We start from the raw sequence: 135,761 nt of genomic DNA, 5'->3' as shown, positions 1-135,761 counted from the left end.
ATACACGGGGGAGTGATTCAGGAGACGTTGGACATCCTTCAGACGATCAATCACGTGACAAAGGCGATCCTTAAGGCCGTGAATACGATTGAGAGCATTCCTGTGGCGGAAATCACGGCCGGAAGCCTGATCTACTCTAGACAAAACCAGTTGTTGGATAAAATGGCAGAGGTCAGTGCCAGGATCGTTGAGCTGGAGAAGCAGCAAGAACGCAACACGGACCTGACCATCCAGATGCTGCGGAATATGTGGGACAAAACGGAGCTACTGTTGCAGATCGATCGCCTGAACGTAGTGACCACATTAATAAATCTCCGCTACAACCAGCTGGGCGACTACGAGCGACACCGCGACGCTCTGGAGCCGATCACGCTGCTCAAGTTCACCCAATGGAACGTTGATCCCAGTCCCAATTCGCTCCTCACGCAGGTGGAGCAGCTGCATGGCAGCCTCTACGGATGTGAGCCTTATGCTGGAGCCGACAAACTGGACTACTCGCAAACGCTGATCTGGCGGCTCACCCAGCGCTTTCAGGACTCTCCGGAGCAAATGTGCCTGGCCAAACAGTCCGCCCAGCAGTTTGCCTACAAACTCTTCAGCAAGGCGGCCGTGACGGAGCTGAAGGCCTACTTCATGATGGAGTTCTCCTGGATGGTGCAGCGGAAAATGGGGCGCGGAAACTTCACCCAGGAACTTTTACTCATGCGCACCAACCACCAGAAGCGTCTGGACGCTGCTGTAGAAATTCTTCAGGATGTGATGAACAAAAGTGACCGCATCTACTGGCGCTGTGATCCCGAAAAAAATAAGCATGTGGAGGGGGAGACGTACGACCGAGTCACTCGGCTGCTGCAGGGCTTTGTGGAGAACGAGATCAACTTGCACAGCGATCAGTCTTGCTGGAACACCTGCGACGATTATCACGACACTCGTTCCAACGGTTGCTATCAGCCGGAGCAGGAACTGTGTGGCCAGCAGCCCTCATGCAATGGGAGGCTCTACAACTGTGGACTCATCGACTCGGACATGACCATTTGCCCTGCCCAAGAGAACGGAACTCGGCGCTATGAATACATACACTACGACGATGGCACCACTCTGGGCGGGAAAAGTGCCGGCTGCAAGTCAAAGGAAAAGAAGGCTGACTCCTGGACGCGCTGGCTCGTGATGCGCTGTCACTATTGCTTCTGCCTGTGCGACGAGCCCGGACCACTGTCCGATCGCTACTTCAATCTGCGGGCCAGCATGTCTGATTTCATGCGCAATCGGATCGTGACCGGAGTGCGATTTGTGAAGAGCCAAAGGGTGTTCCATCTCCAACTACAGCAAGGACAGCTTCTGTCCTACGGAGCCATAAACTCAAGCACACTGGAATGGCTTCCTCTGGACGACTACAACGTGAGCGATGCCGACATCCGGAACGACTACGACTACCACACCCTGAGCGCAGACAGCCGATCCCTAGATCTGGACGAGATTGTGTCCAATGCCACGGATCAAGTAGTAACCGGCGTCCGATTCCGAATCTTCAAAAAGCACCTCAACCTGGAGGTGCGCTTTACTCCCTTCAATTTCTCCACTGGCCTGCTAGTGGAGCCGCAGACGAAGAGTTTCTGGCTGGGAAACCACAACACGGATCTCGACGGCGCTCGCCAGAAGCTAATACTAAAGGAGTCCGACCTGCCCACCGCTTCGGAGATGCCATCGCTGCCGCTCTCCCAGACTAATCAGTACATGGAGTTTGTCAGTTCCAGTCGGGAGAAAGACGTGGCCCAGAATACGCTGCCCTTTATCGACATTCAGGAGGTGGTGCCCCACCCCGCTGTACCCTTGTCGGGGCTGGGAATTTACCATAAAGGACGATCTGGCTACGGGGGTTTCTTTGCTCCCAAGGTGGTGACCTATGATTTTGCCAAACACCTAACTGAGCCGCGTAAATAAGCTCATAAAATATAATATAAGTTTTTTAAATTTAATTCTCTTTTCACAATACTACATTATAACAATACAGAAACAAATAAACCGCAAAAACTTAAAAGTATTTACCATTTTCAATTCACCTCATTATATTAGTGTTACCGTCTTGGTATGTAGAAAGTGTATTTGGAGCAAAGACACAAACCACGACGAATTACAGAAAACTTTAAATTTGTATGAAAAAAATTAAAAAATTGCACCAATGACTAAGTTAAATGTTTTTCCTACATCTAAGTAAAAAAAACACATATAAAAACTTTTATTTTGGTATTTGCAGGAACATTGTAATGTAGATTTGTTATCAGCAACCCTAATCAAAAGTTAAAGTGAAATTTATACAAAAAATAGTCTGGATTGAATTGAATATTAATATCTTGTCTCCCTTATGTAAAATCGTTAAATAAAGTCCCCAAAAATATCTTCAAATATCGAATATTTATAAAAATATCGATTCGAAATATGAATTTCGATATCAACTAAGAATATCGATACATTGATATTTTGTTATCAACAACCCTAAGCCCAGCACGGCTGTTTTTTGTATTTAATTTTTAATTATTCCTTATTTTGATATAAATAAAGGAAGATAAGGCACCACCCAACGAGCCATTACCAGGCTATCTCATTTTCTGCACCCCGGTAATCAACTGGCAAGGCCGAACAAACTCGAAGTGGAAGTGGAAAACGACGGAGCGCCACAGGACGAAAAAGTTGGCGGAGCGGAGGAAATGACCAGCAACGCAGGAAACAATGGAGCTTCTGTCCACGGAGGGGGCAACGGGACACTGGAGGGTACCCTCAGCAAGTGGACCAATGTGATGAAGGGCTGGCAGTACCGCTTCTTTGTTCTCGACGAGAATGCGGGGCTGCTCTCATACTATACGGTGAGTGTGCCAATTGGAGTCGCATTACTAACCTCCCATATCGTATCCAGACCCGAGTCTTATCTTATCAGGCCTAGATACATTCGGATACTCGCACAAACGCATTCGCTTTTCACAGTCTGCTGGGACTATATATTTTGTGTACATTTTGTTTCACTCCCGATTTTTGACGCGATGATCGGACTTGTAGGCATTAGTGTAGAAGTCGTAGAATCCATAGAACATGGCAATAATCACGGTGCCAAAGTAGATAATTACTCCCCGAGGTACGCCGCACAGAACGATCTGGGTTGGCAGCTGGACAAGGATGAGGGCGAACTGCACCATTTGGATCACTGTGATGGACTTTTTAATGGGCTGCAAAGTGCGCACTATGGACTTGTCTGCCACCGCTGCTACGAAGTAGTAGGAGTACATGATGATGTGCACAATGGAGTTGAGGAAGGCGCAGAAGTAGGCGGAAGAACCTGAAAAGAACCCAGCCTTAAAAACGAGGATTGTCTACAATGACTCAGAGAATACCATTTTGATTGTAGTGAATCAGCAGATAGACGAGCGTCAAAGTGGCCACATGATGGAAGAGGTGCAGCTTGGTCACCTGGTTCTGTTTCTGGCGCAGCACAAAGATCATAGTCTCCACCAGCTCGGATAGCTTCAGCCAAAATAGGAAGTAGGCCAGGCTGAAGTGTCGCCGCACATTCTCAGTACTTTGGCTCAGTTGGCGGCACTTCCAGAAGTAAATAACACCATTATCCGTAACGAAAAGAATCTGCCAAAGAACTTGAATGTTAATCATGCTGATAATCGTGTCATCCGGCACTGTTTCTTACCTCACGAATGACATAAATACAGGACACCACCTGGATAACATTATGCAGTAGCATAAATTTCTTTAGCTCAAATGGCTTGCGGAACAGCATGAATCTTTAGTAGAAAAAAAGAGGATTTTATGAACAGAGTCTTGTACTGCTCCATACTCACTGCGGAAGGACGCTGTTCACCACGTAAAGGTAGAGGCCCAGCACGGTGATCATAAACCACGGATCCGCCAACAAAAGGGGATGCTTCACCGCCCCATTCAGCAACGTGCCTTTAACGTAGTTTTAAAAAAAAAGTTAATAAGAGTACACAGGACCTTGCCACTGACTTACCTGTAGACGTATCCATGTTCTATTGAAATTCTGATAAACCTGAGTACCAGAGACAAGAGGCTCTGTTTGCTCGAACCCGTGGCGTAAGTCTAAGCGCGAGCAGTTTCTAGTCCACTGCTTTTAATTCCAGACTATGTGTAGAACTGATTGAATTTCATTAAATTGTAGCTTTTCTAGAATACCTAATTGGGCCGATCGGCTTAAGTAAGACCACCAAAGTTCGCCATCTTGACCCTTCCAAGCAACCTGCTCTTTAGCCGAATAATTTTGAAGTGTTCCTCTGACTGAACGACATGATTGTTTCCTTTCATTGAATATCTCTTGCAGTCCAAGGAAAAGATGATAAAGGGCGTGCGCCGGGGCTGTGTGCGGCTGAAAGATGCCCTCATCGGGATCGACGACCAGGAGGACAACACATTCACAATCACGGTGGACCACAAGACCTTCCACTTTCAGGCAAGTAGTCGCAACATGGATGGGTTTTTTTAAACTGAAGAATCCTATTAAAATCAAGTGGCAGTCAAGGTTTGCGTCAATGCCCAAATATATACAAGAAAGAATGCATTTTAAGTAGTCTGGCTACTAATGCTAATCATTTTACTTTGTATTAATTGATTTAATACTACAAAAATATATAAATTTATTTAATTGAAAGCTCCCTCTAATAATTCAAAATAAATTAATTAAAATTCATGAAAAACGGGCTGACTTTTTGTAGCGATTGCGTAACGAGCGGCTAGTTTGAGGCGCCAATGCTTCCGAGCCAATCACGGCTATCCACAGAAACTCATAGCGAGCGAGGTGCTACACGAGTATCCGGGCATCGACCTAAAAAATACCGACTTGCATCACGTTTCTTTCGATTTGTTTAACTTGGCTGCCGCCGCCACGATATAACGATAAAACTTTTACCCACACCATCCACTAAGCCTTGGCAACTTGCAACCGTATCTCAAACAGGCGCGTCACAGCGAGGAGCGGGAGCAGTGGGTGCGCCGTTTGGAGGACACGATTCGGCGCCACGCAAACCGCTCCCGGCTATGGGACAATCAGAGCACCTATTACATCGCCGGTGGCTACACAAAGGAAGGCAGCGCTAGTGGCGCTGTCGGACCAGACGGAGGCAGGAGACAAAACCACCTCGATCTGCTGGCCCGCCGTGTTTCCGAGGCGGACGCCTATCTTCAGCTGATGATAGACCAGACCAATGTAAGTGTTCTGTTATGCAATATTGTCACATTTATTTATGAATAAATGTATACGTTTCAGCTGCTGGAGAAACGTATCGAGGAGCTGGAAGACCCGGCCGAACAGGCCAAGTGCAAGGTGCTGCAGGACAACGCCAATGTACGTAGAAGCGTTCCAGTAGGGCTAGGCATTCGGCTCAGTCAGTCCAATCTCTAGATTAAGCTCGTCCCTGAAGCCGTTCGAAAGCTTTTCCATTTCGCTGTGCGTGAGTCTCCAGTAGTTGGCATCCACTGCCATGAACCGGGCCGTGTCCTGGCTGCTATTGGCCTTGCGCACTCCCACCACGTTACAGGTCCGGACAGCCGCGTCCCGACCGCACAGGAATAGCGTGGCGTTCAACTTGATCTGATTGCAGGGCGTCACCAGCCAAATCACGTAGATCTGATCCTGCCTATTCTCCTGCAGCTGTGCCCTTCTGGCCAGCTTCTTGTCCATTAGTGCTGCATGGACTGCTGTCCGGCAAATGAGGACCACCACGGAAACATGCGTCCTTAGATGCGAGTGCTTGTCCGGCAGGAAGCTGTTGTATATGTGTCGCTTGCGGCTGCTCGGAACAAACTGCTCCTCCAGAAGGCCACCGTAAGCTAGCAGTCCCAAGATCTGGTTGACCCGAAACTCGCACAACTTCGGCTGGAAGGAGAACACCACCCGTTCACCCTCCACCAGGGGCAGGCAGCGTAGCGAGGAGGACAGTTGGGGCTTGTGGTCGCAGAGGTAGTGCAGCAGCAGCACCTGGCTGTCTATCTTCCGGCCGCAGCCTTCGAACAAGCATTTGCTTGTCCCGCAGCTAATTACCAAATCCGGCAGCTCTGCGCCGTCCCCACGATCCTGGCTGGAAGCTTTTTCGAATTTTTTCTCTGCGGGAGCTATATCAATGGCATTGATATCCATTTGTGTCAGGAGGTCGCTCTTCTGCTGGTCGTGGAGCCACTGCATGCCCACACGCAGGTTTTCCATATGGGCGTTTAGTTCCCGGAGATCCGCCGACAAGGTAAACTTCATCTTCAGCCTGCGACTCTGCTCCTGCTGTTCCTCCAGCTTCTGCTTCCTGTACGTCTCGAATTGGGCGTACACATCATCGATGCTGTAGTGCTCGGGGTCGAGAAGACGCGAGGGTGTTAGCCGGCTTGGGTTCAAGGGTTTCTGGGAGTTCTTCATATTTCTGGCTTGGTGTTGCTTGATGAAAAATTTCTGTGGTTATGCTTTGAATTTTGGAAAGTTACACTTTGGATTGAAAGTCAAGTCGAGCCAGCAATGCCAGGGCCAACTAGTATTGATTTCCAATCCACAAGTTCAGGTTGAGGATGCAAGGCGGCATGAGAGAATGCCGATTGCGCAGCAGCTGCAGGAAAGTGCCAGGAGCAGCTGTTATGTTTCGCAAGAAAAAGAGTACCTTTAGTTTCCGGCCTTCCCTGCTTCGAGCCAGGACATTTCAAGTGGCTCCCGCATTCTAGAAGCTCCTCTTTATTTTAGGCCATGCTGGATCACATCAAGCACTCAATCGTCAGCCTACAGATTGCCAAGAACATGGCCCATCCAATCAATGGCATCTACAATGGGCCACCACCGGTGACCGCCTCAACGAGCTCCTCCGTCAGCGTAGCCACCAGTATCAGTAATCTACCATCAGGTGAGCCCAAGTCCGTTACGGGCCAAGGGCCTCCGACTGCCATTGGCGGCGGAAAAGGTGAGCCCTGTGACGACGAGGACGACTCGGTTACGGAGAACGGTAAGCATGATTGTCAAGAAGCCAAGAACATGGTCAAGTGCCTAATCGAAATCCCATCTTCCATTTATATCCCGGACGCAGTTACCACAGCCCCCCTCGGCCTGGTTGTGCCCGAAACCTCGTACTCGAGCAGCGAGGGCGAGGATGACTTCTACGATGCCTACGATGATCCCTTCACTAGCCTTGGTAGCTCCCCGATTGGCTGGTGAGTGGCTCGTGATACATGCTTATGAATTTCATCTCAAAAGGCGCCAGGCGTCCACTGTGCCATCAATCACCAGATGTGGCTATGTGGCTATGCGGCGGCTGCCACAGCAAGCAGGCTGAAATTACGCATTTATGGCCCTCTTGTGCTCGCCGCCTGCTGGCCCCACTCCCCAACGTCCGGTTCCTTCTGGTCCCCCTCCTGCTCCTCAAAAGGAAGCGCATGCGCATGGGCAGTCCCTGCAAAATGCAGTGCCTACGGCCGCCGCCGTCACATTTGCAGTTTTTTTTTGAGGAGAGCCTGTAGTTTCGGTCAAACGGCGTTTAAATAATAGATTCGGGAAGACCTTAGTGCTCTGCTTTGTTTTCGGCAAGAGGCACTACTAGCAGCGCTGACACGGCTTCGTCATCGGAATCGCCGTGGCCATGGTGAACGTCTTGTTGCAGTTGCAGGTCGCCATAGTGTGTGCACAGTTTCTGTTTCGTTCGTGCCCCGCGGGCAGGTACTAGGCTTCGATTTGTCAGATTTCTTCATCCGCGTGAAAGCTCCAGATAACCATGTTGAAAAAGTGGGTGCGTCGCGTTAGCATGAGGTAAGGTTCTAGAATCGAGGGATTCCAGAGTTGTTATGGACGAGTAGGTAGGATGAGGCAGAGGCTTTCGTATACCCCTTAAGGATACACTATCGAAAAGATGGACAAGTTTCAATCTCAATTTTCCATTTCGCAGTGCCACTCGTGGATTCGCGGAATCCACTTCGCCTACCCACGGCAAGGGGCCCGACACCCTTGGGTTGGCTGGTGCCACTGCCGAGTCAGCACCCCTGCCCGATTTCGAAGCCAAGACCCCCCCTGAGCCGACACTGCCAGAAAACACAAGGAGCGTGGCGGATTCCGCGCCCAGGGCAACAGCCACCTGCCGAAGTGACAGCTACGACAATGGAATAGACTACGACGCTCTGTACGAGGAAGAGGAGGAGACGGACCTCAGCATGGAGGCGCACGGTTCGATGATTACCCACTTGCTCTCACAGGTGAAGATTGGCATGGATCTCACCAAGGTGGTGCTTCCCACGTTTATCCTGGAGCGGCGTTCCCTTCTCGAAATGTACGCCGACTACTTTGCCCATCCAGATCTGTTCTTGAGGTGAGCACTACTGCGGTATATCCTTGAGAGTTTTTTTTAATGAAGGATTTTAACAGAATCTCCGAGCTGGATGACCCGCGCGATAGGATAGTCCAGGTATGCCGCTGGTACTTGAGTGCCTACCATGCTGGACGCAAGAGCGCTGTCGCCAAGAAGCCGTACAATCCAATCCTGGGCGAGGTGTTTCAATGCCATTGGGATATTCCGGGTGCGTCTTGATTTGTGGATGTTTCTACTGGGGATTCAACTAATATACATTTCCAGGAGAGACCCCTGATGCCCACGAGGTGCGTGATGGCCCGGTTCCTTGGTGCCGCAGGGACCAGCTAACCTTCTTAGCGGAGCAAGTCTCGCACCATCCGCCAAGTAAGTTATTCCTCCATTATACTTTTTTCTGACTTATCCGGAGAGATGTCTTTCAGTCTCGGCCTTCTATGCGGAGCACTACAACAAGAAAATCACCTTTGCGGCTCACGTCTGGACCAAGTCCAAGTTCTTGGGTCTTTCGATTGGAGTGCACAACATTGGCGAGGGCGTAGTCACCTTGGTGGACCGCAGCGAGGAATACATAGTAACCTTTCCCAACGGCTACGGCAGGTGGGTCGACGGACTTAGTACTCAGTGCACACCCTGCGATCCTAAACTTGGTCATCTCTTTTAGGTCCATTTTGACGGTGCCTTGGATCGAGCTAGGTGGTTCTGTGGAGATCAAGTGCCCCCAGACGGGCTATTACGCGAATGTGGAGTTCCTCACGAAGCCCTTCTACGGCGGTAAGCGGAACAAGGTCACAACCGAGGTAGGTACACCCGTAACTGAGTGGGAATCAATGCTAACTACTGTTTATTTGTCAGGTTTATGCTCCCAGCGAAAAGAAACCCTTTGTATCGATTGCCGGCGAGTGGAGCGGCTTGATGGAAGCCAAGTGGCACGATAAAAATGTGAGTTGGAGTGAGCTTCCACTTTCCATTTGATGTGTTTCCTGTTTTTGTAGACAATTGTACAAATCAATTTAATACTTTTCCGTAAATGTTGATCCTTTTTACCTACGCATTTAACTGCTGCCTCAAACCAACCCCTCGAGTGGACAGCCACATCCACTGTACTATATCCTACAACCTACAACATATTTCCACGATTATTCTGCTTCTCTCTTAAATAGTTCGGGATCATTTCCTGTGTGTGTTTACTTTGTTTGTCTAGAAAATCCAATCCACCTTTTGTAACTACCCCTGCCTGCTGTTACCATTTAGAATATTATCCATCGACCGGTGACCTCCCACTGATCCATCAATCTGAACGAAATCTCTTGCATTTTCTAGAAAACCGAAGTATTCGTCGACGTAAATCGCATACCCATATTTAAGAAACAAGTTCGACCAATCGTTGAGCAGGATGAGTACGAATCGCGTCGAGTATGGAAGGAAGTGACGGCGGGACTCAAGTAAACATACCACCATTAATAGAATATTAATCGCTATCCTTGAGGTAACGTGAACTGTGATTTTTAATCCCTTTCCACTGCTCTTCCTCAGATTCAATGACATCGAACGCGCCACCAATGCCAAATTCGTGGTGGAGCAACAGCAGCGGGACCAGGCCAAAGTACGCAAGGAGTACGACCTGGCCTGGGAGCACAAGGTACTCTCCTTGAATCTAAATATTGATAGCCATTTTAAACAAGTTCTTCTCTCTGATTAGCACTTTAAGCCAGTGGGCGACAACTGGATCTATGCCAAGCCACTGAGCCAGCGCATGTATCTGCAGGAGAAGGAGGCTAAGAGATAATGTTGGCGGTTGCCAATGCCTGTTTATTTGGATCATATCAAGAACGAGCCTCTGCTATATATATTAAATTCCACAAGTGCGCAAACTTCGGATTACTCTAACGATACAACGTAAACAAGTCAGGATTTGTGATGATTCGGTCTGGTCTGGTTATGAATTATTGTAAATAGTGAAACAGACCAGAAGTGGAAGCCTGATCGCAATGAAAGGCAGTTACAGATTGAACAAATTTTGTTTTCTATTATTAAGAACTAGTGTGTTTCAAGAAGCAATCGCAATACTGCAAAACACGAACACCTTTTACACTAATAATTAGTTAACTAGCTGCAACTGCAAAGAGTAACCGCAACCAATACACAATATGGGAATATCAAAAAGTTGTAGACTACAGAATTGGTAAATACATAATTAAGGATAGAAACTATTTTTGAAATAAAAGACTCTTCTATAGACGAAACCCAATACCGGCATATGCATACGATACGGCAATTAGCTTGCTTCTCTAGTTACCCAAGATCCCAGACCCCCAGACAGACACTGCACAATAATTTTTCCAATTCATAGTGTTAACTATACGAATACCTCTAGTATTATATTTTAAATTAAATTCCAAAACGTCACGATGATAAAATAAAAAGCTTTACTAACAGTTCACTAAACCAGATAAGTCCTCCCCCCAAAAACAAAAAACTAAAACACACACCGAATGCTACGCTTACAACGTTTATATATTGTTTTAAACTTTATTTTAATCGAAACAGTGATAAATCACAAATTGTACCGGAGACAAAATAAAATTATAGAAAAATAAATTTTATTCAAAGAAGTTACTGCGTTTTTTTGTTTATTGTCGAATAAGCATGATTTTGAGAATTTGAATATTGTGGCAGTTAGTTTTTGGTGTGACCATCCTCTCCACATATTCTTTTAGGCGTTTCGTCAGGCAAAGCTGTTTTAAGACGCACGGGCACTCTAATTGACGTGGCCTCAAAATTTCGGGTGAAAAAATGCAAAAAGTTTGCATTGTTTAATAGTTAATTGTGTCAGGCCAGCTTCGAACTGTACGCCGAAACCTAAATGCTCCAAGGAGTCCAGTCCGCCAACAGATTATCCTGAATCCAAACCAATCCACGGAAAAGGAAGCACCAGAAAGGGAGAAAGAAAGAAGAGTTCAGGGCAGTGCCGTCTCTGTGAAAATATTTTCTTTGATTCGGACACGCGGCGGCGAGTCCTTTGGAGGAGTGGGCCAACCATCGAAAGTGGGACAACCTCCAGTTGCTGATAGTTTGACCCGCACAGAGCGCCCTGAGACCCTGAAAGAGCCGTCACAGCCAATCAGGGGTGGAAGAAGAAGCACAGCTACAAAGTGCAAGTGCTGATCAAGGGATCTTCTCAGTCAGTGTGGCTTGGATGCCAGTGTGGAAACCGTTACTGTGACTAAGGTGATTTGATAAATGAATGAATGAACGCTGTCATGGATCTGGGTCGGACCCACATACGCAGCCAGTGTGGGACCTTGGGCGGGGTGGGTATTGGGTTGAGGTCAACCCAATAGGGTTCACGTCATCAATAATTGTGCTGGTTTTGTGGACTGCAGTCCCTTGGCCGGAACTTCCTTGTTATCGTCGCTTCTGGCTTCCGGTGACCGCCTTCCACCTGCGATCTCCGCCTTCGAGGTCAACACACATCACAGTTGTATCGTCAGCTTCGGCATTGTTGGTGTTGTTGTTGTTGTGCTCAAAGCTGTTTAAACACCAGCGTATTTCCGACATAATGTTGACGTAGACACTAAGCCCAAATACCTATGTAAACATATCGTTGTCTGGTCGGAGGTAGAAGAGGTAGAAGACGGCAATAAGCGCTGTGATAGCAGACCGACCGAAATTCGCAAATAGCTGCAGCAGGTGCACTGGTTGTAGATTGATTGGAGGGAACCCAGTCGAGTGCACGTTTCAGAGCGACTACATGTAGCGTATTTCGCATATCGGCATTAAACGATAAGATAAGAGATAGTGGGAGGCCCTTTCGGAGACCGTAACCTTCGGTGATAATCTTATCTATCCCCAACCAACTAACTATACCCTGTTGTACATTTTCAGAACGCGGAACCTATGAATTAGAGTAGCATGTCTGCTTACAATTCAAATTACTTGCCACCCTCCTGCGCCTCGATGCCACTGAATGGGAACAACTTGATGAATGGACTGCCAGGAGCGGGCCCGCAGCCACATCAGCAGCAACAGCCACACCAACCACCACCACCAACAGCTTCGAGTCAGCAGCTCTACCAGCCCCAGGCTCAGGGCCAGCAACTGCCGCCGGTATCTCAAGCAGCCTCGTATCCAGGAGGAGGAGGGGCAGGAGCACCTAATCTGCCGCCCACGTCACCGTTCAACACCAACATTACACAAAAGTTTTTGCCGCCCACGTCTGCTGCTCACCTACCTTTGCCACAGACAGCCCCTGTCAACAACGGGCCGTTTTACACCAACGGTGACGCCAAGAGCGCGCCCAGCGCGGAATCCTCGCGGACCAACTCTTCCGGGCAGCTGCATCCAACCCATCCCCCGCCGGCGTCGGGATTGCGCCCGGCACCACCACCCAACACCCAGCCTGTGGCCAACTTGGCATCCAAGTTGCAGAGCTTAGACTTGAACCAGCACCGCGCCAATGGAGGAGGCGCGCCACTGCCGCCGCCGGTGCACAAGGGCGTGGCCCAGGCTCAGGGATGCTCTTCACTGACTCAACCGCCCGGTGGCATTGTGGGAGCCCCAACCACAGTGCCGAATGTCATACCGGATCCATTCAACGGCCAGAAGCCGCCCAATTTGCAACCAAATCCGCCGAAGATGTTCGGGCTGCCGTCATCGGGGCCTCCCTCTAGACCCGTGCAGCCGCCTGGTGCCTCCGAGAGAATACCCTACGGAATGCCCCCTCAGGTGAACAGCGACCATAGCTATCAGCAGCAGCAGAATCAGCAGAACAATAACTTGCAACGGGCAGCTTTGCCGCCGGGAGCCAGCGGAACTGCTTGGCCAGGATCACCAGCCCAGCCGCCACCGAAACCTCTGGCCCCCCCTCCAGTGCAGCCTCCAGCTCCTTCCAAGCAGCAGCCGTACCCCATGGCTCCAACGTATCCTCCGGCGCCTCTCCAGCAACCCATAATACCCAAGCCCATGGCCGGCGTGCAACCACCTCCTCCAGGCATGTTCGGGACCCAGCCGACTAGTGCTCCGCTGCAGTACCAGGCCCAACCACCGCCCCAAGCCTACGCCCAGCAACAGCCCGTTCAGGCGGCGTACAACTCGCCTGCGCCGCTGAACGTAACCCAGCAGGGCTTTAGCCGGCTGTGGGGCCAGGACACCATTGACTTGATGCAGAACCGGCACATCCTTTCGCCAGCGACCATACCGCCTCCGAAGATCGTTCTGCACAACCAGTTCCACGAGTCGATCAACTGCAATCCGAGCATCATGCGCTGCACTCTCACCAAGATACCTGAAAGTAACTCGCTGCTCCAGAAGTCTCGTTTGCCCCTCGGCATTGTGATTCATCCCTTCCGGGATGTGAATGTAAGTAGAGATCGGCCTCTTTTTGAAACTGATACTGATGATTGGTGTCTTGCAGAGCCTACCCGTGATTCAGTGCATCAACATTGTGCGCTGCCGGCTGTGCCGCACCTACATCAACCCATTCGTCTACTTTGTGGACAGCAAGATGTGGAAATGCAATCTGTGCTATCGAGTCAATGAACGTAAGTATCTGCTCCTAAACCAGAAGAACCAAAACTTTATATTTCCTTCTCGCTTAGTGCCTGACGACTTCCAGTTCGACCCGGCCACCAAGACCTACGGCGACGTGACCCGCCGGCCCGAGGTGCGCTCGAGCACCATAGAGTTCATAGCTCCGTCGGAGTACATGCTGCGCCCGCCCCAGCCGGCCATGTATCTGTTCCTCTTCGATGTCTCGATCATTGCCCAGCAGAGTGGGTACCTGGAAGCAGCCTGTGCTGTCTTGAATCGCCATTTGGACGAGATGCCTGGCGATGCGCGAACCCAGGTGGGCTTCATCTGCTACGATAGCTTCGTACACTTCTACAGCATGGCCGAGGGCTTCAACCAGCCGCACGAGATGACCCTGCTGGACATTGAGGATCCCTTCCTGCCGCGGCCCGACAGCCTGCTGGTGAACCTGAAGGAGTGCAAGGAGCTGGTGCGCGACTTGCTGAAGCAGCTGCCAAAACGATTCGCCAACACCCACGATCCCGGCTCTGCCCTGGGTGCCGCCCTGCAGGTGGCCTTCAAGTTGATGGTGAGTTGGTCTCCTCCAGTCAGGCGGAGTATTTGGTAATCCTGGTACTTCATTTTCCAGCAAGCTTCGGGTGGCCGCATCACGGTCTTTCAATCGTGCCTTCCCAACAAGGGGCCGGGAGCTCTGGAGCCTCGTGAGGATCCCAACAACCGCTCGGCCAAGGACGTAGCGCACCTGAATCCCGCTACCGATTTCTACAAGCGCTTTGCTCTCGAGTGCTCCGGCTACCAGATAGCCTGCGACCTGTTTCTGATGAACCAACAGTACAGCGACATGGCCACCATATGTAACTACAATAATCCTTAACACCTGACCACTGTTCACCCAATCCCTTCCTGTTTGCAGCTGGAATTAGCAAGCACAGCGGCGGATGCGTCCATCACTTCCCCCTCTATCAAAAGACTAAGCCCCACATGGTAGACTCCTTCCGCACGTGCTTTAAGCGATACCTCACCCGGAAGATTGGCTTCGAGGCGGTAATGCGTATAAGATGCACTCGCGGACTTCAGGTTCACACATTCCACGGGAACTTCTTTGTGCGCTCGACAGATCTACTCTCTCTGCCGAACGTAAACCCGGACGCAGGCTACGGGATGCAGATCTCCTACGACGAGAATCTGACGGACGTGAAGACAATATGCTTTCAGGCAGCGCTCCTCTACACGAACAGCGAGGGCGAAAGGCGTATTCGTGTACATACGGTGTGCCTTCCGGTTACGGCATCATTGCCGGAGGTAATGCACTCCGCGGACACGGAAGCGATTGTGGGGCTGCTGAGTAAGATGGCCGTGGATCGGTCGGTGACCTCCAACTTGTCGGATGCACGCGATGCGTTCATCAATGCCACTATCGACGTATTCAACTCGTTCAAGATTGCCCAAAACCTTCCATCCGGGCAGTCGGGTCAGCTGATAGCCCCTCGAAGCTTGGCGCTGCTACCACTCTACATTCTTGGACTCCTCAAACATGTAAGTTGCCATTGGATACCATCAGAAGATCCGAAATGAAGACTTCTTTTTACAGCCCGCCTTCCGTGTGGGCACCAGCACGCGACTGGATGACCGCGTCTTCGCCATGGACTGCATGAAGACGCTGCCACTGGACCAACTCATGAAGTATGTGTATCCGGAATTGTACAAAATCGATCCTCTCATATACCATGCTCGAAACACGACCGCTATCTCGACGCCCGAGGACGACGAAGAGGACGACCAGCTTCCCGAGCTGCAGCGCCTGCAACTCTCCGCGGAGCAGTAGGTTTCCTTCGATTCGATTCTTTGACTTTCGCTAATCGAGACTATATTTGACAGTTTGGACTCTCGATCCATATTCCTGATGGACTGCGGCACACTGATAATGCTATACGTCGGCTTGAACGTGCCCTCCAATGTGCTGGAGGCTCTTCTGGGTAAGATCGATGCGTTATCCAGAAATGGAACTGTTGGCACTGACAATTCTCTTTCCAATTTCAGGTATCAGCTCCACGGCAGAGCTGAGTGACTATGTATACGGATTGCCAAATGTTGTGAGCCCGGAGAACGATGTGCTGAAGCGTTTTATTGCGCGACTCAATTATGATAAGCCTTACTCAGCTCTGGTGCAGATAATCAGGTAAATACTGCCTTCTATATTCAAGGAACTGTCTATAATCCTCATTTTCAAATCAACAGGGACACGAGTACAGCCAAGGGACAATTCATCGAGAGATTAACCGACGATCGCAGTGAATCTAGTTTATCGTACTATGAATTTTTGCAACACATTAGGGCTCAGGTTAAATAGTATATGAATAAGGAATCCCACAACCATTATTGTATCCACCATAAACATAACCTAAAACGAAGAACCCTGGTGACTAAAAACCGATTCAGGAATGTAGGTAATGGCTAGCGAGACTGGCAACAAACTTTTCTATTGTCATTCGACTTAGGGTAATTAAAAAAAAAAAAGTGCATGTTTTATTTATTTGTTGATTTGTTGCACTTAAAAATAAAAAATTTACAACAAAAATTTGTCACAACCTAAAGTAGAGCTTTCGTTTGATGACGTCGCGGAGAACATAAGTCAAATGTCAGGTCATAAGTCAGGCCAGGGCTGTAGTAGAACTCCCAGCAGGCGATTGTGCTGCAATGTTATTTATTATAGATATGTTATATGAAATAAACTAACAATAAACTGTTGTAAAATTATACATTTTGTTTGCAAAACCGCTTTAAACATTCTGCAAATCACGAGCCTGTATTATTATCGCTTTTCGATTATAATTTTCCTATTTTTTTCATTAATTATATTCACATACGCTATATAGAGATCCGGGCTCCTCGAGCCTTGCGAGAAAATCTTATTTATAAGTCGAATGAATGTCGCAGTGTTTATCGGTAGTTAGAAAACTTATTTCAGAACCTGAATGTAAGCGAAAATTTTGGTATTGGACTGCTATAGTACTGCATCAATAAATAAATTATAAAATAAAAAACGAAAGTCATAAAAAAATTATTCGAGGCGAGGCAGTTAGAAGTCGAAAAAAGTATATACTTATTGTAAAATATTTTAGACACCTACAACTGGATCCATATATATCGAAAAATACGTTTTAATTAAACCGTAGAAGAAAAATACACTTTTTATTGTAAAATTAAGGATGTAAGGAGGGTTTTCGTAGAGAAGTGGGAGTTGGGATTCCCTAGCCGATCTTATAACTTGACAGGTTTGAAACTATTCCTATTGGCTTGATATCTGCATTAATGGATAACTGCACAGGCGATCCTTTATCTCAAGCCCGAGATCTTTTCCAAAAGGCAGAATCCTTCCCCAATAGGAATTGAGTCCTCCTCTCATCACCGAAAGTGGAGCAAACCCCTCCAGACTTGGAACAATGGCTATAGGAGCATCAAAAACACAGAATTTTAAAAGTAATTCCTTAGAACCGTACGCCCCGATCAGGTTCATTGTGTTCTGAATACTTCTGCCTGCTCCAAACCTCCGCGTATGGGCCAATCCTCCAGCTTTCTCCAGAGGATTGGAAAATCTAACCTCACGAACCCCAAAACACACACAAAAGAAAGCTTATCAAATATCCGGTAATAGGTATTGTATTATGGAAATTTTAAATGCTATTAACTAAGTTAAACCGGATTGGGATAACGCCTCATGTACTTGTTGAGTTGCTTGTAGTTCAGGTTGCTTCCTGGCTGGACGATGCCCTGGTTCACCGTCTTTTTCGCCTCAAACTTGCGGTCCATGTAGCACTTGAAGCATTTCTGGAATTGGTTTATCTCCTTGCTACAGTACTTCTCCGTGAACTCGTTGTCCTTCAGGCAGGCGAAAAGTTGACCCATCTCCTGCAGGCAGGCCACATCCGAGCCGGAATCGGCCTTGCCGCTCACTGTGTTCTTGAGGCGGAGTGGCAGGATCTCCTGGAATGGCACATCTGTCTCGCTTTGCGGCGCCCGGCCACGGGCGGCGAACAGGGCTCCAGGAACTCGCATCTCGTAAGGTTTAAGTAATTCTTGAAAGGAAATAGTCCTCCTGTTCCAGGCCCTCTCCACACAACAGCTGTTGAGTGTTACGTCACAAATCGTTTTCCAACACCGTTTCCAACACTATAAAAAGAAAACGTAATCAAAGATACCCTCGTAATAAACGTAAGCAACATATGTTTCCGTTACGTGACAGAACGTTTAGCAACACTGCTTAGTGCGCACGCCTTGCCTACCGCTGTTGCTTTCCATCCCTGGCTGACTAGCCTGGATCCAAACAAAAACGCAGAATCGGATCATGGAAGCCACTACGGATCCGCCTCCGCAGCCACAGCCGCCACTCTGCCAGGCGCCTCGCCCCCAATCCCCTCCCGTGGCCGCTGAACAGGATCCGCCAGAGATTGCGTGGGAGGCAGGGACTACATCGCATTCCAGCCGCAAGCGACAGCTGAGCCGCTTCCATCCATACCATGGTTCTAATATACAGCTTGGTGACGACGCCACCGTTGCGTATCGCCGGGCTAGCTTTGCCGATGCCCTTACATTCTCGGAGCGCCCGTTGGCGCCTGGCGACATCTTTCTGGTGGAGATTGAAAAGATTGAGCGCGGGTGGTCGGGACACATGCGCCTTGGCCTAACAGAACTTACACCCAATGTGATCCGGACCAGCAGTGAGGGCTTACCCCACTTTGCCCTGCCTGACCTGGCCAACCTGGGTAATAGTTGGATCTATCCCATCTCCAAATTCGATATGAACCAGCGTCGAGATCCCACGAGAGACGAAGTTGGAACGGAGACTGAAGGAGCGTCACAAAGTGAGTAAACTTAATCGGATATTGTACGATATCTAATCTTATTGTCCAGGAAACCTTTTGGGCGATGCCACACATGTAAGAACCCCCCGGGGTCTTCTGCCAAAAAGACTACTTCGGCCCGCAATGGGAAACGGCAACGACTCGGATATCCTACTCACAGATACCGGCTCGCGCATTGGTATAATATACGTGCCCACGGTGCAAAGTACCACCAAGGGCGAACTGCACTTCATCATCAACGGGGTGGACCGCGGCCCCGTTTCAACAGACATTCCCCTAAACAGAGCCCCTCTGTTCGTGGTCATCGATGTGTACGGCACCACAAAACAAATTCGAATCATCCAGCTGGAGGGCAGTAAGTAACTTCATCTCCTTGTAGCTCTCAGCCATCTTAAGGTTTATTTTTTTCCAGTCCTTTCGCTTCAGAACGCTTGCCGCAACGTCATCTTGGAGCACTTCTCGACGGAAGCAATTGCCCAACTGCCGCTTCCTGGGAGCATCAAAAGATTCCTGCTGCGCCGCGACTAGAATGCGGTTTAGGGTGGGAAGGGTGGATGTAATGTGCATGAGCGGGGGTCATGGTATGTCTATATATATATTTTGTAAGGCTCCAGCATAGCGCCATTGAAGTGCCCAGAGATGTTCAGTGACCCCGCTCGATATACGATGATGACCCTACGAATTTATTTGTAATTTCTGTAGATATTTTTTATATTTTTTGGTTCAGTTGCCGGTTTAATAGACACCATCCTCCTCCGGACGAGACTATGTTGGAGAACATAACCTCTACGAGGAAACTTGTTCCATTACCTCTAAGTATATATTGTTGATAAATGTTATAAAAAGTGGATCAAGTCTCGGCATCGAAAAGTAGAACTTCGAACGCTAAGAGTTTATTGAAGCCGGGATAACATATAGATTAAAATAAAAAAAACGTAAATGGAAGAAGTCCATATTGATTCGTTACTTTCCGCGATTCTCGGCCAGCTTGGTCTTGAAGATGGCCTTCAGTTCTTCGGCCCCATCGCCGTTTACCTCCTGGTAGTAGGGCAGTTCGGCTAGCTTCTTGAGCCAAGCCTGCAGCTTTGGAAACTTGAACTCGTCGATGGGTGCAGCATCGTTGACGGAGGTGACCGTGGCCACCGCACAGAAATCGGCAATGGTCAGGTCGCTGCCACACAGATAGGGCTCGTCCTTCAGGAAGCCCTCGAGAATCTCCCAGCACTTTTGGATGTAGGCGATCTTGTCGATGGAACAGTCCGTGGAGCCGTAGTACAGGATCGGCTCGTACAAGAAACGCAGGCGGGCGAACAGGTGGCCAGAGTCCAAGTGGAGTCGGGCGTCGACATTGGCCCGCTTCACCAGATCCTTGGGGTAGAGCTGCTGCTGCTCCTGGCCGTACTTCTCCACCAGATAGGCACAGATGGCGTGGGAGTCGATGATCGTGGCCTCGCCATCGATGAGCGTGGGGATCGTGTGCTGGGGGTTCAGCTTGAGGAATTCCGGCGTCAAATGCTCACCCTTCAATAGGTTAATTGGCCTGCACACGGAAATGGGGAGGTGAGTGGGTGCTTCTCGTTAAGTTAATTGAAGCGGGGATGCTCCGGAGGAGACACCTACCTCAGTTCAAGGTCGAGTCCGATCGCCTTGGCCGTGAGCAGGACGGCACGAGATGGGGGGCTCAGGGTGGCGTAGTACAATGCTGGCTTCGACATATTTCACTGAAATTAGTTAATATTTAGAATAGTATTTAGTAGAAAACCCTGGTACTGCCAACCGCATCGACCCCAATGCGCTAGAAGGGCCCTTAGATGTACATATGTATCTAATAACCCAGCAGATCTGAGAGCACGATTACACGGACTTATCAGGGGGGGGGGCGGCCAGTCGAACTGATAACCACAGAGACGGTGGAATCGTTCCAAGTCTGCGGTTATCGGTTCGTACAGCCCTCCCCGGCTCATCTCGCATTTCGCAAAAAAAACAAGATTAAATAAATTTCTTTGCTAAAAAACAAAGCGGAACACACACAGAAATACTGTCAGCGAATTGCCTTAATCATGATGATACACTATACTCGTCTGTGGTCGTATATATATATGTATGTAGATATGTCTGGAGGGGGGGTCTGAATTAGTTTGGCGCACTCACAGCTTTTTCTATGACCGCTCGCAGAGAACTCGGGGACTGAAATGAAGCTAGGAGAACCCAGAACCTCCACAGTGCCGATTGGCGCCCCGCGAGAGCCCCAACCGAGAGAGCCCCACTGTGGAGGCGGGAGCGCCGCTAGTTACTCATTTGGAAACCGCTCTCCCATTACTACTTACCATTTTTTATTCAATTAATTATTGGGTTTGGGAACAGGTTAACTCGTACCGTCTACGAGAAGGTGATTATGCAACATTAGTGCCCCATGTTTCCTTCTATTGGAGGGTGTAATGTGGAAGGCTTTGATCATCACAACAAAGCCCAAAGCCGGCTAATCGTATTTTTCAGGAGGAGATCGAAGGAACTTCGGAAATGTGCTTGGGAGGTTAAGATGGGCCAGTTCGATGGATATTGCTTGGATAATTAATACGATCCTAGAGCGGAATACCTTAAAAGTTTAATAGCTCGATTCTCCATAATTCTGCATCAAAATATAGACCAAGACTTTTTTTCAATTTTTTTTCAAAATTTTTCTGAGCAACCCTCTTCAAAATGTGTAGAAATCCATATATGGCCCCAAAGGATGTCTCTATCTCAGCCAATTCTCACCCGATCCTTAAGCGGGATACCTCAAACGATTTCTGCTTCGATTCTCCATCATTCTGCATCAAAATATGGACCAAGATTTTTTTTCGATAATTTTTCAAAATTTTTCTGAGCAACCCCCTTCAAATTTGTGGAAATCCATATATGGCCCCGAAGGATGTATCTATCTCAGCCAATTCTTATCCAATCCTTGAGCGGGATACCTCAAACGATTTCTGATTCGATTCTCCATCATTCTGCATCAAAATATGGACCAAGATTTTTTTTCGATAATTTTTCAAAATTTTTCTGAGCAACCCCCTTCAAATTTATGAAAATCCATATATGGCCCCGAAGGATGTCTCTATCTCAGCCAATTCTCACCCGATCCTGGAGCGGGATACTTCAAACGATTTCTGCTTCGATTCTCCATCATTCTGCATCAAAATATGGATCAAGATTTTTTTTCGATTATTGTTCAAAATTTTTCTGAGCAACCCCCTTCAAGTTTGTGGAAATCCATATATGGCCCCGAAGGATGTCTCTATCTCAGCCAATTCTTACCCGATCCTTAAGCGGGATACCTCAAACGATTTCTGCTTCGATTCTCCATCATTCTGCATCAAAATATGGATCAAGATTTTTTTTCGATTATTGTTCAAAATTTTTCTGAGCAACCCCCTTCAAGTTTGTGGAAATCCATATATGGCCCCGAAGGATGTCTCTATCTCAGCCAATTCTTACCCGATCCTGGAGCGGGATACCTCAAACGATTTCTGCTTCGATTCTCCATCATTCTGCATCAAAATTTAGATCAAGATTTTTTTCGATAATTTTTCAAAATTTTTCTGAGCAACCCCCTTCAAATTTGGGAAAATCCATATATGGCCCCGAAGGATGTCTCTATCTCAGCCAATTCTCACCCGATCCTTTAGCGGGATACCTCAAACGATTTCTGATTCGATTCTCCATCATTCTGCATCAAAATATGGACCAAGATTTTTTTTCGATAATTTTTCAAAATTTTTCTGAGCAAGCCCCTTCAAATTTGTGGAAATCCATATATGGCCCCGCAGGATGTCTCTATCTCAGCCAATTCTTATCGGATCCTTGAGCGGGATACCTCAAACGATTTCTGCTTCGATTCTCCATCATTCAGCATCAAAATATGGACCAAGATTTTTTTTCGATAATTTTTCAAAATTTTTCTGAGCAAGCCCCTTCAAATTTGTGGAAATCCATATATGGCCCCGAAGGATGTCTCTAGCTCAGCCAATTTTTATCCAATCCTTAAGCGGGATACCTCAAACGATTGCAGCTTCGATTCTCCATCATTCTGCATCAAAACATGGACCAAGATTTTTTTTCGATAATTTTTCAAAATTTTTCTGAGCAAGCCCCTTCAAATTTGTGGAAATCCATATATGGCCCCGAAGGATGTCTCTAGCTCAGCCAATTCTTATCGGATCCTTAAGCGGGATACCTCAAACGATTGCTGCTTCGATTCTTCATCATTCTGCATCAAAACATGGACCAAGATTTTTTTTCGATAATTTTTCAAAATTTTTCTGAGCAACCCCCTTCAAATTTATGATAATCCATATATGGCCCCGAAGGATGTCTCTAGCTCAGCCAATTTTTATCCAATCCTTAAGCGGGATACCTCAAACGATTGCTGCTTCGATTCTCCATCATTCTGCATCAAAATATGGACCAAGATTTTTTTTCAATATTTTTTCAAAAATTTTCTGAGCAACCAAATGAGAGGAAATCTATATATGGCCCCGAAGGATGTCTCTAGCTCAGCCAATGTTGATCCAATACCTCAAACGATTTTTGTTTCAATTTCCCATCAATCTGCAACGTCGGCTATGCTGATGGACCACCTTGAAAATCCATGAAACCCATATATGGTAAGGCTTATATGGGTGATAAGAGTCAGCGATAAGAGAACATAAGCTCGACCCGACATGAGCCAACTAATCAAGACAACAATAGTTTTTTAGAATCAAAAATTTAAAAAGCTTTAGCAAAACCAGCGTTTTAAAATATAATTCAGTACGTAATTGGACAGCAACGGAGCGAGTTTTAAAAAATATTTCCTTAAATTCTTGCACCATGAGTGTAATTCTTTCCATTATTTTAATTGTTGCCGCAGCTTTGACTGCAGCTCCATTGGTAGGACGAAGCACAGGGGTCCAAAAAGCAATAGTCTTCGCTTCAGGAGGTAATATAAGCTTTCGTATATTATCAATTAAAATTCCAAGTTATCACTGTTTTGACAGATTCTAACCCCAATGACAACAAGCCGTCCGCCACGAGGAACTTTTATCTCACCGTGGATGGAGAGCAGTTTGGCGTGTGGCACATGTTGCCTAGCAGTGCCGGAATCCCAGATTTGGACCACGAGGATGAGATGTCTTATTATCATGACGCACTGAGGGATCCAGACGCAACCATTATTTTATATCTCCATGGAAATGGTGGCGACAGGGCCAATGGAGGCCGACTGCCGCTTTACAAGCTCCTGAGGAGTCTTAATTACCACGTGTTTGCCATCGACTACCGAAGTTATGGGGACTCGGACGACACATACCTCTCGGAAGAAAGTGTGGTGGCGGATGCCTTGAAGACGTACGAATATATTACTGATCGCACAGATAGGCCCATCTTTATTTGGGGCCATTCCCTTGGAACCGCTGTCGCCACGCACATGTGTTCGGACCTTCAACGATTGGGAAAGCCTTCTCCAAAAGGAGTGATCCTTGAGGCGCCCTTCACCAATATGCAGGATGAGTTAAGGGGGAATAGTTTCGGGAATATCATGAGTTACCATCCGCTCTTTAAATTCGGCGTGGCGGATGCCATTTATAAAAACAAACTTCGTTTTGAGTCGGACGAGCACATCCTGGAATTTTCGGCACCTGTTATGATTCTCCATGCAAGGGACGACGTCGTGGTGCCGTACGATTTGGGACATCGTTTGTATTTGATCGGTAGCTCGCAGAGACTTTCGGGAACTGGACCTGTGGAGTTCCATTCATTCGACGAAAATCGCGAATTCGGTCATATGGAAATATATAGGGCTCCGGAGCTGAAAGGTCTTGTGGAAAATTTTGTCCATAAATACAGGGAAAAGAAGTTTGCCGAATATTATTATGATCATAAAATATCAAAAATGTTAGAAGCAATAAATAATGCAATGTCAACGATTTATCTACCAATTAAGACTACCAATAAAGACTAAAGTTTTTAATAAAAATATTTAACTGTAGTATATTTCTATTCAATATTACATGTTTTGTTTATAAATTATAAATCGGGAAATGTAACCACATAGATTTCCGTGGCCTACTTTTTTGGGCGCCTTGAAGTCTATGATTGATGAAGAGTAATCCTTTACCGTTTGTTTCCATATGATAACATTCCGGAAGCTGGTTTAATTTGGCAGTAATTTAATAAAAATTAAAAAGAACAATTTTTTTTTTTAAGTGCCCTCCTCCTTGATTCTTATAAGCTGCACTTAAGCTATCCCGAAAATCGGAAAAAAATTATTTTTTTGTATGGTAAGTTTTCTTTTCTTTGTTGTAATTGTAATTTTTATGTTTTTGTAAAATTGGTTGTTGTTCCTATTTTAGTTTAGTTCATATATATTTTTTTTTCTTTATTGTTTGGCAGTTATTATTATTGATATTAAAAAAGATAGAGGTTACAGAACTAGACTAAATTAATGACACGGTATATACATATGCATACATGTTCTGTCTTAACTCAATATTTAACAGTTTTCTATCTGTACATTTAATTAGGCTTCTAAAATTTTTGCAATTATATCCGACTATATCCTATAGCTCACATCTATGTATCTATCTTCTGGGTTTTTCTATCTTTTCATTTTTAATTCAAAATTCTGTTTTTCTCCATTTAAATTCAAATTTCGATGAAAATATCGATATTTTTTCTGGCAACACCACCGCTCATAAAAATACCAAAAAACTACCAAAAAAATCTTGTTTTCATCTGACAGTGTGACCATTCCACATTTCTTTCGAAATACCATGCAACAGTGTGCCCACCCCTAGGAACTTTATTTCCGCCTGTTTTATCTCCCTTGTAATTATTGTTGTAATTTTTTTTCAATTTCAACTGGAGCGGTTCGGCCCGGACGGTGAAAACTGAGAAAACCTTAAAAATCGCGTCGTTCCAATGAATCGCCGGGAAAGGCCGTGAATCAAAACTACTTGGCACCGCGATAAAGTCATCAAAAAGAGAGTGTTTTCAGTAAGAAAAGGCCGCCTTTGTGATTTGTTTGGTGCTGTCGCGGAAAATGTTACCATCGCCATCGAGTCGCTGTGAGTGTGTTTGAAAAGCAAACAAAAGGCCAATACAGCGCGAAATAAATGTGAAAAGGAAGATTACTTTTGTGTGCCTGGTCTTGTGCCGTTAGGAATATATATCTTAGCCAGAATCCTGGGCCATAAAAACAAAAATAAAACTCCATTTCGCGACCAAAGAGCGAGAGAGAGAAGGAGAAAAAAAAATTTGTGTCTCTACTCCTTGAAAAGGAGTTTGCTGCTGCTCTCCCTTACACTCCCACACTCTGTCGTCCCCCGTCTCTCTTCCTCTCTTGCTGCCTCATTCGGCCGAGCTGGGTCCGGGGTGTTCAGCAGTGTGTTGCAAATTAAATTTAAATAAAAGTTTAATTAATAATTAATTCTAAATCGCCAGAGAGAAAGGAAGTGCATCCCACTCTCTCTCTCTCTCTCTCTCTGACTCGCTCAGGGGGCAGGAGCGGAAGGAGACCAAAGGAGAATCAAGAGGAAGCAGCAGACGCAGACGCCGCCGCCGCCACCTCTGCTTGCACCAACACTAACGCATTTTCTTCTGTGGAAACGGAATCGACCAAAAATGTTGTGGTAAGTTTTTCCTTCTATTTTTTTTTTTTTTTTTGCAAAATTTATTTTTAATTCGGGAGTTCTGTTTTCGGTTTTCCATTTAGGCCTTTTTTCCTTTTCTGCGCATGTTTTGTTTCACAAATTCGTAGACTTCCGCTTTTTTGGGCTGCTGCTTCTGGTGCTTCTTCTTCTTTTACCACAAACACGCCCTTTTTTGCGCACCTCGCCCCGCATGCGTGTACTGCCTACGAGTGTATGTGTGTGTGTGAGTGCAGTTTCTGGGCAGTTTCCTTTTTGCATTTTCCGGCATCCGAATTCGCGCAAATTGGTCGGCCCTTAAAGCCAACTCGGAACAGCTGTCGCCTCGTCTTCTTGGCCGCCAAACCAGTTTTCTTTTTTATCTGCTAGGTGTGGTGGGGGGTGGTAGGGGGGGGGTAGTGGGGCAGCTGGTCTTTTGCTTTAATTGGCTCTTCTGCTTTGTACCCCGTTTCTGCCATTGTTGTTTTTGTTATTCTCCTTGTTTTGGGCTGCAGTGCCGCCGCTGCTGCCGCTGCTTCTTCTTCTTCTTCTCTTGCCGCAAAACAAACAAAAACCTGCCATTTGAGGGGAGTGGGAGTGGGGGGCAGACAAGAAAGAGAGAGAGGAGCAGAGCCTCGGCAAGAGAGAGAGAGAGATGCGCAGATTGTGCGGGTGGGGCAGCCTCATTTGCTTCCTCTTGCTGGATGAGGCTCCAGTGTTTGTTTGAACTTTAATTTATGCCACACAGCTCCTCCAGTCGATGTTGCAACACTCCCTTCCCCCTCCCCCCCTTTGGTGCAACATTTAAATGTCAATGCACCAGCAGCAGGAGCAGCAACTGAGGCTACATCTACTTTAGCCCTGAAATGGCAGCCAACTGCCATGACTCATTTTGGCTTTTATGCTTGCTGCCAAATGAAGCGGGCCAAAGACCTGCAGCCACACACACACACACACTTACACTCGTACACTCTCCCAAAACAAAGGAGCCCCCCCACCAACAACAACAACACCCATAGGGCCGAAAACCCGTTCCAAAATAAGCAATCTTGGCAGAGGTTCCACTGTACCTCTGGATTTGCATGCCACTCACTGACTAAGTCACTACCTACCTAGCTACCTACTACTCCTATTTTCTTCTCTTCCCTCTTCCGCCCCGGGGTCTGGGTCTTCCCCGCGGACCAGGCCCGAAACACATGGCCTCGTGCAACGCGGATTTCAAATTTTGTAATTGTTGCATTAGAACCCGAGAAGGGGGAGGAGTAGGTGCTGCGATAGAGAAAGAGGGTGTGACGACACAGTTATCTGAACACCGTTAGCCCAGTTTTCAGGCCACCTCCACCAGCTGCCGTCTGCCGCCAGCCGCCTGCCTCAGGCCCCAACTGCAATTGCGAGCCCCGGCTACTGCCCAGATAAGATAACCAAAAAAAAAAGAAAACAGCGCACACATGTCCTACGAGTGGCTTTTAAAGGGGGGGTTAGTGTTCTCATTCTATTTTATTTTTAATTTTTGTATTTCCAAATAAGGTCTAAAGTTTTAAGATTTAGTGTCAAGTTTTAGGTGGTTTTTTGAGAGTTTCTAGGGGGTATCCCATCATAACTCAAGAACTACCCTACCCTTTTTCTTTAAATTTGGGATACAGTTTTGAAATATAAAATAACAACGACCCCTGAGGAGTTTAGTTTTAATTTGTATTTTGTATTGTATGTTAGCGGGGTCTTCCCATCATAACTCAAGGACTACATCACCGATTCTTTTGAAATTTGGGATAGGGCTTAGAAATGTATATTAACAGTTAACTCTGAAGAGTTTAGTTTTAATTTGTTAATATTTTTAATATGAAAGGAAGTAAACCTCCTTTTCTATTTTCAATGTACTCGCTTTTAAGGGGGTTATAGTGTTTTTCATTTTATTTTATTTATCCTTTTTTTTTTATTTTCCAATATTTCTTAAAATCTCAAGATCTAGTGACTAGTTTTTGATGTTCTTTTGAGGATTTCTAGAGAGTTTCCCATGATAACTCAAGAACTACACTACAGATTGCTTTGAAATTTGGGATACAGTTTCTATATTTAAATTACCAGTTAACGCCAGTAAATTACCAGTAATTTTTACAAGTATTTATAAATATTTATAATATGTAGGGTATAAGGGAAAATAAACATTTTTGTCTATTTTAAATGATTTTTAAAACCTAAAAATTTGGTATTTAGACAAACTATCATATCATTTTCTGGGAAATCACTTTAATTTTTACAATTTAGATGATCCAGAATAGAGTTAGGATGCGAAAAGCCCTATATTCAGGTTCCTTCTTTGAAAATTTACACAATTCCCTTAAAAAACCCCTTAAATGTAAAGCTTAATAGTCCTACTATAATCAAATACATAGAAAGTTTCCAATACACTGAGTTTCCTTAGAAAATAATCATCAATTACTTTTAATGATTTTTTCAAGAGAATTAATGTAGTACCCCCCTTGTTCCATTTCCCGTTTATCATTTATTTTTTTGTGTAAATTGTAGTTTATCTTTTGAATTTTAAAGGAAAGTAAAGTTGCCAAATCAAAGCCCCTGAAGCTCGGTGGTGTTTTGTTTATTTCTTATGGATTTTATGACTAAACTGATGTTTGGGTATTCGGGGGGAAATTCCAGGTACTGCTGGCTGGCTGATGCACTAAAAAGAAACTACTTGGAACCGAAACAACAACAAAAATAAAACCAAAAACCTTTCAAACCAAAAATCTGAATCACAAACTGGACGAGTCAACTTTTTGTTTTTGTGACTAACATGCGTGTTATAGCATTCAGCTTTTGAAAGAGAGTTTAAGAGAGAGAGGGCGATAGGCGAGGAGGCTTGTGGAAGCATTGAACTCTGAACTCTTGAATCCCAAGCGATTGAGAGACACAGCCACCCACATGGAGATGCCACACAAATCCAATTAACATTTCCGCATTGTTCGGTTGTTGGACTGTCCACTTCCTCCCACGTCTGACTTTGATTTGGAATCTTAATGGAGATGCGGGATATCTTGAGAGAAGGGGGTGGATGGGGCATGCCCCGACCCATACCCGGTATTTATCATTTTACCGCTAACTTCCTACCACTTGGCCAAGGAAACAACGGCTTGTGACACAGTTCCTGTGTGCCTCTAACTGAGGCACTGAGAGAAAAGTAGGACTAGATTGGTGGCCATTAGATAGTATAGGATTGGAAGGGTAACCACTTTTCTTTCAGTGCATTTAATAACTATATATATATATAGTTATCGGACGACAAATGCATAATTTATAATCCACACAGACCGCCACTCGGAATCGGATGTGTGGAACGTGTTTGGGTTTTCTCATTAGAGTGTAGCGCCCCCCTCGCTTAAAAGGGGGGACCTCACTGACTAATTAATATCTTTCGCTGTTGATTCAACAATTGTTTGTGTTTATCTCTCTGGATTGGCGGTCTGTTTTTGAACAGAATCAGTTCGATATTGGAAGTGATTTTCCCCAATGACTCATAAGGGTATATCTTGCATGGATATATCTTATCTTCTGGGAAGGAATGTTATCAACCACCATCGTATGTATGTATCTCTTGGGAATATGAGACTATAGATATGGATATATGCCCCACATTGTAAACTGCATAGATGGTCAGAATTTTGCGCTTAGGTGGGCAGCTTTTCTGGCAAGACATGCCAGTGGTTGGTCAGAACCAAGACCGAGTGGCTGGCTCCTCGTACTTGGCCTGGTAATTGCTCTGGCGTTTAACCATTTTTTACGGCCTAGATATTCCACCACAACAAACATGAAGATGGGTAGATGGGTAGCTGGTTCTTCACGCTCTAACGCTTGGCTTGCTCTCTCTCAGTATAGCCCTCTTGGAGATGCAGTGCCTCCGATATGCGCAGCCATATACATAGTTTCTACAAGTGGGGGATTAATTAAAACAAAATTATGATCTCTGCGGCCAATTTGCAACTGTTGGGAGGGGGAGGAGGGGTTCCAGTGCCTCCAGCATTTTTCCAAAATCATTCCGATATTTTTAGCTTCTTGAAATTCCCAGAAAAGCTTTCAAGGTAAACCTGCCAATGGAAGAATAACCCCTCTATAGGGTATGTATCCATATATCGAGAATTCTCGGAATCCAACCCGAAAACCGACTGAAATGAACTCTGGGTAGCCCCACCCCAGGGCACTGGAGATAAAGCCACTATCTGGAGAGCAGCCTCGATCCCGAGTCGGGAAGTACTTGCCGGGTGATAAGCTCCAAGTAGTGACCTCGGTTTGGTTCAGGAATATACTATATAGTATTGTAATAGAACCCATATACCATCACTTGGATACTGATATCCCCCCACAGAGTCGTGGAATTTGAATTCAAAATTGCTTCTCCAACTCGGAGGCAGATTGCATCCCGCTCTGGCACAGTCTCTGGTGGAATTGCAAGCACTTGAAGTGCTTCCGGTCTCTCAGTCTCCAAGTCTGGAGTTTCCACCACCGAGTCGAGTGGAGGGGGAGGGGACCTGGCCTGGGACTTTTCAGCTAAAAGCTGGGCACTTCCTCTATAACTCTGAATTTCGATTTCTTTTTTTTGTCGGTCTTTTGCCTTCTTGGAGGATGGAACTTGAGAACCGAGTGGAGTGGAGTGCCCACAGGTGGCGTTGGTCTGCCCCCCCTCCCTCCTGCCCCCTCTCTGTTCTCTCCACACACACATTCCAATCTTCCTGGACAATTTGTAACTTGAACTCTTTTTGTTGCCGCGATGGAGTGGAGACTATTGTTGTTTTTTTTCGCTCAATTGCAGTGGCTGCTACACTGAGAACAAGTGGGGATACTCCTCCCCTTTCAGGACAAACTTCTAGTCTTGTTTCTCTCAGTGTAGATCCAGATTATAGTATGATTATGATAGTTTTTGTGATGCTCCTCACTTGAACTTTGTGCCGAGGGTGGCTGGAGGCTTCTCCATTGTGTGCCACTGGCAGTGTAATAATTTAATAGACTCTGCCTTTGTGGTGGGAAGTTATAGCTGTCTTTATCAGAGAGGGGAGGGAGGGGGAACATTATTCAATAATTATCGACTAAAAAATAAAAAACACCGATACCCTCCAATGAGTTTGCTTTGTGGAGTGGAAAATAGTGTTCCATTAAGTGCTCCTCAAATATGAAATATTTGGCCACGAATCAGAGCGAAGGGGAGGGCCACACCCACAATCGAAAGTCAGTGACCCACAGAGCAGCACAACTTGTATCTAGTATCTTGTAGGTACATTTAATTATTCGCTACTAGTATCCAAGAAGTCATCCATAATGATGACTTGCCGCTTGGCTGGATCTGTTCTTCGATATGCCTGGGAATCCGGGTCATCTCCAGCATCTGAAGCTTCCCATCCATGCGTCGATTATCGCCAGCAAATCGATCACTTTGGTGGGGTCTTTCAGCAGAAGATCACAAGACCCGCGGAGTACGACCCAAATAAGCAGCCAAATTGCCAGCACAGGTACCTCCTCCAGGGCCCCCAAAGCCAGCAGACAATGCCTGGCCCCAAAACCAGTTACCAGTTACCACCAGCTCCTCCTCTGGTACGAGTTCCCCTTGGGGCAGAGAGCAGCATAATGTGGCGGAGACAACAGAAATTACCGCATAAAGCGAGTGGCAAGAGTGGCAGGAAGACAAATGGAGGGAGGGTCTGGGAGGGTGCGAAGAGTCCAGACTTAATGAGGATTCAGAGCTGGGTGGAGGGCACTGGCCAAAAAGAATAATACAGGGTAGTGATTAAATAATAGTATCTATGGGAAACAGTTCCCTACATCTTGAAGAATAACCTCCTTTGTAGGAAGGTGGATACCCTTTGGAGGTGGGAGAGAGACCCACCTGGAACCTCTCCCGAGACTAGGACCTGACAAATTGTGAATGGCACGCGAGAGGGAACTCAGTGAGTCAACTCCTAACCCACTGACATCATCGGGATGGTCACAGGAATTTCCCAGGAAGCCCCGTGACTTGGAACTAGTGGGATTAGTGAGGCAATCTATGGTAGTTAGGCAGAGTCACCCTCGTGCCAGGTTAAGTGTTGAAGTTTAAACTGGAGCTAGAACTCTGATCCGAAGAGCAGTAACTCCGGCACGGGGGTGACTCTTCCGCCAAAAACCCACCACCACTAGGCCTCTCTCTCGAACCTCCCTGTTCCAAAAGTGCCAAATATTTCACTTGTCCCAGGATTATTGCCCAGGGACTGTCAGGGTGGGTGCGGCCACTCCTCCTGGGGAAGTATCCTGAAGCAGTACATGTGCGCCTCCTTCCCCCTGGCTGGCTGGTGTGTTTTGGTTTGGGAATTGGCGAGAATTAACTCGCAAAATGTTAGCCCATTAACGGGCCACTCTCCATCTCCATCCCCTAAAACCCAGATCTCATTCAGAGACTACCAGGCCCGTTCCTGCAGCAGATCCAGTGTTGCAACAACATTTCCGGCCTCTAAAGCAGCACAAGTGCGTGCTTTTTGAATGAAAGGCGGTTTTTCCCAGGCGGAACTCTATGACGTAAGTGGTGGGGTGGTGGTGGGGTGGCGCGGAACAAACTAGGTCAGAGTTCTTGGCGGGGCGTGGCCGCGAGGGGCGTCCCAGATCTTCAGGTGACCCGATTTTCTATGCAAATACCTTCCACCAACCTTCTCATCTCATCGCGGATTTGTGGCTTTTGTCATTCCGCTCCAGAACGAAAGAAAAAGTCCATAATGGTTCCAATTCCAGGTGATTGTTCTCCCTTGGGGTTATTAATTCATCGTTGGGCTTTCACTTCTCTTCATTCTTTGTTTTTGGGCTTTTATTTCAAGGTTTCTAACAAAACACAGCTTAGCCGATTGTTGACCCCCGATGACCTCTATCTATCCCCTTTTAAATCAATCGCCTCATTACCCAAATGCCTCATAAAATATGGAGTACGACGTGTTTAGAACTATTGGGCCAGCCAGTCATCCAGAAGAGGGATAAGACTAGTTCTCCAGTGGGGGGCAGGAAATTGGCAAGTCTCCCATAGTGGGCCTGTTCCTGCACTTGATTTATGAGCCACCATCTCTAACTGTATCTCTGTTTCCGGTCTCTTGCAGATCTCAAGGCCCTGGAGCTGAGGAACCAACTGGAAGCACCAACTTCCCTCCAAAAGGAACACCAGAAGAAGAACCAGAGACCAGAACTGAGGCAGCCACGACGACAACCGGACCGAAAACCAAATCGAAATGACGTAAGTTACCTACACACACGGCATGGCAATCAATAGATTCTCACTCACTCGGACCTGGTTAGGTAGTATCTGGAAGATGCAAAGATACAAACAACAAGTTGGCTGTCAATCGGTCGTGAAGGACATTTCAATTATGGAGACGACATTTCAGACTTTCATTCAAATTGGTTTCAATTCACAGATTCCCAGAGAATACCCCACCACCACCCAGCACCTCTTGATGAGGTCTAGGTCTTGGGGGGTTGGCCTCTAGTCAGCTCTAGCTCCTGGTTTATTAATCCCCATAATTTGTTTGGTCTAAAAAGAGGGGTGCGGCTTCCAGGTCTGGTTGGTTGGTTGGTCTGGGGGGCCCAGAGCTGGGTCACCCGATAACTGAATTTGTGAATAAGCAGAAAACGCAGCGAGTTTGCGTTTTATTCTCTGTTTTTTTTGGGTGTGTCATCATTAAAATGTTGTCTCCGAGGAAATCCGGCCACAAGCCACCAGCCACTGGCCAGAGGAGGGCTTTAAACTCTGGCCAGAGTCTCTCTGGTCTTTCCTTGAAATGGCAGTTGAATTACGCCGCTCGATGGGTAACATTTGTCCCACGGATCTACTGAATGGGAATATTCCTCCGGCAAGGTAAGGCGCCAGTCTAATAGATCCATCTACCAGTGAAGTGGTGGCCCTAATTGCTGCCATAATTGGGGTCTTATCGAGTGCATTAATCGAGTGGGGGGGTTACTCTCACTCCCCAAAAAAAAAAATAGAACCAAAAGTAGTCTTCAGGAACGGGTTTCGGCTTAACGGACACCTCGGCACACAGCTACTTTAATCCTTCCAAAAGCTGTTTCCAATAAGCTGAAAGGATAACAACCAGGATGAGAACAGGTGCTGCTAAGAAGTGACCCAAATCGAGGCTTAAGAAGACCTGTTTATACCGAAAGTAGAGTCTCTTTTTGGTCAGTGTAGTAACAGCAGGAAGCCCTCCTCCCCTGACGAGTTCATCCCGCAGTGATATTCGATATTGATGGAGACCCCCCTCCTCCTCCATTCCAGATGCCGTGTGTTTGCCCGGAGCCAATGCTGGTAAGACTGGGTCTCTGGTCTCCTGTCTCCCGGCAACCTACTTTGGCGACTCACATGTGTGGGCTTTTGTTTGTTTTGGCTTTCTGGCCATGTGGATTATGGCTTATGTTGGCCCCAAAGAAACATTTAGTTGCCAAATCACTAAAGTCGCTGTCGCGGCACACGCTCTGGTTCAAGACACAAAACCAGATCCGATCCAGAGCCGATTCCAACAAAGCCATTAAAGCTAGCCACGATAATCGGAGAACGAGATCGCTGAACCGCCAACAAGAACCACTTACAATGGGCCGCAATAATGTTAATTGGAAATTACGTTTTGGGATTGTAGAGCTAAAGTCTCGGATCTCTCGGAGACCTACAATGTTGTATGAATTTTTCATAAAATGCCTGCCACAAGCTGTGTAGCTGCCCCTCATGCCTCCATACCTCATGCCGCCAAAGGAAAAGAAACTGACTTGTAATAGTCACTCGAGGGGGGAAATATAAATTATTGAGCTCGTTTCTTAAGTAATTATCGCACTGACGGAATGACTGAATGGCGGAATGACTAACTGACTGACTGACGGATGGACTTCGTTTTAAGATTGCCCCGAGGTCTGAGTCTTTCTGAGCATTTATCGCATGACCTTTCAAGGGGTTTACGCGTTTTTCAGAAGAACCAACCTTGTGCTATATATTCTAAGGTCTTGTAAGCCCCAGAAGCCTGGAGCTACTACTGCGCTCCCGACCATCCTAGAGGCTGTGAGTCAGGTTCTGCTCCATCTACCTGTGCCCGGGGTCACCTCACCATACCATTTCTCATTATTTTATTGACTTTGAAGTGTAATTATTTGCCTTTTGGAAGAATTCAAAGCCGGCTCTCTCTCTTGCCTCATTCTCTCTCTTTCTCTTTGTTTGTCTTCGAGGCCAAGAAGACTCTCTGCACTCTCGTAGCCGGATCTCGGCTTCAGTCTCCAGCGAGTCTTGAGTTCGATCGGACGTGCTTCTCGGAGTCGTGATTCGAATTCGATTCCGTGTGAGTGTGTGTGAGTGCCTGTGTGGGATCGATCGTGGGATCGATCAGCTTGGACGCCTCTGCAAATATTGGCCAACACGTCCGGTGTGTTAATGGCCATGAAGAAGCTGTACGCCAAGACCTCCTTCACCAGCAAGAAGCCCTCGAATGTGGCGGCATCCTCGCCCATTCTGGCCTATCACTCGCCCGCGGTGGCCCTGCCCCACTCATCCGGGGAGCTCATCCGGCGCAGCCAGAGCATGCACCACAAGATGTCCCCGCCGCCGGTGGTGGGCAAGGCCTCCGACTACTATAGCATCGAGGAGCTCCAGGAGTTGGATCTGCTCGACTACAGACACCCCATGTACCACCACTACCAGCAGCAGCAGGAGCTCCAACGCCAGCGGTACCACGAGCATGAGCAGTTGGTGCTCCAGCTTCCCAAGGCCAGCCAGAGACCTCAGCCGCAGCAGGATCAGTTGTTGTATGTAGCCCCGAGGGCGACACCAGGGCAGAGTTCATCGATGGTAGAGAGGGTATCTACCACTAACACCGCCTCATCCAGTACTAGCTCATCCTCATCCTCCTCTGTGATCTTCTCCACACTGCGCAAGTGCGTTTCCCCCTCGAATCCGATCGAGAATCCCAAACCCCAGCCCTCCACTAGGCTGGGTCGTAGCTCCATGTCGTTTTCAATTAGAACCACCACAACAGCATCATCTGCAACAGCAGCATCACCACTACCACCAACACACCACCAGCTACAACAACAACAACAACAACAACACAAACAACATCTATATAGCAACATACATCACTTTCTGATGGAACAACAAAAGCTACAACAGCGTCATCACAATTCGGTCAAAGATAGATTCATTGGGGGCATTGCAACGATTCTGGCGTATGTGTAAGACCCACTTCCCGCCCGAATGTCGCTGTCTAGACCCCTTCCCCTCTTATCCACCACCACCCCCTAACTTCCGATCTGTCCTCACGTAGCACTTGGCCTTGGGATCGGGTGCGTTTTTGGGTTGAAATCAAAGAGGTCTTACGCTTGGGCCTCTCTGAACAGCATTTAAAATCATAATTATAATTTAACGCCAATTAAGCTGGAAAACGCTTTCGTGCATCGTGCAACTTGAGCTTAACGCACGAATAAATCCCCATGGCATGCAAAATTTCACCTGCCACACCTCACTAGCATCTCTGTGGAGTTTCTTTTGGGAGTTGCGGGAGATGGCCATTCCGAACCCGAAACTGAGACATTCCTCACGTCTCAAAGTACGTGATTCTAAAAAGCTTACTAGTCTTCCGTTGTGACTAGTAGTCGGTGGTCTAATTCATGAATCACAAAAATTAATCAGAGTATTGTGATATACACAAATATTTTAATTTTAAATTTGATTGACGGCCTTTGTCTTCGAGAGCTGAGCTGCTGAGCATTTTTTTTTATTTTTTTGCTGAGGCAGGCTCATAATACCAAGCTACGATCCGATCCGGCCTGGCCTGTGGTTATATAAGGCCCTGGGACTGGGAGGCATGCACAGCTGTGGCCCGAGAGCTCTCGGTCTCGGATTCGGTCTGTCCGCCTGTCCGTCTGTCCGCGCACTCCATTTAAGTGCAAAACTACTCGCGGCTTTTGGCCGGGCCAACTGCGGGGCCAGAATTGTGCAGACTCGACTCGTTTGGCGGCTGCTCTCCGCCATTATCTCGCTCGCTCGCTTCCCAGTCCCCCAGTAACACACAACTCCAAGCTCCAAGCTCAGCGGTCTACAGAGAGAGAAATGCATGTCTCATCCTAGACCTGCCATTTTAAAGATAATATCAAGTTCTCTCAGTGTAGAAAACCTCATGGAAAGTTGATTAAAGGCAACTCGTCATCGCCTTTGCTGGCCAGGCTTACTTTGTTGGCTTTGTGGCTTTAATTGTCAACCTGGGAAGTGCTGGAAAAAAAATGGTAAAGGTTGCGAGAGCATATTAGAACATTCATTAGAAACAAGACTCTAGACTCTAGACTCCAGACTGCAACTGCAACTGCATGACAGGTGTGTGATCTCGCAAAGAAATGCATAGCACTTCCTGCCTTTCCAACTCCAACTCAGGAGGGCTTGGTGGATCGAGGCCCTTGGCCCCCTGGACAGAGTCGTGTGAAAACTCCAGAGATCACTGTACTATAAACATGAAAGGGGGGTAGGGGGACGGAGAAGAGGAGCTTCTAATGATTGGAAAACTATTTCTCATTAAGACTTTTTCCGAGAAGTCTTAATCGAGTTGGATATTACAAGACGACGTTTCTCTGAACTCGAACATTCCTTCCTGGCAGACATTTTCATTCATTAATCCTGATCTCTACATTCATTCCTCCAAAGTACCATCCATAGTAATCCTTTCAAGATATAACCCCATTTCATCCAAAAATCCTTACGATTTCTTGCAGTGAGCAGAGCATAATCGGAGCGAGAGCCTCCGTGATGGTGTACGATGACAACCAGAAGAAGTGGGTGCCCTCGGGCAGCTCCTCGGGGCTGAGCAAGGTGCAGATCTACCACCACCAGCAGAACAACACCTTCCGGGTGGTGGGACGCAAGCTGCAGGATCACGAGGTGGTCATCAACTGCTCCATACTGAAGGGTCTGAAGTACAACCAGGCCACCGCCACTTTCCATCAATGGCGCGACTCCAAGTTCGTCTATGGCCTTAACTTTTCCAGCCAGAACGATGCGGAGAACTTTGCCAGGGCCATGATGCACGCCCTCGATGTGAGTCCAAGGAGACACCCTCTACAGGAGACACCCGAACTAACCATCTCTGATTTCAGGTCTTGAGCGGCCGGGTGGCCAACAACCCCGGGGGTCAACCCACCAACGGTAATGGCTACGAGGAGGACATGGGCTACCGCACCATGACCAGCGAGGACGCGGCCATTCTGCGCCAGAACAACGGCATCGGTGGCCACATCACGCCCTCCGCCCAGACGCCCACGTCGCAGACGAACCAGAACAACATCCCCCAGAGCCCGCCGACGCCCCAGGGCCACCATCGCACCAGCAGGTAGGTGGCAGCAGCAGGCATCTCATTTTTGTGGGGGAGAAGGGTCAATAGTTCGGGGGTTTCAGTTGGGGGTGACAGTTCAGATCAGATATGGATGGATAGCTGTTAACTGGGCTTCCACGTCTCACTTATCGTTTCATCACTCACATATCCATCCCCACCCACGCCTACTATCCTTTGCTTACCCAAGGAATTCCCTCAGCGCCCCACCGGCTCCACAGCCCCAGCAGCAACAGCAGCAGCAGCAGGCACAGATGGGCCAACCAGGATCCCATTACGGACCCACCGGGAACGGACCAGCCTCCAACGGCCTGCCGCCGCAGGGCAACCCCCAGCAGATTCCACCGGCTCCCCAGCAGCCCCAACAGCAGCCGCAGCAGTTCCAGCAGCCGCCGCAACAACAACAGTATCAGCAGCCACAGATGGTACCGGTCCAGGGAGGATATGCGCCCTCGCAGGTGAGTCCTCGTCGAGCTCGTCCTCGCCCCCATCCCAGAGTCCTCATGTGTGCGGTATTTCTGTTTCATTTCATTGGCAATTGGCTTGATCCTGACTCTCCTGACCACCTGACCACCTGCCCCGCCACCACCAACACCACCACCACCACCACCAACCCACCACTAGCAGTACCAGCAGCCCCACTACGTGCTCTCCAATTCTAATCCCAATCTCACTGTGCATCAATACCCACCACAGCAGCAGGCCCAGCAGCCGCCGCAGGCGCCACAGCCACCGCTCCAGAACGGCGGCATGTACATGGTGGGCCACGGCCACCTGCCCAGCTCCGCGAGCGCCAACAGTGTGGTGTACGCCAGCCAGCAGCAGATGCTTCCGCCCCAGGCGCCGGCGATGCCGGGTCCTGGCTACGGCCTGCCCCCCGGGGCCGTACCTCCCCAGCAACAGCAGCAGCAGGCGGAGAATCCCTACGGCCAGGTGCCCATGCCGCCGCCCATGAATCCGTCGCAGCAGCAGCAGCAGCAGCAGCAGCAGCAACAGCAGCCGCCGCAGCTCAATCGCATGAGCAGCCAGGGGGGAGCGGCGGCTCCGGCCCCACCGCCACCGCCACCAAGCTTCGGTGGAGCACCACCTGCCCCGCCGCAGATGTTTAACGGTGCCCCGCCGCCGCCACAGCCACCGGCACCCCCGGCGCCACCTGCCATGGGCGGAGGTCCACCGGGGCCGCCAGGAGCTGGGCCAGGTGGGCCGGGGGCACCGCCACCACCACCGCCGCCGCCGGGATTGGGTGGAGCGCCCAAGAAGGATGATCCCCAGGCCGATCTCATGGGCTCGCTTGCTTCGCAGCTCCAGCAGTTCAAGCTCAAAAAGAACAAGGTATGGATCGGGGTAGGGTATATCCCTAAATGGCTACTAACTTACTGGATTGGGTTCTTTGTAGTCCACAACATCTGCTCCCGAGAACAGCGGCAGCAGCACCTCTAGTGGCGGCAGTGGCAACTATGGAACCATTGGCCGCAGCTCCAATGGCATGGCCTCCATGATGGACGAGATGGCCAAGACGCTGGCCAGACGTCGAGCTCAAGCCGAGAAGAAGGACGTAAGTGTGGCTGGAGGGGGACTTCCGGCATTGCCAACTAACGCCTCCAATCATTTTCAGCCTGACCCCGAACCTGAGGTGAAGCAACGGCCCTGGGAGAAGTCCAACACACTGCCACACAAGCTGGGCGCCGGCAGCGGCTCTGGAGGAAGTGGCCATGGCGGAGCCAACGGCAGTTCGGGTGGAGCTGGAAGCAACACAACGAACAGCGGCGGGGAGTCGCCTCGACCCATGCGCAAACGCTTCGGCAGCGCCAGCGAAGAGACCATTCTCAAGGTGAGTAATCTTGGCCAGACTTCCAATCGAAGAGTCTTAACTTTAATCCCTTAACCAGGTCAATGGCGATGGCCTGTCCCTGGCCCTTTCCAACGGAGACTTGGACACCCTCAAGGCTGAGATAGTGCGCGAGATGCGGCTGGAGATCCAGAAGGTCAAGAACGAGATCATAGATGGTGGGTTGGTCTGAGAACAGAGAGTGGATTCTGAGATTTCTAACTTCCATCCCTCTTCCAGCTATAAAATCGGAGTTTAATCGAAGATAGATTGGCGCACTGTCGGGATAATGGCCAGTGGCACCCATCCTCTCCCTCCGAGAACCCTCACGACTGCTTTTCCAGAATCAGGAGCCAGGAGAGGAGCCAGGAGCCAGAGCCGGGCGTGTAATTTAAGACATTCGCATAGTATTCGGGAGGAATCGAAGCTCGCAACATTTCTAGAATGTTGACGTTCGATCTGGGCAAGTGTTTGGCAAGTGCTCCCCCGTTTGGGAGCCACTTGCTTTAGGTTAACACACACACACACAAGAAACATCTAGGCTAACACACACACACAAATACTGAAGGCGGGGAAGCTTAGTCAAAGTAATTAATTTTATATTTTAGATTGGGAGGAATGCTAACCGAGTTCTTAGTTATGTAACTAAACCTTACTACTGTTGTACATTATTTTGCATAAGTCTATAAGCCAATTTTAGTGAGAGAACCATGCTTGCAAGTGTTTCGGTAGCCCCCAAAGCCCCAAGACCCTCTTTCGTTTGTTCCTTCAACTCTTTAGTTTGTTATGATCCGACGGGGACTCCCCCGCCTCCCTTTGTTTTTGTACCAAAATCAAAATGATCAACGTTTGTAATTAAACATAGAGAGAGAGTATTTCTTAAAAAGCATACATACATATAGATGGTATATCTACGATCGTACTCATTAACCTAAACCTAAAGGGAACTAGTATTACGAACTCAAATCGAAACGAAAACAATTCCACAAACGTCATCCATCAAGGCTCCTCCAATCACACGACATTTTCCTAAGCACACGATCTCATACGACTCAATTTTAAGAAAACCAACCAACCAGCAAGTCTTCAGCGAATCTTCAGCAAATCTTTAACAGATCCAGAGAATATAATCAGAAATCGTAACAGTTCAAAGCGGAATTGAGCGTGGTGTTCAGGACTCGGCCTCAGATCGAGCCACTTAGCGTTAGAATCTCTAATGAATAATCCCCGATCTATACAGCGAAATTAGAATGCTAAATTAACAATCGACTGCTGCGTATTATACATATAAATAATACATATAAAAATATATTTATATAGAGGAACGCCACTGATTAATGTAAACTCCTCCCCTCCCCCTCAGACCCCCAGACCCCAGACGATCCTGAACATATGCGTACCAATTCAACTTCCATATACGACTAAGACTTAATAGCGAAATTATTGAATGATGATTGAATGGACGGGCAGGCCAAGTAAACCGGAAGTGGGAGGATCGATTGAAGCGGAAGAGAAGAAAGGATAACGGATAGAGAAAGCTTAGGCGCGCGAAGATGAGTTTAATTCTTAAGGCATAAACGAAATGAAATTGTTTATTAAGTGGACGATTTACGAAAATTTATTTATACTGAGTGCAGAAGCGGCTGTGCAGAAGAGGAGCCGCCGGTAGTAGTTGTGTATAATTCGAATGCATATATACATTTTAATTTTTGTAATTTAACAATAATTTTTATATTGACTGTGCGAGGTTGCGGCGATATATACGAGTATATAGAGTATATGGAATACCTAGTTATATGGCGGCCACACACACGGTCCGGTGTGTATGTAAATGTTATGATTTTTGTATTTTTATATATGATCTTTGCATTGCGACCACAATGGCAACAATTTAATATTAAACACACGTAAACTATTTTAAAAGCAAGTAAAAAAATCGATGCGCGCAGCATCAGGCGCGCAACTTTTTATGTATTAAATTAAATATATTATACACTTATATACAACCAGAATATTCAATATACATACGTGAAATGGAAAGTGGTAGGAAGCAGCCGAAATTAACTCGAGATCAAAATATATATTAAAAATCAGCAACGGATTCACTTAGATCGATAAGGGGCATAAGTTATATTCGGCGATCGGAGAGGGAATCGCAAAGAAGCGCAAAACATTATATGCATATTCAACAAAAGAACGTAAAGTGAAATAAACAAGCAACGTTTGTATGTGAAAACCAAAAAAAATAGTCTTTTGATTTTATTGGGAAGTAAATATTTTTGAAAATTACATTTAAAACATGGCGTATGATTGATTTGACTTTAAAAAGATTATTTATTATGCTGGATGATGGGTTATTAAAGTTTATAATACTTTTTGTTTCTTATATGAGCCAAAAATACAATTAATAGGGTTCTATAAGGTAAAACTATTTCAAAAATAGATAAATACAAATATTTTCGAAAAATTAACGGATACTGTTAAGCCTCTGTTAAGTGGTCTTGCCTATCGATAACAATGTTCGTGACTGAGAAATCGTTACTCTTCGTGAGTTTCATGATATATCGGTTTCCGGTTGCGGTGTTTGGCGGCCATTCTTTACTGAGAGTATCTATTTAAAAAATCAATTACTTTAGGCATAATTTCTCTGCTTCTTAGTCCTTTTTTCCATTTTAATGTAGTTTTAAGCATCCTCGAACATTTCATACCATTTGCTAACACTAATTTTACAAGCCTTCCGGCGGCAACAGGGCGTATGAATGTTTTGACTTCAATTAGCCGGTAATTCTATTTATTATCTATAAATAATAAATCTATAGTTCCAGTGTTTTATTTATTAAAAATATTTCCAAAATGTAGGAATATTATTTCCAAAATATGTTAAATTCATATGTATATTTCAAAAAGCTTTCTGTTAACCTATCGATAGAAATGGCCGTGAGTAAACTTCGCTCTTTGTGAAACTTTGGGGAGGCCTTTTTGAAAGCTTTGGGGCCTCTTTGGCCGCCCCAATAGGCACACAGTCGACGGCTGCTATTCTCTCTCTTAATTTCAACGAGTAAGGTTGGTCTTGTGGCGTTCGCGACTGAAAGTAAAATAGCGGCAGCGGCTGCGGCATCGTTTTTGATTGTTCTAGTGGCCATTAAAGGCAGACGCCAAAAAACAAAAAGAAAATAAAGAAAGCCAGCAGTGAAATGTGTGTGAGCGTGTGTAGTGGAAATTTGGCAGCAAACCGCAAAAATATTTGTTTTTCGAAAAAACATTGAAGAAACATTGAAGAATTCGCTTGTACAAGTCGAGTGCGGGTGTGTGTGTGTGTGTGTGTGTCTTTCAGATCTAAAGAAAACAATTTATTGAAATGCCGAACTGCAATCAGAATTGAAGACAGCAGCACCAACAAAAAAGAGCATTCTTCATTGATGCTGCTAACAGCTGACGTGCTCTCTTGTGGGCGCCTGGGCGCTCTTCGGTGGTTCTGGGTGGTTGTAGTTGTTGTTGCTGTTGGTGGGGAAAATCTAAATGTTGGCCAAGTTTGAATAGGAAACTAAATGGCCTAGTAACGTGGCAGAAAAAAAAAAATCAAAAAAAATCTACATAATTGGAATATTTAATGTTGAACTTCTTGTCGAAATCAGACGGAAACAACTGTTTCCAAGTCTATATCTTCATGGTCATCCTATAGAATTGTTTGAATAATAAAATCATCTCTTTTGAAAAACCCATATTTCAAGTTCAGAGCCAACTCTTATGACCAAATCCCATTGTCTTTCAAATTTTTTTTAGTTAATTTTACGGAAGTTTGTAAAATTCTTCACACGTCTACTCGCATTGCCTCGCTTCCTCCACCCCCCCACGCCTGTTTTCTCTCCACGCCTCTTCGCAACGAACAGAGTGACAAAAACACAAGAGAGAAGAAACAAGAATAACAACAAACGAACAACAACAACAAAGAATTCCATCGTAAAGCAACAACATCACGACTATATATCTCTGGCGTACAGAAAATTGAATAAATAAATAAATAATAATAATAAAAATAAAAAACAGAACGGCATTATTTTTGAAAAAAGAATAATTGGCAACGTTTTGGTTTAAAAGTCGAGGTTGGCCCAAAGGAGACGTGGCCTTCTGGCTGCCAATAGTAATTCGGTCAATTGTGTGAGTAGCGAAAAGCAGAGAAAATACCGTTTGTTTACTATGTTGTGCCACCACCCACCACCCACCACGAAGCTTTTACCCCTTTCCCTACCCCCCGCTCTCTTATTGATTTGCATTGCCACCCACACTCCCACCACACATTCGGCCTTAAATGGAGCTGGAAATTATCGAAAAACGTTAATGGTTTCCAAACAAACACATACATAAATACATACATGTTGTCACTAATCCATCACCTGGAAGTTAAGACTTTTTTGGCCAAAATAGAACTGAAATGGCCCAGAGAACAGTGCTACCAAAAATAACACAAAATTCCAAGTGAATTCCTTCGAATAATGCAATCTATTTTTATTTCCACGAACCACCCAACTACTGCAACGCACATCCTGGACACGTCCTCATCAACCACAACAACAACAACAATCTGCGTTGTACGATTCGGTAAGTAACCCCATCCTCCAGAGCCACCCCATCGGGCTGAAGTGGGCTTGGTCCTTGTTGTTTTGGGTGTGTTCTAATGGCTCTATGAAGACGTTCCGCGATCCTTTTGGCGATAAGGGAAGCGAAAGTGCGTGTTTTGCATCTCCAACCCTCGCTGCTCCTCTCTAGTTTGTCTGTCCCACCCTTGCCACCACCCCGTGAGGCAGCTCCAAACCACCCTTAGTTACTGGAAACTGTGTCACAGGCTACCGAGTTGGCAAAAATGGGCAAAGTCCACTTAGAGAAGAGTCTTTAAAAAACTTTTAGTAAAAATAATAGCTTACGACCCCTTTTTTTTGAGTGTACCGACCTCTCCCTTTTCCTTGCACTCTCTTATTCTCTCTTATACCGCCTCCTGTACCGTTAAAGCTTTTCCGCCAAAAACTCTCTTCGTAAAAATACCCGAAATTGGAGTAAACAAAAACACTGAAAAGTAAACATGTGTTTTTTGTGATTTCCCCGAGATTTGGTTTGCCCGGGAAGGTCCAACCCGTTGACAAATCAATTCCAGGACTCTGAATTATTCAGGGTTGCCCTGGGTAACCCCTATGCAGAGTGGGCACCTCACGTTTGGTCAAAACAATTGGCCCCAGGGTTCAAATACCTCGCATGCACGGGCCAATTAGAGTCCTGGGGGAGGCACGAGGGTTGGACGCGTAACCCTTGAGGCGGCTGTCTGGCGGCTCCCCTCATTTAAATCGATGGATTCTCGGGCAGTGATAGCCCCCGATCGATAAACGAGTTCCAGCCCAGCGGCCAGCCAAAGTCTAAAGGTTCCCAGTCAACCAACTCTCTCGTGTGAAACTGCTTTACTGCCGATTTGTGTTGTTTTGGGCTGAACTTTTTCTTCTGACTTCTGGCTCGGCGAAAACACAGAATTGTGTAAGCTGCATCACGCAACTGGCTGGTGACCTCTGACGTGGTCCCCGCAGTGCGTGCTCCAGAAAACTTTGCCCAAGCTGGGTCACCAGTGCGTATGCTTAATGTCTCATTAGCTGAAATCCATCATACGCCCTGTCGGAACTTGAGAAAGCCTTAAGATGAATCACATTGCTATTAATGTTTATTTTTATTTCATAAACTCTCAGATTAATCGGTTGTGGTTTCAGGGTTAAAACCGAAAGCTATTTTTATCAGCCGCTCCGAACAAATTCCATTCTTCTAAGCTTGTTAGCTAAACATTTATATTTTGTATTCCAGACCCACTCACTCAGCCTTATCAATTTGAATAAAATGTTTTATTGGAACAGTGCCGGGTGGAGTGACATCATATGTGGTCGCTGTTTGGTATTGTTTTTCTGCCGGCCTGCCGGTCTGCCGGTGCCGTCATTTGACATATTTTATTAACCCATTAGACAGTCGTTTTATGGCCAGGTGTCCAGATCCGTATCAGTCACTATATACCCATTCATGAAGAGCAATTAAGCCCGATACTAACCATACCTAGCTATGATAAGATAAGACCGTAAGGCGGCACCCTTGACCGTGACTCAAAAAAAAAAAACAAAAACAAAGAAAATCAATCGGGAATCGGAGTCATCTGCCGGGGCGACCTTCAGGCCTGTGGTTTGCCAGCTTCGGAGGGGATTGGCTTGGATTGGATTACCGAATCTCTATTTTTAGACCTCTGGCGTGGTAACGGAAATCATTTCAATATTTATTCGCCTCTGAATGTGATTAGCAATGCGCACTTTGTGTGCATTCCGAGTGTTGTTTGTACATCGACTACCTGACGTTCCTCCAAGAGAATAGCAAGGGGGTGACGCAATGCCTCCAGAGGAGGTGGCAGCGGCAACGGTGGGGCATTCAACTCGCCACCTCTGACCCTTGGCCGGAGTTGGTAATTAAAACGGAAGTACTGCCAACCTGTTGCTCTTGCCCAAGTTCCAGGCTCATTAAATTCAAGCTTGGGAAGCGGGCCGACTTGCCGAGCCACTTGCATGGCATTAATTAGCTGGCGAGCCCAGCTCTTCTGGGAACTCTGGCTATTACCACACAGAATATGAATATTTGCAAAACTTTCGGTTGGAACTACACCGCGGAAATGCAGGGCGTAGTTAGATGGCCCTTGGAGTAGATTTTTTTAATTACAGAAGTGATGGGGACACTTTCCCACACACCCGTTAGAGTCACTGTCAATCAGTGGGGATGGGAACATGTGTTACCCCCCTAGGCTGCCCCTAGCAGGAGGCGTGGCGGACGCCTGCCTCCTTGGCACTTGCCAAGTGCTGGCGGCATTTTCCTCCTCGCTGCCAATGGGTTAAAAATACCCGCGAGTACTTGTTGCTCTCGTAATCGCCCTCTCAGATGGTACACGAAGGGGTCAATAGACGGGCCAGTGGCTGGGAATGCTCGAAAGGCGTTTGGTTTGGTTGGGTACTTGCTTGGAAAAGTGGAAATCAGCGGCGCAGAAAGCCCAAGCATGTGGCAGCCAACTCAGAGACCCGGGATGAAGAACAACAAAGCTGCCATTGATATAAAACAGATAATGGCGAGCATAATGGCGGGATGGCGAAAAGTCGGATATGAATGAGAACAGTGCCTCGAGTGCCCGAATATTAACTGCAACAAGTACCGAGGGGAGGAAGGGTTACCCATAGAGGTCTGGTCTCCCCGGCTCGAATGCCAATTCTCTCGAATAGTTTCTAATAAATCCGTGAAAGCAAAAACAAGCTGAAAACAAAGGCAACGAGAGAAGGCGCACGAAAGGTCTAAAAATAAAAAAGGCAGAACCGAAACACATTATAAACAATCCGGCAGAGTCGTTAAGAGTGCGAGTCGGTGGCGGCTCCTCGCCAGTCAGTCTTACGTCATCTCTTGGTGTGACCCCAAAAAGACACATCTATGACGTCAATGCATTAGCTCCCATAAGCCCCAATAGGAGCAGATGGCAGAGGGATGGGGAGTGGCCCAGAGATGTCAAGAATCTAAAGACACATCTCTAAAAGTAATGTGTTGCAGATACTAGATGTGTGTGTTTGTTGAAAGGAAACAAATGTTCCCATCGCTGACACGAGCCGCAGGCGCCGGCGCAGGAGATACAGATACTATTCGTATCTGAGAACGTCTCTCGCCTCGGAGAGATCCCAAAGATATGTCCGTTTTCGAAGGCAGACGATTCAGTTTTCAGTTGAGTTCTGTTTCTGTTCGGTTCAGTTCGGTTCGGTTTTCTTGCGTTTTTCCAAGATTTCCATTTTTCTTTCCGTTTTTTTGTTGAAACTGTCTTGTGTTTCGTCATAAAAGTACCATTTTGGATTATTTTTTTTTGGATTAAATCAAAGACCAACGTTTGACTTTGTGGCTCTGTGAGTGGACCGATTTTTCCGAACGTCCTATAGCTTCCCAAATGAAAATCTGAACAGATTCTATAAATAGAGCGGGGACTGGGGCAGGGACTTGGGGGTTGGGGGTTGGGGGCTTTGCCCCGATACAGAAAATCATCTCGCTCTCTGAGATACACGAAACTATAAGATACTTTCCCACAGACCGACACTCCGACGACGATGACGACGTTGATCCGTGGGATTACCTCGCGCCGGAACTGAACGATGGATCTGGCAGATCAAATCGATGACTATATCTGTTCGTTCGAAGGACTTGGCGACTTAACAATGGACTCCCTGGCCATCTTCATCTTCCTGTGGGCCGTGCTGGCCCTCTTCTCCGTCTGGCTGATCAAGCTCCTCTACCACAAGTATCTCAACAAGGGCAAGGCACCCAGCGCCGCCACCAGCCGCCAGAGCAGCGTGGCCCCCGGCTCGGGATCCCCCACCTCCGGCTCCGGCAAGACTGAGAAGCGTCTCTCCGAGCCACGCGACCTCCTGGCTACCAAGAGCAAGGTGGCCGAGGATTTGGCCAAGCCCCTGGCTGCAGGAGCGGCCGGTGGAGCTAGAGGCCGCTCGTCAGCCTCACCGCTGAACTCCGCCGCTGCCGGTCCACGTCGTCGGGTGGTGCGTCAGAGCTCCACGGGTCCCGAGAACCGCAAGAAGCGGTATGTGCCGCCGCCCTCCAATGTTGTGGGCCCCGAAACGGTAAGTGGAACTCATGGACAGCCTTCTTTCGTTTAAAACTAACCCCATTTCCCCTTAGAGCTCCGTCACCTGGACCAGCCAGGTGTTCCGCTGGCTATACAGCGACCTGGTCATCGTCAACGAACTGCTCATGTCCTGGGTGATTGCCATTAACGACTCGCTGCGCAAATCCGTGGAGGAGGTAAGTGTGGGGCAGAGGGTGGTCAGGTGGTCAGTTGGCCAGGTCACCGGGTGACATCAGACTTCCCTGTCATCACGGCATCATGTGTGAGCTCCTCCGCAACTCTCTGATGTCATGGCTGAGCCCGACTTGGTCTCCACTGATGACGGGGCATTGACCTTTGTTCTTGGCCCCGCCACGACATTCAACTTGAAATCGATGTTCGAGCTGTGCTCCCCTCCCCCCGCCACTCTGAGCCCCCGCTTCGAGCTGGGAACTCGCTCAGCCGTAACTGATGGCGAAACGCGTTTTGTTTTCAACTTTTTCTCCATACCGACTAGCTGTCGAGATTCATAGGTGAATGTTGGGTTTATAATTGGTTTAATAAATGCCTGAAAGAGATGTATTATTTAGTAACAATATTAACTAGTCAGAGACCTAGAAACATGCATCTTAGGTGATAGTACTAGTACTATTAGTAGAATACAACCACTTTATTACAACTCTATACTAGTACTAGTTCCGAGTACAGGGTATCAGCTGCTTGAAATACTTGTTTTCCCCCCGATTTGGTTCGTTTTTTTTATCGCCTTTTACGTGATCGGAGCCAGTCGTGGGCCAAGGTCGCCATTTAGTCATCCGTCATTATCCAGACCAGGCTGTGACCAAAAATCGCGAGCAACCGTATTACGTAATACTTGATTAATCAACCCCCGAAATCTGGCACTTTTTTGCAGCATGGAGTGGCCGTGGAGGTTGTCCGAGTGCTGCCCGACAGCCCTGCTCCCGGCCTGAACAACATCTTCTGCAACTGCGATGAGAACAATCCCGCCGACATGGTAACTGAGATACAATCCTGAAAGACCATAAGTATTAACTAAAGTACTTTTCAGCTCATCACCTTCGACTGTGACGCCATGCCGGTGCTGCAGGTGAAGACTTTCCGGCAGAAGGCGGGCAAGGTGGAGACCTCCCACTACAAGGTCACCGTGTCGAGGTTCCGAGCCCGCATGGCCATTCCCATGAACTACAACACCCTCAAGGGTGAGATGCGCGTCGAGGGCTATCCAGATGTGAGTGTGAACCCACACAGGTTTTGCAGGACACGCAAGCTAATGTTTTGAAATCCGATAGGTCCGCATCGCGATGAACAGCGTGGGCGCCATCAAGCCGATGGACCAGGACGAGCAGCAGCTCCAGACGGTGATCAGCGACATCCTGACGACGGCGCTGCGCGACACCGTCTACCCGGTGGACTTCTCCATCTACTCCACCTGCCCCCGAGCGGATGTGGAGCCATTGGAGCTGCCCGTAATCTATCCCGTGCACTATGACTCGCTGGCGGTGAGCAGTCGGGAGCAGTGAGAAGGCGGAGGAAGCTCCCACCTGTTTCTGTTTCTGGTTTCTGGTTCACTCAGTCCCCGTGTTCTCTTCAACACTCGTCACTCTTCAAAGAACCTCACTGTACAGTGTTAACCTCCTCAAGACAAACAGACATTTCTCATTGCTCTCGACTCCTTGCTCCTCGATCCATGCTCCTCCTCACCCATTCCCTCTCGTTTCGTTCTCTGAAATTCGCCTTTTCTCTATGATTCTATTCACATTTCCCGTGTCTCCGTCTCCGTTGAGAATCCGTTGAGTTTGTTGTGCCTGCCACACCCCAACCCACCTCCCAAAAGGATCCCCAAAAAGTAAAAGACTTTCTTTCTCTTTTCAGGGCAACCAATACTTTCAATATTATTACAATTTCTAGTGAATGTCACGCATAGTTCCTGATTAAAGGCGAATTTCATGAGCCAACTCCAACCCCGACTTTTGATCTTTTGACCCTGCCCCTGCCCATGCCCCTGCCTTAGACTCTGCCCCCTCTTTGTCTCTCTATGTCTTGTCGCCCATCTCATATCACCTTGTCGAAATCCATTCCATACAGCACAACATGGAGCATCTGAGCGGTGGCCTGAGGGACTCCCAGCGCATGGTTTCCGGCCGCCGGCTGCTGGTGAAGATCGTCAAGGGTGAGGGACTGCGGGACGCCCACGATCCCTACGTGGTCATCGAAATGGACGAGCCGGCCCAGAAGAACCAGACGGGAACCCAGCGCGGCAGCAAGCCCTACTGGGACGAGCACTTTCTCTTGTAAGTGATTCTTCCACATCCAATTATGAGATCCCAAGTCACCAAATCTTCATTTGCAGTGAACTCTCCCCGCAATCTGCCGAGATCCTCTTTGAGGTCTACGACCATCCGGTGATTGCCTCGGATCCGCCCAAGTTCCTGGGTCTGGGCCTGGTGGGCATCGACGAGCTGGCCGTAGGTCCAGCCTCCACGCAGCTCCTGCAGCTACAGCCACGTCCTTACGAGACCCAGCCCGTGTCGGGAGCCATCACCGTGGACTTTGTGTTCATCGAGGGAGCCGAAATCCCGGCTGGCACGCGCCCCCAGCACCTGAAGGAGGCGCTGCGCATCAGCACTCCGGCCATCAACGAGCACATCCGGAACGGAGCCGACCTGGCGGACGCAGCCGTGCGCGCTCTGCAAGACGGAGCCCTCTCCGGCACCGGAAACGGCGGCCAGCCCAGCAAGAGCACCCTGATCATCCACAGCGTACAGCGGGTAAGGCGTCGTGCTCGACTCTTGGCCAAGTGGTAGCACTCATCTCATCTCCCCGGGCTCCGTCCTCTATGGTTTATTCGTTTTAATTTTCGTTTGTTTCTCTTTTCCGTTTCGTTTCATTTCATCCCTCCCCCCGACTCGCTGATCCCGCCCAGAACTCGACCGGCCCGAATGCATTTAAGGTAATCTCCCCCATAGCCCTGGTCCTCATCTCTTGAATTGTTTCTTTTTTGAGTTACCTCGTTACTGCGTCTCTAATCCCTCATGGGGCCTCGTGGCCTCCAAAGTCATGCAGGTTCTCTAGTGTTTAAGCCAAGCTAATTTCCAAACTGTTTCTTGTTCCGTTTTGCTCCGCCTAACCCCAAATGCGCTTCTTTAATCACGTCTTCCAACCGATCGGATCTGATTCCCATCGACCGATCAGGTTGCGCTGAACGAGGACGGCAGACTCGAGGTGACCCAGGCCCCGACGGAGCTGGATGAGGCGGTGGCCCAGGCCTTCGAGCGGGCTGCCAGCGAGGCCCAGGCCGAGCTCCAGCTCCAGGAGAAGCAGGCCGACGCGGAGGTGGCCGACGCCAACGACTCAGGTAACAACACCATCAACGAGGATAGCACCGCCGAGGTAAGTAGGCTGAGTTCAGAGGCATGGCATGTTGTTTGCGTTTAGTTTTGGGTGAAGATTCATATTCCATTGATTAACATACGTCCTTGGGTATCACTTCCAGTATGGCCAGCCCAACGCCGCCTCCTCGCCCAACGGCAGCAGCTACCACAACAACTACAGCCTGAATGGCAATGGAAACGGCAACACGAACGGATCCGGCTACAACAGCCTGCCCCGGAACGGAGGTGGAGGACTCTCTGCCTCCCAGCTGGCCCAGCAGAACTCATCCGGCTATATGGATGGCAGCGACGTGGTCGATGATCGCGGGCGCAGCAAAAAACGTAATTTCTTTGGTACCCTGAAGAAGCGGCTCAGCCGCTCCAAGACACGCACCCTCTCGGCCGACCAACCGCCCAATAATAACAGTCATAAGTCACTATCAGCCACCAACTCGTCAGCCACTGGACTCCCTCGAACAGCCACCGGAACCCTCAATGGTGAATCTTCCCGTTCATTATCTGTCGATCGTGCCACTCTGTCCAAAAGCAATTCACTTGGTAATTACCACCCTCGATCACAATGCTCCGACTTGGCTGGAGCCCTCGCCTTCGTCTGTGTCCATTTAAGCCTGGCTTGAACGCACTCTCACCGGATCACCCACGCATTCCGCTAACAGCTCTGGATATTCCCTCACCTAATATTGCATTTGGAGATCATGGCATTTGGCACTTTTATTCATATTTTTTGGCTTTTCTTGATTTGTTTTTAATGGCAAGTCCTCAGCTGGACTTTCACCTTGAAGCTTTATGGTTTTCATTTGCATTTTTCACTCATTTTAAGATTGGATCTGATCTCATTTTTCATTTCCATCTTTAAGATATTAACTGTATGTTAACCACGCTTTATTGTAACTATAATTGTATCTACTTCCAATGTCTGTACTGGTACTCTACGTCTTGTATTGTCTCTTCTCTCCCCTAACACTTTCTACCATCACATGCTAACCGAACTGTGACCCTCTACACGAATCTGTATGTATTCCATGGTTCCCAAAACCGCAAACTCTAAAAACACACAAAAACACGGTTTCAAACACATTTTGTAAATACGATATTGTTGGCTTTATTTTTGGAACGGCCTTTGGTTCGATTTGCGTATCAACTTGATTTCGATTATTTCTCACACACCTTCCGTATTCTTTTCTTTATTTTATTTTCCATATACTGCAATATGATTTGACGGGTCTTAACCGGGTGCTTGGTTTGTGTGCCACTCTCTCAACTTGCCACATAAAAAACACACAAAACTTAACTAAACGCAGGACCCCGCATGGGCATCGGGCACTCCATCACCGACCACTCACGTCGCTCCTCAATTTCAGAATCCTCGGCCATCTCAGGCTTCTCCTCGGCGAGCAACAAGACCTACGTGCACGAGGCCTCCACCCTGGTGCTGGAGACCATCGAGAACGGCGTAAAGCGGTCAGTCCATTGATGGCCTTTTCAAGTTTCTTTTATAAACTCTTTTTTTCTTCCTCACAGCCACTTTATTGTGCCTTTGGCCATCGCCCAGAGACCCCGCTGGAGGCGCAAGGGCACCAAGCTGCACATCTACAACGACCACACCTTCATCGCCAAGCATTTGAGCGGGTAAGCTTTATTTTTTAGCTATTTTTTTCAAGGATGTGATATCGGGGGAGATATCTTTTGGGGTATTACATGCCTATGTTTCCCTTCTAAAAATTTTGATAAAATATCGATCGAAAAAACCTTTTTCATATTTTTACGAGAATTGGTAGTGAATAATCTAAGAAATCTTTTAAGGTATTCCTCTCAAGGATCGGATGAAAATTGACCAAGATATGGAAATAGTTGTGAGCCATATATGAAAATCCTCGATTTTCCAAGGGGACCCCCACAAAAATTTTGAAAAAAATTGATCGAAAAATCCTTGCCCATATTTTGATAGGAATCGGTAGAGAATCGTCTCAGAAATCTTTTAAGGTATTCCTCTTAAAGATCGGATGAAAATTTACCAAGATATGGACATACTTTGGAGCCATATATGAAAATTCTGGATTTTCCAAGGGAGCCCCTACAAAAATTTTGAAAAAAAATTGATCGAAAAATCCTTGTCCATATTTTGATAGGAATCGATAGAGAATCGTCAAAGAAATCTTTTAAGGTATTCCTCTCAAGGATCGGATGAAAATTGGCTAAGATATGGACATAGTTTGGAGCCATATATGAAAATCCTGGATTTTCCAAGGGGACCCCCACAAAAATTTTGAAAAAAATCGATCGAAAAATTCTTCTTCATATTTTGATGGGAATCGGTAGAGAACCGTCTCAGAAATCTTTTAAGGTATTCCTCTCAAGGATCGGATGCAAATTGGCCAAGATATGAAAATAGTTTGGAGCCATATATGAAAATCCTGGATTTTCCAAGGGGACCCCCACAAAAATTTTGAAAAAAATCGATCGAAAAATCCTTCTTCATATTTTGATGGGAATCGGTAGAGAATCGTCTCAGAAATCTTTTAAGGTATTCCTCTCAAGGATCGGATGCAAATTGGCCAAGATATGAAAATAGTTTGGAGCCATATATGAAAATCCTGGATTTTCCAAGGGGACCCCCACAAAAATTTTGAAAAAAATCGATCGAAAAATCCTTCTTCATATTTTGATGGGAATCGGTAGAGAATCGTCTCAGAAATCTTTTAAGGTATTCCTCTCAAGGATCGGATGCAAATTGGCCAAGATATGGACATAGTTGGGTGCCATATTTGAAAGACCTGGATTTTCCAAGGGGACCCCCTCAAAAATTTTGAAAAAAATCGATCGAAAAATCCTTCTTCATATTTTGATGGGAATCGGTAGAGAATCGTCTCAGAAATCTTTTAAGGTATTCCTCTCAAGGATCGGATGCAAATTGGCCAAGATATGAAAATAGTTTGGAGCCATATATGAAAATCCTGGATTTTCCAAGGGGACCCCCACAAAAATTTTGAGAAAAATCGATCGAAAAATCCTTCTTCATATTTTGATGGGAATCGGTAGAGAATCGTCTCAGAAATCTTTTAAGGTATTCCTCTCAAGGATCGGATGCAAATTGGCCAAGATATGAAAATAGTTTGGAGCCATATATGAAAATCCTGGATTTTCCAAGGGGACCCCCACAAAAATTTTGAAAAAAATCGATCGGAAAATCTTTCTTCATATTTTGATGGGAATCGGTAGAGAATCGTTTTAGAAATCTTTTAAGATATTTCTCTCAAGGATCGGATGAAAATTGGCCAAGATATGGACATAGTTTGGAGCCATATATGAAAATCCTGGATTTTCCAAGGGGACCCCCACAAAAATTTTGAAAAAATCGATCGAAAAATTCTTCTTCATATTTTGATGGGAATCGGTAGAGAACCGTCTCAGAAATCTTTTAAGGTGTTCCTCTTAAAGATCGGATGAAAATTGGCCAAGATATGGACATAGTTGGTGGCCATATATGAAAATCCTGGATTTTCCAAGGGGACCCCCACAAAAATTTTGAAAAAAATCGATCGAAAAATCCTCTTCCATATTTTCATAGAAATCGGTAGAGAATCGTCTCAGAAATCTTTTAAGGTATTCTTCTCAAGGATCGGATGCAAATTGGCCAAGATATGGACATAGTTTGGAGCCATATATGAAAATCCTGGATTTTCCAAGGGGACCCCCACAAAATTTTGAAAAAATCGATCGAAAAATTCTTCTTCATATTTTGATGGGAATCGGTAGAGAACCGTCTCAGAAATCTTTTAAGGTGTTTCTCTTAAAGATCGGATGAAAATTGGCCAAGATATGGACATAGTTGGTGGCCATATATGAAAATCCTGGATTTTCCAAGGGGACCCCCACAAAAATTTTGAAAAAAATCGATCGAAAAATCCTCTTCCATATTTTCATAGAAATCGGTAGAGAATCGTCTCAGAAATCTTTTAAGGTATTCTTCTCAAGGATCGGATGCAAATTGGCCAAGATATGGACATAGTTGGTGGCCATATTTGAAAGACCTGGATTTTCCAAGGGGACCCCCTCAAAAATTTTGAAAAAAATCGATCGAAAAATCCTTCTTCATATTTTGATGGGAATCGGTAGAGAATCGTCTCAGAAATCTTTTAAGGTATTCCTCTCAAGGATCGGATGCAAATTGGCCAAGATATGGACATAGTTTGGACGTGTCCTATGGACATAGGGCTTCCAGTAGAAACAAGAGATCGAAGCATTATTAGCTGAAATACACAGCTTCCACCCCAGATATTTTGACCAAGAATCCTCTTTTCATCTTCCAGAAGCGGCCTACAGTGCTCCATCTGCATGAAGTCGATCCCGCGGAGGCCCGGAAAGCAGGGCTACGAATGCCGCGACTGCCAGCTGATCTGTCACAAGCAGTGTCACATACGGGCGCCCCAGTCCTGTCCCAATCCCACGGTGCTCTCCATGGAACTGTAAGTGGAGTCCTCGACCTGACCGTCGTGGACTCTCTCAACTAGTAACCCTGCCAATACCGTATACTAATTTATTGATTTCATTTTGTTTTTCTCTTTCCACACATACACACATACCCCTCCAACACACACACCCACACGAAATGCACACACACACCCGAACAGAACATCATTTCCGGTACTCACAGAGAGAGATATTAACCTAGTTAACTAGAGCCATTTATTTTGTGTCCCAATCTTAATTTTGTAAAAGCCTTGAGTCCGCCAAATGCAGTTTGATATTTAACAAAAGCGATTTTGATTTTATTTGAATTCGGCGTCAGAAGTGGAAATTACAGATTTGGGCTTTGTTTTCCGGCTTCCGGCTCCCGCCATCCCCCAGCAACCACCCCACCATTTATAGCCACCTCGCTTTTGGCCACGCTTCTCATTTTGTTGTATTGTTTTTTTATGGGCACTAATCCGAGCTCTTCTCTCATCGCACCCACTTCACCATCGATCGACCAACCATCCGTCCCCCTGGAGCAGGATGACAAGTGATCAGACCTAGTAGAAACAACACCATCCAGCATAAGTACAGCATAAGTCCAGGGGCCAGGCCACTTTCTGACGCCAATATATTTCAAAGACCCGTCCACACACTCTCCAACTTCGATTCGTAAACCACAGCAGGGCCCTTTAGATTCCTCCAGCAGAAGTTATTAGAGGTTCGAGCGTTTTCCAGTTGGCCTTTGGCAACTGGGAAATCGGGGTAAGCCGCCATCACAACCGCCATCGCATCCGCATGAAGTCCTGGAGAAACTGCGTCCCTAGCCCCCTTAGAAAAGGAGACTGGTCCTGGGAAATGGTTTCTCTGGGACGTGTTCTTGTTCTTCTCCACTGTGTTGTGAAAATTAACACTCTCTGTTCGTCTTTGATCGCTATCCGATCGAAACTAAATCTGCTAAATCCAAAGAATCTGCTAATTGGCTTGTTTGATTTTGTTAATTATTCGTTTTTCCCCAAATCTTAATCCTATATTACTCTTTTCTAACATTTTTACGTTACTGTTTCCGCAGGACCAAACTTAACTCAGCTGCGGCGGACCGCAGCATCCGGAAGCTGTGAAGGGGAACCCCGGAACGTCCGAGGTACCCATCCGAAAACCTTAATCGAAATACTAATCCTAGTTAGTCTAGACGGAGGAGGAGAAGCTGTGCGAGCTATCTACGCTGCTATGGGAATCCTTGATACATCTTATTTCGTTATTTATTTATACACCAGCGAACACACCACAACCACGTGCAATAGGTTCTTTGGTTTCGTTTTTAACCCATTTCTCTGTGTCAACGAGCTCGAGGCCCTTGATATTTTGTATTTTCTACAAAACACGAATAATAATTGTACAAAATGAAATCGAAAAGCATTATATTTACTTAAAAAAGGGGTTTTTGAATGGGGCTTCAAGTCAAATGTTGTAAAATATTTTTGAAATTTTATTACTTTGCCGCCATGTCCGTTGGGTAAAGTGGCATCCCTGTCCAAACAGCTGGACCTATCGATTAACGATAACAACCCTGGATGGTTTTTTAGAGATGTAACAAAAGCTATTTTGTTTTGTTTCATTGCAGTTTTTCCTATAGCGACTAAAAAATGCATTGAAAATTGTTTCAGTCACAAAAAAACGTATCGAAATAACATTAAGAAATATGGCATCTCTATTTCTGACAGTGCTGGAAAGGTTAGAGTGTCCAGTGTTGGCCAACAAAAATGTTAATCCATCGATAAATACTCAGGTGAATATCGTTCTATCGATTCCAACACGATTCGAGTAGATAAAAACAAAGTGGAGCACGGTGCACGGACGTTGGGGACTACAAAAATTGGCAAAAATTCGAACCGTGAGCGCTGCAGTCGCGAACGTCACGTGTGCAATTTAACTCCAGGTGCTTTTCGATTGCGTTGTTGAAACAAAAAAAAAAAAATAGAAAAAGCGCAACCAACAACAACAACTACACTGATACTGCGTCGGGCGACAAAGCGACACGCCTCGCTCTGTTTTTGTTGTTGTTGTTGTCGCGTGTGTGTGTTTTCGGATTCGTCTACTAATTATTATTACTAGAATTGCTCGTAAAGTTAACATGTGCCTAAAATAATTAAATAATTCATAAAGTGAAGCAGCGCGTCCAGAAACAAAGAAAGCAGGAGAACGGCGATAGCGACGGCGAAAAAAAGCGAGACGTTCTCTCGCCTACCACCTTCTCGCCTGCCTGCTTGCCTGCCTGCCTCCCACCCCGCGGCGCTTTCTCTTCCTCGTCCTCCCCCCGCTCCAGTCGGCAACCAACTGTCCCTCCCCCCCCCAGCACCATCACCAGCACCCACCCGTTTTTGTTTTTGTTGCTTTTTCTTGCCATTTGTTTTCATCAATGTGTTTTTGTGCGTCATATTCGCGAATCGCGACACCCCCATCGCCCCCCTCGGCCACCTCGCCTGCTTCTCCGGCTCGACTGCGCTTCTAATATCCGTGTCTTCGTTGGCGAATTCTTTGCAGAGATCCGATCGCGGCTGGTTCAGTAATTAATTCAAGCGATTAATATATATCCAAAGTCCAGTTAACGTTACGCAATTACCGCCCGAGTGCGTGCCAGAGTGTGAGTGTGTGTGAGTGCCGTTCCAAAATGCATCTCGATCCCCGAAAGCCTCTGAATTCCGCCCACTGTGAGTGCTAAAATCGTATCGGTAACCGAAACCATATAGCGGAGGTAGGCCACTCGCCACAGAGCTTCACTAGACCGCACGCAGGAGAGATCCGGAAGGAGTCCATAGGGTGCACCGGAAGCGGGGAAGGATCCAAGCGGACAAGATGGCCGCCGCCCACAGCCACCACAACGCCAATCTGCTCAGCTCGGACATATCGCGTCGCAATCCGCAGGACGAGTACGAGCTCATCCAGAAGATTGGCTCCGGCACATATGGAGATGTCTACAAGGTGAGTTCATACACTGCAAAAATAGGGGGTACCCTTATGTCTCAGAATGGAGAAAATAAAGAAACACTGGAAGAGTGCTGGTTCACCCTTTAACCTCCGCTGGAGGAGCTCGGGGAGGAGAAGGAGTAGCCCTTCGGCACACTCATTTGTACATCTGCTTGCCACCGCATGCTCCACGGAGTCGGAGCCAGCTGCCCCAGTTCCCTTCCCCTCTCCCCAAACACAAATATGCGCCACTCCTGCTCCCCTTCCTCCGCTGGCTCGTTCTTTTGCTTTTTATGCCCCAACTTCCATGTTTACTCCATGACTGCCCCTTCGGAATGGGAATGGAAATATGACAAATGCGTCCGTAACGGCGCTGAAGTTGCCCTTGGGTGCTGGGGTGAAGGGAGGCGTGGCATAATGCAATTCCACAAGGGGGGGCTATGGTATTTTTGATATGAAATAGAGATAGCAGGAACCCTTTGATTTTGAGGGGATTTCCGCTTTTCCACTTTTGGATTGATGAAAAGTTTGGTTATTTTGATGAAAAATGTATCTTCTATCTTAAAGTTCTTAACTATCTATCTAGTATCTTCCCTTTAGTATCTTGGATATTGATTCAAAGTGCCTCTATTATTTCAAAACTCTCAAACTCAAGCCTAGTTGAGACACGAACTTGCATTGATTATGGGGATTAATTCCAAAAATGCTTATTTGTTTATGTTCTGTATCTGTATCTGTATCTCTGTATCTGTATCTGATTCAGTTGCCATATCCATCTATAAGATGCGTCATCTGATGGCTTCCAAGTCTGGCACTCTTTTCAAGTTATGGAGCTTACATCGGGGTGTTATTTATGATGCCACCCAGACAGAGGGTCTTGATGGTAGTGGTGGTGTAGGGTCTCTAGCCCTAATCTTGGATAGAAAACTGCGCACATGACGCGCCGCAATTGAAGTGCAGGGCAATCGAAACAATCATCATCGCTCGTTCCACTTTTCGCAATTCCCCCACTCCCCACTCCCCACTCGCACTCGCATTTCGCGATATATCAGCTTACAATAGAAATACTATAATAACATCAGAAATGGACAACAATACGCCCTGTTGACGGGCCGTTGTGAATGGAATTGGGTTTCCACTGTAGCCCCCCTTTCTCCCCTCATACTCATTGGTTCTTATTAGACGGTACAATGATCCAAAAATTGGGTTCAAACTTCTACCTAGGGAGGGGTGTTCCAGGTTTTCAAAACAATAATTACAGCACCAAGAAGTATGCAACGAATTCTTTATGCCAGGCAGGTGATGGTGGAGGAGGGTGGTGGGGGGTGTGGAGAGTCTTCATTACCGGAAATTCGAGAGCAAAGCAAGTGAGGAAAGTGGAAAGTGAAAAAGAAATAAGGAATAAAGGCAAGAGAGTGCCAGGTTACAGTTATGCAATGAAAACTGGCACACACATACACATACATATATATACATACATATTTCATGCGTGTATTTGGTCTATGTTTCTATGCTTTTGTATGTATGTATGTGTGTGTGTGTGTGTGATTACCTTTGCCAGGCACTTGACTTCTCCATACAATGTCCCTTCATTGTTGTTGTTTCTGCCACACTTTAACAATCATCCTCGTCATTGTTGTTGTTGTTGTTGTTGGTTTTCAGTTGTTTTCTCTTGTTTGTTGTGTTTGCTATTTGTTGTTGTTGTTGTTGTTGTTGTACACGCAACACGCATGAAAACATGAAAAAAAAAATTGGCGCAACGCTCTCGACCCACAGAGTGGGTGGCTGGGGTGGTGGGGTGACTGGGGTGGTCTGTTGGGAAAATTACTAGAGAAAAGAACACGAAACTGAAGTGAATTTGAAGCAGCGCCAGTGAAGTGGTTGGCTAACCCCCCCGCCCCTCCCTTCCCCTCCAAGGGGGGGACCATAAGGAGGTCACGTAGCCAACGCATGTGTGGGCGTGGTCTTATGGAAAATGCATTGCATTTATCTCCAGATGATGTCTGTCTGTCTGTCTTTTTGCTGATTTGATGCTTGTTTTGGTTTGTTTTTCCCTCAAAACTGGCAATTGTCGGAAAAGTAAAGGGGGTTTTCCATTTTCCAGAGAAATCATTGGGCCCTAAAAGCCCCTCTCTCCCCCCAACAACTCCCAGCTTCAAAGCAAACAGACAATGTCAAAGGTTGTGCCCTTCTTGCCTCTGGAATATAGAGATCTTTTGGATTTTTTGGCCACTTTGGGGGCAATATGCAAATGGATCTTGACACGCCCACTGCCCACCGCCCACCGCCATAATGGGCGCTAAGTAAACACCCCTTGGCCGCTTTCAAGTGTTAAATGGGCTTAGAGCTGGCCTGAGATTTGTTTTCAGTGCCTGGGTTTTTGGGGGGGTAATGGCAACCCTTAATTTGGCAACAACAACAAAACAAGAGTCGGGGAGGTGGTGGCAGAGGGTCGCCCTGTTGACCTAATTCCGGCGTGGCAATAATTTGCACGTCTTCAGTGGCCAGGAAGGGGAGGTACCTCTCTCTCGTAGCCCCCCAATGTGGCCAACAATGGAATCGAGTTCGAACTCCGTGCTGGCTCATTAGTTGCCACACTGAGCGAATAAGTGGCAACTACAATTATAAAGAGATTAGAACACCATCCACACTTTAAGTGCATATAGTGGAGGCATAATTTGGTCCAATTACCAGGAGTAGTAGTGCCAACAGGGGACACGTGTCCTGCCCTCCAACTCCAGTGGCTTTCCTGGCTCCCCAAAGTCGGGCCAGACGCGCCACCCCTTCTTGGCCCATTCCTGCTTCATCCCTTGGATCCTTTCATGCCCGGCCGGGTGAGGCCCTAAACTAATCCACTCGCCAAATCAACTCAAATGTACGAAATTTAAATAAAAACCCAACTCCAGGGACCCAATCCCACACTCCCACACCGTCCTCCGCAAAACCCAAAAAAAAAAAAAAAAGAATCCCAGTTGTGCAAATATTGGGATTGCCGGTGGTGGCAAGTCCTGGGCCGCCTGGCTTTCTATTATCCTTTCGCTTCAAAACATATCAGAAATATATGGAAGAGGCCCGCCAGGCACCACCAGGCACCGCCCCGTATCGCCGCCGCCATCAGCAGACGTCCCCAAAGTCAAATAAAAAAAAAACTGCTGGAAAATAAAAGAGAATCTGGCTCCGAATCCGGTCTGGTTGGGTTTAAAGTTGGGTCTCTAACGGTAAAGGGTCGGATCGGGGACGGTTGTGGACCGACAGACACTCGTCTGGGCAGGAAGGGGCGTGGAGGATGCTGATGTTGTGGCGCTTGAGGAGCCTAAGCAGTAGTGGCATCTGCTGCTGGCTAATTTCTCATACTTTCTCTACACTGAAAGAAATAGTTTAGGGGTCTGTCTGTCTTCTTTCTTATGCCCTTTGACCCTCTAGTGTCCAAGTGTCACCATTCATCTTCCTCCAACTCGAACTGTCTCCACTGCGGCTTCCTTAGTTTTTCTCTTCATTTTCCTGCTCATTTCCGGTTGACATTTTCCTTGAATATTGAGCAGCCTCCACCCTGTCTCCGGCACCAGCCCTTCAATTGGATATATGCCAGGACATCAGGACACCAGGACCACCTTTCAGCAGCAGGGATCGGGATAAGGGGAAGCATTTACAGCACTTCTAGCACGTTATTTGGGTAATTTCGCCAAGGACTCTGGCTCGAGCTCCTCTGCTGCATTCTTATTTATTTTCTGGCCAACTTTGTGTCCCCCCCCATGTGTGCCCCCGCTCCTGTGTGTGGCAAAAACTTTGTCCTTCATTACAACTTCTTACCCGAAAACCCAGGCCTGAACTTTGCAACGTCGGAGTTGCGGCATTAAAATCATCATCAGCCAACTTAGAGCAGAGACTGATGCTGAGCCACATATCTCAGCCATGCCGTCATAAACTGGGGGCCTGGGTGGGCGTGGTCTCGGCCCACATGTGTCTTTTGTCGCTGCCGGCGCTGCGCAGGCGCCAAAGAGTTTCAACTTGCGACTTGCGACTTGCAACTGCCTCTGGAACCTAAACTGAAGACTGGGTAGTCATTCTTGAGTCTCTTAGTTCAGCAACCTGTGGCAAGAAAGCGGAGTATGAGGTGTTAGTAGACTAAATGATGCCCGGTACTCGGTTCTTTTTTAAAAGAGTCTTTAAACTACTTTTTGTAGCATACTTTTGGGCTATAACTGTAATATATTGGGCTGTAAGGGCTATAACTTTTCTTAAAATGGACCTGTGGACCCTGTTTAGAACCTGTACGAGTATCGAGGTCTGTAAAACCTGAACGAGGTCTAAAAAGAACCTTCTAGTGCTGCCCCATCTATGAGAAAAACTAAAATGATAACCGGTACTCTGCAAAGCCTTCCAACTACATTTTATGGCATACTTTTGGGTGCTACGGAGTAAGAGAGTAGCAAGAAGAATGCATAAAGGGCTATAGGTTCTCTAAAAACTGTCCTATTTGTCTGAAGCAAGATATAAGGGGAAGATATAAGATGTAAGGGGAATATCTAGATATAAGGGTAAGTATGTTATAGATTGGAATAGAATAAGGCCTTGTTCTGTACGAGTACCGGGTCTAAAAAGAATCTTCCAGTACTACCCCATCTATGAAAATAAATAAAATGATACACGGTACTTAGCTTTTCTTTAAAGTAGCTTCTAACTCCTTTTTGTGGCATACTTTTAAGTGCTTTTGAGAGTTAGGAAGTAAAGGAAGACAGTAGGAAGCAAAATAAGGGGCTATAAGTTATCTAAAAATAACCCGATTTCTCTGAAATTTGATTTCCAGCTATATAGTAAAGTATAAAATAGATAAGAATATAAAATGCCCCATTCTCCACAAGTACCAGGTCTCTATAGCACCTTCAAGTACTACCCCATCTATGAAAATAAATAAGACTCTTCAAAAAAAATAAATAAAACCCCCCATTTTGTGGCCTCTCCCTTTCAGTCAGCGAGGGTTGATTAAAAACTTGTAGAATTATGCAAGTTAAATGAGCTACTGGGAGGAGGACTACCACTGCCATGGCCACTGGTACTGGGACTGGTACTGGTACTGGTACTTGTCCCTCCCTGGTAATCGCTGGCCAAAAGTTGACCTGTTGTTTGCTGTTAGGGCTGGTTTGCATAATTCCATTAGTCGGCGCGGCGAAAAGTTTACCAGGGAGAGAGAGTCGAAAAGTTTGCGGCCCAAACTAATTCCCATTAAAACGTGTAATTCCAATTTGGGGAAAAGACGAGTGCAGTTCCAGGAGAGTCCATAGAAGGTGCCTCAAGGGTTGCCTAGCAGCCTAGCAGCCTAATTAGGAGATCCAGGTGATCCGCAATAATAATCCAAAAAATAAAACAAAAATAAATGATTAACCTTGGAAGGAATTTGCATAAACTGCCAGGACACTCTACCCTTAGTCCTGGCTCTGAGCATAATTAATGAGTGACGAAATCCCCAACTCGAGTGCCCTGGCCTGGGGAGCAACCGCAGAGCACTAAACTGACTTTAATTGGGGGAGACATGACGAAATTATGAAAACGACCGAAGAAAGTACTGGGGCGTGAGGTGGGTGGGGAGCTGGGAGCTGGTAGCTGGAAGAAAGGTGGAGCAGAGCCAGAAGCGTGACGAAAACGATGACAGTGTGGCGGGGGCATGGGAATCAGATATGTACGTCGCCACACCAGACACAGAAACACAATTAAGCGAAATAATTGCGTTCGAAGTTGGGTTCGGGGATGGGGCTCTATAAGACCCGTCTCTGAGGCGGCAATTAGCCAGATTCGAGGCTTAGTTCTTAGCTTCTTGGCCTCAAAAGTGAAAGAGAACTGAAAACAACTGGAAATGGCCATTAAAGACATGATGGGTAACACATTTGCCGACCAAATCGGCAGACAAGTCAGGCCTGGGGAAGATATCTGAAAGGGGGAAGATACAACACTGAGCCAAAATACTTAATAAGGCAAGTGTATCTTTGTATCTGAAAGATACACTCATTCCAGCTTTGTTCTCCGTGTGTGGAAAAAAATATGAAAATAATAAAGAAAGAAATGCCAACAAAGAACCGAAGGAAGAGGGGAAGAATAAAGAATAAATAAAGAAATAATAAAGACTAGAAGAAAAGAGAGCCAAGAAGGGAAAACTTCAAGTCAAATAAAAAGTCTTTAGGCGACGCTTCTTCTGCTCCATCTAGTTATTTATGTGGCCTTTGTCTGGAGAGACTGGAGTCTGGAGAGTCTCTTCCATAATGAACATTGTTTGCCTCAAAAGTTCAAAGTTTGCGCGGGGAATGCGCTTCATTAAGCTGCCTCTGCCTCGGCCGTGTGGACAACGGGGCGGATGCTTAATTTAAAGTTTTTCCTATTTTATAAATATTATCATCAACGACCTTGAGCCGCAAGACGGTGCGAGAGCAAGCCAGACTGATGACAGATGACGACCACTGAGCGTTAAATGATGATGAAGTGAGTCCCAGTCCCCAGTTCCAGTCGCTAGTCGCAGGTCGCAAGTCGGCGTGAAAAGCCCTTCCTCCCCCCAGTGATTTATGCCCACCCCCCCACTGACTGTGGCGAGCAGCTTGATAAAGTTCCTCTTCCAAAACATTACGTAATTTAATGAAAGCTGGGCTCTGGAAGAAGAAAAACACACGACCCAGAATGGAAAACCAACGCTGACCAATATTTCACAAACAAGGCCAGAAACAAAAGCGAGAAGTGCAGGGCGGAAGTGGCCAGCATTCCGGGGGGGTGGCAGGCGGGGCTGAGCTCCCTTCCACCTCCCTCGCAACCGCACTGACTCTCCACTTCAATTATGCAATTTTCTATTTTTCAGAAAATTGAAACTGAAGCTCCCCCAGAACTCCATCCGGAATGGAAAATTCGTTTCTAAAATGTGCAGACCGCCGGCCTGAATCTTGAGCTTCGCTCTCTCTCCGGATTTCTGATCTGAAATACAAATGTTTTCCTTCCGGTGGGCCTCTTTTCCATTCAAATTGCAAATCGATTTCCCTTGTAGGCCGACTCGACGAACACTGTTATCGTTTTATGGCCAAGGTGGCAGCAGTTTTCACAAAAAACAACATTGGCTATCAGGGCAGAAAACTTTTCCTATCGGGGTTCTTATCGGGGCGGAGTAGGAGAGCCCATAGATAAAAGTCTGATATTGGATATTTTAATAAAATAATTAAAGGAATAATTGAAAAATAAATAACTAAATGCGTTAAACTACAAGATTTGGTGGTTTGGAAGAGGGATTTTAAAGCCAAGAAGTTCGTTTTTAAGTGACTTTCTGTTAAGAGCCACTTTCTTAAAACAAAATGGAAACTCTTGATACATTTTTTATCAAATTCTTTGAAACTAATCACAATTACTATAAACTTTAAGCTGTTTTTCTTGGAAAATCATTTTTAAACACATAAGAAATATTTAGTCTATACTCTATAGTATAGTATATATAGTAGTATATATATATATAAAAAGTCGATATTATGTTATTGAAAAGTTATTGAAAGTCTGTATACAGACAGAGTATACTTATCCACGTCACTTTATGTTGAGCGTCACTTTTCAATAACATAATATTGACTTTTAGGGCATATTTTAGTAAATAAACTGAAAAACATTTTAAATACCATAAACTACAATCTGTTTTCTGTCAGAAAATAATTTTTAAAATAAAGACCGTTCCTCCCCAAGAGTCCCCCCCACTTTTAGTTCCAAAAAGCGTCACAATCGAATCACAAAATGGCCCAAAACTCATGCTAATGCTGGCCATGACGGGAGCTTGAGTCTGAAGTCTGAATTTGTGTTAAGCACTTGCCACTTGTCGCCTCCGGAGCTCCAAAATTCGAATTCCAAAATTCGGCATCCGGACTCCCGAGGCCGATAAATATTCTGAGAAATAGTTGAGTTCTTAAGGAGAGAGGAGGGAGTGGGGGGCTCTACTGAAAACTGAAAACTTTTGGAAACTCTCCTTGGGCCTAATCTTGAGTTATGGGGGCGGAGGCACTTTCAATGAATTTATGGAAGAACCGGAGAACTGTTTCTTGTCTTAAAACGCAATAACCGTTAAGACAGTGGGTTGGAGACAGAAGGGGCGTCCTCCTCCAGCTGGCCATGCCCGGCACGTTGGTCAGAATGGTCACGTTTCGAAAGGCGGCAGGTGGGTATCAGGCGGAGTGGGTGGTTGGGTGGGGGCTGGGGTTTGGTTAACGGTAGCCATCGGTATCGAGTAATAAAAGTTGACATTCGACAGGTGTGTGGTTGGCAGTCTCTAGTCGCCTTAAAAAAAAACATCACTCACTCTCACGAGTGACTCACGCTGCCACCACTAGCTGGCTCGATGGCTGGCTCGATGTTATCAGGAGGAGGTACTTATAAGTACACACATCGGCACATCGGGGGCCTGAAAGTGTGCCATTGGCATTCCCAGTATGTGTACTTCCCCCACCACCGCCTCGAAGACCCAGCTTGGAATTCATTCACTCGCTCCAGTCATTGAGTCACCCGCTTATGGATGGAGGGCTTGCATCAAACAGGGAAATTAGCATAAGCTTGGGGGGAGTAGGAGGAGGGGCTATGATGATGATGATGATGATGATGTTGACAAAACAACGTTTGCCATTTGTATAAGCTAGGCTGTTTTAATTGCCCCCGCCACCGAGGAGGGTCTGGATGACGGCTCACGGGGCGTATACGCAATGTGGCGGCAACCTCTCGCCCTGTGCCCTCTTGGCCTCCTGGAAATGAAACAAACTCTTTGTTTGGAGTCTCCTAAGCTGGTTATGGTTCATTGATGAGTAGAGATCTTTACCGGCCGACTTCCGGTCTCGGATGCACTTCTATTTGGACTTCAAGGTGCTCTGGTAGGTCCTTTTCCTTCAAGTCTCTTTAAGGATAATTCTACAAAACTTTCAGCCTCTCTCGGCAATTCAATTTGCTTTCAAACCCTTATATGTTGTGGCCAGGGGCATTAAAAGTAATTCTGGAAATGCACTTTCCAGGACATCAGCCAGTGTCCTGCCCCATTGGCAAGGATATTCACCATGACAGGGTACGTTCCGTGTTACGGTGTTAAGAGGGAATTTTTGGGGAAATGTTCTCCCACAAGGACCTTTTCGCCCCCGTGTCCTGAGGCCAAGTGGCACCTAAATGAGGCCCCCCTCCCCACCATCAGGGTAACCCTTTTTACACGTGTCGCCTGTCAGGTGTAGGGGTGGGGGCAGACCCCTTGACTTGTCGGAATATTTGAGCCAAACTTGTTAATATTTCGACAAGGTAGAGGGGGAGGAGATCGGAGAGAGGGAGGGGGGGAGGTCACAGGACATTGAAAATTGTGTTGGTCCTTTTTTGCAGTTGAACTTTTCAATTTGATTGCCGGACGGAGGCCATGGCGAGGGTGCTAAACGGGTCCAGCCGGAGCAGGTGGGTGCGACCCGATGACTAAAAGTAATTAAAGTATTTTCCCAGTTCGCTCCACACAAAGGGCGGAAAGGGGCGTGGCAAATGGTAAACGGCAAACGGTTGGGAGGTCTGCTAGCAGCTGCTGCAAATGATATTCAATTTGTAGAAAATGTTTTCTAGGCAGAGGATGGAATCAAAACAACAAGGCAGCCTAGACAGAAAAACAGGTGGAACACAGAGGAGGAGGAGGTATCAGGGATGGGAGTAGCTACTCGGATGGCTCTATTCCAGCCCACAACAACAGTCTGGCCAGGGAGGAGGGTATTTGGGAAACTTCCCCAGGCCGGGCAGGAAAAACTTTGTCTGGCACTTGATGTTGATGCGCCCAGTCCCCGCTCTGGAAAGGATCTAACCAGAGAAACAGGTCCTTGATAGTATCTAGACAGGATACCGTATCCCGACCAATTTCTCTCCGTGTAGTCCTTGGAAGGATGAATGCAATTTGGTTAAGTGTGCGGGCGAGTTGATACTTTTCGGAGCCGGCTTAGGGATGATGGATGATGTGAGAGGGTAGTAGGGGCTAGTGGGGGCTGGTGGGGAGTGAGGAGTGGCCCAACCCACTGGCTAGGATTAGTTTGGCTAATTGAATTGTGCGTTGCAGGTGGGCTGAGAAAAGTAAACGGATATCGAGTTCATTCGAGTTCGTTTTGGGCGAGAATTCAAGGATATCTTGATGCCAGGACATCTTGAGAAAAGGTTGTCCTGTGTGCGTGTGTGTATACCTCTCTCATTCTCTCTCTATCTTTCTCTCCCTCTGGCTAATCGTTTATTTACGAGGCATGCCACTGCCCATCCGTAGCTGGAAAGCGTGTCCGGATGGCTCCTTTGAGCCGCCCAATTAATAAAACATGAACTCAATTAGTTTAAAAGGCTCACCATGATCGAAAGGCATAAGCTGGTAGCGAAAAAACGTTGACAAATTGCAGGGCAAGGACGAACAAGGACCAAAGGACGAAAAGTAACTTTGACCAGAGGCCAGCAGAGTTCAATTAAAAAGTCGCCGCGAGATCCTTTCATCGAACTCATTACCCTTCTCCTCTCCAGCTCCGGCTCCAGCTCCGTCTCCGGCTCTGGTCAGCTTCATTTTTCCATTTCCGCCAAGCCAGCCATTCCGGGGGGCAATTAGGGAGCATAGAGGATGGCTTGTGGCATGCCCCTGAAGTCCATGCCCACGAAATTAATTTACTCTTCCAGTTCTGTTTTCTTTCCTACGACTGGGTTCTGGTGCGAATTTCCCTGGCCACTGGGGGGTAGGTACTCCTCCTCCTCCTCGGTATACTATGTAATCTGTAGAGCCCTGCATGCATGATTCTGGTAGAGATTTGATTTCGTGGTGGCCAGAAAAAGTTTCGCTCATTGAATTTTAAATTCCGACTTGATTAAATCTGGAACTTTTTGGGGGCTCTCTCCTAGCCCTCCCGGCTAATTGGTCTGCCAAGTTGGCCCTGTCCGGCCGTGAAGGTATAATTTGATTGATGCCAATGATGTCCTGATCCCGATCCGAGACGTCCATCAAAGCAAACACCCCCGGCCGGAGGCATAAGTTTTAATTGCCAGCCTGGACAGGAGTCTGGTTAGGAGTCCGGTTAGGAGTCCTGGAGCGGACTCCTACTTAGCACTAGATTACATAATTTATGAGCCACAAAAAAAAACAAGCACGGGGCTGGCTCTAAAATCGATAGAGGGTGAAAAAATGGGTTACCACGGAGGGCAGAGGGTATTAATAAGGCAGACAACCCCACGGCCGGGCAGAAAATGGAACAGGAAATGCACGTCCTGCCGGCCCGGCCAGGAAAGTAATTTTGCACGCAAGGCTCCAAGGCTCCAGCTCCGAGGATTCAGCTCCAAATGCCAATAACAATGGAGGAGCCACGGCAGGAACTGCTCCGAAATAGGTAGAAACGGTAATGGGAAAAAAAAGCATACAGAAACTAGAAAGGGGAACTAATAATTCATAAGGAGGGATAGTTGTGGGAGGTGGGTGGTGGGTGGTGGTGGGAGGTGGTTTCTGGCTGTCTGGTGCCTCTAATTGATGGAAGGGCCGATGAACTCGACAGGGACAACAAAGGAGCCTCGAATGGGGAGAACAGAGTTGGCTGGAACTCAAAAGATCGAATGGATCGGTTTTTTGGAAAAAGTTTTGAAACCCACCAGCCACAAAATAACTTTATTTACAGGCATTTGAGTATGGGGCAGAGTTTGTGTGGCACAGTGTGTGTGTGGCAGATTTGTCATCATTTGTGTGGAGAGTCGATTCTGCGGTGGTGACACCAGAAGCCTTTGTTTCAGTTCTGGAAACAATGGCCAGCAATTGCCGTTTGCGGGCAGTTTTCAAATGACATTTTTGGGTAGTTCTGGAACCTCCTCCTCCGCCTGGCATATGTTTTCATCCATCTATCCAGTCATTTGTAGTAATTCCCCAATTGTTTATAAACTGAACACATACTCCCACTCGTGTTGGACAAGTTTCTGCGGTGTCCTCCAACCTCCTGCCTTGAGGTTAGCTGGCCAGGATCTGTGAGCTGGGGGGAGCTGCTGGCATCCGATAAGACAATTTAAAGTTTCAAGTGGTCCAAGTGGTGGGTCCAAGTCCCTGGAGGATCGATTAGGGTAATGTGCTATTGGGAAAGTTTTAAGCAACAGTGCTGGGGACTGGACTGGAGGGCAGAGGTGGCTCGGCTCATGGATGGAATTTATGGAACTCGCACTTCCCTCAACATGTGGCGGCAATGGAGAACAAATAGCGAGCGAAAAAATCCAAAGAATTCCAACCAACTGAAGCTGATTGTGATTTTAATACAGAGAGAGAAAAAAAGTGTAACTAGAAATAAAAAATAATTCAAAACCTAGACAGTTATTAGAAGATTTTATAGCCAAACCCTCAAGCTAGACTGTTTAGACTTCTAGATTTTTATTTAGGCAATTTCTCCCAGTGTACTCCCCCTCTCCTCCCCCCTCTTGCTGTCTGTTTTCTGCCAAAAATAAAATGCGCGCAGTGTAAACAAGTATTTCTGTTCCAAAGTGGGGAGCCCATGGAATACAATTTGTTTATATTCCGTACGAGATCCAAGGCAAGAGAAATATGCGAAAGGTCGATGCCTGTATAGAGTATATATATCTATATCTGTATGTGTGTGTGGGTCAAAGGGCGGGGGTAGGGACAGACACTTGATGAACACACGCTTCCATCTACGAAATTCCAGGTAATCCGAATTGGATTTATATCAGCTTTGACTTCAGCCAACTGGAAAGCAATTTCTGGACCAGCAATCTGGTCCACCCTAGGTCACCCCTTAGCTTATTAGAAAAGTTACAAGTGCCACCTTGAAAAAGGGAAAAATTACTAAAATCATATTTTTTGGCACACTGTCTCGTTCCAGGTAAGCGGAGGAGATCAAAGCCAACTACTGCTCCAGAGATGGCTTTAATCAGGCAGTTCTGGCAGTTGCGACTTCAAAGGCGTCCAAAGAGCCAAAATTATTTGAACTGCGACCCGAAAATTGCATGGCAACTGCAGGAGGTCACCGAGGGGGGGGGCTATGGTGGAATAGGAAACTGTGCAGCAGAGCAGCTTAATTAAATTGCAATTTCCCCGTCAGCAGGAAAAGCGGGAAACTGCCAACAGGACAATTGGGATGGAGGTGGCCAGGGGTGGTGGCCATTGGTGGACAAGCGCTGGGGGCACGAAAAGCGTGAAAAAAAGCTCTAAAAGTTACCAAACACCAACAACAGGCGGAAAACGTGAAAATTCATTATTTTCCGGGTGGCACTCGAACTACAACAACAACAACAACAACAAGAACAACAACTGAAACAAAAGCAACAAAGGAGCATGGATGGGAGGATGGCACTCCAACCTGATGATGGCTCAAGTGTGAGTGTGTGTGCCTGGCGCGGGAAAATCTATTTCCATAACGATATAGAGGGAGGAGAGGGTGGTACTTGGAGACAAACTGGAGCAAGAGGGAGGAAAATTTCAGGAGGTTTCCCCAAGTCCCCAACTAACCCCGGGCCCAAGTCTCAATCTTGTCTTGTTCACTTCCAGGGGGAGGACTCCTTGGCCACTGGACCATGGTTGGCTCTCCAGCTCTCGTACGCGTTCTATCGCTTCATTCCATGGGCCAGATCTACGAGGAGCTATACAAATAATTAGAATATTGGCTCAATTGTTTGGAAAATCAGAATAAAAATCGATGAAGCAACGAGGTCATCAGTGGGATGATGATGATCGGGAGAGGAGGTGTCTCTTCCTGGCTGTAGAAGCTCCTGGTTTTCGGGCCAAGAACCAAGAACCAAACAAATCGTGGCCCATAAATCACGGCCAGAAACCAGCCGAGATAAGCGCATTTATAAATAAATAAATCCATCTCTCCACCGGGGGCGGCTCTAACCTCTGACCTTGCGGCTAATTGAATAGCCATCGGATTTCGGGGCAAGGTCGACTTATCGGCTGGCTGTGACATAATCCAAGCGGCAATCCTTTTCTATATTTCATAACCCTAAAAGTACACAGGAAGTAAAGGTCTTAAAAATAATAAATAAAATATATCTATTATGTTGAGTAGTTTCTTTCAGTGTCTGAGACAAGGAGACGTTCTTTTGCGTGAGCTTTAAATATTATAGCATACTTTTCGGCGCCAGCACTCTGTCCTGGGCGTTCGTGCGCACATCCTTGGCGCAAAGACCAAAAGGCAAACGTGGACATGGATGGGGGGAGGAGGACTCGCAGCAGCTACTCTAATATTTACGTAATAAAAAATTCAATTTAGCGAAAGTTTTAAAAGCGATAGCAGCTGAATTGGCAGTGGATGTTGGATGTTGGATATCGTAGCTGCATTATCCTTCCTTGGCACTTCCCTCCCCTTCCGCCAATCGCACCTTGGAGATCCTCCAGGCAAGGACATCAATTTCAGTCCCCTGGCCATAAATTCGATTTGCAAGTGCAGGGCAAACAGCTACCATCTCTGCATCGATTACTGGAACCCGGATAGTTTCATCCTTTACCCCCCAGGAGGAGGCAAGAAGGCGTGGCTGGGTTCTTGTACAATTTTCAGCTTGAAATGTAAAAAGTAAACTAACGAAAACGCAAAATTTGAAACTGATTGGGCCTGAGGCGAGTGACACAAGAACACTCGAAGAACAAGTCCTGCCATCAGTATTGGTCCTGATCAGGAGGAGGTCCTTTCGAGCAGAGTTTTCTTCGAGTGCCACGCCACTTACACATGCTGGATGGTACAGGACGTCTTGGCTGGCACTTTGGCAGTGATTTCTGTTGCTCTTTTCGCCGAGAAGTAAACGAAATCCTTGAGACTCAAACACACACACAGGGAGCTGGGAGGTTCAGGGTCTGGCAGTCGATGGCTGATAAGCCATTTATGATTACAGCAATTGATGGGTGACTTGTCCACCGATTGATGATTACAACACCCACTCCCGACTGTCGCTGGCAATAAAAAAATAAGTAATAGGCCAGTCACCCGATCAGGGGCAAGTGCCTGCAAGATACTCGTTCTCGTAAATAAATTAAATTTCCGCCACACTGTCATCAGGTGGAGGAGTCCAGCAGTCCATGCCAGCCCCCTCAGATCCCTCTCCATGAATATTTCATTGGGTCAGGATGGACGGAGGTAGAGGAGAGCTCTGCTGTTTGCACTTTGCTTTATTAGCTGGAAATGTATGGCGTATTTTGTATTTCCCGAGCGGCAATTGTATTGCAGGCGACTTCCTCCAGCTCTGTATCTGGAGGGGAGTCACCTCTCCCTGACACGCCAGCTGCTGGAAATTGCTTATCAATTTATGCAATGAAGGTGATAAATTGGCGGCCTCCAGCCATCGATAGGTCGATTTATGCAACCACAGCTGCTGCCAACTGCCGGCTGCACTGCACTGATGACCCAGTTCTGGTCACTGGCCCGCCCAGGACCGGGGCACTCTGGCGGATTCTATTTCTGTCGCTGACCGCAAGCGCGGACGCATCGCTGGCCATTTTTAGACTGTTCCCTGTTTCTGGGGGCTGTTGCCATTCCGCAGGCTATTTTCAGACGAACTAGACGGAGAAACTGGTCCAAAGAGTCACATACTACTATTAGTGGTAGCGACTAAGTTGGTATGAAAGCCTTGTGGTGCCTCAGAAGAGCCTCCTCAAGAGAAATGCTTTTAATTCCATCAGCAGGATGACAAAGCCCCAGCAGCAGGGGTTAAGAAGAGGTCACCGAGCCCGGAATCCCCGAGAGCAGGTCGTGAGTCGTCGACCTGCTCGAGAACACATCCTCGAGCATAATCCTCGTGCGATACGTACGATTCGTACTTTAATATGCATGGGAAAAGCATAATTTAATTTACATGATTATCCTGCAGGATCGTGACCTAAGCTCGGTCCAGTGCCCACAAGGATAAGCTGGTGAGGAAGTGTTTTTCCTTCTGATTCGCAGGCACATTTCTTGGCCTGGGCTGTGGCCTAATCCCCGTCTATGTCCTGGGATTGTTGCGTGCGTGGCCAGGATTTGGGGTCTCCTGTCTCGGGCTTAGTGTAATTTGCCGTCTAATTGAAGCTGGCCAATGGTCCAGATACCTTTAAGGTGTATCCCATCCAAGATTGCCTTTTTGGAAGCCTTCTTCGAGCTCCGAGTCTTCGAGTTCATTTTCCGACGGCTAATCATCCTTTTAAATACGCTGGCGTGCTCGATTTTGTATGGCATGATACCATAACTAAAGCCATGGTCTTAAAGGCAAATTTGTAGTCGCCCCTCCCCTGCCTCCTCCCCCCCTCCGTTCCTAAATCACAGCTCATGCAAAAATAAATCATACGCCACGTTGTACCATCAGAGCAGCTGGTCGTAAAGTGCGGGCTTTCGTAGGATAGAACTCGCAACTACAATAAAAAAACGAGGGTTTTATGCGACGCATTTTAGCCTGGCTTCCTGCCCTCCCCCCACTACACTCCTGCCACACCCCACCCTCGTCCTGGCGACGGACATCCGGCGGGTGCGACGCCTAAAAGCCCCGAAGTGGGAACCTTAATTCATGCAACAGAACTAAGACACTTGGAGGTGTTTTAACTATCGTCCCCTCCCAGGCCCGCAAGCCCGCCAGCCCTCCAGCCTGTCACCTGGAAAGTTTCTTGTCTTCTGAGTCTTCCAAGCCAAAGCAAATTAGTTTAGACGAATGCAGGAGGTGACTGACTTAATGAGGTGCAGGTGAAGGGTCATGCATATATGCAGGGGTGTAGGGCGCTGGGTGCTGGGAGGTGAAAGGTGAGTGGAAAAGTCCTCGAGAAACACAAACACTTTGGTGGTTAACCCTTTTCTCAAGCAGTGAGGCTTTAAAAGTCTTAATTCCAAACTTAATTCTGAATTAAACCTTTATTCAAGCGGGCCATAAAGATGTACACATGTGAAGGCTACCAGCCACGCCCACCCCCACCCCCAAAAGTATCTCATGCATAAGCCAGTTCGTTAAAAATTTGTTGCCCCCTCGGGAGGGAGTGATAAACTTTTACTCTGATAACTAACGGCAGGTGCAAGTGGGCGGAAAAAGGCAAAAAGGGCTGCTGCTGCCAGCCGTGGCAGTATACGTGATTTGCCTGTAGGACAAGTGCAATAGATACACAAAGCTCCCCACTATGATATGGATGATGAGCCTCCCGACCTTCACCCGAAAAGGAAACAAAAGCTGAGGAGGAGTCTCAGTTGAAAGCCATTTTCGGGCTTGTTCGAGAACTAATTTGAATTTAAATTATATTGTATTTTCAATTAGCATTTTCTGGAGGGTCGACATCCATCGTAGTCTTCCAATTGAGAGCCCCATCTCCATCTCCACCTCCAGCTCCAGCACTTATTGAAATTTATGAGCAGAGCTCTCGAAACGAAATTAAAGCGCTAATTTTGAACCTGTTGACCGGCGGGCCGAAAGCCAAACAAGTATTCCGGCCAAATAGCCCTGATATGCGAGAACGAGAGACGCCCACGGGCGGGGAGACGGCTGCCGGCAGCTAATGCCCCTTCTAATGGAGGTGGCAGGTGGCGTGGGTGGGCGGAGAGAGAATGATGTGCAGAAAACGCTGGAAATTAAAAGCAAATAGCAGAAGCTAGACGGCACTGACAGAAGTTCAGACCATAAAGACTTGAGGGAGAAGGTAACCAGACCCTCAAGTAATCTCAGTTCCTCCCAGTGTGGCACTGAAGGAAGCTCTTTGAGGCACCACAGCTTGTTTGACAAACACAGAGAGGCAGAGACGCGAAAAGAAGACACAGAGAAGGGGCATGCGACACATAAACACTCTACCAGAAAAAGGGGGGGAACCATTAATAACTGTGAAACGGTTAATCAAGAGCCGCTCTAAGTGGAGCACAGCCAGTGGCGTGGGTGGTGGTCGGATTGGTGACCCACTGACCAGGACAGCCCAGTTCGAAGGACTCATGCCACTCCCCTAGTTGTGAATGGAAAACTCTTGTCGGATTTCGAGTCCGAGTTACATTCCGTTGCACTGAAAAGCCATTAGAATCTAAACTGTGAGCTGTACGTGACCCGCTGTCTGCAGAGAGAGAAATTAGTTGGTATTTAAAGGAGAAGAAACACATTTGGTTCCTCAACCGAAGAAGATTCTGGCTAGAGGTTCTCAAAAATGTCAGATTGTGAGTGAAGCAGTGTTGGCTAACAAGTGTGTTGTTAACCCTTAATCGGTGACTGAGCTAAAATTTCGCCTTCTATAATAAAAACACGCCATATAGTCCATAATTGTTCTCCATGTGTTTAAAAATTTATTTATAATTAGTTGGAATTGGAAAGTATTCTCTGTTTTTGTTATGGTATTGAAAATGTCGAAACTTGAATAAAGTATCTTTTTTTATGAATTTTAGTAGGTGGTATCTGCTTTAATCTTTTCATAACAATCATATTAATCTATAATACATCAAAGCCAGGCTTTGCGCTTTACTTTCATTCATAAATTTAATATTACGAATGAGCTTGTTACTAAAATAGAAAAAAATAGTATCAATCAGGATAAGACCCCGCTTAAAAATGATATTATTACTCCTTAAGATTCGTCATGACTAAGTTTCTAAGACTTTGTCTTGGCTACTCGAAACTTATGCATGAACATAAGATCGTTAGGGACACTTCCGATTGTAGACGATGCAATAAAGAATGTCTTCTATTTGGACTTGGCACTACTCGCATATAATGCATACTTCTCTCCAATCAACATATATAATAATTCCTTCATGAAATTTTATAAAGTTTGTGGAATAATTTACACTTTATTTAAATTTTAAAAGTTTCAAAATAAAACCATTTATTCCAAGACAATATCAAGCTGAATCCCCAAAATATATATAGCTTCTTCTATTTTATAGATAGATTTTCCCTCTGAAGAGATGGTTGGTTGTTATTTTATCCAAGTATCCCCTAACCAGAAACTAAATAAATAAACAAAAAATCACACAGTTTTTTCCGCACACAGTAAGGGTTAAATGTATTTCTACATTTTTATGTCGAATCACTTTACGCTTCACAACACTGGATGTAAACAGACTAAAAATCGAACAGTATATCAGCGATGAGACTACTTGATAGCTACGATAAGATAGTTACGATAGTCTAATATCGTAGTTATTTATTTTTTATTAGTACTAATATTATAGTTAGTATTAGACTACCTTATAGCTTCTGTCTCGCTTTCCAAGTCCCGCCCACGAGCAGGGCTGCTAAATGCCAGCTGTGACTCGCTTCCCACCCACATGCAAATCATAAACCATAATGGATCCAACAACGCGACTTGCCAGAGCCCTGTTAATGACCCCTGTCAGAGGTTCAAAGGGTAAGCCCCCCAAGGGTTAGCCGGACAGTTGGCAGTCCTTCCTGTTTCGCCATTTTATCTTTGTTGTCTGCCCCACCTGCCCGCCCTCTCTCTCCTCCGTTCAGGCCGTTTATCTGGGAAGAGTGCTCTCATTATGAATATTATCGCCCGGCAGCAGGCGGCGCAGTCAGAGCCCATTTCTGGGATTATTTTCTTTTAATTTCCAGCGTGGCGCTTTTCGGGGCTTAATGTGTTTATTGAGTGGCGGCGATAACATTCCCATATTTCACACAGAACACCAGAAAGGCAGTAATTAAACACGAGTGCAAAGTGTTGTGCATTCGAACAAAGAATATGCGCCACAAATTAGTCGAAGCTGTGCGGATCCGGTGACCCCCGGTGACCCCCGGGCGCGAATAAACAATTTGGAAAGCTGACATAATGCCGGCATTAACCGACAAGCCCCGACAGCGAAAAATGGCAAATATTTGTGGTGGGCTGGTGGGGGAGGAGTGTGGGATTTTGAAAGCTGGGAACCGGGAACCGGAAAACAGAAAACAGAAAACACAACTCTCGCAACAACATCCACAAGAAGCTTTCCCGAAATAAGCCAAAGATGAAAAAAAGTGTTCTATATTCTATATGCGTGGGTGGTGGAGGGTGGAGGTATGGGTGTAGGCATGGGCGTGGCTGCCACAAACACTGTCATGGAAATATTGCAGAATTTTATCTTTATGGCTCTGGCAATGTTGAATCAGTTGGGATAGTCCCGCGTCGCACAAAGAGGCGTGTTTCAACCGAGATGAGATTTATGAACAGAATATAGCTTTAAAGACTATGGAAGATATTCTCTCTCGATTGAATACTTTGATTGATTGATTGATTGATTGCCGCATATTTTTTGGTCAGCCGATGTACCATTACAGGCTCTCGTCCTTTGTCTTCAAATGACAAATTCCTTCATTTTTTTGCCGTCGGATGTGCTGGCATTGTCGTCCCTCTTGGCAATGACCCAGAGTCCCCCCCAGACTGCCACTTGAGAGCTTCCAAGTCTTTAATTTTTTTGGCATTGCGTGAAAATTGGAGGGTAATTGCGAGCTCAACGATAAACTCGAGTGGCCGATACGAGCTCGAGTGAGCAAGTATCTCAAGTAGTCAGTCTGATGTCGAGTGGTTCGATCAATACCCTAATTCGATTTCAATTTCAATTCCAAAACAAGGCGCATCCGCCAATTGAATTAAGTTGCCGTCTCTCGGATGAAATCATAAATGAGGTCGGAGGCAGGTCAGGCAGGTCGTTACAGAAAGTTACATATAAGCTCTTTGCATTTCCGCGAAAGCCCTGAAACGATATTAAGCCTGCGTGTCCAGTGTCCAATGACCCTCGAACCCACACACAGCCCGAAAAACAAAGACCATCATTATGTACAATGGTGTATATATATATTTTAAACATTTTTCTCTCGCAACCCTGGTCGCAATTAGCAAACAATGCGGGAATGAGAGTCCAAAGCTTAACGCGTAATGTGCATTACGGGCCATAATGGTGGAAAGTAGGGCAACGTAGGGAGTGGAGGAAAAGCCACAGCAGAAAGGAGAGAGCATCCTGGCCACTCATGCATACGAGCATATGTCGGAAATTGTAACGATTACACGCCGGACACACACAGGAAGCCCAGGAGCCTCCCACCGCCCAGGACTCTCATGTCCGTCATCGATTGGAAGTGTAGCATGCATTTCAGGGCAGACTCGTCCTTCGGATACATTTTTCATAATAATTATTGGAAACGTCAGGGGCGGCAACTGCTTAATGGCCTCCCGACAATGATTTAATGCATTTTTAATTAAAGTAAATAGCAGGGAATGGAATCAATCGCCAGTTGACTTTGTAATTGATCCCGAAAACGAAGTCATTAAAAGTTTTGTGCGCCAGGAGGACTTGCGCCAGGACTTGTGCCAGGACCTGTGCCAGGACTTGTGACGTTGGCGCAGCTCATTATAAATTTGTTGATGCTGCATATCTTGGGCATGGCTGGCAGGATGGTTGGATGGCAGGATATGCTGTGCTAGCTTCCTTGCAGCCATCGAGGCAGAAGCTGGAAGCAGCTTTCCTCCAGCCACTGCAGATCCTTTGGCAGGGCATTTTGAAGCCATTTTGTGATTACTCTCAAGGATGTTTATCCTTTTACTATTTCGGAAGAGTATTGCCAGTTCGCCTTCTGCCGGAAGACAGCCAGGACCTGCTGCCTCAACACATTTCATTTCCATCTCCGCAGCCGCAGGGAACTTGTCTAAAAATCACGCATAATTTATTTACCATAAACACGATGAAGAACAAGTCGAGGAGGAGCCGACGATGGCCGCCTGTCAGAAGGGAAACCAGGACACGGAGACCTCCTGCTGAAAAGTGTGCAATGCAATTTTTGGATAGCCAGCCCTCCCCTAGATTGCAATAAAAGCATCAAAAATGCAACAAGGACTTGGCAAGGACAGGCAGCAATCAGGCAGCCAGGATGGCAACAAGAATGCCGACAAAAATAAACAATCCCCCGCCTCGATAGAAGATCCAAGCTGCAGTGCAATAAAAATCGCTTTATCTTCATTAAGTCGAGCCAGATATTATTGCAGGAGAATAACATGCGAGGAGGAGAGCCGCATCCTGCATCCTGCCCGAATCCTGCCCAGCTACCGCATTGAATAATAAATGCAACGAAAATAAAAATAAGAGATCCCTGGGACGGAGCAAGACAGAGATGGAGGCTTGGGTGGATAAAGTACACGACGCAGGGATAAATGGTGGAATCATGTACACGTACACCCGCCTCCCACACACAAAGGATACACCCACACACACGTCAAGGATATAGCCAGCCAGCCGGATGGCAGGTGAAGCGAACGCCCGAAAGTGAATACCACATTGCATTGTTGTCCTGCCGTGGGTGTTTGTGCTTCTGTGTGGGCTCCAGGTAGGTCCTTCAAGGATATTTCCCAGATACAGGGCCTTATTGCAGGGGGCTTTGAAGCGAAAAGCCAGCAGGACAGCGGAAACACCTTGAAGGCCCTAAAACCTCCCCGAAAGGGCAGAGGTCAAATCGGACTGTCTCCTCGTCATTGCCACTAATTAGCCCGAAATTAAATAAATTAAAGGGAAGCGGACTCAGGATTCAGGACTCAGGAATCTAATCCAACTTCCTCCTGAACCCGACCTACGTACGTGTGAAGGTGCAAACACAATTTAGATGTTTGCCCTTCCCAAGGGTCCTGATTGTTCAATATCCTGGCATAATTATTCATTATTCAATATTGTTCCGAGGGGAGTGGGTGGTGGCGAGTGGGTGGTGGGTCAGAGTTCGATTTCGGTTGGGAAACCTTTTAATATTCCTCGCAGGCATTCGCAGGTTTCCGCCTGATGACGTCGACGATGATACGGTCTGCTCGTGGGAGCATGACGTGGTAGCTGGTAGTGGGTGGGTGAGTGGGTGGTTGTGGGAGTGGGAGTGGTACTACCAGAGGGAAGGGCTCTCTCCTCCCAGGAAAATTGTGAAGTGGTTACAATGCATTTTTATGTGCAAGAGCGCTCGCTGAAAATTTATTGAAAACGAGCTGGAATATCTGCATGAATGAAGATGAACAGAGGAGCCCGTGCTCCAGATGCCAGGTGCTCCTCTACCTCCTCCACCTCCTTCTCATATCGATTTTAATACCTTCTCCCTCTTATTATCCTTGCAGGCGAAACGAATACAGAGCAATGAACTTGCCGCCATCAAGGTCATCAAGCTGGAGCCCTCCGACGACATACAGATCATCCAGCAGGAGATCATCATGATGCGCGACTGCCGCCACCCGAACATCATCGCCTACTACGGATCGTACCTGCGCCGGGACAAGCTCTGGATCTGCATGGAGTTCTGCGGCGGCGGCAGTCTCCAGGACATCTACCAGGTGACGGGTCCACTTAGCGAGGTCCAGATCGCCTACATGTGCCGGGAGACGCTCAAGGGCCTGGAGTACCTCCACTCCATGGGCAAGATGCACAGGGACATCAAGGGCGCCAACATCCTGCTGACGGAGTACGGCGACGTCAAGCTGGCCGACTTTGGGGTCTCTGCCCAGATCACGGCCACGATCAACAAGCGGAAAAGCTTTATAGGTGAGAGTTTTTTTTTAGAAATATATCTCTGAGTAAGGTTAACCCCTTATATACCTTACCAAGTCTGGTTGACCCTTTAAAGGTTCAGCCCTTAACCACCTTGCCACCGATCCTTGAGAGGATTAGCTTGAAATCTTTGTAGATCTATTCTCCTTTGATCTGGGCTGAAAGCCTCGAAACCAATTTTTAAAAAAATATTTTCCATATTTTTGTGGGGGTACCCCTTATTCTCATATATGGCCCCCTTGGGTATCCTATATCTTGGCCAATTCGTATCCGTATCCTGAGCGGAGTACCTTAAAAGATTTGTAGGAAGATTCTCTTTCAAAATCTAACATATTCAACCAAAGAATTTTTTGAACTATTTTTTTCAAAATTTTTGTGAGGGTACCCCTTAAAAAGTACCGGATATCTTATATGGCCCAAAGACATGTCCATATCTTGGGCAATTTTCATCCGATCCTTGAGAGGAATACCTTAAAAGATTTCTAAGATGATTCTCTACCGATTCCTATCAAAATATGGAAAAGGATTTTCCGATCGATTTTTTTCAAAATTTTTGTGGGGGTCCCCTTGGAAAATCCAGGATTTTCATATATGGCTCCAAACTATGTCCATATCTTGGCCAATTTTCATCCGATTTTTAAGAGGAATACCTTAAAAGATTTCTAAGATGATTCTCTACCGATTCCTATCAAAATATGAAGAAGGATTTTTGGATCGATTTTTTTCAAAAATTTTGAAAAAGTCATAAATGACCTCTGGCGGTAGCTATATCTTGGCCAATTTCTATACGATCATTAAGAGGGATGCCTTAAAAGACTTGTAGAATAATTCTTTATGAATTTCCATGAAAATATAGAAACCTAGTTTTCTGTCGATATTGTCTAAAATTTTTCTAAAGAAGAAGGGAGTTCTAGAAGCCTAGATTTTCATAGATGACCCAAACTAGGTTTCATATCTTGGCCTTGATCAGAATACCTTTATTTATTTGTAGGATTAGTACCTGTATCTATAAGATACCTTGCTATTTTTAGACACAATAGTATTACTTTTTGTAAGAGTATACTATACTATACTATATTCAGGATAGAAATCGAAAATCACCATCGCTATTCATCCCCGTTTGCCATTCGGCTTATGCAGATTTAGGAGATGAATTTCCATGGCAGGAGAGGAAGAAGCGAAAAGTGCTGGCTCAGGACGCGTTTAGTTGGCAGAAAAACTGCCAAATCGTTTGCATCAAGGACACTTGCCCCACCAAGTCAGGGCTCCAACCTCCAGGAGGTGAATACAAGGGTGTGTGCCACAAAGTGTTTATCATTATGAGATTCGGTCTTGTGTATGTGAATGGTGTTTTGTGGAAGGCATTAAAGCAGAAATGTCCTGACAGCCGCAACAATTGCGTTTAACGCTCCTGAAACAGGGACGGCCTGGAGAGCAGCTGTCAGAAGTGACAGGGCAGGAATACAGCAAACAATGCCAGGAGAATCAGTGGCAGGAAATATGAAAATAAACAGGACCATACACCCCAAACCACTCCACTCAGAAATGGCCAAAAAATCCTGAATGGGCTCACCAATTGAATGCAATTCAATTAGGAGTAGCATTGTAATGGCTACCGTCCCAGGGACTCTCGAATAAAATCAAAATGCCATGGCGGCTCCCGGGGAACAATTCAATTTGCAGAATATTTCAAATGCAGGCGGGAGTCGGTCTGGGATGAGGATGAAGACCGAGACCGAGAAAAAAACTGGACAAAAGTAACCGACCAGCAGGTGGCCAGTCTGGCTCTTTGTTTGGCATCCTGCTGGGAAAAAGGAGGGCGATTCCACTCCCGCTTTGTTGTCCACCTTGGACGGAACTGAACTGCGGCATAAAAGCAAATAATTTTCTTGAAAAATGTCCTCATTGGCGAAACGTCGTCTTGGTTTGACTGGCTGGAGTATCCTTTGTGGGCTGCTTCCACTTGAGCGTCTTATTTTTCCACTAATAGATTTTTAGTTTCTAGAACTTTGAGGAGGACGTCCTCACAAAGGACGTTCTGAAAGCTCAGCTATGCTTTAAGATTTAAGATTGTTGCTAGGATGGGGCAACGTGTCGTATACGCAATTTAAATGTAAATAGCGAGCTATCAGTCCCGGCCATGTGCTGTCTGGGCTGTAGAGTCTGTAGTTTGTCATGCCAACTTGCAATCTCCAGACAGAAACGCGATGATTTGCATGAGCCATCGCTTTTAGTCCTCGTCCTTTTTTTCTCGTCCTTTGAAGACTTTGCAAATGAGATTTTGCGGTAAGGACCATCAGTTAGGGGCCAGGACACCCATCTGCCTCCATCCACTGGTCATGCTCACAATTAATTATTTGAAATGCCTGCTTCTGGCTCGGCACTTAATTAAAAATCTCCTTCGGCAACCCTTCATCGGTCCTTTGACACTCGCCACCTAATTAAGTTATGACAGCTGGCTGGGTGGGAGGAGGAGGTGGCACTCCCATTTAAGGATCTTTGGTGGTCCTGCCACCAATAAAATCAAGACTTCATGACATTTCCAGCGAGCTAGTGGCACATAAAGAGGCAGGATCTCTGATTTGATTTCATTTACGCCAAATTGGATTTATCCTTAGACTCTTATCCTCCCAAGCTCCCATCCTCCTCCATCCTGGTCTAAGCAGTTTAATTTTTAATGCCACTCTTTTGTCCTCTGAGCCGGCAGTGCCTCGTAAAAGCCAAAGAGCCGCCATAAAGAGAGAGCTTCGCTAATTTAATTCAGGATTCATCCAAAAGGAGGACTCTACTTTGATAGTTTCAGTGTATCTGCGTGTGATTAATGCACTCCAATTTGTGCAGGGAAAACTGTTGAGAAGAAAAACAAAACACCAGCCAGCCAGTGGCAGGATGAGGAGTGGCAGGTTTAACGACCTTGAGGTCACCACTCGCCCAGGCATTGTGGCTCGCCCGTTCTTTGTTGCCACTTTTGGCTGCATTTCATGACGTTTTCGAGCTGAGCGAGCATCTTTTGTGGCATGTTAGTGTGGCGTGGTGTGGTATGGTGCGCCGTGCCACTGACAGCAGTGTGTTTGCCGAGTGCCAGCACCCCGATTGTCTGGGATGCCTACCTCCCTCCCAACCCCTCTCTGGAGGATGTGTGTGTGTCTGAAGCTGTCAAACAATGTGACATCCGCTTACTGTTATCATTTCGAGAGCTCCTGCTCCTGCTCCTGTTGTTGCACTTCTTGTGACAAATGCGGTGATAAGTACACACCCCATCCCATCCCACCCTACTCCATCTAAGCACGAGGTCATAGGAGGAGAAGGTGGCCTCCTGCCACCATCGATTGTTGGATTGACAGAAGCAGTGCTCTGATCCCAGATATGTCACCTCATTGCGGTTGCATATCTCCAAGAAAAAAACACACCAACTATAAGAGATGGAGTGTTCTTTCCAGTGTATGGACTGGAGCCAAGAATGGAGGGCAACTCCAAGGACAGAGCTGGGGGGGGTGGCGGCGACAGCCTGGCGCTTTTATTATTCAATAAAAAGGTGCTTACGTTTGTGTTTAGTGTCATTAACAAGTCAATGGCAACACAGGACGTGGAGCAGGAGCTGGAGCCGGAGCTTCCACCTCGTTGGATCTGCCATCCTGGCATCCCCTATTTAGCCGCAGTTATGCCATAAAGATGAATATGCGTGTGTCTGTGTGTATCCTTAATGTCTCCCTGGCTGCGAGTTGACGGAAATGCGTCTTGGCATTAAATAGATGCAGCCTAAAAGCCTGTCAACGTGTCTCCTCTCCAACCTTAAGTCCTGGGCCTCTGCCGAGCCTGGGCCTTTTTTTTCGCGGCAATTAACGAAATGATACTTGACTGGGCTGTGGACGATATTGCTCTTCTGTATCCTGTGCCCTGTATCCTGTTGGCGGATCAGTATCGACCTTTGTTTGGGCTGGGGAGGATGGTCCTGCAACTGAAACTTGCAACTCGCATCAAAGGCCCGGCTCGAAACTTGATTTTCCACCTTCGTTGTGGTTTAATTAAATTGAAAATACAATTAACTGCCACAACTCCTTGCTGTTCGGTGTTCGTGGAAGGAAAATTAATTTTCCCAGGCTGGGGAACTACTCTGGCAGATGTTGCTTCTCCTGCTGCTCCTGCTGCTGGGCCAGCATGGCGTATGAGTAATGGACGCATTAGAGACCTCTCCCTCTACGGCCTGGGGCGGGCATGTGTCGCTAACGCCTCTCGGATTTGATTACCCAGCTCCGTGCATAATTCAGCGATTTGTTTATTCGCACAATTGTAGCCTTTTTATGAGCTAATTTAATTAAAAAACAGCAACAGAATGAATAAATGACATGGACATAATCGGCGGCAATGAAATTAAATGCAAACGCTGCATAATTAGCAGGAAAAAGATGAATGCAACAATTATGTAAACCTCTATCTATTTTTTTTTTTGTATGTCCTGCAGGCACACCCTACTGGATGGCTCCCGAAGTGGCCGCCGTGGAGCGCAAGGGTGGCTACAATCAATTATGTGATATTTGGGCCTGTGGCATCACGGCAATCGGTAAGTATATTTTAATTGAAATAACCATTCTTTTTTTAATCAAAACCCTTAATTTAGAACTCGCTGAACTGCAACCGCCCATGTTCGACCTGCATCCGATGCGCGCCCTCTTCCTGATGTCGAAGAGCGGCTTTAAGCCACCCACTTTGAACAACAAGGACAAGTGGAGCCCCACCTTCCACAACTTCATCAAGACGGCCCTGACGAAGAACCCCAAGAAACGACCCACCGCCGAGCGACTGCTGCAGCATCCGTTCGTCCAGTGCGAGATGTCCTTGCGGGTGGCCAAGGAGCTGCTGCAAAAGTATCAGAGTCCCAACCAGCAGTTTTGCCACTATCTGGATGGCGATGAGGAGGTGAGGCACATGCACATTTCCAGAGGTGTAATTTATTTAAGCTTTTAGTGGAAAAGTAGCGAGAAAATGCGAAGTTTCCTTGAGCTCTGCTCTGGTCAAAGATTTAGTGGGCCATTAGGAGTTCCACCTCAGAGGAGGCTCTAGCTCTGCCCTCTGGCTCTAGCTCAGTCTCTGGTCTAATTAGTTTGCCGCCAAAGTCGTCGTCTAGACAGCCTCGTTCGAGGGCTAGTCCGAGGTCCTGCAAATCCTTTGGAACTTCAAGTTTAAAGGGATTTTCGATGAGGCACGAGTCTGCCGAGTCATAAATCTTCAATTTGTTGGAATGTTTTGCAAACTTTCGGCAACCAACTTTGCCAGCTTGTAGATTTTTAAATATTACTCAGCCTCGACATCACGCTCGAAGATCCCAATATGATTTTGATTTATGAGATGGTATCGCGGGTGGAAACTTTCTCGCTTCATGAGGGATGGTGTATCCTAAAATCCCCCATTTTTCTCTTCCAGGCGGTGGCCTGCGTGCCCCAGCGCATCGCCAGCAAGATGACGTCGCGGGCCAATGGCGTTCCAGCCCAGAACCACACACTGAAAACAGGTAAGAGGGGTGGGAAGGCTCCAAACCACAAAGTCACTTTGAAAACTTATTCTATAATTATTTCCCCCCCAAAAGGCATGACGACGAACTCGACGTGGAACGAGCGATCTTCTAGTCCCGAGACGTTACCCAGTGACATGTAAGTGAAGCTCCGCTTGGGATTCCTACCGCCACCTGAATTTTTATAAGCCTGAATCTATGCTGTAGTTTTGGTCTATGGTTTCTTCCGATTGCTTGGGTTTCAGTTTCGACACTATGTACATCCTAACCACATCCTAACCACCACAAGCAGCCATCAGGGGCCCAGCCATCAGCCTCCACGAATTGTTGAAACAATCTTATAGTTCTCCGTCTTTTTTTTTTTGATTTTTTTTAGATCTAGACCGAAATTGAGCGGCACCCTGATTATGAACATGTCTTTAAGGTTAGCTGCACTGCATGTTGCGCTTTTTATGGCCAAAAAACTGGCCAAAAAAACACGTAAAGTAAGGAGAACTACTGGAGGCCGCAGCACGCTCGCTAGTCCGTAATTTCATGGCTGCACGTTCCCCGGGCTGGGGTCCGGGCTGGAGCTGTGTTGTGTTTACTTTCCATGACTACTACTGCATGGCTGCCACATACACGCTTGCGTTTAGTTGCCGCTACGTGTCCGCATTCGCAAAATTCCGACTTGTGAATTTTTCATCCACTCCCAGCCGGACGGAGTGCGAATCCCAAGACCCCAATCCCTATGTATAATTGCAACCTGGCTGCTTGGCTGCCTGGCATTTCCCGGGGCGGGCTTCAAACTTGCGAGAAGTAATTACGCCGGAACGAGAGCTGCTCGGCCGAGAGTGTTCTGCAGAACATAATAGTAATAAGCAGTCTTAGCCCTTGGAGCAGGATGAAGGATTGAGGCTCAAGCAGGAGATAGATGGCCAGGCGGGGCGCAAAACTTTCCAAGAAATCAATTAACGCCGTGGGGGGTGGGCACTAGAGCGAGTGGCAGGAGGAGGAGGCTTGTCAGGAAAGTGCAACTGCAGGGATATTTGGAAAAGGATCTGTTGGTACTTTAATCTCCAAGAGAAGCAATGAATTGGTGTCGATGGGGCGTCATTTGTCATCTTAAATGATTACACATTGTTGCCTCGCTGATGATGATGATGATGGTGGAGGGGCGTGTGGTACATGGCGCTTTTAATAAGCCGCTCCATAGATCGAAGGGGCATGGGGAGGCCCTTGGAGGAGTGCTCGGTTTAAGTTATGTGGCAAACACTTTGCGGCAGCCGCCACTCGAGTGGCGTCACAGACAACAAAGCCACTCCGCCTCTGTCTAGCTAGCGAGTGCTTCTACAAATCTGCCACCACCACCCATGCCTGCCTCTTGCTGCCTGCCACATGCCGCTTGCCCCTTGCCACTTTGTCATCTGCTCCTTTGATTCTGCTGCCCAATTTTATTGAAGCCATAAAAACGGCTGCGCCAATTTCTATGTACTGAGCTTTACTTACAAGCGACTTGCTGGCTAAGTGCCACACCGCCTCCTACAAGCCTCCTACTTCCGCCCACTTCCGCCGCTTTGTGGCGCCCGAAAAGTTTGCAGAAAGGCTGGCTGACTGGCTGGTTCTACGCCTTTCTCCTTGGGGCTGTTCGACCGTCATGGTTAATTTCATTTAAACCGTCATAACCAGAAAGTACAACAAGAGTTATTTTCGCTTTTTTTCACAAAAAACAAAAGGGGCTTCTTATTAATTGCCTAGAAGGGAGGAAGGAGCTCGAGATTAGGGCCTGGGAATGCCACATTTTTTAATATCCCGTTTATGGAGCTGGCTAAGTGGGGAAATGGGCCAACGCCAGATGACATTAGGCCAAAAATTATGAACATGGAAAATTAGCTGATGGGTTTAATTGGGCGTGAAGGAGCCCCCAGGAAGCAGGAAGGCTTTGATTTGGCTGCTAAGAACAAGTACTACTATTTAAACACACTGATTTGATAATCTATATAGCAAATATGTATTTTTGATATTTTTATTAATGCTTTCTCCGACAAGTAGTCTTAGTTTTTCTATTTTTCGGATACTAACACTACGTTTCCACTACTTTTGTAACCTTGGGTTTTCTTGGATTTTCTTGGATTTGTGGTATTTGTTTCTTTGACAAAAACCACCTTAACACTATGATCTTTGATTTTGATTTCCATTTTCGTATCTTTGTTTTTTTTTTTTTGTATTTGATTTTTGTAGGAGCCTCTTACAGTATATTGATGAGGAGCTGAAGCTAAGGTAACTACACCAACCCAACGTATCCCCCAGACCACCTCAATCTCGATCGAGTTCCCCCCATGAACCACCTACTCTGGCTCTCATTTTAGTTCAGACTGACCCACTAACCCCCACCAACACCACCACACCATTAGCACACCACCTACCGCACAGATACCTAAAACTAAGTATTAGTTGGTTGAATTAAGCAAGTTCCTCAGCTCTACCAGCATCCTTGAGATGCAAACCACCAACTACTCCCACCTGGCATGGCAGGGCTGCAGGAGCAGCATCATTATCATTATGAACCCAGGAGGAGCAGCTCATCTTGCGGCCACCTTGCTTTATTAAGGCCCACAAAAAAATAGCAACATTTTCATTACTTTCTGGCCAGGTCCGGCCCAGCCCACCCATTTAAACCATATTAAGTTACGGCTATGTGTTCCCTTCTTATAAGTTAGTTATCCTTCCATCCTGGCTCTGGTTCTGGCTCTTTGTTTGCCGGAATTCTTTGTTTTGTGGGTTATTGTTTGGGCTTTGTTCGCTCTGCCTAACTTTTCTCTATTGTCTATCGAGGAGACAGCCAGGAGAAAAGGATGTGCAGGAGGACTACGGCAGACTAGTGCTGGCAAGAGTACGCATACGCACCGTGGGACGCCCCAAAATCGACCCATTCGATGGCTCAATTATTATTTTATTTCTCGGTTTTTAAGGCAGAAACCAGAAAGCAGTTTCTAACTAATTTATACAGAACAATTGGGTTGTATTTTTGGGTCAGAATTTATGCCCCGATGGGTCCATGAAATGCGCTCGATTTGTCGTCCTTCGTCCTGCCTGGAGTTAGAGCATCCTGTTGGCTCTGGCTAACCTTTTTCCAATGTTTATTGTTTATTTATTTGATGTGTGTGCAAATGGGCGTCACATTGCTTTTATTGTTATTATTATTATTGGGCCCAGGATCCTGTCCAGTTCAAACAAGTAATGCCGCACGTAGTCCTCCTCGGATAGTCCTCCTCGGCTGCCAATTGGCAGCTCAGTGATTGTGGAGCTCAGATCTTGGTGGGCCAAGATGGGCCGCCTCGGGCGATGGAAAACAAATTGCAATTATGCTGAAACATCAACTGAAAATTCGCAAAACTAATTCGCCAAATGGGAAATGATGTTTTTCTTCGAAGAGGTCCAGTCCAGACAGTGGGAGTCTGTGGCGCCCCCGATGGAGATACCCAGCAGCTGTTTGCTTATTTTAAGGGAAATTGTTTGCATTTTCTTTTAGGAATTAATTTTCCAGGCATTTTTTTTATTATTTGTTTTTGTTTCTGTTTCTTTGTTCTTCTCTTCATCACTCTATGTACTTCTGTGCATTCATGTGCGAGGCACATTTTCTATTCAGGCATTTTTCCATTTTCCATTTCCCATGCGAGTGTGTATCTGTGTATCTTTGAGGTATTTTGTGTTTTGCATCTCATGCATAATTTATGGCTTCATATTAGTTTATTTATTTATTTATCTTGCGAGCCACAAAAAGCGACTAAAAACTACTGCCAGCCCTGCCCCTGACCCTGCTCCTGCCAGAACCCATTCACCAAACAGGGCCGCAAATAATTTCATTAAAAGCGTAATCCGCTTAACACCCAGCCTGCCCCTCGACCCGTGGTCCTGGTCCTTTGGGAAGGACTTGCGGTTGTCCTGGAGAGTTTATCATCTCGATTGCATGTGTTTGGCACACAATTAAACAGACAACACACACACACCCGCAGCGAAGTGCATGGCAGGGACCTGCTCCGCCCACCGATCTCCTCCCACGCCACACAACACCACCGCCCACCCACCACAGAGCCAGCCCCAAGACCCATACAGAAAGAAGCATCTGGATCAATCAGCTATAGAATCGATATGTTTATTTCAATTATATTTCTTTTCTTGGTAACCTTTAACCTTTTTTGAGCAAAGTAGGACACTGCCAGCACTGCAGTGGCAACATATCGGTTTTAAGTTTGATCTCATTTTTTTTTTCTGTGCACCCAACTACCCCTCACGTTCACCCGCCGAAGTCAAATCAGAAATATAGCCTCAACTGGCTTTCTTTTCTCTCTCTCTCTTTCGCCTCTCTTCCCACACTCTCTAACTAACGCTGTAATCGCGACCCTGCGACCCTGCGACCTTGCGACCTCGCGTACCGCTCCGCTTGTCGTCTGTAATGCTCTGCAGAGCGACCTTGCCACTGAACGACACCAAAGACTCACTCGGCGCCGAGTGCAGCTGCGCCCACAACGGTGGCTTGGGAGGAGGAGGAGGAGGAGCAGGATCTGGAGCAGGAGCTGGCAGCGGGGCGAACGGCAGCAGCAGCAGCAGCAGTGGCAACGGGGGGGCAGGCGGAGGCACCACCAGCATCTCAACCCATCAGCATCAGAATCAGAATCAGCACCACCATCACCATCAGAACCAAAACCTGAATCAGAATCAGAATCAGCATCTGCATCAGCACCACCAGTTGCAGCAGCAGCACCACCACCACGTCCAACCCACGTCCAAACCGCTGTCGCATCTGTCGCACCACCAACACCATAACCACCATAACCACCCATCGAGCAGCACCGCTCTGACCTCGTCCATGTCCAGTGGTTCAGTGGTGACCTCCAATGCCAACTGCAATTCGTTGACCTCCTACCTGGGCCACCAGGGAGTCGGCGGCGGCATCGGAGGAGGAGGAGGATCCCACCTAATGGGATGCAACCAGGGCCTGGGTTATGGCCCGGGCATGGGTCTCGGTCTGTCCAATCTGCGCACCACTAGCATCGATGGCGACCGGGACGAGGCCGATCTGGTGGCTGCCGACGTGGCCATGAACAATGCTGCTGCCGCCGCCGTTCCAGGTTCCGGCAACGGGTTGGGGTCCGGTTCCAATTCCGGTTCGGGTTGCTCTGCCTCCGCGGCCCACTACCTGCGGTACAGCAGCAACTATCGCTCGGCCGCCGCGGCCCAGGCGTCGCAGGCCTCGTTGGCCGCCCATCCCTCGCCGAATGGGCATGGCCACGGTCACGGCCATGGGCCACCACTCTCATCCAGCATCTCATCAGCCTCGTTTTATAATCGCCTCCTACTACTCGATAATTCTAGCGGCGATGCGATCGGCGGCGGTGTCGGCGTAGCAGGAGGAGGACACGCGGCCGTAAGCGGCAGCAGCAGCTCCAGCGGCGCAGTTAACGGCGGCGGCAACACCACTGGCGGCGGAGTCGGCACCAACGGCCTCCTGGACAAGCACGAGCTGGAGGCCAGTCCCACAACTGCCATCCAGTCTGCCGGGGACGGCTACTTGCATTCCAACAGGGGCGCGGCCGGGACGGCGAGCTCCGGAGCAGCGGAGGGAGGGCCCTCGACGAGCAGCTCCTCGCATCTCTACCAGAATCTGCTGAGGAGCAGTTCCGGGGAGTCGCCTTCGGCAGGAAACAACTGTGATTACCGGCACGAGAGCAACCAGGTGAGATTATGCCTTGAAGCTTAGAATCCATTCATTAACCTTGTCCTTGCCATTCCCAGAACGGTCTGGAGGACTCGCCTCGACGCCATAGCTCCATGGATCAGCTGATTGGACTGATAAACGACATGGGAAAGTCCTCGCGGACACGCAGCCTCAGCGATGGCGGCACCCAGGACGATGACGAAGGTAAGCCAACGGAGTAGTGTCTCCAAAGATTGGCCCCTAATCCATTAACTACCCACAGTGGAGAAGGAGGCGCAACCGGATCTGCTGAACAATACACCGCCGGTGCCGCCGAAGCGCTCCCACAAGCGGCGGCACACTCCTCCCCGGCCCATCTCCAACGGCCTGCCGCCCACCCCCAAGGTGCACATGGGCGCCTGCTTCTCAAAGATCTTTAACGGCTGCCCACTGAGGGTGCATTGCACCGCCTCGTGGATCCACCCGGAGACGCGGGACCAGCATCTGCTGATCGGCGCGGAGGAGGGCATCTACAACCTGAACATGAACGAACTGCACGACGCGGCGATCGACCAGCTCTTTCCGCGTCGCACCACCTGGCTGTATGTGATCAAGGACGTGCTGATGAGTCTGTCGGGTGGGTACTCCTCCTCGTGTATAGCCCCCACTTCCTCTAAACGCCTCTTCCATATTCACAGGAAAATCCTGTCAGCTCTACCGGCACGACCTGGTGGCCTTGCATTCCAAGCAAACGGTGCGCTTCTCGCTGCACATGAACAAGATCCCGGAGCGATTGGTGCCACGGAAGTTCGCGCTGACCACCAAGGTACCGGACACCAAGGGCTGCACCCAGTGCTGTGTGACGCGGAACCCGTACAACGGCTACAAATACCTGTGCGGGGCCACGCCCAGCGGCATCTTCCTGATGCAGTGGTACGATCCGCTGAACAAGTTCATGCTGCTAAAGCAGTGCGAGTGGCCGGCCATCAGCATCCAGGGCGGGGGCTACGGCTGCGTCCAGAACGGGCACACGCCCGTCTTCGAGATGATCATCACGCCGGAGCTGGAGTACCCCATTGTGTGCACGGGCGTGAGGAAGGCCATGAACGGCTGCCTCAAGCTGGAGCTGATCAACATGAACAGTAAGCCGGGAAACCATCATCTCGACAGGGAATCATTACAAGAGCTCTTCTTTCACAGGTGCCAGCTGGTTCCATTCGGAGGACCTGGAGTATGACGCCATGGCCACGATGGTGCCGCGACGCGACCTGCTGAAGGTGGTGCGTGTGCACCAGGTGGAGAAGGACGCCATCCTGGTCTGCTATGGCAATGTGATGCAGGTGGTAACGCTGCAGGGCAACCCGAAGCAGCACAAGAAGATGGTATCGCAGCTCAACTTTGACTTTAACGTAGACAGCATTGGTATGTCTGGGTGTGATCCTTCAAAAGTGATCTTCTCAAGCAATATCTTTGGGTATCTTTCAGTTTGTTTACCGGACAGCGTTTTGGCATTCCACAAGCACGGCATGCAGGGCAAATCCTTGCGCAATGGCGAGGTGACGCAGGAGATCAAGGACATGAGTCGCACCTACCGGCTGCTGGGCAGCGACAAGTAAGGATATCTCTGCTCCTCTTACAGTATTCCAATATAAAACTCTAACACTTTACAGGGTTGTGGCCCTGGAGAGCCAGCTACTGAGGACCGGCTCCCTGGGCAGCGAGGAGGGACACGATCTGTACATTCTGGCCGGGCACGAGGCTAGCTACTAGGCTGGCTACCCACTGTTATATTCTAAATATAATCCGGTACACCACAAACACACACATCCAGAAGTTTTAAGGACCGCCACGTCGTCAACTATTAACTGTAATTTAATTACTCGTAGGCTAAGATGTCGATTACTGATCTTAGAGGAAGTCGTCGAAGGTTCGATAGCTTAGAGTAGAGCAATTTTATGCACCTAAAATGAGGCAGCCTTCGAGCTGGAGAGACCGAACACTACCCAGCAGCCAGCATCTTTTCGATAAATATATATATATTTATATATATATATGTATGTATGTAGGAGGCGCCTGCGTCTGCCCGATTCCGTTGTAGTTATATTTTTGTATTACAAAGAAATGCTTTAATTTATACAACTAACCTTAAAGACCTACGATAAACGCTACGGATATGTAGTTACGGAGTTATGTTAGAGATTTTATGGAGTTATGTCTCAAAAGTCGGTAGTAGATACGTTTTTCCAAAAATAGTCAGCGTAAGCGAAGCAAAAGGATCCAATGATACACTGTACTGCATGTACTGCAATACCATTTATACACTGCAATTATAGGCACCAGAGATCCACTCTATAAGGCAATTAGAACTAATAATACAAGAATACTTCTTAGTGGATAGCAATTGTAAATCGCAAATGTTTTTAGCGTGTTAAACTGCTTTCGATTGGCTCAAAGGATGTGCAAAAAGGACACGGCGGAGAGGGGGAGTATACACGGTTTGTTGGGAAACAAAAAAATACCTAGTTAGTAAGCCTTTTCTAACCTAGTAAACACGAATTAACAGAATTAACTGCAATTAACGGTCTGTATCTGTATGTTAAACGAGTCAACTGATTGTCATAGTTACGGTTCTAGACTATATACATAAGCTAAGCGATGAAGCAGAGCATCTTTCCGAGCAGCACTTTCGTCGATTCAGTTGTAAAAATATTCAATCTAGCCCTTAAGTTATTTAGTTTATACGACAAAGCGTAAAACCCAAAATTACAAACTAATACGGAGAGAAAAACAAAAAGAAAAGCCCACAAAATTGTTGAACTCTAGTTTAGTGCAAGAATAAAAACTATGTGAAAGAACATTCATTAAAGTTTTTGATTTTTAAATGTGGAGACATGTTCAGTCATATTTTAAAACTCCCGCCCTTTGGCGAGCACCACATTATGACCTTTTTCAACACTGGGTTTTTGGTATTTTTTCAAAGGCGTTATCCCCTTTTGCATTTCCTTCACGTGTTTCAGAATTTGTTTACAATTTTCAGTCCACGACTTATACTTTAAAAATGAAGCCATTCGAGGTGCCTCCTTGGGAAAAGGGAGCAGAGATCATCGAATTCAAGTCCGTGACGCCAGCGGGGAATGGAGTGGCAGCCGCCAAAAAGCCAAAGAAGAAGAAACCAAAGAAGAAAAAGGCCAAACCGGCGGAGGTCGCAGCGAAGAAACCTGCGAATGGAAAGTTCAACTACCGGCAGGGTGGTGGTCCTCTGGCCCCGCCACCGGACTCCGCATCCTCGGATGATGACGATGTGGAGGACGGAATCCGGGCCATGCACAAGGTGAGAACTGGAAGGATCGAGAAACAGCGTCCCTCCACACAGGCCACTAAGGGCGGCAAGAAGCAGCTGAATCTGAAGCCAGAACTCGCTCAGGCGGCTGTGGAGGCCATGGAGACGGCACCCGCTTCGGCTGCCGCCACACCCTCTTCGTCGTCGCTGGCCAGCAAACTGCAGTCGGAGCTGTTGGGTGGACGGTTCCGGTACATCAACGAGCAGCTCTATTCGGTGACCAGTCGCAAGGCGGCCGCCCTCTTCCGCCAGGATGCCTCCGCCTTCGAGGCCTACCACGCGGGCTACCGCCAGCAGGTGGAGAAGTGGCCCACTAACCCTCTCACCCGCATCATCAAAACCCTCAAGCGCCTGCCCAAAACCGCCATAATCGGAGACTTTGGCTGTGGCGAGGGCAAGCTAGCCCAGTCGCTGCCCAACAAGGTCTACTCCATGGACTTGGTGGCAGCCAGGAGCGACATCATCGCCTGCAACATCACTGAAACTCCCCTGCAGGCTCAGTCCCTGGACGTGGCCGTCTATTGTCTGTCACTGATGGGCACCGACCTGAACGAGTTCTTCCTGGAGGCCAACCGAGTGCTCAAGCTGCACGGCAGCGTCTACATAGCGGAGATCCAGTCCAGATTCGAGGATGTTCGGGAGTTTGTGCGTTGCCTGGCAGCCTGCGGCTTCGATCTCATCAAGAAGGACGTGGCTGTGAACTACTTTTACTTCTTCCAGTTCAAGAAGATGCGTCATGTGCCCAAGACCACCAAGCTGAAGTCGTTCTCCCTGAAGCCATGCCTGTATCGGAAGCGATAAGGTCAGACAGGCTGCCAGATTTTAGACGATTGGATAAAAGTACATTTCCATATTCTGTGGAAAGGAGCGTTTATCAAATTACTCGTAGTTTTCGTTAATCTAAATATTATTGAATACAATTGTAAATGATAATACCTGTTGTTAAGGGTATTAGTTAATTCAAGAGGTTTAATAAAACCTTCAATTCAGAAGCAAGTCCCTCAGATTTTTATTCATTTGGCGCCACCTTTTCAAATCGAAACTTTCCATCTGAACTTTCCAATACTGCTATCTGTGCCACCACTCTGGTGGTTGTACTCTCCGGACCGGTTTCTCGCTCTCCCAACCGGTAACACACACGAACCGGGTAGAGCACCCAAGCTTTGGCTCTCTTCCGAGTGGATTCGTATCTCAACTGTGTGAATTGTATCTTGTATCTCTCCGAATTTCAACGAGTAAGGTTCGCGACTGAAAGTATCTAAGTATCTTCGTGCAGAGCACTTCGAATATTTGTGAGGACGGTACGTTGACGCGGAATCAAGAAGCCAACTAGCCAGCCAGCCAGCTAAATAGCTAGCCAGCAGAACTGAACAGGCGGTGGCGAGCGGAAAAGCGGAAAAGTGGAAAGAAAAGCGCGCAATTCGCGGCAGTGTTTATAAATAAATTGGAAATTAATTTATCAGCAACCACTATTCGCGCAGTTTTCACCCACGCCCACCCCACCCTCACTCCCCAGCTCTCTCTCTCTCTCTCTTCTATTCTGACCTCCCCCCCTCCCCCTTCCCTCTATTACTCACTCAAAGTCAAAAACTCAACCGTCGAATTCTCAACAGGTATTCCAACGACGATCCGACGACGACAACAAATTTGTCTTTTTTCGCGTTTCGAATAGAAAAAAGTGGCAAGAATTTGTTTATCAGTGAAAGCGCAACAACACAGTGAGAGTGCAACGTAACGGGAATTTAGTGAAAAGCCAAAACAAGTACTCCCTTTCGTCCTGCAACCCATCTAAGTGGATTAAGCCCAAAAGGATTCCGTCCGGAGCACCGTTGTTTGGGTGAGTTGATTGCGGGAATTGCGCCATTTGGGGCTTAGCCCTTCTTGGCTTTGTATCTTTTGGATTTTTGGGCTGTGGTCGGAGTTTTCGGTGGCTTTAGATACAAATACAAGCGAGATACAGATACAATTGGACAGTATGACTTCATAGCCGCAGCTCACGCACACAGGCCCCTAACCCGAACCCGAACTCGAGTTGGACTAGCCCGTGGAGAGCCGCTCTCCGGGCGTGCTCGCTGGGGAGAACTGGTGAGCGACGGCGAGAGCCAGAAACCACCTCACTCCCGGAGTATCTTATGGAACGACATTCTATCCGTTTCTGTTTTGTCAGCTCTTCGAGCTCTCGGCCCACATTGTTGTTATTGGCTTGGCTGGGCTACTCCACTTTTCCACCCTTCTGTTTAAGGTTTTTCTGTTTTCTTGTTTCCTGACTCTGTTCTCGGTTCTGTTTTCCTCTCCTGGTTCGCATTCTGTTGGACGACGACGGAGGGGGAGATTCTTATTAGCCCTCCCGTTCGGTAGCCAGGGAAACGTTCCACAACACCGATCAGATACAAATGTATCTACACACACGATTATGTCGCTTTGGAGTATGGTATTCACACAATTTTCATTTCCTGGGACGGCCAGATCCACTAGCCACTTTATGACACTGATTCCCCGGCACGTTGGCACGTCACTCCTCCGAAAATAGAACGGATCGGCTAGTAGGCGAGCAGCAGGTTTCCATAACCCCCTCTTATCAGAGGGCGGGTTTTCGCATTGGCATTTCGAACTCAGGTGCCACTAGGAGTACTGCTAGAATGCGTCCCCTGCGATAAGATAAGCCACCAAAACAAAGGCCATTTATGAATGGCAGGTGACTGTCGGCCCGCCCTCCTCCTCGGACGGCCTTCTGCCGTGACTCAGTGACGCTTTTCACCATCCCCGGAAAACCTGGGGCTGGGCCGTTGACTTGGCAACCGATTCGAGTTGGCCAAGAAGCAGTTAGCAGTTAGCCAGCAGTGCTTGTTTACGTGGTTAGGCTTCGTTTTTCGTGGGTCTGAGGGTCTGTGGGTGCGGGGTGGGCGGGCTGTGACCCAAATAGTGGAAAAACATTAACATGGAGACTGCTCTCCGGGCAATGCAAAGTGGCAGGAAAGAGCTGCGAGCTTGCATTAGAAACCGGTTTCTGGCCAAGAAGACGTCGGGCCAAGACGAACTGGCTGGCGAGGCAAACAAACAGATAAAGCAGCCGAGCAAAGCAAACCCAGAGGAGTGCCAGGCCAAGAGAGTCGAAAGCCATGCTAATAACTGTACAGCGTGGAGGCTTGGGGCATGGAGCATGGAGCATGGAGCGTGGAGTGAGCGACCCAGCGAAATCAGAGACCAACGTGCTAACGGCTCGTCAGCACGCTAACCTGGCCGAAAAGAGTTCGAGCCAAAACCTGAATTCCAACTCGATGCTTGGTGCTCTGGCTCGAAGCTAGAGCGGAGCGTAGCCAACAAGGTGTGTCTTCGGAGGCATTAGAAGCTCTCTCTCCAAGCCTGGCTTTGGTAATTGCCGTTGGAAGCGCTTTTCCAGCGTGGCCAGATCGCTTGGAGATCTTCAGAAGAAGATCCTCCACTTTGATCCTCTTCAGAAGCCTCTTGCTATTCTTAGACTCCCCCCATTTCCAGAGGAAAACCAATCTAATCTGTCCACAAACTCAATCAGACGGAAGGCAGCTTTTCCAGCCAGGCTAGGCACTTCCCCTTCTCCCCCCATTCCTGGCTTTTCCGTTTTTCTATTTTTATTTCTTGTAGCATCGATTTTTATTCCTCCTGCTCCTCCGGCTCCCCCTGCTGCTGCTGGGGCGTCTATGGGTCTATGATTTATGTGGAGAGCGCTGAAGTGGACAAAATTCTCTTCGGCGGCGGTGGCGGCTTGTTTGTTTACTTCCTTCCCCACACCCCCAGGCTCCCCCCAGTTTTCCCCCTCTGTCTGGGACAGAAATCAAAACGCGATGCGACAGTGGGTGCGGTATCCACTACTCAGTACCCAGTACCCAGTACACAGAAAGAAAAATAAACAGAAGGGTCTTCCAGCTAAAACGAAAAAATCGCAGAGGCCTAATGGGCAAAATAGGTCCATAATTTCTCTGTGGTGCACAAATAGATGCATTCAGAGTTCGTTGGCCAGGCGAAACCGAGTGCTTTAAATAGCCATCAGAGCTCGGGGCGGGGGCCGTGTGGATACGGGTGTGGGCGTGATCCACTCGCGGTCATGTCGCACTGACAGCTGAGCGCCGATCAAGTCGGTAATTAGTCAAGCGACACATTAGACTCATCCAAACCGTCACTTGAGATGGCCAAGAGTGGCAGCCAGCACAGTGGCTGATCCACTTCTAGCTTTCTCAGGGTTCCCCAGTGCGAATTGGGAACGGATCTGGCTTATCTAGAGGCTAGCTAGTAGTATGAAATCCCTCGATAAGTCCGGGTATTCGCAAGGCGGAGCACACCCCACAATCTGGCGTGTATTGATTGACCCAGTTCGGCGCTGAGAATGTTTACGCATTCCCCGTTTGAGGATTTCCAGCCCCAAAACTACGCCACCCAAGTCGAGAGACCCCCAACGAGCTCCATAATTATATGCGGCATGAAAATCGAACTAGGGGTTACAGACTGTTTCCAGAGGTCAAGAGTTTGGGGAAATCAATGAAACTCGAGTACATTAATTGCAAAGTCGAACTATTTCTCCCATGGAGTGACAACTTCCCGGGAGCGGAAGCCCTTCCATGTTCATAAACGGATGCCGAGCGGGCTTCAGACCAAATAGCCCGTCAAAATGGCGCTTTTTGAATGCGATTTATTGGCAACGGTTCGTTGCTTCCAGAAAATGGCAAGTTTGAAAAGTTTTGCGCACTTCGCTGCCCATTGTCCCGGGGGGGAGGAAAGACAATTTCCATGTGAAAGTTCGCCCTGGGACTAGGGAAGCCGACCACTCGCCGGCTCAGGTGAGTGACGGAGTGACGCCAACGCCCACAGGTGACATAAGTCGGTGACAGAATAATAACTCGATGATGTATCCATCAGATACTCTGTGTACTCTGTAATGAACATTCCGAGGACGGCCCTGCCCCGCTACAAATTGAATTTGATTTAAGTTGTATTAAATGAAACTTAATTAAAGGGGGAGCTGGCTGCACCCGGAGAGCTCGTTCCGTTTTTAAATTGGAACGCCGCGAAACGGGCGGCCAGATGGAATCTTCGTTCTTACTTTCACAATTCTTTTCGACGCACAACACACATATGTATGTATGGATGAAGATGTAGATGTACTGGGGGTCATCTGGTTCTCGATTCTTTGGACTATATAGTTCTGCAACGTGACGTTAGACGCGCGCCTTGTAGTGGCACTTGATGAATTTCACCTCGACCTCCTTCAATTGCGGCGAATGCTCTGTGTTTTTTTGGGTGTCGGGGTGTCGGCGGCGTCTCTTGCAAATATTTCTCTATAAACTATAGAAATAGCTCTCGATTGAGCCGATGACATCATCGTTAATGCGATACGAAAATAAATCATCGACGAGGCGGCAAAGTGCTGCCATTACAGCTCGCTATCAGCATCGATTGCACGACTTGTTGATTGTTCTCCCCTCAGGTTTGTTTTGGTTTGCCTGACAATCTAATTGGATGTGGGGCCCATCCAGAGATGATTCACCTCCACGTCAACTTGATCCGCAATCCGCAACATACAGTATTAGGGTAGTTGCAATGGTGATGTCAACATTGCGTATGCGCAACCTTCGACTATGGGAACGGCCGACGAGAACACTGCCAAAGTAATTCCATATACACATGGCTCATGGTACGGTCGACGGTCTACGGCCTGGCCCGAGAATAAATAAAAATAATATAAATTAGATGTTTGTCTGCTTTTCGGGTCGCGGCTCTGCTTTTCTCAACATACATATTTTTGTATCGTGTGTTTTTGAATTTCGATGGCACGATGACGCCACCAGAGTTAATTCTTGTCCGTATTAAAATGCTCTCTGTTTTTTTTTTCTTTTTTGTATCTTTTTGTTTTGGAGCTGTAACATCTAGTCTAGTTTCCAAAGAAGAACTAACTGCCTCTGAAACTGGTTCTACAGAGGTCTGGTTTGTTTGGTTGGTCCGGGCTTTGTCCCGGGATCGATGGCTCTTCAATTAAACATGAAATTGCTGTGCTGCGCAATCGGTCACTCCATCGTCTTCCAATTGACTCCCGTTCCCGTTAACCAATCACTCTTGATTGGGGATCTCTCGGCTATTCCATATACCCCACTGTTCACTGTTCAGGGTGTGGCTGCACATTATTAGCGATATCTCCGGACTCCGGACCAGACCGCAAGCTCAACAAAGTGGCAACCAAATAACGGAAGGAAGGGGCCTGGGATAAGCGTTTTGAGAACATGAGACAGCCTCGACTCGCCGGCTTATATAACCCCCGTTCGTATCGGGGGAGACGCCTATATAGTATATACGATTCGTTCGACTTATGTCACTGCTGAACTTGAAAGGCGAGTCTCGAACGTGAGCTGGCGGCGATCGCTCGCATTTTCGGCCATTATTCAGACAAGTCCTCCCAGCTTCTGTTTCACTTCCCGGGTACTTAGCACTTAATGACTTAATTACTAGACTATACACTGTAATCAACCCTACTAACAACCCAACTGAATGGATGATTCCAACCGCCTTGCGGTTGGGGCTTCGAAAGTTACTTTTTAGAGCTTATCTGCATTTGTGGCTTTCGCTAGTAAAGTTTTAATTCAATTTGCAGTTTCGACTTTTAATGGACAATTTCTCTGTTTTATTGTTTTTGTGCTTGCAGTTCGCTGGATATCATTGCCGGAGAAATTCTTGGCCCCAGACAAAGTGAGTAAAACCGTACAGTGTTGCGCGACAGCCATGACATCATGGTGGAGCTGGGGTGGTGGCCACCTCCTCCTCTGCAAAGTGCCTGTTTATTTGTTCACTGGCGCCAGGCAAATCGAGCAGCTTAATGGCGTGTTTTGTTCGCCAAACTGCAGACATCTGATGAGCGAAAGGCGCCCACACACCACACACGACCAGCCGGATGGCCGCCAAGAATGGGCACTTCCGGCCATTTAACCAGATGCAATTTACTAAAAGACTCCACATCTTTCCCTTTCTCCAGTCTCGTCCAAGCTGCTGCTGGCGTAGCTGAGCACCCGGACCCGGAAGAAGCCCGAAGATGCCGGCGGAAATTAAACCCTCCGCGCCTGCTGAGCCGGAAACGCCGACCAAGAGCAAACCCTCCAAGCCGAGCGCCTTGTCCTCCTCCAAGGCTGCCACGGCGCGAGTCACCCTGCTGGATGGCTCCATTCTGGATGTGACCATTGATGTGAGTAATCTATTCTATTCAAGCGTGGCATATACTATGCTTTCTTATCGAGCTTCTGACTAATAGCTGACTAATGACACCATTTGTTTCTCCACAGCGTAAGGCCAAGGGGCGCGACCTGGTCAACTCCATCTGCGCCGGCCTGAACATCATCGAGAAGGACTACTTCGGCCTGACCTATGAAACCCCCACAGATCCGCGCACCTGGCTGGATCTGGAGAAGCCGGTGGCCAAGTTCTTCCGCGCCGATCCCTGGCCGCTGAACTTTGCGGTCAAGTTCTATCCCCCGGAGCCGTCGCAGCTCCAGGAGGACATCACCCGCTACCACCTGTGCCTCCAGGTGCGCAACGATATCCTCGAGGGCCGCCTGCCCTGCACTTTTGTCACCCATGCCCTGCTGGGCTCCTACCTGGTGCAGTCCGAGATGGGCGACTACGACCCCAAGGAGATGCCCACCCGGGCTTACCTCAAGGACTTCAAGATAGCCCCCAACCAGACGGCGGAGCTGGAGGACAAGGTCGTGGATCTGCACAAGACCCACAAGTAGGTTTTGCTTTCAATCTTCCCAATGGTATGGTTTTCTAATGAAACTATCTTCTATTTCAGGGGCCAGTCCCCCGCCGAGGCTGAGCTGCACTATCTGGAAAATGCCAAGAAGCTGGCCATGTACGGTGTGGACTTGCACCCGGCCAAGGATTCCGAGGGCGTGGACATCATGCTCGGAGTGTGTGCCTCTGGACTGCTGGTCTACCGCGATAAGTAGGAGTGCCCAAGGAACCCCAAAACACAGAAACTAACCAAGACTTCTTTGCAGACTACGCATCAACCGGTTCGCCTGGCCCAAGATCCTGAAGATCTCGTACAAGCGCCACCACTTCTACATCAAGATCCGTCCCGGAGAGTTCGAGCAGTACGAGTCCACCATTGGATTCAAGCTGGCCAACCACCGGGCCGCCAAGAAGCTGTGGAAGTCGTGCGTGGAGCACCACACCTTCTTCCGGCTGATGACTCCGGAGCCGGACACCAAGTCGACGCTGTTCCCGCGCTTTGGTTCCAAGTACCGGTACAAGGGACGCACCCAGTACGAGAGCCGGGCCACGCCGGTGGACCGCACAGCCCCCAAGTTCGACAGGACTCTGTCGGGGGCGCGCCTGACCTCCAGGAGCATGGATGGTAACTTTTAGAGGAGGTTAATGGTGGCTTCTGGTGAAACTAACGTTCCAACTTCTTGCAGCTTTGGCCATGGCCGAGAAGGAGAAGGTGGCCCGCAAGAGCAGCACCCTGGACCACCGGGGAGACCGCAGCGCCGATGGAGACCTCAGCCGCAGTCCCATCAAGAACAAGAAGGACAAGGTAACGCATCCTCCTGGTGGCTAGCACTCGCCTGAGGACATGACACGACTTAACCATGATTTTCGGAGTTAACCAGAGTTTTTGTACTTTCTTCTCGGTTTGTTACTAACTCACAACCAAACTCACAAACCAAACACACATCCACTCCGTGATCCGACTCCGACGTGCTCGAATGTTAACCCACAAAATTAACCCCTAACCCTAACCGTAACCACTACACTGATCAGTTGATGCGACAATCGAGCACCGGCACGGCTTCGGCCTCCTCCTCGCAGAGCTCCCTCGAAGGGGACTACGAGACGAACATTGAGATCGAGGCCCTAGAGCCCCTAGAGGCTATAGAGACTGTAGAGGCTGTAGAGGCCGTCGAGGCTGAGCTCCCCGTTCAGGTTAACACTTTTCTACCTAAGAGTTCGGTTTCCGACCGCTCCTCCTGCCATTTCTCTTCAATTTTATCTTTTTTTTTCGGCTTTAACTCTGCTTATCGAATGTTGTGAGAGCTTTGAGTTTGAAAGATTTGTTTTGAAGACCACCCAGTGGCGCCCGATTCTTTGTGGATGTTGCCTCCTCCCATCTGCCCTCCACACCCATGGATTATTAATTTATTACTCTTTTGTTTTATTTCATAACCAACTCTAACCACCCTAACCACTCTGGTAGCCCCCGAATGCGCTGTACCTTGATCTGGTAATTTTCTGTAAAAACAAGAAAGGCTAACAACTGTGCCGTCCTCTGTCTGTTCTATGTGCTCATTCTATCCTTCCTGACTAGTTTTTAGTTACTTTGAGTGTCTTTACTTTAAGTTATAGTTTCAGTTTCAATTATGAGTTTAATTTTGTGTCGTCTGTATTAAATCTCTCCCAGCTGTATATATCATTGCGGGTCACATCAGAACAATCCACACAAGACATCCATTGGCACTGAGTATTCTGCTAAAATTTAACCAGAGGCTCCTCTAGGATATAATTCCTTGAGGTGCCTGGAGACTACCATTTGCTTCATTTATTGCTTGCTTTGTAGATTTTTGTAACATTTTTTAATATCAGCCTTTGTAGCATGTTTGCTTTCCACCCGAAAATCTGTCTTTTGTGAGGGTCTAAGGGGCTTTTCATTAACCGACTTTTGCATCCTCGCAGGACGAGGAGAAGGAGGCCAAGCTGCGCGAGAAGAAGCTGAAGGAGAAGGAGGAGAAGGAGCGCAAGGAGCGCGAGAAGCGCGACCTGGAGGAGAAGAAAAAGGCCGAGAAGGCCGAGAAGGCGGCCAAGGCAGCTGCCGCCGCCGCCGCAGCTGCCGCAGCAGGATCAGGGGTTAATGGTGAGTTGGAATCGTTATAGCTGGACAGCTGGATACTAATCCCTCTGAACCCCTTAGGCAATGATGAACTGAATGATTCCAACAAGTCGGACAAGTCCTCTGGCCGACGCGTAAGTACACTTTTCGAATTATATTCCTAAGGTAGTCCTAAGGTCTTAAGACTTGTACAGTAATCCTTAAGCTAAGATGTACTGAGACCCGCACTGAATGCGCCCGCCCTCGTGTAAATACATTTAACCCCCCCTGAACCTTGACCTAAGCCCTCACCTCACTTCAGTTTCACCCGTAAGTTACCAATTATGTATAGTTTGTAGAACTAACCCTAACGGCCTAAGTTCACTTATTGGTTTTATCTCACTTATCAGTTTCTTTGGTTAATTTCTCCCTCCCGTTTCTTTTCTTTTCGTTGTATGACCCTTGACCTTTTGATTTGATACCGGAAAGGGCGTTGGCATATTCTCGTCGGGCCGCAAGAGCAAGAGCGGCTCCCCATCCAAGGATGGCGCCAAGGACAAGTCCGGCAAGGACAAGGACAAGGAAGTGGGTCGACTTGGTCTCGTTGTTACATCGGGTCTGGTCGACGGTCAGCAGGATCAGCAGGACAAGGACAAGGATCAGGCGGGCAAGAACAGGGGCTCCACTACCCCAGGGGTTACCCGGCCTTATGAGTATGCCGTGGATGCGGATGGCAATGCCAGCCCCACGAGGAAGTCCTACACTCCGGGCGGTTTCCGCTACGACCAGGATCCGAACTCCCGCAAGTCTGGCGAAGATGGCAAGGAGCAGCTATCCCCCACTTCCCAGCAGAAAAAGATCGGGTTGGCCTTCAACTACGCCCCTGGCAACGAGAGCGCCCTGAAGGAGACCGCCGAGAAGCTCAAGGCCGGCCAGCTGTCGCCTCGCACTCAGGACAAGCTCAACCGCGGGCAACTGTCGCCCAAGTCGCGGGCCAAGCTCCTGCAGGACCCACTCCTCTCGCCCACCACCCGGGCCAAGCTCCAGGGCAGTGCTGTCGACGCAGCTGCAGTGCCCTTGAGCGACTCCCAGAAGAGATCCTACTCGCCCACAAAGGGCCCGCAGGGCTACTCCTCTGGAGCTCCGGGAAGCTACAAGCCGATCACAGACCCTACGGCTGACTTCCTCGAGTCCCAGCGCTACAACAAAGAGCCTGGATATCAGGGTCCGGCTGGTGCTGGAGCAGCAGGAGCTGCGGGAGCTGCAGGAGCTGGCAAGACTGGTCCAGGAGCAGCTGGTGCTGCTGCAGGAGCTGCCGCTGGAGCTGCTGCAGGTGCCGCCGCAGGTGCTGCTGCCGCTGGCAAGCCTAAGAAAAAGCGCGTCAAGATCATGGTCATCACCTCCAAGTTCGATCCTGCCAACAAGCGCATTGACGCCGAAAACGGAAGCATTGAGCACTCCACCGGCATCCTGGACCCTGCCACTGGACGCATCGACACCAAGTATGGAGTGATCGACCCCAAGAAGGGAACCCTCGAGGCGCTGAACACCAAGACCGGCAAGAAGGAGCTCTACCAGGGCGACGTGGACGGCAAGACGGGCAACCTGCACTTGGTTTCCGGCGTGGCAGATCCGAAGACGGGACGCTTGGACGACAGTCTCGGCCAGATTATCTGCATCACCCCCCAGGACAACCCTGTGGTGGAGCTGACAGTCATTACCAGCCGCATCGACCCTGCCACCGGCAAGATCGACACCGTGAACGGTGATGTGGAGCGGTCCCTGGGCGTCCTCAACCTGGATACCGGCCTGCTGGACACCAAGTATGGAGAGATCAACACCCGCACTGGAGAGCTGAAGGCCATCGATCCCAAGTCCGGCAAGATTGTTGTCAGCAAGAACGTGAAGGTGGACCCCGGAACCGGCCAGATCACCATTCTGGGAGTGGTGGACCCCAAGACCCACAAACTGGACCCGAACCAGGGTCGCCTCATCGAGGTGGGCCAGCAAATCGACCCCATTGTGGAGGTCACGTCCCTGGCCGGTAAGTTCGACTCCAAGAAGAACATTGTGGACCCCAAGACGGCCCAGGTGGAGACCTCGGGCGGCCAGTTTGACCCGAAGGCCGGCAAGATCGACACCAAGTACGGACAGATCGACCTGGTCAAGCACACGATCACCTTCAACGACCCCAAGTCGGGCAAGACCGTGACCCGAGACATCAAGATCGAGCCCACTACCGGACAGATTGTGCTGAAGAACCAGGTGAACCCGAAGAACAACAAGCCGGACAAGGACTACGCCAGGATCATATCGCTGAGGATTGTGCAGCAGCGCGTGGATCCAACCACCAAGGCGCCGATCGCCCAGGTCAGCGCCGCCAAGGACAAGGACATTGTGGTGGACCCGAAATCGAACCAGATCTGGGTGCCCACCGGCGCCACCGATCCGGCCACCAAGGAACAGCAGTACATCTCGAGCAGCGTGGACCCGAAGACGGGCTACGTGATCACCATCTATGGCTACTTGGACCCCAAGACCAACGAGATCAAGAAACAGACCAAGCTGGACCCCAACACGACCAAGATCGAGCCCACTTCCGGCAAGATCTACACTGCCACCGGCGAGTCGGACCCGGCCACCGGGGAGCCGCTGTTTGCGGCCACCCAGGTGGACCCGGAGTCTGGAGAGGTGTACACCAAGCTGGCTCGCGTCGACCCCAAGACGGGCAAGATCGTGATCGTGCGCATCCTGCTCATCTCGAAGACGGACGAGCGCGGCCGTCCGGAGGAGATCGATCCCTCTACGTGCGAGATCGATCCCGTCTCCGGCCGGGTGCTTAAGTTCTTCAATAAGACCGTTTACGTATACAACATGATTGACCCCGTCACCGGTGAAATTGTACAGGTGGACCCCAACGACCCGAGGTTTGCCGGAGCCCGCACCACCGTCACCCACACGATGACCCTCACCGGCGAGATCGACCCCGTGACCGGCCGTATAAAGAGCGAATATGGCGACATCGACCCGAACACCGGAGACATTGACCCCGCGACAGCCGTGACGGATCCGGTGACCGGAAAGCTGATCCTCAACTACGCCCAGATCGACCCCTCGCACTTCGGCAAGCAGTCCCAGGTGCAGACCACCACGGAAACGGTGCCCATCACCCGGCAGCAGTTCTTCGACGGCGTTAAGCACATCGGCAAGGGCGCTCTGCGGCGGGATTCGGAGGAGGGCGACTCTGAGGACGAAATGACTGGCCAGTACAGCAGCGACGTAGTCAAGGACATCGTCCTGGGTAGTCCGACGGCCGCGAAGCTGGGCAAGAACGTTAGCACGCCCACGGTGGTGAAGACCACCACCAAACAGGTGCTGACCAAGAACAACGACGGCGTGACCCACAACGTGGAGGAGGAGGTGCGCAACCTGGGCACCGGCGAGGTCACCTACTCTACGCAGGAACACAAGGTTAGCATTGGACTAGATTCTACTGTGAAGGGCGGCCTACTCTTTGGTTGACTTGCTTGGATTCGATTGGTTTGTGGGAGTGGCTTGGTTTGGGATTCATCGAAATCCTTGGAGGGGAATTGTAATCCCTTTTGTGTCAACCAATCTTTAACCTATACAAGCCACAGATTACTGTTTCCTCCTCCACCCAAGCTAGATGTATACCTTCCCATAGCCCCGTAGATCGAATTCAAGTCGAAGAGACCAAAGTAACACCCGAATCCTTATACGCTTTGCTTTCCAAACCAAGAGCTCTACTTCAATCCTGCCTCTTGCCTAATCCTCCGCCTTCTAGCTGTTGTTGTTGTCTTTTTGTATATTTTGTTGTACGCTCCTTGCCGCAATACGCACTAACCCACTTACCGTAAACCACTCCACCACCTAGGCTGATGCTACACCCACCGACCTGAGTGGCGCCTATGTCACGGCCACCGCAGTCACCACCCGCACCGCCACCACGCACGAGGATCTCGGCAAGAATGCCAAGACCGAGCAGCTGGAGGAGAAGACAGTGGCCACCACCCGCACCCACGATCCCACCAAGCAGCAGCAGCGCGTCGTCACCCAGGAGGTGAAGACGACAGCGACCGTGACCAGTGGGGATCAGGTAAGAGTCCGGCCACCCGGAAGCTGCATGGCTAGCACTCTTTATTTCTTTTTCTTGCATGGTTTTTGATTTTTTTGTGTGAATTATGTGTTGCGTAGTATCAGAGGAGGGACAGCGTCTCCTCGACCAGTTCCGGGGACTCGGGCACACCGATCGATGGACCCTACGACGGTGCCGCCAGTGTGGTGCGCACGGACAATCAGGTGGGTCAAGAGCATGCCTTTAGTCAGTTCATCACTGCAGATCTTATATGCATGTTAGAGTTGTTTATCTGTATCCTATTGGTTTCTGCCTTTTACAAACTTGTCGTCTCGTGCTTCCCCAGAAATCTCCTCTCTACACGACCTCCGCCGGCACCACCACCACTGGACCCCACGTGGAGAGCACCCGTGTGGTGCTGGGTGAGGACACCCCTGGTTACTCCGGACACGGCGAAATCATCTCCACCCAAACCGTGAGCAGCAAAACCCGCACTGTGGAAACCATTACCGTAAGTACTGGCTAGAGATGAGGTCTGAACTAGTCCTGGGAGCGTAAGTAGCCAGAGGTAGGCCCAATCTCTATCTGAAAGATACTTCCTGTGACCGTTCTGCGCCCAACACTGTAAATTCCATGCATAGTCCTTTGTTTATGAACCGGGTTCTGGTGTTTTTGAGAAACTATGAAGAAGTGTAACTCATCCTTGTTCCTTTCCCTATTCACAGTACAAAACCGAACGCGATGGCATTGTGGAAACCCGTGTGGAGCAGAAGATTACCATCCAGTCCGACGGAGATCCGATCGATCATGACAAGGCCCTGGCCGAGGCAATACAAGTGAGTAACCACAAGGCCTTTGGATGTGATCCTTTCTGATCCTTTTCTTTACCTTCCAGGAAGCGACGGCCATGAATCCAGACATGACGGTCGAGAAGATTGAAATTCAGCAGCAAACACAGTAGATTTACGCAATTATTTGTAATACTTTCGAGGATTTTCTAAGTAAACCAGCACACACACCCTACACCCCTACACCCTACGCCCACATACAACATCATACGCAGCACTTGGAGTACACCTTTTATACGAGCTATACCTAAATATACCATATATAATATATATATAAAGCTAACGAGCTGAGGTCCCTCATGACATAACCCTAAGGATCAGAATAGTTCCCAGATATCCAGAACCCAAGCTACCGTCTACGAATCAAATGAAAATGAAAACGCATCCACATGTTTAATATTTTTATTTTTATTACAACTGTTGTTTATAATTACTTTATTACGTCTATTATATATTGAATGTGCAAGGCGATGTTGAATTGGAAACTCTATATATTGTAAACCACGATTGCATTCAAGAATACAAGAATAAACCTAAATGTACACACAAAACGATTACGGATGTGTTCTCCCTGGGCGTTCGCACTTTGCTGGAATTGCTAGTCCGGCATTCGATTCCAATAAGCCACCACGGTCCGGTAAATATTTGATGAACCATGTCCATGGCCCAGGGTTCTGCTGATACCAATCAGTAATCCACTAAGGGTCGGGCCAGCGTAAGCCACAGCTTTTTTTTCTTTTTTTTTGCACACAACGTCATTGCAATTAAGTGAAATTACCGGCCGAATAGGACACAAATGAACCCATTGCGACCCGTCCGACCACATGACCGGGCGATAAGGGCTAAGGACTCTGCATTAACATGAAATCCAATTCGCAATTGCACTGCTTCCCTGCACTGCCCTCCATCCCTCCCAAGGCGACAACTCGCGAGCTCCATGCCCCATGGGGGTAAAACGATTGTAATGCAATATTTATGCATTGTCGAGTGGAGCAGGTCCTTGCTAATAATATTACGTTCTCTGTCAGGAATTTCACTTCGCTATTTTCACCCATTAAAATGGAGATACTGTGGTTTGATGGACGAACCTCTAACTTGCCATGGTTCCCTTAAAACCATAAGGATCTTAAAATATTGAAGATTCTTCTCCCAACGTGGTTAGTCGATTTGTAGTTCATCTATAGGCCTATAGGTGGAGACGCTTCACAGTTTCTTTTAACCTGGCTGGTCTCGAATACAATATTTTCGAATTGTTTTAAGAGTTTTCTATAGATTTAATGTTTAGCTGTAATATTTAGCTTTTGCATTGTTGATATATTTGTTAACTTACTATTTTCCTTTAAAAACTCTGAACAGATCGTTTAGCCAATGGCTTTCAAACTGTATTTTGGTTCAGCTATCTGCCACTAGGTTTGGGACTTTTCGTACTTTTTTGTACTTTTCTTTTAATTTTAGTCGTTATTTTTAAGAATATTACTATTTGAGACTTACAATATAGTAAGTAGCCTCCAAGCAATGGGTATCTCTAAGTCCAGACCCTACATCACAGTGCATTTCCGTTTTTTGTATGCAATTTTTAATTCGCCAGGAGAACATGCAAAAAAATGTCAGCTCATGGTTAAAATAGAAACCAAAAAAAGGCAGCCGGGCCTGGAAGGCGTAAAAAGCCGTAATTAAAGTAGAGCGTACAAGGTGACTGACTAATGCATTGATTCGTGGCTTAGATATAAAGCGCGCTCTTTGCCGATAAAATGCCAGCCCGTCGAAAGGGCATGCGGAAAGCGTGCGGTCGATCCGTCAGTCAGTCACTCTGCCAGTGGCCAGTGGTCAGTGGTCAGGTGGGGGAGGGGGCGGTTTGGAATTTGCACCTGCATGTCCTGCTCGGACCCCGAGCATAGCCACCCCGAGGACACGATAGCCGCAGCGTGGGCTCATGAATTTTTTAGCGAACCGGGCTCTGGAAATCCATCCTCTTGCGAAAATTTCGTGGCACATTGTTTTTTGACGAAGCTCCTGCATATTGCATGTTGTTGTGGTCGGCGAAGTGGCTCAGTAGGGGATACTACCGACCAGTGGTCGGGGCTGGAAGTTGTGGGCAAATTATTGCATCAACTTCGGCCCGGTTTGTTGTTCTTCACAAACTAATGGAATATCTAAGTACGAATCATCGATCCAAACGGTTGGCCAGCGGAGTGAGCCCCAGGATGGGGCTATCCCCCAGGACAGGATCGAAATCAGTGCAAAAAATCAACTGCCAACCCGGCAACCAGCAATTTCGGGGCATTTGGCGAGGCGAGTCGACGCGACATCGCCAATTAGACTTGATGACCGTCCGAGTGCCCGAATGCTCAAATGTTATAAAATAAAGGTCCTTTGGGGGCGTTATCCGGCCAAAGCGAAAAAGAATGTCGAGCAGAATGTCATGCGAAATGGGAGTCCAATTCGGGCTCATGAAACTGCAATTTACATGTCTGTCGATGTCTGGTCTAATGCCACCAGCTTGCCACCCAAAGTGGCTAAGTAATTGCACCACAGCGGTTGGGGTAAGCAACAAGTTGGGGTCCGGGACAACCTACCTACCCGTTCATCTGCATGCGCGGGAGCTTGGGGGAAATGCAAGCCCGTGCTTCCTGCATTTTGTTTGTAAACAAATGCCCGAACCCCCGGATCCGGAATCCATCCACATGGAGGCAAAAGCCTAACGCATTGGAAGTCCTCCCTCTCCGAGAAGGAACAACGCATGCGCCTTCTATTCCTAATGTTCCTTAACTGTTATACCAGCCTTTCCCCAGGTGGGGATTCGATTGGGGAAAAGAGCTGAGAGAGTGTTGTCCAGAAAGATCTATGCCAGATCCTTGAAAGCCATTTTACTATAATCTAAGCTTCCAACCAAACCAAACCCTATAGCCTAATGATTTTCAAAAATAGCCGCCATTAAAACCACTTAAGTGGGCCGACCGAATGGAGGCTCTAAAGTGGTGGTCCCCCTCCTCCAGGACACACGCTTTTTTGGCTAATTAATAGGAATTGTCGGAGGCCTAATGGAACTTTCCTCCAGGCAATCGCTCAAGAAATTATCATTAGGCCCGATTGACAGCCAAGTATGTTGAATGAAGGAAGGCAAACTAACGTGTTTGATTTGGCCCGGACAAATATTGAAAAAGCGTAATTAGCGCAGGACACATAATAATGCACTCCGGTGATTAATTAGTTGGAAACAAACCGACTGTACACTTTCCACTTTGAAGGACCAGCCATGAACTCTCGAATTCCCAGCACGCAGTTGGCATAAAGCCACGAAAACGAATTTGCAATCAAATTGGAGGACCGGGCCTAACTGACCATTTCGGTTTATTGGGTGCACAAATATTGAAAAGAAATTTGCGCTAAACGGTTGGAATGGAAGTCCAGCCATCCCGGACTGGATGATGATGGCCACACGTATCGAAATCGAAATGGCAATAAATGCAAATGAAAAGCTATAAACACAATATCCAGGCCTATAACCACCCGCATCCCTTGGTTATGAACCGGCAAAGGGTTAACCGAAAACGCATTTTCAATAAATACCAATTATGATGAGCCGGTCTTGGCAGGGCTTTCCACTTGACTTTGGCAGCATGCGAATTATCCTTCGGCCGCCGGGGGTGGCTTGACCATATGGCCCATTCGGTCAGGTGGGTCACTCGATGGCCCATTTACCGAATTATGCCACGGCATAAAAATTTGATGACTGCCTGCGACCCCCGCCCGAGCCAAAATAAACTTTACAATAAAAACTTTTGGAAATTTCCACGCTTCTCAGCTCCAAAATTGCGTGGGTTCTTACGCAAGCCGTCGCCGATATCGCCCCCCCCCCCCCACCACCTCCGCAATCAGGACTCCTTCTATTTTCTATCCAAATTGTCAGTTGGCCAGTTGCATGTCTTGTGGCATACGTGGACTATGAAAAATTCATGGGGCTGCCACATAATTAGCCTCGGGCTGTGCCTGCCAAAAAATAATGTGGTTCACCATGAATGGTTTCGGATACCGTGTAAAAAAGCAAATAGGACATTTAGGATGGGGTATACAGTTCTTAAAGGACTTTTCTTTTGAAAACAAAACTTTTGAAAACCTACCAGTGACTAACATAAAGTTGGAAAAACTATACATGGCTGGTAGGTCTTTCCACAAATCTTATCCATTAATCGGATATACCTCGCTGCCCACTTCCCTCACAGGTATTCAAATGGAGCACCTGTCCGGCGGACAACTCACTTTGGCAGGAGGCTATTAGCTTTGTGTATTGGCCCTGTTGGCCCGGCCCTCAATATATGCTGGTCTATAAAAAACAATACCGCAATCGCTTTTGATTTCCCCGCCAAGATTGCGTTCGATTGAGGTCCTGAAATTTGCGCGCTTATCACTTTAATGTCGATTGTCCAGAGTCCTTCCGCCCTCGTCCCTTAGACCGCCCTCCCCTATCTAGCCCTTGGGAAAAAGGGTCGTTTCGCGTAAAGGTCATTGTGTTATTAGTGCTAGTGGCAGCAGTAACAATTTATATTATTAATGCCTCGTATGTGGTAGAATGGAGGTCCTTCGGCTGAGTCCTTTCGCTAAATATACATATTTCCAAAGATTTTTATTTTTAAAGTTGTACTCGGACTTGCTCCGATTTTTGAGGTCTCTGACGTGGTTGGGGTGTTATAAATAAAAGGCTCGTCACGGCAGCTAATTGAGGACTTTTGGGGATCTGCCCCGCCCCGGCCCACTGCAAAGGACCTCGACGGGGGGCGGTGTACTTAGCAAATTGCTAGCTGCCCGAGGAGTTGCATAATAGATGAAGTGCAAACACAAGTGCGCCATGAACCATGAATACACATACCGAACTTGGACTCCATTTTTGCGCTGCCAAAGAGGTCACTCCATTGGCATTCCGATGGCCGGGAATCGGTCAATAGAGGCTCCCCTTCTCATCCCCCTCCCCAGCTGGTTTCGGGGTAATTTTCGGCCTTTGTGCGATTGACACACGCATGTCAGGCCCCATTACCGGATCTCCATCAGGCGTATTACCCCCACCCCGTGACTCTGGCCGAAATTGCGCACTTCGAGCCGCGTTTTCCCCGCTTGCACCTGATGCCCCATGCCCCTAACCACCCAGACCCGCCCCCGGCAAACACGCCCACCCATCGGTAGAAACACAAAGAGATAATTTACCAGAAAACCCATAGAGGTAGTATCGATCGTGTGAAGCTCGAGGCAGCGCTTTCCCGTGTTGCGTGCCGCGATGTTCAATTTTCCCGGCAGCAAGTGGACAAACGGAAACCGCAAATGGAAAAACTAAACCAACTATTTCCACCGACCCGGGGGCAGGGGCCAGCCCGGGGTAGGCGGTACCGAGGTGACCAACATGTGTGCCGCACACATGAATTATTAATTGACAATTGCCGAAAATGTCCATTAACCAGCACAAACGCTGGGCCGAACGATGGTGTGGGCCAGTTGGAAAAATGTCAATTTCTGGCTAATGAAAATTATGGCAAACGGGGTTACTTTTCCCAAAAATATGCAGGTGTTCTCTTTTTTACTAACCCTCAAAAATATGTAGAGAACTTGCACTGCCAACTTAATAACTGCTCGGGGATGCATACCAAAATTCCCTTTCGAATTATATTTCGAATCAATCGGAATTTTCAAATTCTTTTATTAATTTTCAAATGAATTTGAGGAGTTTTATAACAGTAATTTGCCTCAGTTTTTCCAGAGAAATAGCTTCAAAAATAGATTCAGGGATTCTAGAAAGTACAAAATGTAAACAGCTTTTCAATTGTTTCCCATTTTGCAAAAATGAAAGATTTTGTAATTTTGTTTTTTTTTTAATCTTCCGCCACCTAAAAACGTATATTTTTCTTATTTCCTAAAAAAATACATCAAAGGTTTACATATTTGACCCTAATATTAAACGATTTTCCAATTTTTACACTTTTTTTATTGGAAAAATAGTCATAACTTAGTTAATACTTGGCAGATCTACAAATGTTATACACTCCCGATCTTAGATCTTCTGGCGGCATCCTTTTCAAGCAAAGCCTGAGAAAAATATTTTGGACCCATTTTTTGCAATTTTCCAAAGGGGTAACATCATAATTTTGGCCAAAAATTGGTTAAAAATTTTATTCATCAACTTTTATGATATTTTCATGCAGACTCGAGGAGAGTAGAACCCTGATTCATGAATGGAATTCCTTTTTTGAATCGGTTGCGAATTAGTTGATATATTCACTAAAAAGTGACTCAAAAGGTCAAAAACTTTTCCAAAAAAATATGTAAAAAACTGTATTCTAATTTTTTGGCATTTCTGAATAGAAAAATATTCATAGCTCGACTAATACTTGGCCGATCTACAAATGTTATACTCCCGATCTTAGCATCAGCATCTTTTTCAATCAAAACTTGGCCAAAAAAATTGTGACTAATTTTTTGTAATTTTCCTAAGGGGTAATATCAATATCGAAATGTTATGATAACAAAGAACCGATAATTGGAAGAAATAAAAACTTATTAACAACAAATTTAAAAAAAAAAAAACATTTCATTAAACAAATTTAAAATGAAAATATTTCCCTTATCATGAAGGGAAGTCCAGACAATAATGAGAACATGATATATATACCGAAAATAAAGTTTCCATTAAAAATTGCTTAATCAAATGAAACCAATGCTGTCCAAGAGCATACCCAGCAGGCCAAAACTAAGACTATTGTACTAAAAATAAGTCTGGAGTGGTCGATAAAGTCTGGAAAAGTAAAAAACCAGGAGTCATGAGAATAAATAAAAAATAAAGTTTCCAATAAAAATATTATTAGCAGACAAAATGGAAGTCGTTTGGCAAAAAATTTAAATAATTTTTAATAATAAAAAAAAGTTTCCAAAATAAAATAAAGTTTCCATTAAAAATTGCATAATCAGACGAAACGAATGCTGTCCAAGACCCTAACGAGTGCGGCGGTCCTAAAACTATTGTACTAAAAAAATAAAAAAAAACAAAATTAAATTAAAAATTAAGACTGATCGATAAAGTCCGGGAAAACAAAAATCAGGAGTCATTAGTGTAAATCAAAAATAAAGTTTCCAATAAAAATATTATTAGCAGACAAAATGGAAGTCGTTTGGCAAAAAATTTAAATACACCGGAAACAGCCAAAACTTTGAGCAAAAATTAAATAAAAAAGAGTGAAGTGAAAAAAAAGATTTTAAGAATCTAGAAAGACACTATCTATCTTTGAAAATGTTTACTTATCAAGATCCAATTTATCACAAAATGCATTTAACAAAAAATAAAAGAAAATAAGGATAGGAGCAACCTCATGGGGCAGTTGCTAGAAAATGACAACGATTATTTTGGTTCATAAATATAAAAAAAATTAAATAAAAATCAGAAAATAAGAGTGAGAGATGTTAGGGCGACGAGCCCCAGAACAAATCTGGCTATAACAGCTCCGGGGTAGCTCTATTTATACAAAAACTAAACAGTTATCGATAAGATCTGTCAAAATTGACAGCTTTGAAAGTGTATCGATTTAAATTTTATAGAAGAGGTTAAAAATCGGAACAATTTTGCGGAACTTTTAACATGTCTTAATGCAGATCGAGTGGGGATTAGAGCCTTAGGTCATAAATGGTATTCCGTTTTTATATCACTAGAGAAGTTTTTTGATTAGTTAAATATAGTCAAAAAACTTCTTTGATATAGTTAAAATAGTAAAACTATAGTTAGATACAGGTTAGTTAAACGGCAAAATAGTTAAAATATTCGTAAAATACTGCCTCAAAAGTTTCGATTTTTGCTTGATAAAGTTTATTGAAAACTCCAATTTTCAACATTTCATTATGGAAAAATTATCATAACTTTCATAATACTGGACAGACCCACAAATGGTATACATTCCCGATCTTAAATCTTTGAAAAGAATCATTTTCAATAAAAAACTGGCAACAGAAATGGTAACCCATTTTTGCCATTTTTTTCCAAAGGGGTTCATCATGAATTTTATCGAAAATTGGTAAAAAAATTTAATTATGGAATTTAACGGTATTTTAATGCAGATTGGAGGAGACTAGAACACTGATTCATGAATGGTATTCCGTTTTTGAAACTGTTGCGTATTAGTAAAAATATTCATTAAAAACTGACTCAAAAGGTCAATTTTTTCCCACAAAAAAAAACTTAAAGTTTATTCCAATTTTGTGGCATTTCTGGGTGGAAAAATATTCATAGCTCGACTAATACTTGGCAGATCCGCAAATGTTATACATTCCCGATCTTAGATCTTCTTGCAGCATCTTTTTCAATCAAAACCTGCGAAAATAAATTTTGACCCATTTTTTCCAATTTTCCAAAGGGGTAACATCATAATTTTGGCCGAAAATTGGTAAAAAATTTTATTTTTCGACTTATATGATATTTGAATGTAGATTTAAGGAGTCTAGAACCCTGATTCATGAATGGTATTCCGTTCTTGAATCGGTTGCGAATTAGTTGAAATATTCACTAAAAAGTGGCTCAAAAGGTCAACGTTTTTTCCAAAAAAAAAATGTAAAACTTTTCCCCTATATTAGGCATTTCTGAGTGGAAAATTATTCATATCTCGACTAATACTTGGCAGATCCATAAATGTTCTGTTTTTTCTGTTTTTGCAACATCCTTTTCGATTAAAACCTAGGAAAAAAAATTTGGACCTATTTTTTTGAAAAAAAAATTGTTGTTGTTTTTTACGGTATTGCAACACCAGATCCCTCTCCCCCCCTTTTCCTGCAAAATAAGAGTTTCCGGTTAGACAGTCACACTTGCTGGGCTAAGTGTCGTTCCTACTGCCACGCTCTATTAGCCAAACGACCAGTTCTGGCCAAAATGAGTTTTCTATCAGCGGCGAGCATCAATCCCAGCCATTAGAAAAGTACTGCAATTATATCTAATAACTAATTTTGGGTGGCCGAACCCTTCAAAAGCGACCAACGCAGCCAGAACAGTTCACATTACATAACAAATATACCCGCGAGCGGTAGGGCCGAAAACAGCTGAATAAACGAACCATCCACCCGACCAAGAACTCCAAGTTGGCCAACAAGCCAAGTAGCCGGTTTCCGAGCCCCGCGAGAGAGCGAGAACCTAAGAGACTGCGCCGGCTTCACTGACGTGTCATTCAACTCGAGATCGGGAGCTCAGGCGAGAGCCCAGAGCCAGCCAGGTGAGTGAGTTCTGTGGCTATTATGGCAACCAAACAACGTTTCTGTTGAGCGCAGCGAAAAGTTGCCAAGAAGAAAACATCCAAACACTCTCCATATATTTTCCATTTTTTTTAGGCCAGTTTGAGTCGAGAACCGGCGAGAGAAAGGTCAAGTTCAGAAGGTCTCTGTTTTTCTTATCGTTTTTGCCACGAAGATGATGCGGATATTGGTGACTCTGCTGCTAACGGCCCTCCATCTGATCCAGTCCTCCGTGGCCATATCCTGTGGCGGCTGCGTGGACCTGGACGAGATCAATTTCCAGAACACCGTGGAGCGTTTTCCCTACGCCTTGGTCAAGTTCGACATTGCGTTTCCCTACGGCGAGAAGCATGAGGCCTTTGGGGGCTTCTCCAAAGCAGCCCACAAGGTCACCAAGGACCTGTTAGTGGCCACCGTGGGCATCAAGGACTACGGCGAGCTGGAGAACAAGGTGGGTGATTGAATATGCATTTGGCTTTCATCAGTCTGATGAGAACTATGATCTTAGGCCCTTGGTGAGCGCTACGAGGTGGACGACAAGAACTTCCCAGCCATCCTGCTGTTCAAAGGCAAGGCGGACGAGTTCGTACGCTTCCCCAGCCACCTGGACGTGACCCTGGACAACCTGAAGGCCTTCGTCAGCAGCAACACCCCCCTCTACATTGGCCGGGACGGTTGCATCAAGGAGTTCAACGACGCCCTCAAGAACTACGCCAACCTGAAGGACGAGGACCAGCAGAAGCTGATTGATCAGTTCGAGGCCAAGCTGGAGCAGTTTACCAATCCGGAGGAGCAGCAGAATGCCAAGGCCTATCTGGTGTTTATGAAGAAGATCCAGGACCAGGGCTATGGCTTTGTGGAGGAGGAGACCAAGCGCCTGCTGCGCCTCAAGGCCGGCAAGGTAACGGAGGCCAAGAAGCTGGAGCTCCTGCGGAAGCTGAACATCCTGGAGACATTCCGGGTGCACAAAGTCACCAAAGCCTCGACAGACAAGGAGGAGCTGTGAGCGTAGCTAAGGGAAATCTGTTGAATTTTTAAAAATTATAAGAAATTGTTAATGATCTGTAAAGAAAACTTAATAAATGGAAGGGTAAACCGGAAGCAGTTTAAAAATCATTAAATATTTAACTTTTTAAGTCGCTCTTGCAGTAGTTATCCGTTTATCCAACCTTATCCAACATTCTCTATCCAAAGAGTTAGCCCAAAAGTATGCAACAAGATATGAAGAAAAAGTGCAGCCAAGTAACCGGAAACCAGCAACTGTAGCATACTTTTCTGATGCGATGCAGACTTGCAAGCAAAAGGAGAAAGATCTATCCCCAACATAGCCCCCGCTGCTTTCCACTCCCCCAACCCCACCGCAAGAGAGCTCCCCGAAAACTGTTATACACTGCACTTGGGCACAAAGAGCGAGAGAGAGAGAGAGAGGGAGAGACAGCGATCTTGGCAAAGCGAAAACGAACAAGAAAACGAAAAAAATATGGCTGCGTTGGCCGTGCAGTTTTATTGGGGGCAGGGGAGCCATAAAAGGGGGTGGGGTGGCACTGCCGTTCACGTTGCTGTTTGCTGTTGCTGGTGGCGCTGTGCTGCGCTCCGCCATTACTGCGTATCTGTATCTGTGCCAGCGCCCATTGCTGTATCTGTATCTTTTGCATTTGTGTGTGCGGATCGCGTTGTTATCGCTCATTTTCACTTTAATGTAATTTTTATTTTTTTTCGTTTTTTTTTTCATGTTGTGTGTGCACTCTTTGGAGTTTGCTCTTTTGGGTGTTTATTTCTGTCCGGACTCCGGAGAGACGGCGGTGTATGTACGACGAGTAGTGTGTTGCATGCGAAAGTCAATGAACTTTTTCGGTGCTGTGCCAACGAATATTTCGGATCCGGCTGTTTGCGATAACAATTTGGGTGCACTTCTCAGAGTGGGACTTTTTTTCTGTCCATCCGCCTATTTAGTCACTCATTCACATACTTTTTCCAAATTCCAAAATAGCGTATTCTTTAACACAGCCCGCTTTTGGCAACCGCAAGGGCAACCTTTGACCCGCAGGACTACCAATTTGCGATCTAAAAACACAAAAAAAAAGAAGGGAAATCTGCTGGTGCTGGCGAATAACTATTTTCACACACTTTCCCAAACCGCAGATTAAATCTAAAGAAAGATTCAGAGATCCCCGCAGTGATGCAAATATTTGCTTTACAGGCAAGTGCATCCATCGCTCAAGATCAGTCAGAGATGAAATGATATGCAATATGAAGGAAAACCCTTTGGCTCTGGCATGGGAAAAATGGAAAACTCCCCCAAGCACGAAGGGCCAACCCTTACTCCTGGCATTACCTTGCCCCTGATTAACCATTCAATAATGCACATCGTACACCTGGCGACATCAAGTGCGCAGTTGTGTGCCTCAAAGGACTCGAGGGAGTGCATAAAATGTGCAGACAGGACAATCAGGAGGTGCAATCTGGAGCGTTTTCGAAAATTGAGAAATTGATTGTCGCCAGTGCGACGGAAAAGTCATCATCGATGCCACGCAATGTTGCAGGTCGTATTGGCCAGCTAAAATATCACCACTTGATCTCCATCCAACTCCATTTCGGGGACTACCTGCTGCGAGATTTACGTTTATGCATTTCATTTTGTCGTTTCTTTATTTCTTTTTTTTTTGTTATTTTTGTTTTTGGCCATAAAACAGGTTCCTCCAGACTCCAGACTCCCGACTCCAGACTCCGGACTCTTTTTTTTTTATCAGCCGCTGCAGATCGCTGCACATTTGAAATGTGCATCCCAATCCCGATTCCGAGGTTCAATCCCAGTCCCAAACCCGGGCCCATTACCATTCCCAATTGATGAACCCCCGCCCTCGGTGATTCAATACGCCTACAAGTTGTCAACCCATAAAAAGTCACAAGTACACTGGAAAAAATAAATCTCCCGATATAAAATGATTGAAGACATTACAATAAAGATTCTCCAAGAGTTTTAGAAAGTTTTCTGGAGTGTATCCTATCTCGGGGTCCCGGGCAAGGGTTCGCGGCGAGGTCAGGCCTTCTACTTAGCGGCCCGGGCTCGGCAAATGCACAAAGTGTGTAATCCCCTCACCCCGGCCCCCGGCGATATGGAATCTGGTCCGGCGGGTCCGAGCCTAAGACTTGCTGACTTTTCGGCCGTTTCCCCTGCAAGATGCTGACTGCCAGCCAAGAAAAACATTTTCACGACTCTCGCCTGACTGCGATGATCGTTTTTTTTGTGTTATGGCTCTTGTGTTGGTTTTTTGCGGCCGCTTTATTTTTTTTTGGTAGTAGAGGGGGGCCAAAACCTGCACAGGTAGGCCTAAACCCGATTTTCTTCATCGCGTAATGCGTTTTTTTCGGCTCGCGGCCTGAGTCGGGGCAGGGGCTCAAGAAAAATGTTTCATTTTGAGGTTTTTGCTTTCCTCCAGCCTTCTTTGATTGCATTTTGGGGCAGCAGCTTCTCATGGCTTAATTGGTTAGAAAACCGAGGGCGGGGTATGCCTGAAAGGGGTGGGGCAGCAGCAACAGCAACGGCAACAGCGTCTTGGTCGATTGGCGTTTTGGGCCGGCCATTGCACCGCCATGCAGATGCGTTTTTTTCGGTGGTGCCCCAAAGTCATTGACTCTTGAGGCCCCAAGAAGCGCTTGACAGATTTACGCACGAATGGATATTATGCACGGAAAGACTCTATACCCGATTCTTGGTAAATATTTTCATAAAAAAAGCAGGGGATAGGGAACAAAATCGATCCATGATATTGTAATTTCCAGTAAGAAGACCATTAATCACCAGGTTATGGTGATATTTACATAAAATTGTGATTCGCCGAGACTCGAAAAAAGAACCTGGAAAAGCCTGGGAAAGTGGCGAAAAGCAAGCCACCATAACCGAAGGCTTCGCTGATTAAGATTCATGGGTGATCTGATAGGACCAGCATGGCGTTCTCCGCCAAAACCTAGAAAACCCTTTGAGCCTGGCCCTGGATTAAGTACCCCCATTCCCTGGCTGATGGATCATAATTAATGTCAAATAATTGGCGGAAATTTGTTTGCTATTTAATTGTCCGACTTTCACCACTCACGCTACCAATTTATTTTCACAATTTTCTCAATCAATTTCCCTTTATTGACCAAGATGCGGGCTGATAAATTTGTGTTTCTGGTGAATTGCAATTGCAACATTGCTCCGTTCTCCATTCTCTGGCTTCTTGTGCGCTCCGGGTTTCCCATTTTCCAGGGTCATTGACTCGCTTTTCGGGTCGTTTCTGTCGAGGGGGAGGGAGCGGCCGGCGCGAATAAAGTGAGCGAGTAGATAGCTTTTCCGCCATTCCCGCCAGCGGAAGTCCATAAATAGTGCGTGAGTGTGGGTGCGCCGTCTGCCCCCAGCCCGCCCCTCAAAACTGAAAAACTGGGAAGGTAAACCTGCATCTTTTTCTCGCCGCGATCACTATCGATCTGGCCTTTGTCCTTGGGCCAGGACTCGCGGCGTTCCCACAGCCAAAGGTCTCACCCTTTGTCCGGGTGAGATGCATCCATTGTGATATCAAATCGAAATCAAAGGAAAAGTCAGAAATCGCCCAAGGTTGCAACACATCGCAACAGCAAACAATGTCGCAGCTAGAAAATGGAAAAACCAGTTTCCAGCATCTTGTAGATACTTTTCCCAGCCTGATGATGGGCAGCCTGTACCTGTTTCGGGGACCTGTTTCCATTCCAAGCCCATCCTAATTGAGAGTCTCGGGCTGAGGATTTCTGGTTGATTGTGAGTCAGCAATTGCTAAAAAATAAACAGGGGATCCTACTCCAGTCCCTGAGAGCTGCAAGATCGCGTAAGCGGGGATCGGGGGACTCGGGATAACAATTAACGATCGGCAGGACGGCGGCTGCAGGTGCCGAAGACAAACACCAAAAGTCACATACTCCTCAACAATGGCCAACAAGAGTCAGTAGGAAAACATTGGCCAAAAGGAAAAGTCGGGGTCGGGGCAGGACAGGAGTCGGGGGGAAAGGTCCGAAAGAAAAACAGAAAAAAAGGACAAGACATGCGAGTGCACATTTTCGACTATAAAATTTATTCGCATTAATCGCCGTCAGAGATAAAGTTGAAAGAATAATGGACGAGGAGGACTCTCGGTCCCGGGATGATAAGGCAACATTGACACCTTCGGGCAGGTAGGAACTTGGCAGGACCTGCATCCTGCGTCTCCCGATTGCGTGAGTCTTTCTTTTGTAAGTGTCCTTATAGTGGACTAAGGAGAATTGAACTTGCAGTGCAAGCAGAGTCCTTGAAGGACTGTACTTTTACTTTATAATCGAATGGAATTTACGGAAGAAAACTTTAAGGTTGGAAGTTTAATTCCATCGTTGCTTTGCACCAATTTCCTCTATTGATTTACCTCATTATAGTGACCTCCATTTAGCCAGATTCCTCCGGCATCTTTCTATTTCCGTTTCGGGCCTGTCCCACCGCGGTGCCCCAGTGGGAGGGGTGGGTGGTGTGGCACCACCCGGACAGCCTCGCCGCAAAGTGGAATGAAGCGTATGCGTGTGTAATTAAGTGCGCAAAAAGACGCAGGAGGCTGCCAGGTGGTAGTGGTAGTTGGGAGGCATTCACCAGAAGGCTGGGGCCAGGGAACAGGGGACAGAGGACAGGGGCGTGCCTCTCCGTATTTATGGGACACACGTACATATGTATGCAAATAGGAAAAGCATGTTGTTGTTGCTGCCACCTTACTAGGGGTGGCGGTTGTTAAAAATGTTGATGTAAATTGCAAAAAGCAGTTTTTATGTCCCATTGCCGCACTGTGGAAGATGGATGGAGTGGCAATGGAGGACAGTGTGGCGGGGGTGGCCCTGGCAGCCGGTGGAAAGCCTGTGAAGTGGTGCAAAATATTAGACAAGGGCGGCTGGCTGCCAGTTGGGCGGGGCTATTGTTTCCTTTGATGTGCCACTGATTTTAGTTTCCCAACATTCCTGCCACGGATTTTCCATTTTCCGATTGGCAAGAAAAATGGCAATCGGCCGTAAAAGTTGTGCAACACTTCTGGGAAGCAGTGTTGGCCAAATGGCAGTAGGCCTGGAATTAAAGGCTTCTGTCAAAGAAATGCACTTTCCAGCAAGAACATTTTGTTGAGAAATCCAAGCGAAAAGACTCTTTGGGAAAATCTCAATTATTGGAAAAAGAAAACTTTTAAGAACCTTGTATATCTGTAGATCATGGTAAGTACCCACGAATCTAGCTTTTAAGACCTCAAAAGTCTCTTCCTTCTTGTCAGGATGGACAAAAGCCCTTATCCCTTAAGCTAAGGCTGCCCAACCGCGTCCAGCCGGAGGTCATCCTTCCGCCAGGCAGGTTCGGCAGGTACACGAACAAGATACACTATTTCAAGAAGCATGTGCTGGACGAGGTTTGCAAAAAGAAATTCGCCCTAGATTTCATGGAGCCAGTGGACACGGAGGTCTTGCAGGTGCCCTCGTACTACTCGGTCATAGACCAACCCATGGACATTATCACCGTTATTAAGCGGGTCCACAACGACTACTACTGGTCGGTGGAAGAGGCCATCATCGACTTCCGCCTGATTATCGGAAATTGCTTCACCTTCAACCGACCGGGGGACGTGGTCTACCGCAAGGGCCAGATGCTGGAGAAGTTCTTTCAGAAAAGGATGAGGAACATGCCGGACGGGCCAGAGATACCGTGCGCCAAGGACAAAGATCCCCCGGCGGTGACCAAGCCTCGAGTAAGCTCTAAGGTGGTGGCCGCTCCCGCCGAGACGGAGCAGTTCTGTCGGGAGCAGCTCAAAAAGCTACAGGTATTCACCAATCAGGCGGACACCACGGCCCGCAACTTCTTTAACTCCAAGTGGGACTCGCTGCACAAGAAGCTGGACAAGCACTACTTCAAGACCGTCGAGGAGTTCCGCTCGCACGTGGATGGCATCTTCAAGAAGTACCACGACCCGGCCAAGATGATCTACGAGAAGGCATTCGATCAACCGGGAGGCTGGAATTCCTCAGCAGAGGAGGGCGGCATTCCCGGGCTGACACAGTCCGACCTCAACGAAGTCCTCAAGACGGCCAAGCTGGCGGAGGCCGGTCTGAAGCAATGCCTTCAGCCACAGTGCCTGTGGGAGCCCGAGAAGGCACGAAGCCTAGTGGAGGTCCTCTGCGAGTCCTTGGACAAAATGAAGGAAAAGATGGAACCGGCCAAGCCAGCGAAGGTCGTGCCCTTCTCCCTCAACAGCAGCAGCCAAAACGAGCCACATGTCGAAAGGGTGGTGGTGCCTGCCTTGGACCTCCTTTCCGCCGCGGAGTTGAAGAGCCTGCTGGTTGTGGAGGGCGATGACTCCTCTGACGAGGAGATCGAGAACCCGGCGGAGTCGGTCAGCGACGTGGAGCGGCGCAGCATCCAGAAGCTCTTCGCTAAGCTGCCCTCACCGGCCATGCGCGAGATCGTGCACCTGATCCACCAGACCGAGGGCCTGACCTCCGAGAACGGGGAACTCAGCTTCGACGTGAAGGAGTTCGCGCCGGACACCCTCGCCTTGATGAAGCGGGCCGTGGCGAAGGCGATGCGGGCGCACAGCAAGCTCAACTTGCGGGATATGGCCTCCTCGGAGAAGGGCGAGCTCCAGCGCAACCTCCAGACCCAGCTGGTTGGCATCTCCAAGCTCCTGAACAAGAGTCGCCGCCGTAACGCTGCTCCCATGATCCGTCAGAACCTGAAGAAGCAACCCAATACGGCCCGGAAGCGGGAACGGGCACCTCCGCGCCCAAAGCCACCAAAGCCACAGCAACAGAAAATTTTTTATGGAACGGGGGAGGCACGAAACCTGAGCGACTCTAGCGATGACTCCTCGGGTCCCCCCAGCCCACAGAGGCCGTGCCAGTCGCAGCCGCTTCTTCCCCGGCCGGACCCCGTCCCACCCCAGACCCCTGTCCTCATGAATGCCCGGATGAGCAGCAGCAGCAGCCCCGACTCCAAGAAGGGCTCCCAGTCCAGATCGCGCAGCTCCTCGAGCTCAAGATCAAGCTCCTCCTCCAGCTCGGGTTCCCGGTCTAGCTCCAGCTCGAGCAGCAGGTCCAGCTCTAGTAGTGGCTCCTCCGACGGTAAAGGGGAGCAGGCCAATGGAATGTGAATTCTTAAAAATTATTACTAATATTCGAAGAAATAAATCTGAAAATGAATCTGAATTACTAGAATGATGTTTTCTGGTATTTAAATCCTTATAACTTTATTTAATCTCATTTGATCGAAGAACTTTGTAGTATCCTGCTATCAAGGTTTCCAGAACTTTAAATTTTTCATAAAGGAACTCCAGTTTAAATCGGACTCATTTTTTTTACATTTTTGTAAGAGGGTACATCATAAAAATAGACAAAAGTTCTATTAAAAACTTTCTCAGTTTTTAATGCAGTTTGGTGGAGATTAAATCTACTAGTCTTTTAAGTTATGGCATGTTTGAATCTGATAAAAATTAAAGAAGATATGAGCTGGAGAATATACGAAAATAGAGATAAATTCCTTAGAAGAAGGTCCTGTTGTCGATAATTTGCATAGGTTCGTCACTTGGCGAAAAGACGCAAGGACCTCGGTACGAAAGGGTGAGGATGCACTCTCATTTGCATAAGAAACTCCTTGCGAATTTTTGTGAGATTCTTCTGGACATATTTCGGCTATTTCAAAAAGTCATACCTTCCCATTCTCAGTTCTTTGAGAACTTCAAAGTTCTATCAAAATCTAGCAATAAAAAATTTGAGCCATTTTTTGTAAATTTTGTAAGGGGTACCATCAGCAAAAATCGTAAAAAATTGAAAAAATTTGAATTTCTATTTTTTCGAAATATTTTTTGTATTTAAAAAGATATTAGAACTACGAGTATTTTAAGGTATATGACATACAAATCGGTTCAGAATTGGTTGAGTTATGGATATGATAAGGGGTCAAAGTTTGAAAAATAGCCCCTTCCCGCTTAATTTAGAATATATATCCGAAGGAGAGTGAATATATCTTTGAAAGGAAGTGACCTTATTTTATTCGCATCCTATAGAATTAATATTAAGACCCCTTAATCACTGAATTCCAATTTAAAGATAAATTCACAAAAAAGTCATTGACACAGATCCACAAAGAAATGCCAAGATAATGGAAGAGGAAAATCGCGATCTATGATCATTTAAATTCAGGATCCTTCCTCGATCTGGGCTGTCTTTGCAGCGATCACGTAGTCGGCAAAATTTTCACGGAAAATTATGCAAATTTTCCAACTTTCTCACGATCGCAAAGGATGTTCGGGCATAGAGGATCCTGTGTGTGTGTACCTGTGGCACCCAGCAGTCGAACTGGAGCGGCAGATCACGCAGTTTTCCACAAAAAGGATAATTTGCATAGGTTCGTCACTTGGCGAAAAGACGCAAGGACCTCGGTACGAAAGGGTGAGGATGCACTCTCATTTGCATAAGAAACTCCTTGCGAAATGCAAGCGAAAGTGAAAATGGGAAAACACACGGACATGGGCAGGGGCAGGGGCAGGGGAAGGGGTAGGGGCAGACAGGGGTTAATTACCGGCCCAGTGGACGGCGCCTCGCTCTCAGCATGCCGACACGCTCGCACACCTGAGTTTATTGCCGGTCGGCAGGGGGTTGAAACGAGATGGCACCACCTCATTTGCATAAGGTCCACATCACATGAGATGTGCATGCGATTTACTTTGTTGGAAAATTATGTAAATTTTTCCTTGCAAAAAGGAGACTTTCTCACGCTCGCCGCACAACTCCTTCGGCGGTGCAGGGCCACAGATAGAGAGGTCCTTGCTCACTTTTCCGGGGATTCCGGGGTGCGGTGTTTGGGTTTCCGCACACCGGGCAACAAATCAATTTTGATCGATTTTCATTTATTCTCGGATTGATTTGGTCATTTGCATATTTGCAGCCAGGACCCCTTTGATTTCTTCGTGTTTATTATGCAAATTATGTCTAAGAAGACTTTCTTGATTTGGTAAAGGGTCTTAGAGTAAAGGGTCTTCTCTAAAAAGGGGTTTCTACGAGATGGATTCTCCTCAATTCTTGATTCTAGATCCTTGTCCAGTTCTATAACTTTTCTGTTATACTCTTCCCCTGGTTTGTCCTGCAAATTTTATTGGCTCTCAGAGTCCTTGAGGCAGAAAGATACTTTCTATTTGCGGCAATAGTTTTCGCCAATCCTGAGCTCCTCCCCCGGCACCCTCGGCTGGAACCACCCCTAGCCCGTGCCAAAATATCTGCCACAAACTTGCAAAATCGCCAATGCGATTCGCCAAAAATCCATTCGAGGAGTCACTGCATTTCGCAATTTGCGAAGAACAGCCAATGCTACGTCCCAACCCCCTTCCAGGAACAGCCACCACCACAGGAAGCCGGATATGAACTTTGATGTTGCCACTGCCACTGCCACTGCCTCGGCCTCGGTCAGGACATAAAAAAATCCGCAAAACGAGGGTTGTCTCTCGTAAAGTACTTATCGAAAACACCCCAAAACACCCTCCCTCTGCCGAGCCCTGACGCACACACACGCATTGTGCATTATTAAAAGTGGATTTTGTGTGCGTGTGCGAGTGTCCTTGTATCTGGCAATTTCGCAGCAACAACAAGGCGACAGGCCAACATGCAAATTTTTTGTAGCCTTCCTCCAGGGGTTGAACCAGAAACCGAAAAACGAAAAAAAAAAACCGGAAAATAAAGGCAAAGCTGCAGCAGACTTGTGCCAGACATGGAAGCCTTACTATAAATATGTACTATGTATTTGTATTTATGTCCTTTAGCAACCCCCCAGATGTCCCTTCTGCTCCCTGTTGTTTATGCTAAAAAGCGTTCAAAATGCGACAGGAGCTTCGTAGCTCCTGTTTCCTGCAAACATTTTCCAGCTCTTCTTAAGGGGGCGAGTGAATTTTTTGGCTTTTCGCGTTGCGGTTTCCAGGGGGTGGCCATTTTTTCAATAGTTAACTGCCCAGAAAGAAGCACATTTTCCTTAAAAAAAAAATGAATTAAATTAAAGACATTTTTCTGGGCATAGAGATTAAATGGATGGAGATTATGTCGTTATTGGTTTTTGCATCTGAAAAGTGGGGAAATATTCCTTTGAAGATTAGACCTAATTCATGACATTTCTTTTGAAAGAAAAATAATTCTCTACATGTACATTTTTAAGAGTTTCCACGATCTTTTGCCCGGAAAACAGAAACTATGTGGCTTGGGGGGAGACTTTTCTTATCGCATTCGAATGATCTGCAACTGTCACTTTTCATATGGAAACACGCGGAGAAATGGAGAGAAAACAGGGGAAAACAGAGAAAACGGAGAAAGGACGAAAACAGGGAAAACGTGATGTCTGTAAACACCCACGACAAACATTCGGCTATAGCTGATATCATATTTGGCATAAATTACACGCCGTACGCCATCACCAGCGACCCTCAAAGGTGCGGGTGGAGATGGTGGTGTCCTGGCAGGATTCGTTTTCAGTTTTTTACGCGACACCGCCATAAACAACGTGGAATACCAGTCTGCTTCGAGTGTATACAGAGACGCACTCGTCGCGCTTCACACGCGCAGGGATCTATCTCAGTCCTATCCTATGTATCTCCAAAAAAAGGATCCAATTACAATAGACGTCTGGGAACTTTGACTCGCACAAAGCAACATGATGCATTCAACAAAACAGCAAAAAAAAAAAGACAAAAACCAAGGAAAAAAAACGAAAAACCAAACAAAAACTGTTTGAATTTGTCGCATTTCGAGTCCTTTGTTTCGAGCCCGAAAAGGACGACAGCGTGTGTCAGTCTCGAGGCTATCGATCCTGGTTTCACTTTCGATGGCATTGTATCGAATGCTGCGGGTCCTTCCTCCTCGGCTGACGGTCAAGGCATTGTGTTGACTTGTTGACCTCTGCGGGCAAATTAGGGACACTCAATAATGAGATAAATTGCATAAAACTTATGTGGCACAGGGATGTGGCATAGATGTGCAGTTTTATTGCAACATCAGGGAGGGGTTGGGTTTATGGGAAATTAATAACTAATAACTATTTCGATTGGACATTATATAACACCATACTATAGAGTCTGACTGGCTTCTTGGAGTTCGTTGATCGCCGTGCTGTCGTGGCACGCAATTATGCAACCGATTGCGGCGTGGCCAGCATTTTGAGTTTCGAACGCCGCCACAATCGAAGCCAAAATCGTGATGTGGTCTCCACTATTGTTGGCGTAGGGTCTCGCAGCAAGTCCCCCGCCTCACCAAGGGGCATGCAACAACTGAGTATGAGTGTGTATGTGTGTGTGTGTGTGTCGGTCTTCCAGCAAGTTCGGTTCTGGCTGTGTTTTTACCAATTTCCCCTTCTGTTTAAAAGTCAAGATGGCGACTCTGCTATCGCTGTTTCTCCAGTGGGATCCCCCCCACCATTCTCGTTCTTTTTCGTGTTCTTTTTCTTCTTCTCAGTCTTCTACCCCCACTCCCCCCCCCCCACCAACTCATTGGCATTTTATTTTTCTTTGCTCTTTGCTCTTTGCTTTGTTGTCGCTCCTCGTCGGCTTTGTTGACATTTCCAAAAATGTATTATCGCTGCAGTTGCTGCACATGTTGCAGTTGCAGCACCGCCGCTGCTGCCTCTTGCACTCAATTGCGTGGTTAATGCTAATTATTTGTTATTCCACAGCGCATTCCCGGTCTTCACGAGAGAAGAGCGAAAGAAGCGTCGGAAAATGCAGGAAAATGAGAGACCCAAAGTGGAAGACAGCCACATTTTGGAAGACACGCACATGGGACGTGCAATTGCTGGCGATTTCCGGCTGAAAAACACACTAAGCAGCTGAAATTAGGAGTCGACTGTACCGGCGAGAGTACAGTTTAAATTGGCTATGACGACCTTCATTGAGGGTTACTTTCTTGGTATCTAAGAAACTATCTAAATTGGAGGTTTCAGAGAGAGCAATATTAACTTTATTAAAGGAGTTTATTAAAGAAGATCTATAAGAGTAGGTTTATAATAATAATTCCCAAAAAGAATCTAAGAACTCTCTTCAGATCTAAGGATAATAAGTTATATAGTTATAGATCTCCAGACATTTGAATGCAAATATCAACCACAAAAGGGGTTAATTAATTCGGCAATTGATAGACTGCGAGTGTCATTCGAGAGTGAGTGATATATGATGATGCCCCGTGTGGCACTTTGATTGTAATTAATGGGCTGCAATATTTATTTAATAGAAGACACTTGGTCTGCCATCTCAGCCATCCAAGATCCTCCCAATGCTGTACATAATGGCCTGTCACTCAAACTGTTGCAACTGCAACACTCACAGTGCCAGAAGCAGCATCGTCTTTGTTGGTGGCAGTGGACAAAGGAGGACAATTTCTCGGCCACTTGTCAAAATAATTTGCGCCTGTCTGTGGACACTTTGGACCCGGAATACCTGCCGTGCAATTGTTGATTTAGTCTGCTACGTGAAAAGTGTGAGAATTTCTTGGGCAAACTCTTGGACGGAGAGTGATGCACCTCCAAAGGGGGAAGACTAACATTTTCTCTACACGCGATTAATGCGATTATGCTTTCCCCCAGTCTTGCTGCAACTGCGACAAGTGATCCGCGCCGTAAATTCCCTAAAAATTATCACCTGTGCCCTGCCAGGCAATACATGGTTCAATAACCCAACAAAGGCCATCCAGAAGAATGACGAGAAATTATGGCACACACAATAGGGAGT

General features: G+C 47.1%; 16 protein-coding genes across 65 annotated transcripts in view; 12 read left to right on the top strand and 4 right to left on the bottom strand.

The window, feature by feature from the left end:
- The window catches only part of LOC108125172 (uncharacterized), a 3,029-nt gene extending 991 nt beyond the window's left edge, over positions 1-2,038 (top strand). The window contains exon 2 of the mRNA XM_017241272.3: positions 1-2,038. This exon is cut by the window's left edge and continues 69 nt beyond it. Within this exon, the coding sequence (XP_017096761.2) occupies positions 1-1,941 (1,941 nt within the window). The 3' untranslated portion in view covers positions 1,942-2,038.
- Positions 2,039-2,486: 448 nt separating this feature from the next.
- Positions 2,487-10,951, top strand: LOC108125129 (oxysterol-binding protein-related protein 9). The gene is made up of 15 exons (XM_017241197.3): positions 2,487-2,861; positions 4,340-4,468; positions 4,973-5,221; positions 5,282-5,359; positions 6,734-6,989; positions 7,071-7,194; positions 7,923-8,339; positions 8,396-8,547; positions 8,604-8,705; positions 8,762-8,936; positions 9,001-9,136; positions 9,192-9,278; positions 9,660-9,781; positions 9,873-9,978; positions 10,039-10,951. The coding sequence occupies exons 1-15, from the start codon at positions 2,706-2,708 to the stop codon at positions 10,123-10,125; spliced, it is 2,376 nt and encodes a 791-aa protein (XP_017096686.2). The 5' UTR covers positions 2,487-2,705; the 3' UTR covers positions 10,126-10,951.
- LOC108125131 (very long chain fatty acid elongase 7) lies at positions 2,966-4,135 on the bottom strand. Its single transcript, XM_017241199.3, has 5 exons — positions 4,013-4,135; positions 3,843-3,951; positions 3,692-3,785; positions 3,384-3,630; positions 2,966-3,328 (listed from the first exon to the last, which is right to left on the bottom strand). Exons 1-5 carry the CDS (start codon positions 4,026-4,028, stop codon positions 3,015-3,017), a joined length of 780 nt encoding a protein of 259 aa, XP_017096688.2. The 5' UTR covers positions 4,029-4,135; the 3' UTR covers positions 2,966-3,014.
- Positions 5,229-6,515, bottom strand: LOC108125130 (uncharacterized). The gene has a single exon (XM_017241198.3). It carries the CDS (start codon positions 6,416-6,418, stop codon positions 5,384-5,386), a length of 1,035 nt encoding a protein of 344 aa, XP_017096687.3. The 5' UTR covers positions 6,419-6,515; the 3' UTR covers positions 5,229-5,383.
- Positions 10,952-11,064: 113 nt separating the features above from the next.
- On the top strand, positions 11,065-16,911 carry Sec24AB (Protein transport protein Sec24AB). The gene is made up of 10 exons (XM_017241195.3): positions 11,065-11,567; positions 12,225-13,697; positions 13,753-13,879; positions 13,937-14,436; positions 14,497-14,722; positions 14,782-15,404; positions 15,460-15,689; positions 15,747-15,844; positions 15,909-16,047; positions 16,107-16,911. The coding sequence occupies exons 2-10, from the start codon at positions 12,252-12,254 to the stop codon at positions 16,216-16,218; spliced, it is 3,501 nt and encodes a 1,166-aa protein (XP_017096684.2). The 5' UTR covers positions 11,065-11,567; positions 12,225-12,251; the 3' UTR covers positions 16,219-16,911.
- A 601-nt stretch (positions 16,912-17,512) lies between these two features.
- On the bottom strand, positions 17,513-18,017 carry LOC108125231 (small ribosomal subunit protein mS37). Its single transcript, XM_017241352.3, has one exon. The coding sequence runs from the start codon at positions 17,922-17,924 to the stop codon at positions 17,562-17,564; it is 363 nt and encodes a 120-aa protein (XP_017096841.1). The 5' UTR covers positions 17,925-18,017; the 3' UTR covers positions 17,513-17,561.
- A 38-nt stretch (positions 18,018-18,055) lies between these two features.
- LOC108125229 (neuralized-like protein 2) lies at positions 18,056-20,193 on the top strand. Its single transcript, XM_017241349.3, has 3 exons — positions 18,056-18,730; positions 18,780-19,085; positions 19,143-20,193. Exons 1-3 carry the CDS (start codon positions 18,214-18,216, stop codon positions 19,256-19,258), a joined length of 939 nt encoding a protein of 312 aa, XP_017096838.1. The 5' UTR covers positions 18,056-18,213; the 3' UTR covers positions 19,259-20,193.
- Positions 19,577-20,956, bottom strand: GstE12 (Glutathione S transferase E12). Its single transcript, XM_017241350.3, has 3 exons — positions 20,882-20,956; positions 20,351-20,451; positions 19,577-20,270 (listed from the first exon to the last, which is right to left on the bottom strand). Exons 2-3 carry the CDS (start codon positions 20,443-20,445, stop codon positions 19,694-19,696), a joined length of 672 nt encoding a protein of 223 aa, XP_017096839.2. The 5' UTR covers positions 20,446-20,451; positions 20,882-20,956; the 3' UTR covers positions 19,577-19,693.
- Positions 20,957-23,554: 2,598 nt separating this feature from the next.
- LOC108125027 (lysophosphatidylserine lipase ABHD12-like) lies at positions 23,555-25,545 on the top strand. The gene is made up of 3 exons (XM_017241034.3): positions 23,555-23,690; positions 23,749-24,604; positions 25,491-25,545. The coding sequence occupies exons 1-3, from the start codon at positions 23,582-23,584 to the stop codon at positions 25,543-25,545; spliced, it is 1,020 nt and encodes a 339-aa protein (XP_017096523.3). The 5' UTR covers positions 23,555-23,581.
- A 41-nt stretch (positions 25,546-25,586) lies between these two features.
- Positions 25,587-41,445, top strand: ena (ENAH actin regulator enabled). Of its 6 annotated transcripts, XM_017241021.3 has the most exons (11): positions 25,587-25,815; positions 26,192-26,379; positions 33,477-33,610; positions 38,113-38,434; positions 38,494-38,726; positions 38,917-39,184; positions 39,351-40,058; positions 40,123-40,281; positions 40,342-40,557; positions 40,616-40,733; positions 40,795-41,445. In XM_017241021.3, exons 3-11 carry the CDS (start codon positions 33,606-33,608, stop codon positions 40,821-40,823), a joined length of 2,058 nt encoding a protein of 685 aa, XP_017096510.2. In that variant the 5' UTR covers positions 25,587-25,815; positions 26,192-26,379; positions 33,477-33,605; the 3' UTR covers positions 40,824-41,445. The 6 variants fall into 6 exon arrangements, with proteins under 6 accessions (XP_017096510.2, XP_017096509.2, XP_017096507.2 ...); XM_017241020.3 differs by having other exon boundaries at positions 25,587-26,379; XM_017241018.3 differs by lacking the exons at positions 25,587-25,815; positions 26,192-26,379; positions 33,477-33,610 and adding an exon at positions 35,627-36,156 and having other exon boundaries at positions 38,929-39,184.
- Positions 41,446-44,243: 2,798 nt separating this feature from the next.
- LOC108125016 (uncharacterized) lies at positions 44,244-58,488 on the top strand. 27 transcript variants are annotated; one of them, XR_011442314.1, is made up of 17 exons: positions 48,316-48,497; positions 48,678-49,223; positions 49,282-49,404; positions 50,121-50,222; positions 50,277-50,456; positions 50,518-50,727; positions 51,314-51,519; positions 51,579-51,996; positions 52,152-52,178; positions 52,421-52,618; positions 52,722-53,157; positions 53,922-54,081; positions 54,142-54,249; positions 56,931-57,086; positions 57,252-57,264; positions 57,615-57,837; positions 58,145-58,488. XR_011442314.1 is itself a non-coding variant. In XM_070278246.1 (16 exons), the coding sequence occupies exons 2-16, from the start codon at positions 48,741-48,743 to the stop codon at positions 58,154-58,156; spliced, it is 2,832 nt and encodes a 943-aa protein (XP_070134347.1). In that variant the 5' UTR covers positions 48,316-48,497; positions 48,678-48,740; the 3' UTR covers positions 58,157-58,488. The 27 variants fall into 27 exon arrangements, 8 of the variants coding, with proteins under 8 accessions (XP_070134347.1, XP_017096500.2, XP_070134348.1 ...); XR_011442319.1 differs by lacking the exon at positions 48,316-48,497 and adding an exon at positions 44,244-44,712 and having other exon boundaries at positions 48,754-49,223; positions 57,252-57,837; XR_011442313.1 differs by lacking the exon at positions 48,316-48,497 and adding an exon at positions 45,139-45,153 and having other exon boundaries at positions 57,252-57,837.
- A 393-nt stretch (positions 58,489-58,881) lies between these two features.
- hppy (MAP4K3-like protein hppy) lies at positions 58,882-97,505 on the top strand. 8 transcript variants are annotated; one of them, XM_043210232.1, is made up of 16 exons: positions 58,882-59,011; positions 59,617-60,054; positions 83,036-83,456; positions 87,925-88,023; positions 88,081-88,379; positions 88,884-88,971; positions 89,047-89,110; positions 89,348-89,395; positions 91,192-91,230; positions 94,327-94,687; positions 94,747-94,873; positions 94,932-95,285; positions 95,347-95,790; positions 95,849-96,070; positions 96,134-96,260; positions 96,319-97,505. In XM_043210232.1, exons 2-16 carry the CDS (start codon positions 59,929-59,931, stop codon positions 96,416-96,418), a joined length of 2,919 nt encoding a protein of 972 aa, XP_043066167.1. In that variant the 5' UTR covers positions 58,882-59,011; positions 59,617-59,928; the 3' UTR covers positions 96,419-97,505. The 8 variants fall into 8 exon arrangements, with proteins under 8 accessions (XP_043066167.1, XP_043066163.1, XP_043066164.1 ...); XM_043210228.1 differs by having other exon boundaries at positions 93,418-94,687; XM_043210229.1 differs by having other exon boundaries at positions 58,882-59,195; positions 93,418-94,687.
- A 127-nt stretch (positions 97,506-97,632) lies between these two features.
- On the top strand, positions 97,633-98,979 carry LOC108125019 (ribosomal RNA-processing protein 8). The gene has a single exon (XM_017241022.3). The coding sequence runs from the start codon at positions 97,707-97,709 to the stop codon at positions 98,787-98,789; it is 1,083 nt and encodes a 360-aa protein (XP_017096511.2). The 5' UTR covers positions 97,633-97,706; the 3' UTR covers positions 98,790-98,979.
- A 225-nt stretch (positions 98,980-99,204) lies between these two features.
- On the top strand, positions 99,205-113,306 carry cora (erythrocyte membrane protein band 4.1 like coracle). 12 transcript variants are annotated; one of them, XM_017240981.3, is made up of 17 exons: positions 99,206-99,289; positions 99,602-99,825; positions 104,656-104,699; positions 104,983-105,189; positions 105,287-105,732; positions 105,796-105,948; positions 106,004-106,362; positions 106,424-106,542; positions 107,203-107,229; positions 107,679-107,856; positions 107,914-107,966; positions 108,301-111,282; positions 111,707-111,928; positions 112,027-112,131; positions 112,254-112,418; positions 112,633-112,743; positions 112,803-113,306. In XM_017240981.3, exons 4-17 carry the CDS (start codon positions 105,040-105,042, stop codon positions 112,866-112,868), a joined length of 5,136 nt encoding a protein of 1,711 aa, XP_017096470.2. In that variant the 5' UTR covers positions 99,206-99,289; positions 99,602-99,825; positions 104,656-104,699; positions 104,983-105,039; the 3' UTR covers positions 112,869-113,306. The 12 variants fall into 12 exon arrangements, with proteins under 12 accessions (XP_017096469.2, XP_017096473.2, XP_017096472.2 ...); XM_017240978.3 differs by lacking the exon at positions 107,203-107,229 and adding an exon at positions 106,770-106,931; XM_017240985.3 differs by lacking the exon at positions 107,203-107,229 and adding an exon at positions 106,770-106,931 and having other exon boundaries at positions 99,208-99,289; positions 110,719-111,282.
- An 8,790-nt stretch (positions 113,307-122,096) lies between these two features.
- On the top strand, positions 122,097-123,105 carry wbl (endoplasmic reticulum protein 29-like protein wbl). Its single transcript, XM_017240971.3, has 2 exons — positions 122,097-122,455; positions 122,513-123,105. The coding sequence occupies exons 1-2, from the start codon at positions 122,180-122,182 to the stop codon at positions 123,008-123,010; spliced, it is 774 nt and encodes a 257-aa protein (XP_017096460.2). The 5' UTR covers positions 122,097-122,179; the 3' UTR covers positions 123,011-123,105.
- A 4,406-nt stretch (positions 123,106-127,511) lies between these two features.
- Positions 127,512-130,157, top strand: tbrd-2 (testis-specifically expressed bromodomain containing protein-2). Its single transcript, XM_017240970.3, has 2 exons — positions 127,512-128,235; positions 128,292-130,157. The coding sequence occupies exons 1-2, from the start codon at positions 128,233-128,235 to the stop codon at positions 130,155-130,157; spliced, it is 1,869 nt and encodes a 622-aa protein (XP_017096459.2). The 5' UTR covers positions 127,512-128,232.
- Positions 130,158-135,761: the final 5,604 nt, after the last annotated feature.

The sequence above is a fragment of the Drosophila bipectinata genome, chromosome 2R, assembly GCF_030179905.1.
Source record: "Drosophila bipectinata strain 14024-0381.07 chromosome 2R, DbipHiC1v2, whole genome shotgun sequence".
NCBI classification, from domain to species: domain Eukaryota; kingdom Metazoa; phylum Arthropoda; class Insecta; order Diptera; family Drosophilidae; genus Drosophila; species Drosophila bipectinata.
The sequence above is the reverse complement of the archived record's forward strand: the minus strand, read 5'-3'. Positions and strand labels throughout refer to the sequence as shown.

What these genes read in the sequence shown, in the direction of transcription:
- LOC108125129 (XM_017241197.3), top strand. Translation starts at nt 2,706, where the DNA reads ATGACCAGCAACGCAGGAAACAATGGAGCTTCTGTCCACGGAGGGGGC. An exon ending in CGACTCGGTTACGGAGAACG is followed by an intron (nt 6,990 to 7,070) that starts GTAAGCATGATT and finishes TCCCGGACGCAG; the next exon opens with TTACCACAGCCCCCCTCGGC. An exon ending in CATCCAGATCTGTTCTTGAG is followed by an intron (nt 8,340 to 8,395) that starts GTGAGCACTACT and finishes GGATTTTAACAG; the next exon opens with AATCTCCGAGCTGGATGACC.
- LOC108125131 (XM_017241199.3), bottom strand. An exon ending in GTGAACAGCGTCCTTCCGCA is followed by an intron (nt 3,786 to 3,842) that starts GTGAGTATGGAG and finishes TTTCTACTAAAG; the next exon opens with ATTCATGCTGTTCCGCAAGC. An exon ending in GTATTTATGTCATTCGTGAG is followed by an intron (nt 3,631 to 3,691) that starts GTAAGAAACAGT and finishes GTTCTTTGGCAG; the next exon opens with ATTCTTTTCGTTACGGATAA.
- LOC108125130 (XM_017241198.3), bottom strand. Translation starts at nt 6,418, where the DNA reads ATGAAGAACTCCCAGAAACCCTTGAACCCAAGCCGGCTAACACCCTCG.
- Sec24AB (XM_017241195.3), top strand. Translation starts at nt 12,252, where the DNA reads ATGTCTGCTTACAATTCAAATTACTTGCCACCCTCCTGCGCCTCGATG. An exon ending in GTGCTATCGAGTCAATGAAC is followed by an intron (nt 13,880 to 13,936) that starts GTAAGTATCTGC and finishes CTTCTCGCTTAG; the next exon opens with TGCCTGACGACTTCCAGTTC. An exon ending in CAGCGACATGGCCACCATAT is followed by an intron (nt 14,723 to 14,781) that starts GTAACTACAATA and finishes TCCTGTTTGCAG; the next exon opens with CTGGAATTAGCAAGCACAGC.
- LOC108125231 (XM_017241352.3), bottom strand. Translation starts at nt 17,924, where the DNA reads ATGCGAGTTCCTGGAGCCCTGTTCGCCGCCCGTGGCCGGGCGCCGCAA.
- LOC108125229 (XM_017241349.3), top strand. Translation starts at nt 18,214, where the DNA reads ATGGAAGCCACTACGGATCCGCCTCCGCAGCCACAGCCGCCACTCTGC. An exon ending in GACTGAAGGAGCGTCACAAA is followed by an intron (nt 18,731 to 18,779) that starts GTGAGTAAACTT and finishes CTTATTGTCCAG; the next exon opens with GAAACCTTTTGGGCGATGCC. An exon ending in AATCATCCAGCTGGAGGGCA is followed by an intron (nt 19,086 to 19,142) that starts GTAAGTAACTTC and finishes ATTTTTTTCCAG; the next exon opens with TCCTTTCGCTTCAGAACGCT.
- GstE12 (XM_017241350.3), bottom strand. Translation starts at nt 20,445, where the DNA reads ATGTCGAAGCCAGCATTGTACTACGCCACCCTGAGCCCCCCATCTCGT. An exon ending in GGACTCGACCTTGAACTGAG is followed by an intron (nt 20,271 to 20,350) that starts GTAGGTGTCTCC and finishes TTCCGTGTGCAG; the next exon opens with GCCAATTAACCTATTGAAGG.
- LOC108125027 (XM_017241034.3), top strand. Translation starts at nt 23,582, where the DNA reads ATGAGTGTAATTCTTTCCATTATTTTAATTGTTGCCGCAGCTTTGACT. An exon ending in AATAGTCTTCGCTTCAGGAG is followed by an intron (nt 23,691 to 23,748) that starts GTAATATAAGCT and finishes CTGTTTTGACAG; the next exon opens with ATTCTAACCCCAATGACAAC. An exon ending in CATAAATACAGGGAAAAGAA is followed by an intron (nt 24,605 to 25,490) that starts GTTTGCCGAATA and finishes TTCATCTGACAG; the next exon opens with TGTGACCATTCCACATTTCT.
- ena (XM_017241016.3), top strand. Translation starts at nt 35,786, where the DNA reads ATGGCCATGAAGAAGCTGTACGCCAAGACCTCCTTCACCAGCAAGAAG. An exon ending in GGCCACCATCGCACCAGCAG is followed by an intron (nt 38,727 to 38,916) that starts GTAGGTGGCAGC and finishes TGCTTACCCAAG; the next exon opens with GAATTCCCTCAGCGCCCCAC. An exon ending in GCGAAGAGACCATTCTCAAG is followed by an intron (nt 40,558 to 40,615) that starts GTGAGTAATCTT and finishes TCCCTTAACCAG; the next exon opens with GTCAATGGCGATGGCCTGTC.
- LOC108125016 (XM_070278245.1), top strand. Translation starts at nt 48,741, where the DNA reads ATGGATCTGGCAGATCAAATCGATGACTATATCTGTTCGTTCGAAGGA. An exon ending in AGAACAATCCCGCCGACATG is followed by an intron (nt 50,223 to 50,276) that starts GTAACTGAGATA and finishes AGTACTTTTCAG; the next exon opens with CTCATCACCTTCGACTGTGA. An exon ending in CCGGCCCGAATGCATTTAAG is followed by an intron (nt 52,179 to 52,420) that starts GTAATCTCCCCC and finishes TCGACCGATCAG; the next exon opens with GTTGCGCTGAACGAGGACGG.
- hppy (XM_043210228.1), top strand. Translation starts at nt 59,929, where the DNA reads ATGGCCGCCGCCCACAGCCACCACAACGCCAATCTGCTCAGCTCGGAC. An exon ending in GATGAGGAGCTGAAGCTAAG is followed by an intron (nt 91,231 to 93,417) that starts GTAACTACACCA and finishes AATGCTCTGCAG; the next exon opens with AGCGACCTTGCCACTGAACG. An exon ending in GGAGCTGATCAACATGAACA is followed by an intron (nt 95,791 to 95,848) that starts GTAAGCCGGGAA and finishes CTTCTTTCACAG; the next exon opens with GTGCCAGCTGGTTCCATTCG.
- LOC108125019 (XM_017241022.3), top strand. Translation starts at nt 97,707, where the DNA reads ATGAAGCCATTCGAGGTGCCTCCTTGGGAAAAGGGAGCAGAGATCATC.
- cora (XM_017240978.3), top strand. Translation starts at nt 105,040, where the DNA reads ATGCCGGCGGAAATTAAACCCTCCGCGCCTGCTGAGCCGGAAACGCCG. An exon ending in CTGCTGGTCTACCGCGATAA is followed by an intron (nt 105,949 to 106,003) that starts GTAGGAGTGCCC and finishes ACTTCTTTGCAG; the next exon opens with ACTACGCATCAACCGGTTCG. An exon ending in GCACTGTGGAAACCATTACC is followed by an intron (nt 112,419 to 112,632) that starts GTAAGTACTGGC and finishes CCCTATTCACAG; the next exon opens with TACAAAACCGAACGCGATGG.
- wbl (XM_017240971.3), top strand. Translation starts at nt 122,180, where the DNA reads ATGATGCGGATATTGGTGACTCTGCTGCTAACGGCCCTCCATCTGATC. An exon ending in ACGGCGAGCTGGAGAACAAG is followed by an intron (nt 122,456 to 122,512) that starts GTGGGTGATTGA and finishes CTATGATCTTAG; the next exon opens with GCCCTTGGTGAGCGCTACGA.